Source organism: Aythya marila (genome assembly GCF_965140915.1).
Source record: "Aythya marila genome assembly, chromosome: 2".
In the NCBI taxonomy this organism is placed as follows: Eukaryota; Metazoa; Chordata; class Aves; order Anseriformes; family Anatidae; genus Aythya; species Aythya marila.
This window is the reverse complement of record NC_139043.1, coordinates 131,593,492-131,737,670: the sequence shown is the minus strand read 5'-3', so window position 1 is coordinate 131,737,670 and position 144,179 is coordinate 131,593,492. Positions and strand designations below refer to the sequence as shown.

At 37.1% G+C, this 144,179-nt stretch overlaps 1 protein-coding gene across 1 annotated transcript; it reads right to left on the bottom strand.

Annotated features, from left to right (window-relative positions):
* Positions 1 to 54,376: 54,376 nt before the first annotated feature.
* SLC26A7 (solute carrier family 26 member 7) lies at positions 54,377 to 118,294 on the bottom strand (the record flags this gene model as incomplete). The annotated part of the gene is made up of 18 exons (XM_082755395.1): positions 54,377 to 54,412; positions 56,303 to 56,406; positions 56,496 to 56,550; positions 58,131 to 58,231; positions 61,213 to 61,261; positions 62,969 to 63,085; positions 66,710 to 66,776; positions 70,338 to 70,444; positions 78,096 to 78,191; positions 79,407 to 79,484; positions 82,569 to 82,682; positions 84,834 to 84,981; positions 85,824 to 85,906; positions 87,301 to 87,453; positions 95,077 to 95,241; positions 102,817 to 102,989; positions 106,075 to 106,185; positions 118,105 to 118,294. The coding sequence occupies 18 exons, from the start codon at positions 118,292 to 118,294 to the stop codon at positions 54,377 to 54,379; spliced, it is 1,947 nt and encodes a 648-aa protein (XP_082611521.1).
* Positions 118,295 to 144,179: the final 25,885 nt, after the last annotated feature.

Here is a 144,179-nt window from a genome sequence, read left to right as displayed (position 1 = left end):
TAAACAGATAATCAATTACATTTTAACCTCCAAAAGCCGATTTTTGGACTGCTATCAATTGCTTTGAATTATGTCAAAATATGGGTATCTCTGAAGCCTTCTTTGCAAAAAGCATTATACTGACAAGATACAGTGACAGCCCAAATTGCTTCCCAACCCACCTAAATGATTCAGGTAAACAGAGAAGGAAGGATATTTTCTTTTCATTTTGCACACATAAAACTGAGGCTTGTAGTTAACCAGACTCTCACCACTGTTGTGGTTCCTTCTTTTCACACAAGTTGTCCCAAATTTGGGTTCATTGTGGCAGGGATGAAATGAACGGTTTCTCTTTCACTTGGATGAACTATAGCACAGGTGGAAGGGTTACAATTATTATTATTATTTTATTTTTTTTTTTACTTTTAAATGAAGCATTAAAAATCTGCCAGGCAGAATATTTTTTCAGCTTTCTTTCCTAACCCTAGAGTGGCTGTAAAACCTCAGCAGTTAAAAATGTTTTCTCTGGCTCCAAGTCTAATGCATCTATAAAAATTACATTTTAAATAAAGAAAACATGTTTTGTTCCAGATCCAGAGTGGCTCTAAGATGTTACATATTTTCTAAAAATGCATTTAATTCTCTATTTAAAAAAGCCTTCAATATACTGTGACTGACTAATTTGTTGAAAATTCTGTATATTCTAATCTCCAATTTATCAACCTTAAAATGGCGTTTTGGGATATGGTAAAAAAAAAAAAAAAAAAAAAAAAAAAAAAAGCCTTAGATTCAAAATCTGTCATTGTTTCCCCTCAGGACTGCATTTAGTTCATGGCCTCTCTAGGGATGGATTTTGTGTTCTGTGAGAAGCAAAGCTCATTTTGGTTGTAAGTCAGATCCAGACATTCTGAAGGGCTTTGAAACCATGACACCAACTGAAAAGTCACTGAACACTTCTACCTCTTTAACTGAATCTGTGATTTGCCCTTTCTGAGCAGAATAGCCTAAGACATGAGGATCCTTCAGAAAAAAAGCCATCCTGGGAAATGCACTGTGTGATTTCTACAATCTTCTACAAGCTCTGGTGTGGGCTCCTTCTTGGGTTTTGAGCAAGTCACTTAACAATTTTCATTTCCATCTTTGCTGAATGGGAAAACTCATTTTTACTGGCCTTAAGACATGTTGTGCAGACAGAACAATTTGTGTGCTTCCAGCAGATAACATTTTGCAAATGCCTGTTTTAAGGGAGAAGTCCTGGGAGTAGGGATATGGGAAGAGGACAGAGGATGTGTGCTCAGGCTGCCCATGAGGTCAGGCTGCATTTGGCAGGGCTCATGACCTTCAGAGCTGTGTGCAAGACTGTGCTCCCCCTCACTGCTGATCCCTGAGCTTTATCATGTCCCTTTGGAGACAAGAGACACTTAAGAAGTAGAGAAGAGAGTAAAAGTTGCCTGAAGTATAGACATAACTGCATAAAGCTATTGCTCTGTTTTCCTCTCCATTCTTAACTTCTAAGAGGTTCCAGCCACCTGTGTGCCTCCAAGAGCTCTTGACTGAGGGTTCACATGCAGTCTGGCTTAATTTTCCCTTGTTCTTGCCAAGATACTAGAAAACTGTAAAACTTTCCTGCAGTCCTCCACAAGCAGCATAGCTCTTGACTATCATGCAGAACTACGCACGATCAGCTAACTGTGTTATCCCACTCTCTATTCCTCAGATCAAGTACATATTGATTTGTTCTACTACAAATCAAATACATATGAGGCTGTGATACATGCATCTGGAGAGGGGGCAATGTGAAGAATATGGGTCATTGAAATCTCCTCAGGTTCACCCAACCCTTCCCATTGAAGACGACTGGGAGTATTATGCCTCTCTGCAGTGCAGGGGCACAGATTTCCAGCTCACCTTCCCAGATCCTATGGATGGAATAACTCAGCTGGAGATGTGGGTAAGAGCTGCTGCCTCATTGGAGGTGAGCTCTGCTTGCAGATCTCAGCCAGTGCCCTGCTTCTCACTGGAGCTCTTCCAAGGACTCCTTCTGGAGATGGTCTGCATTTGTCTGTAAAATCTCTGAAGAAGCCTTTTTAAATATTGAAAACTGGAGAGATGACAACATGAGCAAGCAGACTAGAGTCATCTGCACTGTGAATGGCATATGTCCTTCTCCTTTCTTTTTTTATAAAATAATTTAAATTTGATATCTAGAATATCTCACTGTCCATTTTTAAATAGTTTTAGTTTTGTGTCGTATGAAGTGATATAAACATGCTTAGGCAGAAACTGTTTATGTTGGAAGTCTAAGGGAATAAAAAATATTTTCACAGGCCCACTAAAGAAAATGCCATGATCAGCTCCATCTCAAGTTAAAGAGCACTGATGTCAGGGATGGCCATGAAAAACAGTCTCTCATTAACAAGGAAGAATCAGAATAATGTTTGTTTGTTTTCCCACAAAGGACTATTCTTAAAATAATGAGCATTTGTTTATTCATATCCAAACAATTTTGCTTAGGTGTTGATGAAGCCATCCCAAACATCGTCTTCCAGTGAAGGACCTAAGAGACAGCCCCCACTTACCCTTCTTCCTACCGTTAGACTCCTGCTTCCGAGACAGAAGTAGCAAATCATCACCCCTTGCCTGAGGTGATTGAAAGAGCTGGAATAAGAGACAAGGGTGGATTCACATGACCAGGCCATTATGTGAACTATGTGCTGGCGACCCTGCACTTACTGCTTCACCTGCCGGATTGCCCACAAGATCTCAGCAATCCCCAATGATAGTGCAGGGTGTCCATGATGTAAAAACTAGTACTGGGCTGTAAAATTCACCCAAGGCTTTTCTAGAGCTTTCAGAAGCTCTGATAAACTCTTTTCTCTTCTATGACCTCATCACAGTGCACAGGAAGGACAGATACCAGGGCAAAGTGACTATTGCCACTATTTCCTGCATTAGTGCACAGGATCAATGTCTCTGTAGGAGAACTGTGACTTTATTTTTACTAAATGGCCTGTGAAAGCATTTCCATTAGAGATGGTTTGGTATATTATAACTAAGTGGATGGAACAGAGTGAACAGAGTGAGTGTTTATTTACTCAGGAAAGTTCGGATCACATGGAACATCTGGTTTTCATTGAAATCCTCTATTTTACAAAAAAAAAAAAAAAAAAAAAAAGCAAACTAAAAGGCCCAGCTGTGTTAATAGAGACTGAAGGAAGGCAGGTGGCTGACATGTGATCACAAGTGAGTTGAAACGGGATGAAAACATGAGCATCCTCTGAAGTCTCAGTTCAGATCATGCCTGGAGATCATTTTAGAGTCCAATTTACAGTCCTGAATAAGTGAAAAAATTGCTTATAAGTGCTGAGTGCACAAAGAGTTATGTCATGTTTCTCTGAAATGTTTTTGTTTTTTTTCATTATAAATGTTATTATCATGAGGGTCAGCCTAACTGTTGCACAAGTTCAAAAAAAATGCATGAGCTGACATCTTTTGCAGTTGGTAACACCACACACAGCTTTCTAGGATCCTCAACACAGCATTACCCAACAGAATAACTTTTCTTGTTCGGGGGGGGTATCTGACTTAGCTGTCAGTGCTAGGAAAGAGTTTTGAGAGAGACAAATAATTCTAGGATATGTGCTTGGGAAGAAGATTTGTTCTGAAAGCATTCATGACTTGTGGAGTCTGCTGCTGCTGCCTTGAGAAACAATTGTGATGGAAAAAGAAATGTTTTCTCAGCTTGTTGGCACTCAGCACTGTCCCCAGTGATGCTGGTTACCTTTTAGTCCCTAGGATCCCAGGAGAACATGGTCCTTCTCATTTCTAACAAGAAAGAACTTAGGCTCCTTGATCCTCAGTCCCTGCTCTAATAAAGAAGTGATTAACATTACAGTTTATTATTACTTTCAATTTCAACTCCCATATGAAGCTAGAGGAGCTGCAGTACTAGTCAGAATCCTATTTTCTGCCTGTCAGTTAACCATATGAAGTCCCAAGACAGTCTGACTCACCTCCATATATAAAAGAAAATTATTTCTTTCAACACACACCTGTGTCTTTCTTAAAATGTGTCTTTATTCTGAAAAGTGACTGTCAAAAAATTGCATCCTTTCACTCAATAGATTTATAGCTTGTCTGTATTTATATCCAATGTATTTAGTACTAAAATACATTTTTACTGTATTTATACTTTCACCTCAGTGTTTACAAAAGTATGAGAGAAAAAGTGGATTTCTGTTCTGGCTCATGCATCACAAAATGATTTGTAAAATGCTTTCCAATTCCAGGACCAAATGCTTCTTCCTCAACTATTCCTTAGCAAACTCAGAGGACAATTTATTTGCACAGGTTTAATTGTGAACAGAATTTGATGTAATGAAGTTTTAATGGCAAAGCTGTATGAGCCAGAAAATGCACAGCTTGACTTTCAGATCCCAAGCTGAGTCTGCAAGTGGAGATGCTTCTAAACTGAGAAAATGTCATTCAAGTCACTCAGGCACAATAAATGTGAATCCCTCGCCACCTTTTTTATAGTCAAGAACATGCTTATGTGAACACTAATGCAGGACTAAGATGCTGATAGTTATTTCTGCATAACCAGAATCGTAGTTAATAGCAAGACTCGGAAAGGAATTGTGTAAGAACTGTCAGGCTCAATATACACAAATGACCAAATGTGTTTACTTCAGAGCAAAAGAACTTCAGTACACCAATGCTGTTTCTTCTTTCCAATTCTTCCATTTCATACGAAGAATAATCTCTGCTTAGAAATCTTATCTTCCATTGCCCTTAGGCTGCCATGGTTGCAGCAATACTCCACTCCTTTGCTCAAGTACTCAGCTGGAGAGCCAATTTCTAATAAACCATCAAGGAGTGACAGCCATAAAAATCCCTGATTTGGGGTGCGAGGAGAGTGAATTGTGCCAAGAAACCAGGAATTTAAGACTGGATAGGTCTTCTATGTGACAACAATACATACAGTGACGTTCTTAGGAGAAAATGGCAAAGCAAATAATTTCTGCCATATGAGTGCCCAACAATCTTCTCAAGTCTCCACTTAATTTACTGGTGTGTTCTGAAAATCATTTTCATATGAAATAAGTGTTTAGAGTCTGTTTACTCACCTTTTCTGCCTCAAGTTCCTCCTCCAGGCGAAAACAGCCTAAATGCAGCAGCTGACAGTATCTCTGTTTACAAAGACAAGTACTTAATATCTTGAGTCTCTTGGCCTCTGGGAATGCTTCCAGGCAAAGCCAAGATGGTTAAATAGCCATCTGAAGACTGTCAGAGATGGGAGGTGAGAAGATACCAGGAGGCGAGGATCAGCCCTGATAGCTGGTTATTTCTAATGTGTGAGCAGAACATTTTGTTCTATAATTATTTTTTGGTCAGGACCACTATGTCATTGCCAAGGACTGAGCATATCCTTGCTGTAGCTTTGTAATCATTTATGTGTTGTGATTTTAACCTCAAATGGCACTTCAGATGGGTGCTTTCTCCCATCATATTTACATCTAAACAAAAATATTAAGAAAAAATAATTATTGGCCTGATCTGATGTCCTATAAATTATGCCATTTTATTTATTGTCATCTTGTAAATTGATAGAGATATCTTTAAAGTGTTCCACAGTAGCTCAATTCAGCTGTCATGTAGTCAGTTATAATTTGCCCTATTTTTGCATAATTCATTTTCACTAATATGTTGATTTATTTGGCCAAACATATCACTGTTACCGTAGTGCTAACTTATTTACTTGTTTCAAAATCTATATATAGTTCCTGTCTGGTTTATCAGTCATTCCAACAGACTAGCAGGCTGTGACCCCAGTATCTTCAAAGTGTTGCATGAGGTTTTAGCCACTCATCTCTCATTAAATTCAATGATACTCAAGCTAAAAGCATGAACAGTTACTTCTCTTTACAGCCCTCTTACCTGTAGCTAAAAGACAGGAAAACCTGTGATCATCTTTTTCTTCAGGTGCCCCATGTTAACCTGAAACTCAGTAAATACAGTTTTTATTATATAACCCAGAGTCTTTTCAAGCATTAGTCAATGTAGCACAATGCTCTTTGTTTAGCTTCACAGTAGAGTGAGAGAAAATACTCTGGCTTGCTCATACTCCCTACATGGTTGCCTGTCTCTCAACAGTAATGTGCTGTATATGCTATGAATTTGCCTCCCAGCAACTTTACTGTATATGGATGTGTGTAACTAACACAATTTAAGCAAAACTTCAGGATTCTCACCTTTTTAAAATGACCGTACTTCCAGTTAAATTAATTCCAATGCCAACATTTTAGCAATGTTAGTTCATAAATAATATTGAATATTATAAAAAGCAGTTCTCTTTGGTACTTTTGTATTTCTTCAATAAAAATAGATCCCAGAGCAGAAATTATCATCAGGCAGAAAATCTACACAATCCTTTCACCATTCTTAGTGCCCATGTAATCCAACTGCACTTTTATGCACATCTAGGAGAAGAGGGATCTTGCAGAGAAAGTGAGGGTTTCCACTTTCCCCCACATTGTGCTTGTCAATGAGAGGAGACAGATGTTCAGAGCACCCTGCTAGCCCCACTAAGAAAAGATAAGCAATGACTTTGTCAGCTGTTGGAAGCAGCTCTGACCAGAGCTTCTCCCATTCTGTTTACCCCCAAAAACTTAGGGAATAAGAATTAGCCCTGTATGTGACATATTTGCCTTTTCAAAGAACATTCGAAAGTGAAGAACAGGCTCATCTGATCAAGCCGCTTCCCTCTTTCTCTCTCCTTTTCAAGGAGCAGTGAGTGAGCTTGTTCTGTTCACAGATACATTTAAAATTTGGTTCATTGATTCTATGGCCCAACTATAAAAGAGTGAATAATACTGCACATGTGAATTAGATCTGAATTATGCTAGTGTAAAGTTCAGACAAAGTCACTGGCTTCCTGTGAAGAACTGAGCAGGCTGAACTTTCACTGTAGATTCTTCTTCTTCCTATTTAAATTGGCTGCAAGAAAGCAAAAAGCCTTTCAAATAATTTAAACAGAGAAGGCAAGTTAACATCCATTTCTAAAATATAGTTAGGTGATGCTATTCCCAGTAATTAAATACTTCATCACTGGAAACCGTAATAAGAATGTGCTAATTTCCGTTCACAGTAGAAGCTCAAAGGCAATAAATTACAACTCTCTATCACACCCTCATCCCTTTTGTGATTACTATTCTGCTATGGAACTAATGTGTTTTCTCTCAAGGCTAAGAGAGTATCTTCTGTTGCCACAACCTTAACATTTTTTTTCATAAACCTAACAAAAATCAAGCATTGGTTGTGAAATGTGAATTTCTAGATTCTGTTAGACACTCTTGTAAAATACCAATAGCAAGCAAACAAAATTGTTCCATCAAGGAATTACAGTGATGCATACAGACAAATTATTTGGCATGTATTCTACTGACTGTCCTGAGAACATCCTAACAGATATTAGAAAGACTGTTAAAAATTACAGAGAAAAAGCACTCTCTATTCATATATATATATATTTTTAGCATTTTTGTTCTCCAAATGCATTTTCATAGGTCCCTACCCATCGATTTTATCACAAGAACACAATAAACAACTGGCTTTGTTTACTCTTTCTTTCCACTTACACTTTCCTTTCTTTACTCTTTCCCTCCAAAGTACCTTCTCACATCAGTGAATTAGAAATCAGGTCAAGGCTTGCTATTGTCTTAACTTTCTATAAAATACTTTTAAAATGGACCACAAGAAGAAGTACTCTAGTCCTCTCTCCTTACAGAAAATAAACTGCTCCTACCAATCTTAAAGTTGGCTGCGTTGTGGATTCATTTCCGATACTTGTCACAGTGATGGGTAACATGTATACAAAGCTATGACTCCTGAACATTATTTCTACCTTTTAAGTGGCTGCAATGTATCCTCCAGATTGCTGACTGAACTGGAAGCAGATGCTTTGGAAACCATTTGGATTTCAATAAAGGAGGGATTGTTTATTTGGTTAATAGATTGTGTGCAGATTTCAGTGGTTGGACTGGAGTCATAAGCCATAAAACTAGAACTTGAGATAAAGGAATTCAGCTTCTTGCTTGTTCAGAGACTTTCTGCAAGATCTCGAGCAAGTCATTTAGGCTGTTTTAAAAGTTAAGTATTTTCAATACCTTTGAGGAGGTGTGCCTAGCTTTTTCTCTTCTTTGGGACAGCCTATCCATCTCATGGCATCATTTATCCTTAGATTCTTTAAACATCCCGTGGTGTCCAGCTATTATAGTGAGATCCCAGAAATTCTCTTGTTAAACCCTCCTTTCTTTTTCATGAAATTACACTTGTATATGATAAAGGAAAATTTTAATGTAGAGACAGAATGTTTTCTTCCTGGTCTTACCTCTTTTGAGCAAGGAAAAATGTAAGCTTCTCTTTCAAGCAATAATTTTCTGGCTCATTAGACGTGTTTTCTCCTTTTTTTTTTTGCAATGAAAAGCCATGTACAGGGGCAGAGGCAGATCACACATGATTTGAAGAAATGCCATTTAATTTTAAGAAGCTGCCAAGAAAGTCTCCCATCATATCTGTATACTTCCTACTGGTCTAGCAGTCAGCACCACTAGCCATAGCACCCATTGGGTTACTTTCTTCAAAGCATCTCTTTATGAGAGTTGCCTTCAGGAATCTGTGTTCAAAAGACTGTGAAGACCTTAGGGTTTATTGCTGTCATGTCTGAAAAACATTGAACCAAGTCAGACTGCCACTCATGTTCTTTGCAGAAGGAACGGAGCAGGTGGGTCCTGCAGTAAATACAACTCAGGTCTCATGACTAAGAATCATTAAACAGCCTAAAAACAGCCACATTTCTAAGATGTTTACAGATTGCAAGAGAAACATTTTGCAGAATAAAGCTGCAGTCCCGGAGCTTAATACTCACTCTACTATTTCATTACTGCCCCTGTTTTATATTAGCACACCGAGCGATTTGTATGCGTCTATGGACCTTTTAGTAATGTGTACCCAAAGCAATTGCCAAATGTTATTCAGGGCTGCTAATACGTAATAGTTCTAATGAATAATGTTTTTGTTAGGAATGTGGCAAACTGCTATTTATTCAGATGAATTCCAACCAACCATAATGCCTGGGTCTTACTTCTGAGGTATGAATGCAATAATTACCAAACACAGTACTAAACTGCAATTTGTTAACTTGGAGGAGATTGTGAGATCGTGACATACATTTAAAGTGCCCCCAAAGCCATTTTGGGTTGTTTTCCCCCCCCCTAAGTCTTTGTTTGTATAAATAGAATCTCTTGTTACTGAATCTACCAGTTGATTGTCCCTACGTCCTCTTATGCTGTATGCATCAAGATTCAATAACTGACACAAGACATCAAAGCAAGCAGTAATATTATCTAGAAGAGGAAAAAGAGGAAAGAGGGAAAGAATTTTCAGAATTGTCCAACTCTTTTTCATTTTCCATTAAGTTTAGCCTCCAAAATAACTTGGCCTCAGAATTTGTCCCACATCCAAGAGGTCATGTAAACTAGCAAGAAATAGCCAAAATGTTGTGGATTAGAAATTAAAATTGTGCAGTTTGCTTATGGGTCTAGTGAGAGAGCTGCATAACTTTGTCAGAACTGGACCAGAACCAGAACCAGAACCAGCAGGCTGAGCACTATGGGGCTGGGAGAACATGAATGGTGTTGAGTGGCAAAGCTGACTAGACAGTGATATAAATATAAATACAAAAATCAATATCACATCAATATAAAAGTAATCTATTATATATTTATGAACTGTAAATAAACATATTCAAGATTAATGTCTGTATGTGTCACGGTGGACTGAAAATTCAATTACAATGTTATAAAAATATAAATAAATATTTTAGTGGAGATGAAATTAGGACTAGCATTGACAAATGAGGACTAAAATGGACAACATTCCACAACTAGGATTTTTAATAAGGGTGAGATAAAAAACAGAACAAAGTAGCTGCAAACAAAAAAGAGTAAGAACTGAAACTAATTCATTATTATGGAACTAATATGCCATGAGAAGTAAAGAATTTTGGAGACTGGCCTAAAAACTTTTAAATCATGTGATTCCAAAACTAAATCTAAACTTGTGAATCTAAATAACTAATATAATGCTGTATACATTTCCCATCACTCAAGATTAGTCAGGACGTACACTTTCTACTGTCTATGTGCCGATTTGCTGAAAAGTTTGCAAAGTTGCAGGTATGTTTTATGCTGGCAGAGAGTAATAAGTATTGGCAGAGAGTTATAAGTATTTAAACTTATACACAGATAAGAAATTTGCAGCCTCATAGCTGGGAGACAGATGATACTGCAGGTGCATTAACACAAATGCAAGTGCCATACTATTTTTATCGTGACTCACCTGGGAATTTAAAAAAGAGGCAGTCTTCCCTTCTGCAGCTGAGAGAGGCCAAGAAAAAACCTCTGGAGAATTCAAGCAGCTGGGCTGGAGAAACACTGGTTTTCTGTGACTCATAAGTTTTAGAGTCTGAAAAGTCCAGTAAACACCGAGGCATGGGGAGAAGAAAACTTGGGCATAGAACTAGTTAATGAGGGAAGGATGTTAGAACTGACTGCAACATTTCTGTGTTACTTGTTAGGTAGAGACACGTTTTTTTTTCCAATTATTACTGTAGAGCTCTCTACTGCTAGATCAAAATGATAATTCTTGGAGGAGCTTGTCACATACATAACAACAAGAAGGCAATCAATGGTTGAGGACAGCAGAGTCTTCTTTAAAGCCAAACAGGAGCCAAAATCTCCATAGCTGTGACATTGATTATGCCAAACCCTGTGCTCCCAGCCTGGGTCCCAGAGAAATAATTTGAGTTTCAAAAAGCAAACATTTTTTTGGTGGAGGAAGTTTGTGTGTATGTTTTATCCTGAATCCTTCTACTGATTTGCTTGACATCATGCTCTTGCATCAGCACAAGAGAGGGGAGAAGAGAAGGAAACTGTGGCAGACAGATGAGGAGGAGAAGCTGGTGGAAAGATGGTGGAAATCTTTAAAACAGGGTGTGCTTCCTTGGAAGTGTAGCATTAAACAGTACCAGGTGAGACCCGACCTGGACATAGGAGATTTCTGTGGTGCCCTGCAGCTTAACTTGGAGAGACTGCAGCTTGAATGATCTTCGTTGCACAATTGTGAGCTTCTATGGCAGTCCACAGAGTTGAGGAACGCTGCCCTGACCAGGGCAGATGGTCTCACTGTGTTCAGCCAGACACAGTCGTGGTCAGGAGAGTGTGATGAATTGAGAGCCTCTCCACACATCACCCAAGGAAGGGACTGCCCTTGGCTGCCACTTCTCTGAGCCCAACAGCTAGATCCCTGGTGGGGTTTGCTCCTGGGGCCCTCAAAGCCTGCTGATAAGACAGGTGAGGATTGCTGAGAAAACCTTTCTTTTCCCAAAAAGAGAGGAAGGAAAAGCATTTCTGATGCCATATTGCCTGGTGGTAACTCTCCCACCATGTGTGGCTTTTGCTCCTGTGATGCTTTCTGTCCCAAAGGAAGGATGAGAAGACAGGATTGTTGTATCAATAAGAAGGAAAACATGGAAGAACATGAGAGAGGAATTAATTTCCAGAATTATGCTGCCATGAGCCCTGGAGCTACTAGTGTGATCCCAGCTGATCTCATTCCCTCATTACAGTATCTCTTGCTGCTTTCCAGAAGATGATGAAGTGATGTGATTGGCCTGTGTCATGTGAGTCATACTTTTACCTCAGAAAGAGGTATATATCCCCTAGATTACTCAGGGCCAGATGAGTTTTGGGTGTATCTCTTGCCTAAGGAAACATGGAAGATGTTCACCATGAAGGTGTGACATTCCTCCCTGCACACTTGCTGCACAGGTGTAGCACTCTGCTTAAGTATTCACATGGTATTCACTCTGGAGGACCTCTGTCCCATTCTGCACCTCTAACATTCCCCATTCAAAACACAACTAGGCACTGCAGGGACCATTCTAACACACAATATTCAAATTAGACATTGAATACAATTTTAATTCTCACGGAGCTCTTCTTGCTGGCTTCTCCACAGACATTACTGTTTAGTTACGCAGCATTCCTGCGGCACCAACTATTTAACTCCTGAGAAACTGAACTATGAACAAGTCCAAGCATTCTCCTTTGGATGCACACTGGAAATTACAAGGTCCTGATATGTCAGAGCATTCAGCAATTTTTAGCCCATAGCATGTTCTTTCATGGCTCCAATCATCCAGTCCTACATTCAAAAGTACTTGGCGTCTCTGCTAGGCTAGTTTTCAGCAACTTGCCCTGGGAATCCAGAAAACAAGGAGTAGACAGATTAGTGAGCCTCAAAGAAAATAAGGTCTGACATGGCTTGCCTAGTATTGCAGAGGAAACCCATGTTGTAGATTAAATTAGTATCCAGCTCTCTCAACTTGCATTTGATTAAACTAATGATGAAATCATTTCTTTGCCTGCAGCCCCCTGAATCAAACCCCCAACTTCATTAACAAATTATGCATGGATCCCCTAGCTAACAGTCCCACTTCACTACACCATCATAACTGCACACCAGAGCATTTCATCCCATTCATCGAATGAGACAGATCCAGCAGAGAAGTTGTAAGTTCATGTAAGTAGTCTGTTCCAAAGTGCACACACAAAGCAGCAAAATAAAGTCTTAGATGCCGATTAATATAGTAATTTTTTAACTTTTGAAGGCTAAAATTTGAAACTTACTTTTTGGATTTTGAAAAGTGTAGAATAATTTTAAAATGTCTCGTCCAACTGTTTTAAGTTGTTAAAAAATACTCTTAAGAACTGCCTTCTTCAGCAATATGCATGCTATTATTATGTTCCACAAGCAAATTAACTATGAAAGACCAATTATACACTGCCTTTCATGTTAGGTGAGCAATTTTCAAGTGTGGGAAGTGTAATAAGTACATTTCTTTCTGCAAAGGGAGTTCTGACTGTTTTACATCCACTCTGTACTTCCATCTTCCTAGTGGTAATGACTCTGTAAGGGTCTCAGAAGAGAAGAGTCAGATCTATAATCTTAAAGACAGACTCTGCAGCCTCCATTCATTTAAAAGTTATTTCGTCAGTTGTCTCCTGTAACTTAAGAAACCTGAATTTGTGAGGTACTGAAGCAAAAGGCATCTGGTGAGCGAGCTGGGGAGGATGCAGATCTCTTGACACTGTCTATAGGAGGAGGGGTTTAAGACATGCTATACATGGCTGATTCAGATCAAGAAGTTGATCGTGAGTAGCCTCACTCCCACTATGAACAGGGTAGGCACACAGTTGGGTGCCTGCAATGACAGCCAGAGTGAGTAGGAGCAGGGCTGCAGGCAAGACCAAGGACCTGCTCTGCAGGGTTGTCATCAGCACCCTGCACACAGTAAGCATGACTGAGAAGCCTGAGGGAGGTCACCACACCTGCCAGCATCGTGGTGGGGCTGAAGGATGAAGCAGGGAAATCCTAACAGGCCAGGTGTGAGTCCACACCTGCATCTTCTTTGAAATAGTAGCTGCTTCTCCATGCTGTGGAAAAGTTGTGCACAACAAGGAATATGCAGAGTGACAGCAGTTGGCAGCCGTTTAAGCCCAGGCAACTATTTCATCATTAGACTAAGTACACAGTCATGCAAACTGATCACGTTTATTGCTGATTTTGTTTATACTTGCATGTACTAAGGGGTTTTCAGCCAAGAGTAACTCCCTTGTTCAAACCCAACTCATTTGCAGCAGAAGTGATCCTCAACCCTGCTGCATCTGCGTGCACCCTTACAAAAAGAGAGGGTGGGTGGCAGCGGCAGTGGGAGCAATGCCAATCTTGCCTTGCCAATGTGGATATATGCTCTAAAATATCCAGAGCTACTGTACATGGGGAACTGTGGTGAAAAGGACAAGCAGATGTGATTTACCTAATTGAAGGCCTAATTAAGATCTGAAGAAGAGGTGGGTGATTTAGAGCTGTTAGAAAACAAGTTATTGAAAGGATTGAAAATTAATATAAAAGGTCTCAGTGGTGTTTAATAAACAGAATTCACTCAAAAATGTTTCTAAATGTTCCAGACCTCATTTTCTACAACAGCTCTGCCAGCCTATGATCACCACGTTCAGAACTGAGCCAAAAGAACACAGCTGGGGTGAGTGGGGGTTGCCACTGTGTTTTCTTGTTCTCATCTGTTTGATGTGATGCCTATCCCTTAGACTGTGGCATTAGTCATTAGACAAAACATGGTGCAATACATCTCTCACTTCAGTGAAACCCACACTCATTACTGCATGTTTTGTTCAGCAATTTCCACTCAGATGAATTCTTAAGCACATCAAAACAAGTCAGGCTGGGCTGGATGCAGCTTTAAGAGCAAGGAATTGCCATGCCCAGCCTTGAGGCGATCCCCCAGGGAGTTCCGCTCCTCCTTGCATTTGCCTATTTGCATTTTTCCTGTTTCTTTTTTTTTTTTTTTTTGTCCTCCCCTGCCCCCCCCAAACAAAAAGAAACACCTGTATCTCACAATCTCTCTCAAGTTCTTACTATCATGAGACTAAGCTATACCACTGGGGAAGCAAAACAGTAATGCCCATCTCTGGGTCATTAGTTATCTAAAATAAACATTTTACATTCTTGTCATTAGATATCTAAAACAGACATTTTGGCCAGGAAAGCTAGAAAGTGGATCAAAGAAGACTTCTGCTTGTCTGTCTAGGAAGCCATTAGTTTTTCTCCAAAAGACAGTCTTGAGGTAAGTGTGGAGGGAAGGCAATATCTGAGGTAGCAAAGAAGGCCACCTTGTGCACTCTTTGAGCCAATAGGAATTTTTCCAGATAGGAAAGGAAAACATTTAGTTTGGGGAAGTGCTGGTGATGTCCTGCTACCTCTGAAGTCAGCTTTGGTATCACAACTGCGCAAAGGAAGTGAATGACATTGACAGCAATCTTGGCTTCCTGTGTAAAGCAATCCTACCTGCAAGCTACGTCTCATTTTGTATCTGGATAGCTCATTAAACTGTGACACAGTGATACTGTTTGCTGCACATGGGGATCCCATGTCTGTGGGATACTGCCAGAGATACAGTTAGCAGAGACTGGACAGCCCTTATTGCTTAGAAGGGAATAATCAGAGAATAAGGGTTCCTGTATTAGAACATACAGGTGTTTTGCATTTCTATCTTCCCACACTTATGCCAAGGTTTTTGAACTTTCTGGATTATTTCAATCAAGTTTGTCACAGAAGTAGAGGTCTCAAAGGTAATTAATGTATTTAAAGAATACGACCAGTTAAGGAGGGAGAGATCCCAGGATACACTGACACAAAAAGAGCCAGAGAATCCACTGTGAAGAGGGACTTCATGATTTTCCTACTATAGGGAGAAAAGGAAAACAAACAAAAAAACAAACCATCGAAAACAGTTTTACCTCAAATACCAATCAAAATAACAACTTCTCAGACACCAAAGTAAATCTCAAAACACAGTTTAGTAGAAACTCTGACTGCAGTAGTTCTGATGTTCACTGAATAATTTGTTCTCTGTGGGAAGCCTTCTCTTTTGAACCTGCTTCCTCCACTTTAAAAAAAAAAAAAAAAAAAAAAAAAAAAAAAGGAAGGAGAGGTTTAAATGATCTTCCCAGTGCAGCATTTACCTTTAAAGACTTGGGGAGTTGTTTTTCTAGAGAAGGCCTTGAAATAATAAAGGAAAGATATTTTTAGTGACAGTTGAAATTATTTGGGTTTTAGGTTGGTTTTATTTTAGATTTATGACAAAGAAACCTGGAGAACTAAGAATATTTTCTTTTACATTTGTACTAGAAAATGAAATAAGCATTATCCAGTTCTTGTTTTATGAGCCTATGGAGATCTAGCCCATAAAATGAATGAGCACAATATCACCGAGTGCTGGACTTTGTTCAGAGTTAGCTGAAGGTTATGCAAAATCATAATGAGATCTGCTAACTTAAGCAAGAAGGACATTAGTCTCCAGCCACCCATTTTCTCCCCTTCTCTTCTACACTGTGTTTATTTCAGGAAGCCTGTGAAGTTCTGATCTTCAGAAATGTACCCTGTGTACTTCTGAGAATTATGAGAAATTGTTGATGTGGCTTCACCACAGGTTTTTGAAGTGAACCAAGACGTTCACTGTGTTCTCCTTCCTAATTGTCCCAAGTTTAGAACTGATCTCAGTCAATGCAATAGAAACAACATTTTTTTTTAAAGTTCAGGCAGATTTAAACAGGAAACTGTTTTTCTTAGAACAGTGTTTACTCATCCAATATAATCTCGATGTTAGAGAAAAAGAAGCTTGGAAAGAATCTTTCTGAAATTTTCATTTATAGATAGACTAATGAGGTGACTTGGCATATCATCTCTAACTCCTTCAGACTTGCTTCGCCCATTTGCTGCTTTATCCTGGAAATGCCTGAGGTACACAGGCTACCAAGTCTGTGACAGTGGGAACTGCCAACATGCCACCAGTGCCAAATGAATTTTCTGTCACAGAATCCCTGGCAGAATTCCCCAGGGAGGCAGCAGTCAAGCACATGTGGCCTCCAAGGGTCAGTGCAACTGCTCCAGCTGCACAAAAGGGGGATTGGCCCAACAATTTCTGACACTTGAAACCCCATGAAATGTTTTTTTCCATTAAAGCACCATGATTTTCATGATTTTTCTTTTCCCAGTCATCATTATCAGCTGGATTATGAATTGAATTTCAGGTTTTGAACCAAAGTTGTCTATTTAGGAAGGCCTCACGTCTACTGTCGTCTGACCCCGGAGAAAGGTACACAGCACAGCTGGGCACAAATCTCTGCTGGGATCTGCTAGTGCAGCCATAACCTACCTATAATAATTCTCCCTTCAAATCAGAATTTTACAGCTTTCCACAAATCCCTTGAATTACTAAAACCAGAACTCATAGAACCTGGAAGCCTTCACAGTGTTCATCTGCCTAAATTTGGAGAGAATTTGAATATTGCAGCTGAGTATTAATTGAAGCTGTGACTGTCTGGACAGCAGAGAATTGAGAAGATATTAAAGGGAACAACCCTATATAAAAAAGCTACCATTTCAAAAACACCTTATTTCTGCTGGAAGCCAAGTACATTTCCTCTACACTCATCTCCGGTGAGAAATATCCTGGATTTTTTCCCCCTGAAATGCTAACTAGTCTGCTGTAAGAGAAAGCCCAGCTCACTTTGAAGTGGTAAGTATGCTTAAATTTGCTGCAGGCTTCAGTATCCCTGAGGGTCCTAAGGCCTACAAATTATTTTTATTCATTTAAAATGAAATAGAAATTAGAAAAAAAAAAAAAAACTCAATACAACTAAAATGAAGACACTGGAGAGCTTCATAACCCTGTCACTCTCCCTGTGGTGTTCTGTCTTCTATCTATGAGGATCTCCCCTACCATTTATTCTGAAGAAACCTCTCCTTTTATTCAGAGCAAAGTAAAATTTGACACATGGTCTGGAAAAGGCAAACATTATTACTGTCATAACTCCACTGTCTGGTGTGAATCGGGGGTGCTTGTATGTTTGTTTGCATATTCTGACAGCAGTGCATCTATATACGCTCTACAGAGAAGCTCCAATGAAGTTGTTTTCATATAACGATATACAACTGCACCCAAAGGTATGATTGTAGCAAAGGCACCATGTTTTGACCAGCCTCAGTAATATTGCCCAGCGAAGAGCAAGGGTTACATTTTGTTATAAAAGAACAGCATTTAGCTGGTAGCCTATGCAGGTATCCATGCTACTGCACCTTCCATTCTGTTGCTTTCTCATCCTTGCCTGACTGATGTGATTGAAGTTGTGCCTATCGACACTGCTGTCAGACCCCCAGTTACCCTGTGACAGCAGTACAAGCAGTCTGGAGGCAGTTCTCATGCCAGTTTCGGACTGACTGTACCTCAGGGAACAAACATGTCATTTGGACACCTCATATCAATAGATAAAGCACCACAACCCTCTCCTCCAGCCTATGGAGAGCCTTGTCTAATTCAGCTAAATATTCTTAAAAACAGAGTGGAAATTTTTCTGGGTAGTGCTTGTCACCATGCATTTTATTTAGGTACCTGCCCTACCAGCCCTCCTTAAATTCCATACATTTGTCCCACCTTTCAAGTACATTAGTTCCTATGGCAACAAGGATGCCATTGGCATGGGCAAGCTCAATGCCATTCATAATCCCTCTTTAAAGTCCATTTATAAAATGTAAAGTCACTTATACTATGGTTGTCAAATAAAGAAAGTGTTTATGGGCCAGCTTTGGATCAACTGATGTGGGTGGGAATTCTGCTACTGCCTTCAGTTGCATCCAGTATGGTCCTTATGCTGCACACCATATGTCTTGCTAACCACCACACAATCCCTCACCCCAGACTGCTAGCTCCTCTCTCTTTTGGAAGGAGAACTAGTGAGACTGATTCATGCAAAGTACCTTCATTGTTTATAATGAAGATTAAAAGCATAATTATTTTTAGGAGCTCTTCAGTGATATGAATTTTTAGACTTTAGAGAGAGATGTCAGATGATCTAGTCCTTGACTTTATAAAGACAATTTCCTCAGGTGCTGCACTCTCTTCTGTTTCATGTCACTGCACCCACCTCCCACGTACTCCTGGCTGCCATTTTAAAGAATAGCATAGGAATTATTTCAGACATGTAGAAGATGGGGTGTGATTCAGTTTGAGATCTCAGTGGGCTGCAGGGACAAAATTGGCAATTGTGAAGAACCTTCCTACACATTTTCCATATATTTCATATGTCATCCCACAAAAGGAATGAAAATAGAAGAGTCCCTTTCACTAAAGCTGTGAGAAGAGGATAGAAATCAGAGGTGAATAGTGTGTGCCAGAATGCCTCCATTTTACACAAGCCACTCCAAAAAAATACAGGGAGTAGTCATCTCCTACACACAATATTTCTTAAAACCTGTGCCACTAGACCTTAGAGTATGAGAAGAATCTAGATGCTGGCACTAACACCAACACAATGTTTTCATTATTTATCACCTGCAAGCAGTGTGTTTAGGACAGAAAAGAAATTCAGACAGACCAAGATTCCTGCCCTAGAAAGCCTAAGAAAACTGAAAGTGGAATCAACAGCCAACACTAAGTAAATAAATAGCATTGCTTGTGTGAATCGGTAGATCACCGTTACTGGAGTTCTGGACAGGGTACTTCAGAAAGAGGTTTGGAAGGAGGGAGGGAGTTCCCCTGTGCATCACAATGAAGAGGGGCTTATTTCTATCTGTAAAAGGAAGAATCAAAATGACTGTGTGAAAAGGACCTTTCCTGAAATGCCCTGGGGACCTTCTGAAAAATAGTGCCTGAAGCTCACTGATCTCTTGGAGCTTCTTTAAGTCGTTTTTAAGCATCCCACTGGGACATCTAGGATGGGACAATCCTTATGAAGGAAACCAACGATCCTATAGAGGGATCAAATGAAGTCTCAAGAAACAGCATGTGTTTGTCAAAATCCAGCTTTGTGGTAGTGAAAGGTGCTAAGTTTTCGAAATATTCAGTGCTAAATAGGGAAGGCTACAAGAAGTTTTAATGTCTTACATTAACTTTATCTTGAACTCTATTCAGCTCTGCCTGACTCTTTATGCAATATGGGACATATTGATATGTGTCAGTTCTGTCTGGAGGGATATACCAAAAATATATCAATCTTGGTACATTATGAGACTGAATTGAATATTAAATTGTTATTCTACATAGGCAACACATTGCCTAGGTTGACTCACACATACAAAAGGAAATGTCTGACTTAATTTCTTTGCTTTTTATGTCATTTCTGTGCATTTCTGTCATTTTAAGAAGAATCTGGTCTACTTTTACATGCAAAGGTTGTTTCTTGGGAAAGAGAAACAGTGACATCGTGTGGTTCAACTGTGGGAAAAGTGTATATTTTGTCACTCCTCGGATGTCATTTCTCTTTTTCTATATGACTTAACAAGAACAATGCAAGTTTTCACCATGAAAAAAGAATATTGATTGGATAGCCCCAAACAGCACTTTATAAATGCAATAAGCTTTCTGTATACGTTAGATTACAGGTGTCAGCATATTGAAGACATTTAACAAATGTGGCATTTTATGTTTTGTTAAACACTTACCAAAATACACTAGGACTACTTTTAAATATTTAGATAATAGTTTTAAAACACTTGTGAAAATTGGAGTGGAATCCTCTACATTTTTCATACTTGAAAAACAAAGTCACATCAGAACTAGAATCTAGGTCTTTCTGTCATTATCTCCTTTAGGATTTATCATCTTTGGAAATACTTTGGTTACTGTTGTTCCCAGAATGTATTTGAAAGAATTCACCTTAATCAGAATATGATGGCATATCTCCAGGGTAAGCCAAGAGCACTAGCAGATATAATAATTGAGCAGAGAATGCTCATATTCATGGGAAAAGAAAAGAGAAAAAAAAATTGATTTAAAAGGTAATTTCCTTACATGTGACTCTTTTGAGCTATTCTTCTTTAGACATTAGAAAACTTCTGACAATCCTGTACTGATAGAAATAATGTCTTTAGACAGAGCTGCAACAATTTAAGATAACATACCAAAAATAATGCCAACAGAACTCCTCAAAGACTTTGCAATGGTATCAAAATCATATTTCGATAGGAGGAAATAATGGCAGAATTCCTTCCCCTGGCATTAAATTAATGTCATATACTGGCAACATAAGAACTTGTCTTAAGACAAGTTTTCTCTTTAGATGTATGTTACAGAAAGATAATTTCTGAGGTTTTCCTCACATGTGATTCACATACTGGATTTTTTATCCAATATATTTTGTATCATTTGCATGTTTCTCAGTCATGAGCTTGTCCCTTCTTACATTTAGTTTGTTTCTATTAAGATTCCCAGAGACACAAAGTCATGGGAACTGTTAAATAATTGCTCCCCAGTTCCCACTACAGCTCTTGATGGTGGCAGCAATACAAAGAGCAAAGGTTCTCCTGTCCCCTGACTTCCCAAGTACAAATGGTCGAGCGGATGGGTGACAATGATGCAGAATGAAGTTGGAAAAGAAAACAAACCTGTTCAGACAGAAAGGTTGAAATGCATTTCTTGAGCATAAGTGATTTTCTCCAGGGCTTCAGTTTCATGACGTTTTTCCCCTTCAATGCAAATAACCTACAAAGGTAAAAGCATGTTTATAGAAAAAAGGGGTATCTCAACTCAATGTAAATGCTGTGCAGAATGCAGACATCCCTGATGGAAGGTGTGAATGCCAAACCATAAGCTATAAAGAAAGCATTGTTGCCAATGGATTACTTATAACCTTTCTTATCATTCAAAAGGTACACAGTTGGATAGGCACTTTTTTCTATACATAAAGCCAAATAAATAAGTAAATCCCCCCACGTGGCATAGAGAATATTCACTGAGATTGCTAATTTCAGAGACAAAAGAATATGCCATCTAACATTTGCATGTATTTCATTATGTTTGACTGGCATATGGTGATCCATAAGCTTGCTGCTAATATAGTGTCTGTGTTTTTTAATTAAATTGATGGTCTTAAAAAAGGTACCTAGTCTCCTGAGTAAGGTATAATCTCTTCAATTTTGAATATCGCCTGGTCTCACACCAACTCTGCAGTAGTCCTAAAATTGCTTCAGATGCTAGAAGTTGCTTCAGAATAATTTTTAAATATAGGCTTCTAAAATTATAGTAAAGGACAAAGCAAAACTATAACTAGGGATTTCCCCAAAGTAAAATGAAACAAAGAACAGTGCAGGCTATAATTCAAATTGTCAATTAGATTTGACTCAGAGGAGTCTGAAAATTAAGTTTTTAATTTCTATGTACTTCTTCCACTAATCTGTTTGTGAACTTTAGACTGTCAGCTGAGAAACAAAAAGAGAGGAAAACTAGGCTCTTTTGAACCACAGATTTAATAACTCCCCCAGGTCACAGTGCTCATTATAAAGGGAATGAAGTGCTGGTTCTTGGGCAACAGAGCAAACATCTGCATCCTGCAACAAGCCAGGTGCTCTAAATCAGGGCAAAACCAAGGCAGCCCAAGCAGCAAAATCTGAGCATGTCCTCTGTCTCTGCAGCTTGCCTGGGTCCCTGCTATGATTGTGTCTGCAGCTGGAGCGACCTCCCAACCGAATAAGCACACCTGGAAACACTGATGGGCAGCAGCTGTCTGGCACCCACAGCAAAATTCCCAGCAGGCGTCAGGTGTTTGCCTGACTTTTCCTAGGGGAGCTGGATGCATGTGCACTGTGCAAGCTTTAAAATGTCATTGTTAGTTTGCGTGTCAGTGAATAACATTTAGGACTTGAATCGAAATGACAAGGGAGGGAAACGTTCCGTGAGAGGTTCTGTTATTGGCAAAAATGCTCGCTGTATTTTTATTCTGAAATTCCTTTCTGTAAATCTTTCAACCATCTTTGCTTGTGCACCGTAAAATGTTAACTTGCACACTCCTAAAATCTGTGCACACCTATCACAGTGTGTATTGGCTCCATTATATTCTCATTACCAGACACAGCTTTATCAAAGCACAGGATTGATTTTCACACATTTCATCAAATAATTCTGAATATATGAACAACTTATCGTATTGTCGTGGTTTAACCCGGCCGGCAGCTAAACACCACGCAGCCGTTCGCTCACCCTCCCCCCTCCCTCTCTGGGACGGGGGAGAGAAATGGAAAGTGAAGCCCGTGAGTTGAGATAAAGACAGTTTAATAAGACAGGAAAATAATAATAATAATAATAATAATAATAATAATAATAATAATAATAATAATACAATGATGATAATAGTACTACTAATAATATGTACAAACAAGTGATGTACAATGCAATTGCTCACCACCCGCTGACCGATGCCCAGCTTAACCCCGAGCAGTCCGGCCCCCTCCCCCCAGCTAGCCACCCCTATATATTGTTTAGCATGATGTCAGATGGTATGGAATACCCCTTTGGCTAGTTTGGGTCACCTGTCCTGGGTCTGTCCCCTCCCAGCTCTTACTGCACCCCCAGCCTGCCTGTTGGCAGGACAGAGCAAAAGGCTGAGGTGTCCTTGGCTTGGTATAAGCACTGCTCTGCAACAATTAAAACATCGGGGTATTATCAGCACTCTTCTCATCCTAAGCCAAAACACAGCATTCCACCAGCTACCAGGAAGAAAATTAATTCTGTTCTAACTGAAACCAGGACATCTATGAACTGCTTATCTGCTCCTTTCTACCAACTCTTCATTCGGTCACCAAAAGCATAGACTCTCTCCTTCCTGACTCCTGAAATGAAGAGAAGCATTCAGGTCACTCACTGTAGTAGATACCTATTTGCAGAGAGGTTTGCATACATATGTGCTTTTTACCACTAGTCTATGTGAAAGAGTATTCGCAGTCCTGCAGATATCCTCATGAACAAAAGCTTTCACACTCGAGTGTTTGCAAGTCAAAGGCAGAGCAAATGCCACCAAAGGCTGCTTTTATGAATGGGGATCATGTGCTTTTATTTTACTCCAAAGGTTTATGCATCTGGGAGCTGTGCTGCATTGCTTGAACAATGCATTCTTGCTTTGATATTATTTCATTCTCAGCCTAGTCCAGGAGCTGTGTATTAAACACTTTTTTTAAACTACGTGAACAAAGCATTGGTTTTGCTCATGCTGCCCGTGTCAGTCTGTAAATTCACAACAGACATCTTCCAAGTTTTACAAAATCACCTTTTGGGTAAAACATATGCAAGAAAGAACATTCCCCGTTTGTCTGGCTTGTCCCAGGCATGCCCCCTGTTTACCCTCATGCTGCATCTCAGGATGTAGGAAGTCCAAAAGCAAACAGAAATACTACATTGTGTACATGTGCCATATGTGATTCCCCCAGTAGTTTATAGACTGTACAGATGACAGTGTAAATGCAATGTGCACTGGGTCCATCTGACAACTATGCATGCACAGCTGCACAGCACATGCAGAGTACATCAGACATGAGGATGGGATGCACTTCCAGTGCATGTGCAGGCCGTCTGGGTGGTGCATGCACACATATTTCTGGCCAGGAAACCCCTGTCACAAATGTGACAGTCCTAATCTAATCCAGAAGCGGTTCTGGTAACAAGTGTCAATCACGGCAGCTCTTCCACTTCCTCCCTTAGGCACATCCTAGGCACTGCAGACTGGGGATGTGCTACCCATCCACATCACACTGCAGAGAACTATTATGTTTACATTTATTCTAACATTGCTCTTTGATAGGTTTCCCTTCTTTTTCCTCCTTTAGTTTATAGTGACGTCAAGATTTATTCATTCTGTATCATGTTTCATGAAGTGAAATGCATAATGCATTTAATTGTTGAAGACTACTTGACATCCTGAGGGGCTTGTGCAGCTCCATGTACCTACCCATTTGAAAGACAGCATAATCCAGAAAATGTAGGGAGCAAACCTAATGCAGACAGACATGGTCACTACTCTTGTATGGGGAGACCAGGATCAGACACTGAGAATTGGTTATGCACATCTCCAGCAGAGCTTAGCTGTGTGTTGGCAAAGCTGCTCTGAAACCCTCTGCCACACTGAAAGCCTCCTGTAAACAATTTGGCTTGTCTTTGACCATTTCACTGGATTACTTGATTCATACATTGAGCATTTGTTGCTGACTGTCACACAGTGCTCTCCAATTAGCCATCCACATATTATTGGTAAAAGAAAACTACCGCTTTGCCGGTCTTTTCTGCTTCTCTGGTTTTGTGTTCACTGATGAGAAGAACCTGCTTGTTATGGATGGATGACTTTTTCTCTAAATTTCTGCTTTATCTCAGGATGTCTACAGAACAGGACTGTGTTTTAATGTGATCTCAGCTCCCCATTTCTGTACCGTAAAAGAGGTTTAGATTTGACCTTTGACTCCTTTAACGTGTGACTCTTGGACAAGACATTTTCTTTCTTGAAAGGTATTTTACACTTTAAGGATTTCAGCCTTAAAGTCACCTAAGCAAATATATTTTCCAGAGTTACAATTATCCATCAGTGTTTTCAGGAAATAAGTACCAGTGAAGAGTGTGGAAATGTACATAGATTTATGTCAGCTGGACACTGTATCAATTTTATTTTTAAAAAAGTGTATATGGACACACATACATATAAATATGCAACATATTTCCAGAAAAATCATGCATTTTGCTGCAACTTAATGAGCACTTAATCAGCTGACATTACAGTTTTTCCAATAACATTGCTATAACCTGTCCTACAAATTTAAAACCATCAAGACGCTACTGCTCAAGCAATCCTGACTCTGATCCATATCTCCTTAAGTCACCTTGTTGTATTTCAATAGACCATGTGATCACTGTTGAGAAGTTAAAGGTCTGTTCTACAGAGATGCAGATTTGCTTTCAGACATGGCACATTGTGCCAGAGATTTGAAAGCCTTGGTTAATGTTAAATCAGTATTAAGAGTAGTCTCAGTAGTTCCACATCTTTACATTTTCATCATTGTCAGAGCATAGTGATCAATGACGTGCATTTTCTGGAACAGGTGGATCTAGCATAGCGGGTACTAAGATATTTTGATGACTCTGATGGTGCAGTTGGTGGATACACAAGCAGTAAGTGTTGATCAGAGTGAAGAAGATCAGAATGATTTTCTTAGGCTATCTACTATATTTTAATTTAATCTGTGTCTGTCCAGCAACAATTATTGTCTGGTAACAAGTAGTTTTACCAGGAAGTCCTTAAAATATGCAGGTATAGGCTTTAAAGGAGATTTTCATATTAAAAAAAAAAAAAAAAAGAGAGAGAGAGAGAGAATTAATATTTGTTATATATATTAATATATAATATTAATATTAATATTATAATATTTGTTATATATTTGTTATATATCTTTTTTTCTGGACAGCATTATGTGTACAGATAGAGAAAAATATATCTGGAAAGGTGATACTTACTAAACCAAAAATATAAGAGGCACTAGTGGTGGCTAAGCAAGCAGAGTTCAAGGTCTCCTTGAAATCTTGTTTTACAATAAAGTCTACAAGTTTCTGAGCCATATACAAGTCCTGCAAACTGTCTCACAACAGTCAAATCTGTGTGCAGTTAAGAGGCAAAATCTCCCTTGCACTGAAGCTTACACAGCAGAATATCTGATTTATATCACTGCAAGTCTTTTAAGAAAAAGACTGCAATTTGCCCTGCATCTGGATCCAGAGATGGTTAAGTAGCAGAGCTTGCTTTGAATGATTGAACATGGACCATAATAATGCTTCCAGTTAAAATCTGCATTTTCCAGTTCTTTCAGTAGCAGCAAGACTTTGCCACCTCTAACATCCTACTTCACCCATTTTAATCACCATTTGGGGCTGTTTGTAACAGCTGTGGCTTCAGGAATAGATGTGTCACTACCGACGACAGTGGTCTCAGCATGCCCTGAGGGTTTCAATCCTGTAAGAGGGTAAAAGTGACTGCCACGTGGGAAGTCAATGGTAACTATCATCGTGCTCATGAAAGATAGCTCAGGTCTCAAGATCATCATGGCTCACAATGGCAGCTAGTCAGACGTGCACACAGACCACTTTAGTGTTTTTTTCATCTCTGCTCCTAGCCCTCATGCTTCTGGCATGTCTGCTCACACAGAAAAAAGAGCAGCCATGAGCATGATGAGAGCAACCCGAGGGAATGGAACCCCAGTATAAAGAACATGCTGTTTTACTTAGACACTTTTTCATAAAAATGAGAAAAAAACTTAAAACAACATGTATGTCGTCGATGTAGTTTCCCTTGGATTAAAAACAGAACACTAGACACGTATTTAATCAGTTTTGCTGTCCCTGGGGGTGTTAATATTTGGCACGCTCCCCCTTTCAATTAAGAACTGGTTCTCTTGTTCTTAAATAAAAAGTCAGGAAATTTCCATGAACGCTTTCTCATAGAAAATGCATTTTCTGCAAAACTGAACTTTACTTTGAGGAAATATTAATATTCTTTGAGGTTTCTGAGTCTTCACTGTGTAACATTGACTCCAAGGGAAATGTTTTGCTTAGTTAAAACATTTCAATCAAATCAGTTAGATTTTACTTAATGGTCACAGAAGTCATAGCAGTACCTTAAGGGAGTTTAGTTCAGATAGTGCTTGCCCCAGTTCTTTTTGCCAAAGCTTCCTTGACTGAGCATAGACATTCCTGAAGCTGAAACATCGGACAAGATCCAGCTCAGCTGGAGACCCCAAGCCACAGCGGACAAATGGGAATGCTGCATCTGAGCTACAGTTCCCAGGAGGAATCAGAGAAGCTCATACGGATAACATTTTAGCTCAAGTCAACAAACCAAAATTAGACAGTTTTATTTGGAACTGTTAAGGCACTTAACTTCAATCAAAAGCATCAAAAAGATCTGCTGAAATACATTTTAACCAGTTCTATAAAAAAATGATATTCATTGTTTTCCTCCTTTTAAAAGCAAATAGAAGTAATCCTCCAGGGTTGTTTTTCCACCTTTATGTGTGAAGCAAGGGTGACAGAAACCTGAGTGGACCCAGTAAGTCATCTCTCTGACTGCTAAAGTTTAAGGCCAGGGTGGCCAACATCTATCCAGGCTTCACATATTGAGTGAGTCCACTAATATGTGTGACTAAAACAAAACTTATGTTGAGTAAAAGCAAGTCTTCCAGAAAAGCATTCAGACTTGTTTAGGCAAAATCAGTGGTGGGTGGTTTTTTGGTTTTTTTTTTGTTTTTGTTTTTGTTTTTGTTTTTTTGGTTGGGTTTTTTTTTTTTTTTTGGTTTGATATTTTGTTGCAGCAGTTATTTGCCCTTGCTGCTCAGAGCACATCTGATGTTTTCTTCTGTCTTCATCTGGCCAGAGCTTCCAGCTGTAACTCTTGTTATGGCCATATCTGTTGGAATAAAGATTACTTCAACATCCATCTTTTCACTCGAATAAACACATTGAGCTTCAAGTTTGAGAAGGCAAAGTAACTTCTCTAGCTCTCAAATAAATTTGTTTATTTTTTGGGGGTCATATTCCTTTATTCTTTTTTTTTTTTCCCCAATTGGTCAACATATTGATAAAAAGCTGGTTGTAGACCTCTATGCTATGTTCTCATATTAGCTTTACCAGTACACACACAGGAGAAAAATAATTCCAAATTTCTACAGGCTGACCTGCTTGTATACTTGGGGACTGTATAAGTCATTTGGCTTCCCCACCACAACTGTAAATTGTCATGAACTTTAATGAATTTTCATGTCCTATGCCTTATATTCCCTTACAGCTCCTTTCCATATACTTCATAAACTCTACTGGAGTATACTAACTATTTATAAAGTACTCCAGTTTTCCCTTGACAAATTTACCATACAGGAATAAACCTAATATATTCTATGCTCCAAAAACTAATCTGAACTTAGACTTATTTTTCTGTAATATATGCAATTATCTTGAGAGAAGGATTTTTATGAAGATGTGGTGATTTCTCCATTCATTCTTCCCTTTCTTTCCCATTTTCTTTTCTTTTTTTTTTTTTTTACAGAACAATACATAAGAAAAACAGCTAGAATTCAGTCAATTAAAGGGCAGTGGAGATAAGTTTTTAGAATTTTCTGTTTTTTTCTCTTGTTTCATTTTTCCCCTGTTTTTCCTAGTCAAGTATTTTTTATTAAAAAATATAAAAAATAAAAAAATCTACAAGATGATATAAATATATATGTGTGTGTGTGACAATGATCAACTCCAGAAGACTAAATACAAAGGCTAGGAAGGATTTCTATAGGGAAGACTGACCAGAAAGTGGAACAGAAGAGAGTTTATGGAAAGACAGAATAAAAGGAATAAGTGCAAAAGATTTAAGAGCTCGTCATGAGAATCAGATTGAGGAGACTAAGAAGAAAAAGAGATCTGTAAAGGCAGAGCTACTCAGATCACAGAAACTCTTATGTATCATCTCAGAAATAACTGCATGACTGTCAGTGAAGGCAGAGGAGTGAAATGCACTGGGGTTCTTGCCCTGGTTTTGCAGGTTTCAGTGAGAACAGAAGGGAGCACTTTGAAGTCCCAGATTGGGACAAAAAACTCAGTGCTCAACAGGGGCTCATGGCTAGCAAGAGGACTGAAATCCTGAAATGGATTAACCCTTAAAGAATAAATGTCAGTGTTTTGGCTTGGAGAGTGGCTCATCTTTGGAAGGGGGCCCTAAGACACCCTGTGATTAAATCTTAGTGCCCCCTGGGACAATCCTGGCCTAGGTTACTGATAACAAGGGCACTTTCCATCCACTTGCCAACTTTAGCTAAACAAGCTGCTTCTAAACCTCACTCCTTAAAGTCTTGGCTGTCACAAAATTCCCATAGATTACAGCAAATAAAAAATTTCAGCCACTTGTGCAGTACAAACACCCAGTTCCAGGTGACCAGTTCCCTTCTGGGGTCTTTGCATCTGGCAGGGGTGGAAACCTGCACCAGGGTCTTGGTCATTGCTGGGGAGGAACCAAATGCTCTGTGACTAGATATACCTGGGAAAGGTAACATTTTTTAATACCTGCTTTTCAGCTTAGATGGCACAATGTTAATAGAAAGCAGTTATTCGTAATTAGCTATGAGTGATATTCCTGAGCTTTCAGTACTCAGAGTGTATGAAGGGCACACAAATAACAGGTGGTGTTTCCAATTTTTGCATGCCATGCACATACAAGGAGCTCTCCCTCTTTGCACAGAATAGCTGGGAATTGGTTCTCTGGGATTTCACTACTCTTGTACACCAGCTGAGAATCAAACTGTCTTTTTTCACACTTTTTAATTTTAAGGTAGCAGTGTACTGCCTATATGTTGACCTTGTGTGTGCCTATGTCTGTGTGTACATCTATGTAGAAGAGCTTAGTGTAAAGCTTGGAATAATCAATTGAATATTAGGCAACCAAAGCAGAAAGAAAATCCCACTCCTTTTACTTCACTGAAGCATGACAAGGAGCAAAATCCCAAGCCATATTCAACCCTGGTTCTGAATGCTGGCTCTGAACTAGCAGTGGACATTATGAAAAGCTATGTGGACATCAGAAAAGCTATGAGCCTAAGTTGAGTTACAAGGTCAGGAAGGTAAAGAGAATCAGAGCCACTGCAAGCTTTATAAGTCAGTAAAGGAATTTTAAAGCCATATGCTGCTTAACAGGCACTGGGGTAGAGGGAACGTGAGACTGGAGAAATATGATCTGTAGATCAAGTCCTAGTAACAATTCTGGCAGCAGCAACATTCAAAACCATCTGCAGCCAGTTTAGCAAACAATCTGGAACACCACCAGGAACAAATTAAAATAGTCAATCCTGGAAGTCATGAAAGCCTGTATGAACAAGAGCCTGAGCAAATGAAATGGTGTTTTCTTGAGAATATCTTGCAATATTCCCAAAAACATCAAAAGAATTTTTTTGCCCTCTCTTTCATGTGAAGACAAAAAGCCGAAAGGAGACTCATATGGGCAAGGAGAGAAAGGCGTTGCAGGACTGGAGCTCCAAAGCAATCAAAATGCCACAGATTTCACTGGCAGTAATGTTAATATAAGTCAGGAAGAGTCCTCATGTACACTGCAGGGCCTCAGACCCGGATATTCCACTACACTTTGCACCACATGTTGAGTGCAGGAGCTGGGAAGCAAGTGTGCTGAGAAATCCCACGGAGAGGGGTGTGGGTGAGAAAACTGGCTAGCATATGTGCGGCTCCAACATACAGCAAACCAAACTCTCACTACATGGATTTCATTGTGCGGCACCTCCCAGTAAGGGGGGAAAAAATGTGCATGTGTGTAAGAGGTTAGGAGTTTAGGATGTAGCGCCAACAGGAAACGGAAAAGGGAGAGAAATAGAAAACCAGACGTGTGTAGAAGCTGAAAGGAAACACACCTCTGTTAATGCTATCCAGCGAGGAGCACTGCCTTGGCAACTGGCTGGGATAGCAAATTGTCAGGGAGAAGAACATGAGATGAAGTGTCTTCACAGGCCCACACTCTGGGTGCAGCACAGTCACGGTCTCTGTCTGCTAGGTTTCACATCAGGTGTGATGCTGATGTTCGAAAGAGGCAGCTCCCACCCCTGCTGCTCCGGCACTGTTGCACCACTCTGCTCTGGCAGTGAGGGCACAGCCCTGCTCCAGAGTGCCCTCCATTTTAACTGAGAGAAGAGGGAAAGATTTTCAGTTGTGCATTTGCCTGGATTGTTTTCATCAAAAGGGAAGTTGAGCTCAGTCCAAGTTCCTAGCATATCAGATTCTCACTGGTTTAGGCTGAATACGAGGATCTCTCAGAGTTTTCTTTTCCCATAGCAGTTTGACCCACCAGCAGAAATGGAAGGGCAGAACAAATGATCTGGGCCAGGTTTTTGCTCACACATTGCAGAATGTGAACAAGCAAGGTTCACATAGGCTGTCACGAAAAAGGAACCTTATTTGGGAAACCAGCTTCCTTTCTGTGTAGTCAGGGACAACATGAGAACAAAAATTAATTTCAGATTAATCTTGCTCTGAGTTTTGTATAGTTTTAGTCATTCACCTCTCAGTTTTGTTAATCTGGAATTAATAGATACTAAAGAAAAGTTTTGCTCAGTTTAACTGCAGAAGGAAGTCTCACCGTCTTTGCCATAGACTGGTACTAGTGAGGCTGAAGCCCTGCTCCTCATCCCAAGGACAGTTTGTGTTCAGCTGTTGTAGCTGCAGTAGCAGAGCTGTGATGGAGCTGCCTCATTCCCCAGCCCTGACTTTGACCAGGAGAAGGGTGCTAAGCTCACCAGACATCCCAGACCAGCCTTGCACCCAGCTGTGAGGAGCCACTTGACTCACACTGGGTGGCTGTTTTATCGCCATCTCTCTCTGTTGGTTGTGTCATGGCTGCTCTTAATCTGGCCCTAAATCTGCGGTCAGAAAAAAAAAAAAATAATAAAATAAAATAAAATAAAATAAAATAAAATAAAATAAAATAAAATAAAATAAAATAAAATAAAATAAAATAAAATAAAATAAAATAAAATAAAATAAAATAAAATAAAGAGTGATTTATAACCAAGAAAGCACTTTCTGACAGACCGGGCTAGAGGAGGGGAAGCAAAGCAGGCACCTATAAAACACTATTTCAATTTGTGTATCAAGACTTTTATTAGCAAAGCTGATGGCAAGCAGCACTCTGAGCTGATGAAGTTCACAATAAAAAAACCATAGAGACCATTCCCTGGCTTTTTAATTGTCCTTTCTAAATCACCCATGGTATGGATTTTGGAATTAAGTGGTTTAATAGCTGACTCAACTGAATGGTTTTGATGACGGTTTTATTCAAATGAGGGACAAGCTGCGCTTGCAGCATAGAGAGGCTGGGGAGGGAGCAGTGGTGGCCCTGGGGGCAGGCACCAATGACGATGGGAACAACGGGAAGCCAGGAAACATTTGTGCCCCCATGCAGAGACCAGCAACCCCCCAGAGCCTGCCTGGCTTCAAGGCCCCCATCAGGAACCCCACACGCACCTCACTGCTCCCCACCAGTGGTGCAGGATGTGGTGGGAACAGCAAGGGTCCCTGCCCAGGCAGGGGCCATGGAGAAGGGAGAAGACATGGCTTCTCCCCATGGGGCATGGGGAACTGCTTTGCCTTTCCCCTGTGGATGAACGGAGCAGGCTGGTGTTGATGGCTAAGGGATTTCTGCAGACAGACTGCTGCCCGAGCTTTCAGCACAGGCTGGCAGCATCCTCACTGATGCTGCTGCAGGGAGCCAGGAAGGCAGGAGGTAAAATATGCTCTGACCTGAGGTTCTGAAACAGCAAGACCACTCCTTCTTACTGAGCAACAGTTTAAAAGCATGAAGTCCTGTATTCATTCTCTCTCATATCCTGCCTCATTTCATGGTCAAATTTCAGTATACTCCTGTACCTCACTAAAGCAAAGCTATAAGGTACGCAGCACAGCACTTTCTGGGGCTGACACCAAAGCAGTACCAGATAGAGAGCAAGCTGTATGCCAAGAAAATGTTCAGTGAAAGCCAAAACACCAGTCCCTGTCCCTGTCCCTGCACCCTGACCCTGTCCTTCCGTCCTTGAAGCAGAAGCAGGAGGAGTGCAATATTTGGTCAAAAGGGCCACCCAAGATAGGCACCAGAGCTTTCACTGTAGGTGTTCAGCTAAGTCTTCTGGCTAACGCAATATCCTGTATAATCAATACGAAAACCTAGATTCCTTTTCCTTCTAAGGCCCCCAGAGTAGGGGGTTGTCTGTCATTAGATGCCTCAGTTTGCCAGAAAATATCTACCTCAGGAGATCTTCTTACCTCTTGCAGTCACTTGCAAGTGAATAGAAGCACAGGGTTTAGCAAGGCTGTTTCATTAAGTAGCCATAGCACTGATCTACATCTGACTGAATATGCTGTAACCTATCATGCCCCATCTTTGGCAAAAGATTGTTTTCAATCTTCTAAGAATGTTTTATTCATTTCTGTATCTAATTTTATTTGAAAACACAGAGGATTTGGAGTCAAACAAATAAATATCTGAAAACTCTAAGTGGTGAGTATCTTTTCTCATTTTTCCTGTAAAGTTCCCAACCCTCCATAACATCTAATGGGCTGCAGGAAACAAACATTTTCCACAGCTGCTAAAACCCCTACAAATGAATTAAAGAAGTAGAAATAATGATAAAACTGTTAACACAATTTCAGCCAATATCATTGTATTGTTTTGTTCAGCTCAGACAGGCCTAAAATTCTCTAAAACTAATAAACCACAATATTTAGAGCAGATTCAGTAGTTGTGAATATATACCAAGACCCCAGGCATAACATAAATTGAAAAAAAAAAAAAAAAGAAGGGAAAATGTAACTTAAAGTTGTATTTTTCTTGAAAAGGAAGCCCCAATTGCAGCTTTTAGCACAAAATGGCCACCACAAGAAACAACTGCTTTTTTACTTCTTTTCTTTAAAGGAATATACTTTCATGTACTTCCTATATATGTTGAGAAAGGGTGAATTAACTGTGATTGTTTTCAAAGAACACACACACAGAGATTTCCTTACCATTCCTAAAGAATAACTGAGAAAAGGAGGCTCAGGGGCGACCTTATCGCTCTCTACAGGTACCTCAAAGGAGGCTGTAGCGAGGTGGGCGTTGGTCTGTTCTCCCATGTGCCTGGTGACAGGACGAGGGGCAATGAGCTAAAGTTGCACCAGGGGAGTTTTAGGTTGGATGTTAGGAAGAACTTCTTTACCGAAAGGGTTGTTAGACATTGGACGTAGAGCTTAGGGATATGGTTTAGTGGGGACTGTTAGTGTTAGGTCAGAGGTTGGACTCGATGATCTTGAGGTCTCTTCCAACCTAGAAATTCTGTGATTCTGTGATTCTGAGATTCCCATAGCCCTGAGAGAGGGATACTAGAAACCCCAAAAGGAAATTTAGACATATACAGTCCCACCTAGAAATGTACAATGTATGAGTGTAGCAGGTGCATTCTGTGTTCATGGAAATATTGCATGGATCTTGGATGAAACTCTGAGGATGAAATGTAAAAAAAGAAAAAAAAGTAAATCTTTATTCTTTATTAAACTTGATTAGCAAAATTGTTTCACTGCTAGGAAGCATTTATTGAAAGAATTTTAAATTAAGTAATTAAGTAGTTAAAAACCCACCAATTAAGAAGTACCAGTGGTGGTTTTACCCTGCTGGGCAGCTGAGCTCCACCACAACTGCTATCTCACTTCCCCTCCTCAATGGGGGAGAAAATTACAATGGAAAGGGCTCAAGGTTTGAGATAAGGACAGGGCGATTACTCAATAATTATCGTGATGGGCAAAACAGACTCACCATAGGGAGATCAATAAAATGTATTGCCTATCACTAGCAGGCTACATCAGTGAAAAATTAAAAGTAAACCAAAACCACCTTCCCCCATTCACCCTCTTCTACGTCCTCCTCCCCTCTGAGCAGCACAGGGTAACAGAGAATGGCACGGACTGTGGTCAGTCCCTGCCACTTCGTCTCCACCACTCTGCCCCTGCTCCATGTGGGTTCCCTCCCATGGGATGCCGTCCTTCCCGAACTGATCCTATGTGGACTGCTGCTCTTCAAGCACTGCTCCCACACAGCTCCGTACCACAGGGGTCCATCCCCCAGGAGCAAACTGCTCCAGCACGGGTCCCCCACGGGCAGCAGCTCCCCCCAGACCCCCTGCTGCTGTGTGGGCTCCTCTCCACGGGCTGCAGCTCTGGACTGGGGCCTGCTCCTGCGGGGGCTCTCCATGGGCCGCAGCCTCCTCCAGGCCACATCCACCTGCTCCACTGGGGGCTCCTCCATGGGCTGCAGCGTGGAGATCTGCTCCATGTGGGACCCATGGGCTGCAGGGGGACAGCCTGCTCCACCAGGGGCCTCTCCACAGGCTGCAGGGGAACTGCTTCTGTGTGCCTGGAGCACCTGCCCTCCTGTTTCACTGACCTGGGGAACTACAGGGCTGCTTCTCACTCCTCACCCTCCCAGCTGCTGTTTCACAACAGATATATATTTTTCTTCTTCTTTTGCTTTCTTAAATATGCTCTCACAGAGGTGCAAACAAGACTGCTTATTGGATTGGCTCTGGCCAGCAGCAGGTCCCTTTGGAGCCGCCTGGAGCTGGCTCTGATCTGACATGGGGCAGCTGCTGGGCTCTGCTCACAGCCCTGCAGGTCACCTGCTACCAGGCCATTGCCACATAAACCCAAGACAGTACCCTAATCTTATGGTATTCTTAATGAAAAATCTGTTCTGTGAAAGAAACATCAATTATTTTTTTAAATCTTCCTAGATTCCTGACCCCCGTAAACGACAAATATGATTTGAACTCTTCAGAAATCTGTTGGTAACATCACGTAAAACCATTGTCTTTCCTATGCACTGACATCCATCAAACAAAATCACTGCACCACCGTCAATCACCTGGTCAAAGAAATTCTTCAGTTACTGTGATAGCACATAATCAATATATTCTGTTTTGAAGATAAATCTTATTTAAGTAAATGCCTTGCTTCTTGGACAGCAGGAGACTCAATGAAAATATTCTGTTTCATTCAGATTATCTCTTCATTAAAAGTTTAAGGCTGGGAAAAGAAAAAAAGTGTGGTTGGGAAGGCAATTTCTTACATAAAGCTGAAGCTAACTAACTCTGTGGCAGAAACAAAAGGAAAATAGAAAATGTGTTTTCTCCTGTGCATGAATCAAGGTACTACCCCCTGCTTATATGACTCCTCACACTACTATTATCAACAAAGACGATTCACACTGGCCATCTAGAAGAGCTACCTGATCTAGTAGGAGGTGTCCCTGCCCATGGCAAGGGGGTTGGAAATAGATGATCTTTAACCTCCCTTCTGACCCAAACCATTCTGTGATTCTATGATTCTGACTTGTACTTATATCTCCCAGATAGATGTCTTAAATATGGATATTCCACCCCAACTTAGCTTTACTTCAGTCTAAACTGAAAAGGTTAAAACCAAGAAAACATTTATATTAAAATATGAAAGTAATATCTCAGAAATTGCTTCAGACAACATATTTTATAATTAATTTGGCATGTTTTGTGTAAGCTAGGAATGCGTATTATTTTTAATATAAAATAGATATAGTTTGTCAGGAAAAAGTAATTTCAGATTCAGTAACTTATTAGTGCTTGTTAGTGTTTCTATGTGCTCTTGAAAGAGTATTTTGGAAGAAATTTCCATTCCATTCTTTTCTTAGGTGCTCTAAATATTCCACTGATCATTGAGAATTGTGACCCCATGGATGGGTGAAATCTTGCACAGCAAAAAAAACAGTGATGAAAACTCTATGGACACGGATGGGGCAGGCACTATACTTCAACAGTTCGAACTTTCATTATAGTAGTCATTTCCCTGGAAAATACTTCCCAGTATTTGGGTAACTGATTTATGTATAAAATCTGTTTTGCTACAAAATGCTCTCTGTATTATTTTAGAGTGGAAATACTTTTATATAAGAATTGCCTCAGTTAAAACTTAAAGTACAATTTTCCCCATAGTTCTTTCCTTCTTAGCAGAAAATCCATATAAGCTCTCCCCCCTCACCCTGAAAACAAAACAAAACAAAACAAAACAAAACAAAACAAAGAGGAGGATTAGCACCATAAAATTGAAGTGATTTGTACAAGTGGAGGTGTACAAAGATGCTCCAGTTCTGAAAGTTCACAGCAAGTGAAAAGCTTTAAGTACCTGAACCATCCAGATAGTGAAATGGGGGTGATTCAGCATTCCATTAGTCAATTCACATGATATATCTCCAATTACATCTAGGATATAAATGAGTATAAAGCTTACAGTACTCTGGACGATTCCAAGACAACTCTAATTGATTTCACTGGGAATTCCATTTGTGTACCTAAGGGGAGATTTTGGCTGTTCATATTAAAATGCAGCATCTCAACATACTTAAATAGTGTTAGAAGAATCTGAAAGAATGGACAGCTTAGGTTTTTCTCAAGAGGCTTGAGGATGCTGCAGCTTACATGAAGTATATAACAATAATTTGAAAATATGAGTATTCACATCAACAAGGATTTCAGTGTATTGATGCACTTTGGATATCAGGGCTGCATCAGATAACATTCCTGAGTTTACACTGGTTGAATTTCCAAGAGATTTCTGAAAGAAATAACGAAGCCTTATCTGAGAGTTAATGGTTAAGGACTGCTGTATATTCATATTTATTTGGAACAGGTTAGTAGGCTGCCTTGTTGTGCCTTCATGCCCCTCTGCAAGCAACAGTGGTGCATGTGTGATAATGAGCATCCTTAAGCCCTGAGGGATTCCAGGCAACCCTGCAGAGTGTTCTGGGCTGTCCAGCAGTATAGGAGGGACATACTTAATATACAGGAACATACTTAATAACAACATGTTAATGGACTCAGTAATATTAATTGTAATTCTATAACAATGCATAAACCATATAATCAATATTATTGTTATAAACATCTGTTATAAACATCAGTTTGTGAATAAAAAACTTGCATCTCCTTCTGTTTAATATACTGTCCCAGCTTTTTCTTCAGGAACAGCAAGGGAGGGGAGAAGGAGCAGCACTGCAGGCCCCTCTCAAGAGATTAAAAACATGGTATTTTTTGGCTTTGAGAGGATGGCTGCAGGTCATGCACAGAAGTGTGAGTGTAGGGGAGTGCTCACTGGGTGAGTACACAATTGCCAGGGACAGTAGTGCTCTGTATTTTACTCTCAACAGATGACAAGTCAATGGGCAGTAGGACAGCAAAAAGTAGTTTTCATTTCCTGCCTAAATGTTTTTCTCAGGGTAGTGTACAGTCAGAGGAACTGCTCATTTATGTCAGTAAGTTCAGTGTCTGTTGGGCATTAACTGAGGCAAGTGTACCCTGCTTAATTTCATACTTGCCAAGTAACTTTATTTCATGCTAAGCTCTTCTTGCAAGAAAATCTGAACAATGTTTTAGAAGGAAGCTTGTCTGTCCCATTTTACCCTCTTGCATTTAGTCTCTCAACTGTCTTTAGCCCACTGCTGTCTCACAAAATCTCCTTTGGGCAGTAGTAGCATAGTTAAAAGCTCAGAGATTTATGACTTCAATTGTTTAGCTCAGTGGCAATAATGCATCATGACAGAAGCAATTGTTGGAACAGGCAGCTATGATACTATTCTTTTATGAAAAACTGTAGTTTGAGATAAGGAAGGCAAAAGAAGTCTCTTGTGAATATTATTATCCTTTGGAAATTATCCCAAAAAGATTTGCAGTTTCTCTATAGACTATGGCTAGAGTTCATTGATCCACAGACTATCATCCTGAATAGCAGATTAAAAACAGATGGCCATAGATCTGCTCTTGGCTACAAATCTCAAAAGAAATGAGAGGGAGTACAGTGGTGACTGACCACAAATGAAAGGATAGAAAGGATTCTTTTTTGTTATTATTATTATTTTAATTCCCTCTTTGGTTCTTGTGTAGTTTTATACGATGTCCACTGTAGTTAGAACTCAAATAATATTAACATAGAGAAGGTATGCAAAGTAAACCAAAGTAGATCAAAATTATACAAAGTACCCTAAAAATACATTACAAAATCTTTTATGTGGGGCCTTTGTTAGGTTATTGTGCTGGAGCAGCTCATTGCCAATGAAAAGAGTCTTTGTATAAACTGACTTGAATTAATGGTAGTACTTTTGCTTTAGTGGCTCGGGTCAAGTGAAGAGTAGGTATAAATTATGTGTCCATATAAAAGTGGTAAATATATACTGAAAAGTAAGGCAATACAGAGGGAAAATCCCTAAATATTTTAACTGGCAGGTCAAAATCCTTGTTTTCATTTAATATATATCCATATGCAGATTTGTTAATATAGCAAGTAATATCAGTCCTTTCACATATAAGTGCAACCTCACAGACCAAGGTCTTCCACCTACTTTTTTTTTTGTTTTTTCTCATACTGTTTGGAATAAAGATATTCCCTTTGTTGTGGAGTTCTATTCCACTTTGAGTAATATTTTCCTTTTTCTCTGCTCTAAATTAATTGAAATGGTGAGCTGAAACTCCAAAATTACTCATGAAATAAAAATTCCAGAAAATGTTAGTACATGCTCATTGAAGCAATATATTTCAACATTGTTTTATTTTGACCTCAGTATCATCGTTCTGAGAAGATAAAAATCCTTCAACTCAAGATTGTAAAAATTCCAAATTTCCAGTTATTGTGTAAGACATTGTGTTTGGATTTGATTTTATATTAAAACTATATAAAAATTCAATATTCAAATCATTTGAATAAGATAGTCAAACAATCTTGTTCTGACTATTTTTTTCACAGTAAGTTTTCTCAAAATCAATAAGTTAAGTATTTTGAAAATAATGAAACTGCACTTTCTTCAGGAAGCTCTTCTATAAAATTGTTTTCAGAAAATACTGCGCTTAGATAGTAAGTCACAAGCCTGGGTAGTCAGTGAAATTCCCATACAGTTCATTATTTAGTTTCAATTTATTTTTTTTTTTAATGTTTTTGAGCACAAATCAAGTGCAAGCATTTTTCATCAGGAACATACTTAATAACAACAAGTTAATGGACAAGTTAACATTAATTGTAATTCTATAACAATGCATAAAACATATAATCAATATTATTGTTACAAACATCTACAGTAAATGGTTGTAGGAATCAAATAATCAAATTATATTGTTTCTGTTCTTAGATTGAGAGTATTTTTATATTTCATTTATTCTTGGATACAGTTTACAAGCACAGCTGCACATACTTCAGATTCACTTTCAATGAAACAGAGCATCTGTAAATGTCTGTTGTTCAAATATTTGAAAGAATTTAATTCCAAAGAATGTAGCATGAAAAAAATATTTTATTTTTTCTTTTTAATATTGATAGTACATGAAATACATGTCTGCATTAGCTAGGTTTCTTTTTTACTATAACTGAAAAATGAAATATAAATAAATAAAACCATCTCAGCTCAGTTGATGTTCAGGAATTAGCATCAAATTATTGGCAGGTGTCAGCCCTTTGCAAGCTGCCCATGCTAGCATCTCCTGGAAGGGTTAACAACTTAGAAACAAACCAACACAGAAGTTCTGGTCAAGACAGCTCTGTTTTCTGAATTAAAATCTGGATCTTGTAAGCATCCAAAACATCAGATGAAACTCAGATGTTCAGCTGCAGAATCATTGGTGTTCTTGTCTCCCTAAATTAAACTCACTTTTCCTCAAGACATTATAATTTCATTGTTATTCTCCACCAATATGGAATGATTTCTTTCTCATTTACATCAGACTAAATTGACAATTTTCTATCAAAATGATTTTCCCTGTGAAAATTATTTTGCAATTAACATATAAGTTTTACTAAAAGAATTCAAGGATATTAAACCTTTCAATTAATGATACAAAAATCAAATGGAAAAATATTTTAAAGAAATCTCAATATATTTTCCATTAGTGGTGAACAAAAGGCATTTTATGTGCACATTTATTTTACTTGCCAAATCAATTAAACTACTGGAAAAATGTTTTTTGTTTGTTTATTTGTTTGTGTTTGTTTTTTAATGAAAACAGCATTTTTCCCCCCAAATCCACCCTAAATGCATGAAACTTTTTTTTTTTTTTTAGAATAAAATATAAGAATTAATTTGTTCTGACATACTTATCCTCTCTTTAAACATCTCTGTTTTACAATGCTGCTGGGAACTGTCAAAATTCACCTTCTAGACATGTCGGGGAATGTCTCAGGCACATCAAATCTTTTTCAGGGGTCATTCCATGAATCCAGCACTTCTTCAATGATATTTTTGGTGACCAATGAACTGATCCTTGTTGTCTTGATAAAAATCCGTTCTTGGGATTTCTCTTCCTTTTCTGTCACTACAAAAACTAGCTCCTCACAAATCCCAGACTGGAGAAGACAGCACCACTTCCATTATTCCAGATGTAGCCCCAAAAAATCATTTCAAAAAACTCCGTCAATTCCAAAAAATGTTATCTCTGATAATGAGTATTCCCTGTTTTCACTCCTCTGTATCTAAATTTTAATGTAAGTTACACCAACTGAATTTTTTAAGGACTTCTGGTGGAGCAGATCTTTAACAGATGTATCAGCTTCAAGGTTAAAATCGTTATGTAACTAAGTTTTTGGAACATAAAAGGAGACTGAGACTGTCTTTGCTGTGGGCTGTTACTTAGCACATGTGCATGTGAAAGCTACTACTTAGATGGCATTATGTCAAGATCTCAAAAACCAGAGGCTCCTCCAAAATATGGAGAAGAGTACTTGCATATTAAGGAAATAATGTGCTGCTCAAAGTGAAAAATAGAGAGGATCAATCTTACTATTCTGGTTCAGTAAGTCTGTGCAAAGAATGCTAATTCTGACATATTCATCCTATAACGAAATGAATTCCTCTTTCCTCCATATGAACCAAGCTAGGTCTATGGACTTGAGCAAAGAGGACAGAGACAGGTTGTACATCATTTGGAGAATGGGAAATCATAATCTGTTGATTCCTCTGATGAAAAATGGTCCAGTCCTTCAACAAAATATTAGAAAAGTTAGAGTTTAGCTACATGGTTTTGAACTCTGTGAAGGAGGTTGACAATGAAAGTTGTTCATTAAACCAAATGTCAGCCAAACTTGCAATGCCTCTTGATTAGCAAAATGGATTTACAGGTTATGCCTTAGACTGCTTCCTCAAGGTCCCATTTCCCTAATTTTCTAAACTTGTGCTAATTAACTCTTCATGTGGACTCCTTGTTACTGATGCAGTAATGAGCTGCACCAGTTACCAGATGCAAAAAAAGAAAAAAAAAAAACCTGACTCAGCTGCCAAGGCAAAGTCTTTGTCTTGTTGTTCCCCATTTATATAGCTTTCTCTCCTGTGTTTAGTACAGGAACATCCTCCAAAGGAAAGGTGGACTCCTGCATCATGCCTAGGCCTCTGTTTAGGAGGAGGCTTTTACTCATTTGTGTTTCCAAGCTCAGGATGGCCAGCACATGAAATGACCATGGAGACATGAGGTGGGATTCTGCATGCTCCCCCAAGTGTTCAAACCTTTCTGATATAGAGTCTGTCTCTGCACTGTTGGTGCAGTGGTAAAAAATAATTTTGAATAAAAAATCCTTATCCATAGCCAAGATTCATGTCTTGAAGTGTTCATTATCTGAACAACAAAGGTCTGTAATCAAAATATCCTGATGTTAAAATTCCTGTTGTATCTCCATATTTTTAAATATAGCCACAATTTCTCTCTAATTTAGAATCTTATGCTCTGCAAAGCCAGGCAACTGTTCAGCCAAGAGTGGCAATGAAGGTTAACTAGCAGTTCCTGTCTTCAGAGATCAGCCGATGTCATTGATTATGGCAGTTGTATAAAGAAGGAAATGAGGAAACCACGCTAATTTTAGTGTTGTTGAATCTTCATCATAGTGAAAGGTGAAGAACAAATGAATGCTTAATGAAAACAATTAGAAATATTGGAAAGGAATAGTTCACAAAGTAAAACTGAAAAAACTACACAGAGGTGTGTGTGTTTCTATGTGCTGTAAATGACATTACAGACTAGTAAGTCTTTGGAGGAGCAAGAAGTGTTTCGACTACCTATTTTTGTCTATAATACAGAGGTAAATGCTTAGAATTATACCCATATTCAAAAAGTTGATGGCAACTTACTAGCCAGAGCCAGTAAGTCATAGCTACATACACATTCCATGGGAATGACACACTTGGAAGTGTAAAATGTCTGAATGGGACTCCCGTGTCATTCGATAGACTGCCCAAGGAGCCAGACAGCCTTTGCTTCACTCACTGACTGGTCTCTTGAACTTAAACATCTGTTGGGCATGGAAGGGCATTTCAAACACTATAATAGCTGCCAGGAATATGTCTTGTTACCATTAACCCCTTGTGTCACCAACTTTGAGGAGCAAAATCTACACTGCAAGCTCTGGTACAAGTTAACACAGTGCAATCTCTGCATGCAGACATAACCCTTGCCAGGGATAATGAATTAATTCTCTCTGGAACTCAGACAAAGGCTGGCAAAACAGGAGAAGTTTGCAGTGATGTTTTTCCCCTTGTTGTGTTTGCAAGAGGCAGGCTGACTGTGGATTGCTCTGTAATGAATATGAAATTTACTCTAGAACAATTTTCTTGTTTTGAGAGAATGCAAAAGAACTCAACCTGGTGAGTTTATCATATTCTTGCTTTTAATGATTTCCAGGAGAAATCAGAGGACATCCTAAATGAAATCAGATACATAAGGGATGTATATAATTACATATAAATTTTAAGGGACAGAAATATTTTCAATAGTGGGACATTTTTTTAAGGTTGTATTTAAAAAACAAACAAACAAACAACAAAAAAAACCTCTCCCCCTTTCTTGTGGCTTTAGGCCTATTTTACCCTTCCAGCCTTTTAGTGTCACAGTTTTTTATCAGATAGCAGTATCTTGTGCAAGAGGAAAAAAAAATATATATATATTTCTCTTTCAAAAAAAAAAATAATCCAAAGGTTTCATTGTGCAATGAGAAAGGGTCTGATGACATTTTCTAGCAGCCAGCAAATCATGCTGTCATGCATAGGGAAAAAACCACTAAAATATCCCCAGCTAAAATATCGCAAAATTATGTAGAGCTCAATTCTGGGGAGCCATCTGCCATGTGAAAGCTCCACTGATTTCTAAAGGCGTTCATTGCAGGCAGGCTTGCAGGACTGGACGCATAATTTGTCCCTTTTAGAAACTGTAGCTGTCAAAAAGAAGCCTTCATCACAAACACTTGAGTGGCAGAGGCTGCCTGAAAAAAAAAAAAAAAAAAAAAAAAGGCCGTGAATTCAACTGGGCAAAAAATACACCAACATACCCTCGACAGGAGTTTTTTGTGCTGTCTGTGTGCCACAGCTACAGGTGTAGAAATGAGCTACCCATGAAAGGTCTGATCCTGCAATGCGTATGCATGGAAATCTGGCTGCTCTTGGGAAGTTTTCTGTTCAGAAAGTGTACAGATAAGGTTCCTCTTTAGTAATTGCCCCTTTCTGAATTATAAGGCCTTTTAAAATATAAGTTAAATAATGCCAGCCCACTTGGGAGAATCTTCATAATACATATACACAGATATATAGAGTATAGACTACAGTTACGTAGACTGAGGTATGTATATGTGTATATGTCTAAAATTTTAGTATTTCCAGTCATTTTATTAACAAGTAAATGTTGGGGATGGTTTCATGGGTTCTACCTTAGGACAGAACAGCCTCTCAGTGTCCTCCCTCCCAGCTGTATGTTTTTGGGAACACTGAACCTAGATGTGGAGGAAGAAATCTGCAGAGAGGCAGAAGGGGATGTGTTTTACAAATTGCAGCCTGATGAGGACTGCAACAACATTAAACACCCATGGAGAGTTTCTATAATACAAATACTAAATGAAAAATCTTTTATGGCAATAGTGAAAGCAAAGCTTTTGATATATATATAAAATAGACAAAATTCCATTAATTTTCAACTCAGGACAGACGGTATATTTGAATTTACAGACATGCCAAATGGTAATTTTGGCTTCCAGTCTTTGAGATGTGGCTGATCTATTATGGGTGATAACAGCATATGCTACTTTCTGAGTCAGTTTCTGTTATGTCATGAGAGGCACCACTGCTAGTAATGGGAGGCATTTTTACGTTAGCTAAATTGCAGAGTGAGGTTCATAACATAACAAATAGGTGGGCTTCAAAGGTAGATTCAGTGTTTGAAATGGATGTCAAATTCAATACTGCTTAAATAAATCAACAAAAGCAAACCTGGCATGACAAATCAACATGGCATGTAGTTTGTTCAGGTTTTTTTTTTTTCTCCATGTCAAAGGGTTGTGTGCCTTGACAACTTCCTTTAGCTGGTTATGCCTGGGAGACTCAAAGGAGACATTTGGCCTTTGTGGGTCTGTGTCTGAACTTGTATGTCCTGGGGAGGTACGTAGCTGCTTGAGACGCCACTGAGCAACGATGAACAGCCAAGGAATGGCAATGTCTGAGTGCAATTTGATGGAGCAGATGTTGCATCCCGGCACTCCACAGCTGCCCCAAGGCTTTGTCTGGTGTGAGCCCTTCCCTAAATGAGTTTTCATAATGAATTTATTTGTTAATTGACACATAAAAATCTATGTTAATATAACATTAAGGACCTATCTTAAATTAACATGGCCAAGAAATTGGAGGGAAAAAAAAAAAACACAAACAAACAAACAAACAAAAACACACAAGAAACCCTGAACTTGAATGTCACCAACACTTATCTTCTGTTTTCCATGGGGAAGAAACTGCTGGTACAGACACACTTTACACCCCACAAAATTAAGCAGGTTTTTTTTTTGTTTGTTTGTTTGTTTTTTCCTCCTACTTGCTAATGAAAATAGCATTTGCATGGGAAAGTCCTTTCTGATACCTGTACAGGCACACGCAGCACCTCCAGTGCTTGGTAGAGGTCTTGGCAGTTGCTCCTGACTGTGATGAGTGCAGCAGCATTTGCTTTTACCTGGTGCCCAAACTTGTAGTTCTGGTGGCAGAACTAGACCTGAGCACAGCAGATTTGGGGCAGATTTTGGTGATCTGTCAAAACACACTTTAAGTTCTCAGACCACACCTTGGAGCACACAGCCCGGGTGAGCAGGATGTTGCCCTTCTAAGCCGGGGACCAGGGAGAAGGTAGGTTCAGCAGCCATCCAAACCTACATGGATGTCTCCCAATAAATGGGGCAGTAGGACTATCATCCTATCTTTGAATTAATCTTATGGCTGAATATATTTCTCATTTACCTTCCTCTCCTCTAGCTAACACACTTCTATTCCTATCCTAAGTTTTCTTGGAGACGTGCCATGAACTGTGCCTGCCACTACCCCACTGGTTCCTGTTGAAGTATCTGAGTAGCGGCATTGATGGAGGAAAAATGATTGAAGTGCTTTGAGTGCTGTTTGCAAAGACTGCCCATAACACGGAGGTGTTAATGCTCAGGATACACCTGTTCCTCCTTATGGACCACCTGTCTCTCTGAAAAGGTGTAGTCTGTGAGGTTAAAAGAGACAGATGTCAGCTTGCTCATACAAGTACTTCTCGCTGTTATGGATGAAACACCTATAAATACTACATTTTGTCTGAAAGAAGAAATCTTACTCTCGAAAACAAAACAAAACCAAACAAACAAAAAACCTCAACACCCTCTTTTATTGCTAAAGTAATTTAAAATTTAATTTAATTTAAATTTTAAAATTGAAGTAATTTAAATGCTATTACAGCTACATTAACAGGCTCAGTGGCAGTGTGGGGCAACTATCTGTGTGAGGCAATTGGCACCTCTGCAGAAAAATTACTTGTCTGCTAATCAGGGGCCTGCCAATAGCAAATGGTTGAATTTTTTGTCATGTGCCTCCTTATGCAGCATCCCCGTGCAGCCTGACATCCCAGCTGCCCCACATGCCTTCAGACTTTTCATCCATGCACAGTATCACACACTCCCATTCCCATGATATTTCTTCTCTCATTTGGTCTCTTCCCACACTCTTCTGCCTCCTCTCAGTCCCGTGCACCATGGCCTCATATCTCACTAGCATCTCAGCCCTGGTCTGCAGCTCTGCATCTGAACCATTGCATGTGTGTCACAGTCACTGTTGTGCATGGGGTACTCAAGCTGTAGAGGAGCTTATTGGAGAGAGGACAGGGGAAGAAGTAAGGAGTGAAGCCTTCAAGACCCTGGTCTCCAGAGTATCATGGGTCCCCTAAAAGTCACCACCTCAGTTTCATAGTGCTGGGAATTGAAGACATTAGGTATGCCGGAGATATGTGAAGTGGAAGCAACAGTGGAGCCAGGCCAGCAATGAACCTGAAGATCGGCAGATTTAAACACAAATTTACTGCTGAAAATAAAATGAAAATGCAGATTGCAAATGCAATATTCCAAAACCTGTTTCATATCTGGATACACTCCAAGACCAAAAAAGAGAGGTTGATTTTTTTTTCCTTATCAGTTAGGATTGCTCTCATTCTTTCAAAACATGTCTTCCTTTATGGAAGTACTCTGAATTAAGAATTTGGCTAAAGGAATCAAGCAGAAAGCTTGAAACAGAAAGCAATGAAGTTCCAAAGATTTAAAAGGAGTTAGAGAGAAAGCAAAGAGAAAAAGGAACCTGAAAGAAAATTCATAGAGCATTTAAAATTATTAGTTTATACTGAAGTACAAACTAACTACACTGAAGTATAAACTATCTACACTGAAGTATAAACTGACAATTCCAGTACTGTGACCACTAAACTTTCTTGGATGTGAAATGTCATAATATTATTTTAAAACATATTAGAAGAGGACTTTAGTAATAGAGATGTAAACACACAGCAGGTCCACAGAGGCAGAAACTCTCCCATCTGTAGACTGCCACAGACAAATTGTTGCTATAATTACTATAGCCTGTTCAGGCTTCAAATGTTTGTGATAGTCCATTGCAATCATGAGTTTGATTTAAAGACCATTCCCTTGAGATTATAAAACATGGCTACCAGATCACACAAAAGAATGAAGCTCTGTAATGGAATAGGTCCTCTCCTGTCCTCATGTTTCTATAATCACTTTTTCTATCACTGTGCTGGTTCAGTTCCTTCAGAAGCTGCAAGTGGTCCAAACCCAAAACCACCCCAGACAGATTATGTGTCATTCTGCAATGCTCCTGGCACTTTGTCAGTAGACTAATAGAAACCTTGTTTCCTGAACTGATGAGCAAGAAGCTTTTTTATCCATACTACCTGGGTCTACAAATGTCAGCTTATTTGCTGGTGGCTTTCTTTACATAAACAAAGCAATTCACAGACAAGCTAAAATGTGCAAAAATCAACATTCAACAAAATCTGACAACTATTAGTAACAATTACGGGATCAAATTCGTTTCTCTCTCAGATGTAATAAAGACAGTGTGTCTAGTTTGTGGGAGGTACTTTGTGGGATTTAGGTGAAAGGATCAGGTGCAGCTTAATCCAGCACTGTGGAGTTTTAAAAAATTCTTAAACCCTGGCTGCAGTTTTAAAGCACAATGGACATAAAAAGCATTTACAATCACCAAGTCAGACAGGGACAGCACAGACCTTTATGACCACTTACACATCTGTTCCCTCAGTTCTTCTCAATCCTTAATCACCTGAACATATCCAGCACAAAAAGCCTTTTTAGTACTGGAAGGCACATTAGGAAAAAATTAAACAGCTATCCATTTCTCTGCTTCTGCAAGTCATGCTTTCCAGAAATGCTGTGGAGCCAGAGGACTCCTGTTAGGGAAGAAGTTGCGCTCAAAGCTACCTCTCATGCCCCTGGTGAGAGCCCACCTTGGGCTCCAGTTCTGGGAATAAAAAGAATGAGGTTACTCAGCCATCTCACTCCAGAGTGCTTTCCTTGCCATTTTGTGAGTGTAGTCAAGCATAGATGTAGAAAACAAACAACAAGAACAACAAAAACACCTTTATCGTTAAGAATATTTCACTGTATATCTACTATAATTTGGTGACACTACAAGCCATTTGTATTTTGCAAACCATTGTAAAATTAAATTTAAAAAAAAATAAATAAAAAAATGTAGAAGTTGTATTAATTTTGGTAGAGGTAAATGCTTTCCTAAATTACCAGGCTTGAAAAATTTAGCTACTACTTTCAAGACCAAATTTTTAAAGGGATGTCGATCTTTTTTTCTGTTGATGTCATCGCAGTTATTAAGGGAGTGGGAGGATTTACCCATAATTTCCCTTATACTGGGGTAAGCCACAGACTTTATATATGCTATACCATCAGTGTGCACCATCTGTAGATGTAAACTACCAAGTTAAATAAGATATATTCAAATGACTGTATATGCATAGAGGCAATATTGGGAAAATTAGCCCAAGATTTCTGTATTCTTTATATAGGTAAAAGCATCTGTTAGACACCATACTCCCCTAAGAATTGTGAGGAAGCCAAACTTCTGAATATAATACAATTTCTCTTTTCTCATTATTAGGATCTAATATATTTTGAGGTTGGAGAAAGAAAAATATCTCATCCCAGATTGGTTAGACCAAAACGTTTAAAAAAAAAAAAAAAAAAAAAAAAAAAAAAAAAAACAACAACAACAACAAAAAACACCTGCTAAGTATTGAAATAATGAGGGCATCTTCCTGCTGCCACATGTAAATTGGCTCATATTCCAATTTATTTCTGTATAAATTTATTGTTGTGTATGCTATTACACAAAATTGAAATAGGAAAAAATAATGCATCAAAAAACATATGGAAACATGCAGATTATGTGATCTTTACTAAAAATCCATCTTAATGATGAAAGCACCATTTAGCATCCACACTGGAAGTGCACTTGTTCATTTATTTATGAGACGCTACTTTCTGTAGACAAAGAAAGTATCTTCCAAAAATAGGAGTGCCATATTTTCAAGGCATACTGTGTATTTTATTTTTGTAACTAGTAAATGTCAAACAGTATTCATACACAGTATTGACGCATTAATGTTTTCATTCAACAGTGAAGATACCTTTCCTTGTTACATTATATATTTATGGCACACAGAGCTGTCAAATAAATTATGTCAAAGCAGCTGAAGTCAGACCTTGTGACACTTGAATCATAGAATCAGGGCAAATAACCTTTAAAAAGAAAGACATATGATGAGAATTAGAACCATTTAATTTGCATAAATATAATGTTAACAGTCTTTTCCTTATTACACGTTTTATGCCTAATTTATAATTGTCACTATGTTCACTTCTTAACATCAGTTTGCACTCTATTTTTTTTCCTCATTGCTTGCTTTGTTTTGGAACGTGTGAAACACAAATTCTGTAAGAAGCATATGATCAGATCCCCATTTTAGCATATTCTGATTAGCGCATCTTAAATTTTATGGGAAAACTCTTCATTCACGTCATATAATATCTAACATTTAGAATTAATTCCTAAAAATAGCTAAGAAATCCTAAACACATCAAACAAATACCAAATCTCTAAAAATATTGAGCAACTCTTGAAAATAATATTACATTAATGTTTTCCTATGTAGTGCAGAATGCACCAAAATGTGCAATATTGAAACATGGATCTTTACAACTCACATGTTCCATATGCTTTGAGTTTAGGGGTGTAAAACCTGTACATCTGAGTACACAGATAGGAATCAAAATGAGTGGCCAGATTTTCTGAATTGTTTACTGCCTGGAGCCCCTGTTGGTTTCATTAGGTGAAACCTTGCAGAATGGCACATTAGGTGAGGAGATGCTTCCTCAAACCTCTGCTGTGAGGAGTAGAATCTCTCTTGCCTTCAGAAACCAACAGGAACCAGGGGAGCTCAGCACTTTGCAAGACTGGACTCCTTGCTACCAACACACAGCCTTACACATGCAAGCACAAGTAATAAAACTTTGCATTACTCTGAAAAGTCCCTATGTCTATTCAGGTAAATCAGGCTGGAAGGTACAAAGATGCATGGCTGCCTCAAGGGGACAGAATAACAAAGCCCCCTTATTCTTTTGGCTGCAATCCATCTCAGTTGTGAGAGTGATACCAGGGCATTTAATAGCACATGGACTTTGTGCAGCCCCTTTGCTACAGGGTGGGTTTGGTTCACTTTGCCTTCCTGCTCAAGAAGAATATGGTGCAGCTAACAGGACATCTGGGGATAAGTTGCTGCAGACCTCAGCATAAGTTACAGCCTAATGCTTCCTGTGAGCCAGAGCCAGTGGACAGTATATACAGAATAGCATCAAGGACAGGTTAAAACTGATATTGAACTCCAAAACTAAAAGGTTTAGGGTGTTTCCTTGAATCTTCACCAAATAATCAGGCAGTTGTTTGCCAGATAACCGTGCACACACACAATCAGCAGAGATTTGCAGAGAGTCATGCAGATGAGACACTCAGCATCTCACAGGCCACAAGCAGAGAGATCAATGATAATTCCCTGGCAGTCAGTCACTACTTTATGAAATCTGACAGCATCTGGTCACCTAAAGACAGGCAAAAATCACCAGTTTTCATAAATGTCAATAATTTGGTGGTCCAAAAAAAATATAAATAAATAAATAAAATAAAATTACTTCAGCACTGAAGTAATTTGCCTTCCTAGGTAACTCATAGAATAAAAAAATAAAATTTAAAAAAAAAAAAAAAAGACTCTCACCCTGTAACCACTGCTCTGTAAAGCAGTGGTCTGGCAAAGCAGATATTCAGTGCATATATTCAGTGCAGATATTTTAGAAGCAATTGAAAGGGAAGCTTCCATTGCTGCCAGCTTCAAAGCACCTTCATGGACTCCTCGAATGCTCTGTTCTTCTGAGAAAAAACTGTCATTAGTGGTGCTACTTGCCAGAAAGGGAAGTTAATTAACAATTTATATGCCCAGAAATAAGAGGAAATTTAGGTTAATTATACAAAGTAAAATATATTACAGGAACATTACAAGTATCCCAAGCCCCAGTGCTGGAAGATTAGAAAAGTCAGAGTCATAAGGTAAGAAATGTATTTCTTCCTTGATTCTACCCTGAGAGACAATTAAGCAGTAATCACAGCATTAAGACAATTTGAATTTGTAGTCTTACACAGATGAAACACATTTGTAAGTGATATTGTGTCACAGGAAGGTCTTTGACCTAATGGGAGATAAATGTCCATCTCAAAACAGCCATTTAGCTGTAGCAATGTTATTTCTATTGAACACAGTGAAAAGTGGAAGATATTTTGATTAACACTACAAATTTCTTAATTTGATGCAGACAGCTTCATCAGGCACTAACATTACAAATAATTTTAACAGCATCTGTGTTGTTTCATTAACAAGATCATTCAGAACAAAACTGAAGGTCTCATGGTCGATGCTATCTTTGCTAAAGACCACAGTTTAACAATTTCATTAACCAACATATCCACAAATCTTCGGAAAATACATTTAGCCATCAAAGAATAAATAATGAACTTAATAGAAAAGATAACTTTTATTCATTTATTCAGCTTGCAGTTAAGTAGAGATCTCCATTCAGCTGTGACATACAGTTGATTCTTCTACAATTAAAGCACAATGTAAACAGTTTCTAAAGTGTTCATAAATTACTAAAACTGTCTGAGAAAATTAATAACCAAATGTTATAGCCTGTTACTATGTCCAAGGATGTAATGAGTCATTTGCAATCAACTACAGCATCTGACACAAATGCACTTGGCACAATGAACAGAACTTACTTCTGTGTATAACAAGCTTCTTACAGTTACTAATCAGCATTTTGCATAGTATTTTTGAAACGTTATCTTAGTAGAACACATAAAGAATGCTTCTGCTCATCTGTGGCACAATGCGTGAAATAGCCCTAATGGTCACCTATGACTGAAAAGGTAAAAGAACACAGGGCTCTCTCCCGTTGTCTCCTAGTAATGTGGAATGATCAAGGACAGAAGAAAGGCTTATATTTGCCTTAACAAAAATATGCAAGATGTGAAAATCACTCCGTGAGCTGCCTCATCTATGTCTGGTAGCTGCTTTGGGCGGAGAGAGCTGTGTCCAGACAAACATACAAACGTAACTGCTGCTGAAAAGAGGATGCTTAGCATTAGATTTTGGCTATGCACTCCAGCTTCTCCCTTATGCACTTCACCCTTATACTTCTCTCCTCTCTGTAGTGCTAAGATAACCATTACAGCCATGCCATATTCATTTACATTTTAGCTTCCATTGTTTAAGGTCAGTGAGGTAATTACATACTCCTCATCCATTCTCATTTTTTTTTCTCCTCAACTTTTACATTTTACAGCTTGTGTACATATATGGCAAAAAAGACGAGGAAAAAATCTTCACATATGTTGCCAAATAATATGATACTGATGTGATAGCACAATTTAATATGATTGATGGCAATCCATAATTGCAATCCAAACGTGTGAATTCAACCTGTGAATTCTTCCCACAGCCCTCGTTTGTGTGCTCACATAAGCTGGAATTTGGGCTGAAAATTGACACATGCCTTCTGTGTCTCTCTAGGGTCATCTCCCAGCTGCCCCAGCTGAAGATTCCAGCCCTGATCAAATTCCAGCAGCAATTCAGAAATGCAGACTATGCTGGAAACAAGAAAAAGTTTTGGAAAAATGTTACCAATTTTTCCTCTTCAATCTGAGCTAAAGAATACCTGTGACACTGAAAATATAGCAAACCATTATAATAACTCATGACATCTACTAGAAGAAGAGACAATCCAGTGCACTTAGACAACATCCATCTGCCTTCTTTCAATATACTGTGTTCTCACTGACCTTGGCAGGCATTAAAAAGCATATAATAACCAAATATGAAAAATGCAAGAATATGTTAGCTGTGATATGATGCTGTTATTGCAAATAGCTATCTTGAACAGCAAAAAGGATAAGTAAAGCTATTAGAGTATGCAGTGGTATATGGCTTCCTGCATATACTGTATCAATTATAACACACTGCTTTCAAGAATTCATGTCTCCTTACTCCATGCACAAAACTACAGATGCATATTACAACTAATGTTATAATAAAAGATATCTAAAAGAGAGTAAACAGCCAATACCCCACATCTGCTTTCTAATAATTTGTGTCTAAATGTGTATAAAAATATTATATAAAACCATTATAGAACAATTGTATGAACATTCTCTGAGTGATAGCAGCTAAAGATATTTTTTTTTTTCTGAATGGCAGATCTGTCATTACTGAATGTTGTAAATATGTATGGCATACAAAGTAGCATCTATGAGATCTCCTGGAAAAAAAAAAAATAAAATTGCTAAGGAGAAACTGTGGTATAGTTCATTCTGAATATGAGCTGATTGGACTAGCCACATTTGATGGGTCGGCATCACACTTCACTCTGTTCACTGAACTTGCTGTAATTCTAAATTGTGAGAAACAGAAGGAAAAAAAAAAAAAAAAAAGTATTAGAATGTTTTCCTAGAATAGCATGTAAAAGTAGTGGATGAAAGACTGATGTGAGGGGATCAGAAATGTAAATCCAAACAAATCACTTTCCATAAATCTCCACCCCTTTCCACTCTGTTCTTTTCTATTCTATCCTGCCATTTTTTCTTCACTCAAAATTCCTGCTGACCTTAGCATCTTAAAAAGTCATGTGAAGTGTAGACACAGTTACAATGTGGTGCTGCTATTGCGGTCACCCTTCCTTTTTACTCCTGTCCATATTATCTTATCTTCAGTTGTTAAAGGCAAGGAACACATCAAGAAATCAACTCACATACATGTATTTTGAAAGCTCTGAAGAGGCATTGGCAGCATACATACACTGTCCATAATAATTACGTTCAAAATGTGAGACTGTGTGCAAGCTTTTCAGACTGCTCCACTAAACTATTATTCAGAGTTTTGACTTGCTTAGCGACTCCAGTAGAAGCACGTTACCAGTTCCTGGAAAAATGGACTTCTGAGCTCCTTTTTACTTGGACATTTATCCTGGTCTTTCTACATCCCATTACTATAAAATGGGTATGCTAGCTATCTTGCAAGAATGTTAGGAACATTAATTGGTGTCTATAAAGAACATAGATCTTTTATAACATAACAATCATGCTAATTCTTGTAATCAGACCCAGGCAAAATATACAATAGCCATCCCCATTATTTTTGCCCTGCAGTTACAATTGCAGTAAATTATTTTTGCAGAGCAACAAAGAAAAATGTTGAAAAGCACCAAAAGAGAACATACTTTTCCTAGTCAATCCACCAGAACAACAGAGTCAACTAGCCTTATCTGGGTAAATCAATGGAAAGTGTATTTTGTCCATAGGCAGCTCTAATTAAATTAGTAAAATGTGCCAGATCACAGTAAAGGGGAGAAAGAGAAAACAGAAACCACAGACCATGATTAGTTTAATGTCTCTTGGAGAGGGCTCTGAACTGAGCTCTAGCCATGTTTGGAATCATAAATACAACCATGGGAAAGCACGCTGCTTATAATGCATGCTCAGTTACACTGGGATTACAATGGAAAAGGCTTATACAGTTTACAAGGAAAGCCCAGGTTTATAGCCTTTTAACAAGGAATGGAAGAATTATTATTGTGCAAATAAATACGTGTTTAAGCAAATGCTTGTTCAAGCCTCTAGGCTCAATTTGTGATCAAATCCTTCTATCTCCTCCCTCTAGCTCTGCCCTTCACCTCATATATGTCCTCTCCCCTCTTTCCACCAGTGAGCAAACACATTACACTGCAGGGCCAGGCAGAGATGGGCTTTTTAGCTCTGAACAAATTTGCCGGGGATCCGGAAGTGTTTTGGTCAGAACAGCTTGGAACCCCAACTCAAATTTATCCGCCTTCTCTGTTACCTAACACATGTGCATCTCAGGGTCATGCTAATTAGAGGCACGCTGTTTAAGCAATGCAGACTGAGGAACAGAGTACAGCTTTAGTAAATCACAGCTGAGTACTAGGTGATTTCCCTCACCGAGAGGTTCTGTTAGGTATTTTGAGATGACATTATGCTTTCCAGTGGACCACGCACCCAGGTTAATGCACCTGAACATCATGCCTCTGGATCCAACACAGAAGACATAGAAGTTATTGCAAAAGGAGAGGAAGAGAATGCAAGCAGGGAAAATGTGATAGCTGCAGCCCCAGAGGCTGAGGACTGGTTGCAGAGAATACAGATACAGATAAAAGATTTCTGCACAAAACATTCACTGTATAAATGAGATTTCCCCAGACTGCCAAAGTGCAGTGAGCATCCAGGAAGCCCCTCCAGACTTTATCTACCCCTGCTATAAGTCTTACCCTGTGAATCTGAATGGCATCAATTGCTGAAGAAACAGATTCAAAGAAGACAGGGTTTTCAGATTCAAGATTTCCACCGTACTGCATTGCTTTTATCAAGGAAGCTGTAATAAAACAAACATATGAGCACTGATAAGGTAGTGAGGATATATAAACTGTCATGTTAAAAAATTTGCTGTAAGCTGATACTTGCCTTTGCAGCATGCTAGCAACACATCAATGTGTCTGTTTTTACAATCCATGTAAATCTATATGTGTGAAAACATGAAATTAAAAAAAAAAAAAAGAAGAAGAAGAAGAAAAAAAGAAAAAGAAAAAAGAAAAAAAAATAACTGTTTAAAATACCAACAGAGAATAAAATACACACACACACAAAAAAGAATGTATTCAAAGCGGGTAGAGCATGAAGTGCTGCTGTTCAAGCTATGCTGACAGCAGCCACCAGAGAGAGCCCCTCTATAACACAAACGAGGCAAACCCACACTGAACAAGAAAGCATCATTTCCTCCCCGCTCCACAAAGTACCCTACAGTTCTACCGGTAATAAAACTAAAATGATTAATTATACAGCATTTATAATTATATTTGTTAGATTTGTTTTTCCAGTATGCCTTTTTCAACAAGTTTCTGCATCTTCTTTCTGTACGCTTACCAACCAGTCCAGAAAGACAGAAATTTGACCTATGAAACTTTGAAACTTCCAGCAGTCTATCAGAAAATTGCCGTAGCCATCATGCTACATTCTGCAGTAAGTTGTTCTTTATCCTTTCTTTGAAAATATGCAACTTAACAGAGACTAGGTATCCAATAAGCTAAAAAGTAACAAAAAGTGAAAATTACTCTAGAACAAGAGTAGGGCCTTTTCTGACAGATGAGGAAGCATCCAAAGCAGTCCCCATTAAAAATAAATAAATAAATAAATAAATAAATAAAAGCAATTTTTTTTTTTTATCACGTCAGAATAACTAATTTTAAACAGAAACCAAAAGCCTGCTTCAGACTAAAAATCCCTTTAACTCTAGCAGCATTGACGATATTTAGGAAAGGAGTGTAACATGGAAGGAGTGCATTTCTTCTTTGGGTAACTCTGTTCTGGACCTGTCTTTCAGTTAGAGGTTGCAACCCTACACTGTATCTCAAAGCCCAGGATGGAGTGGTGTCCCACAAATTTGAGATCTCAAAGCCCTTTTGGAAATCAGTTTCACAAATTGTTATATATATATATAACCTATATATATATAACCTATATATATATATTAACCTACTAAGCTTAATGAATGCCTTTATTTTGAGGGGGAATGTAATAAAGAATAACTTCCATTCACCTTACTTAATTATCCCAGTTTTCCTTTTGACTATGTACACACCTAGATATGTTGGTTTTTTTTGTTTGTTTGTTTGATTTGTTTTGTTTTTTAATTTAGCACTTAATTATTCACTTCAGTAAACTGAGAAAATAGTTAGGATAAGAAAAGGCCTTGGCTGAGACCCAAGTTATATAACCGACATAACTGACATGAGAGGGATGAATAAGACCTAAATCAGCTTAAAAATAAAGAAATGCATAAAAATGAGTGCTTTCAGAAACTAATTTCCATTAAATATGAATACTTGCATTTGCACTGAATGTCACTTAAAATATTTAGAAGTACTAATATACAATTTTTTATAAACATAATGCAGTTCGGTACCAAAACTCTGCTCATCTTTTCCATAAGTGACCATGTTTATTCACTAATCTCAGTGATGTGACTAGTAACTGGTCCCAATAACTTGTGTGTGTAATCATATATTTCTATGTACAGAATGTATCTGGTGTTAAAAATACCTGAAGCAACATGGAGGCTCCAGTGTAGTCAAACAAACTCAGTCCACTGCAATCTAATATCAAAACACGTCGCTCACTCTGAGATGGCTGCAGTGACTCACCTGCACATTTGATATAGGAGAAAGCTTTAATTACCAAGTAGTCAAGAAATCTGTATAACAACAGAACAAAATAAGCCCAAAATATCACAGTAAAATTTGTCTATTGTTTACTGAGACACGTGTTAAGCAAATAGCACATTTTAGAAGTACAGATAAATGAAGGGGCATCAGAACAACGGGGTGAAGTCAACAGGCAGAACATATTAGTGAGATGTATTAGACAGAAATAGTCTCTCCTGGACAAAAAAAAAAAGTTCTTCAGATTTGAAATTCTACATGATTCTGGCTTGTTTGGGAAAGTTCACTTAGGATTCACACAGAAAATATACCTCAGATTCTTAAACTACGCACATACTAAATGTGTCCTGAACTAGCATGCAGATGATTCCTGGCTTTCATAAAGGGAAAACAAGAAAACTATGTACATCTTATTTACATTGGTCTGTGGACAAATAACAGGTTTAATATTAGTTATCACAAAATATAAAATTCCGAAAAAAAAAAAAAAAAAAAAAAAAAAGATGAATATGAAAGGAATTATGAATGTAAAGATAATTATGAATTATGAATGTAATGATAAGTTAATTGAAATGGTTTTGACACAGCAGAGGAAAAGATTTTAAAATCTTGAGAGGACTTCAAATTTTCTTATTGTGTAGATTTATAATGGTGCTAATTCCTTTCTGACAGAAGTCTGAGTCTGTTGGACTTGCACCTTCAGAGGTTTACTTTCTTTATTAATGTACCTTGGACAGGACAAACACATTGCAAACAAAATTAAAGAATTTGAAAGAAAGCCTGCCTGGCATTACTGCAGTGGAAAACCAGGAAGGATTTATGAGATCTGCTGCTCTGCTTACTGTAATCAATTCTACAAAACTCTGTCTCCAAACCAGAAGAACTTACTCTTTCCCTGTTACTTACTCACCCCCAAAAACATGCACACTATATCTGCAGGTTCCAACAAGTTTTACCTTAAAAAATAGCCTGAGGTTACTTTTCCCTTTTTATTGTTATTCTGCTTAAATAAAAGTTAAAAGTTTGACAGTTCAAAACCAGATTTGGAATAAATATAATTACAGGTAACTTGCTTCTGTGTAACAGATGCAATAATGAAGAAATTGGAAGGAAGGAAATAAATAGAGAAGGAAGGAGGGAATTGATTTAACTTTATTTAACTTTAAATGTTACATTCAAGCACAGAAGTTGAGCTCACTTTACACCTGAAGTGCGCTTAGCTGATATGTTGCACAAGCGCACTTTGAAACCCTACTATTACCATACTCAATTCCCTTCCTTGACAAACATCGTTAAGGAACCACACACACACATGTGCATATGCATATATGGAGAGAGGCAATGGTGGACTGGAGCTCGCATTACCTTCCCAAAAAGCTGGCATCCTGCCGTTCAGTGGAGGCTGCCTGACTTCAGGAGGGCGGGATGGGGTGGTACAGACCTGCTGCCTCTGAACCACTGGGCAAGGGCAACAGAAACTAATTGTTGCTGATATAGACAATGTCAAATCAGTATTCCCCAGAAGCTGAAAATAAAGATTTTGACGAAGATGCAGCTGTGCCTTCTAGGATGACTGATGTAAGGACAAGAATTATGTCTTCCTGCTCACCTCCTTTCTAAAAATTTAGGCCCCAAGCTGCTTTAGTGATTTTTTTTTTCTCCTCCTCACCAGTTTTTATTTTAAAGCTTCCACAAAGAGTCACTGTACTCTGATTAGTACAAAGAACAACAACATTTAAGTCCTCAAGGCTTAAAAAAAGCAATCAGAAGAGAGGTCCTGTGCTGTCTGTTATTTCTGTAATGTGAGATACCAGTTCATCCAATGAAACCACATTTCAATGAAACCTGAAATGTGTACTGACAAGACCTTCCAAAGATCTCCCCACAAACACAATGCTGTGTGCTCATTTACCGTTTTACAGTATAGCACTGTATAGTCTCAATAGCCATTATCGTTATGTTGCTGTGCTACAGCAAAACATTCTATCAACCCCAAGTAAAGTAAACACTGTAAAAACATAAAAATGTCATGAGCCTAGTTAATAAGCATAAACTATCAGACAACAGCCCCCAAATCAGATTCTCTACTGTGGTCTTAATGCTTATAAGTGTTTTAAATAAACACAATATTTGAATTCCATCCATGATGAAGTCATCTGTATAAAGTATCTTCTGCAAAAGGTTCTACCAGCTATCCCATGGGAATGTACATGCTCTGGTTTGATTTAAATGCTATAAAATGTGGGAAGAGTAGAATTATCCAGCTTAATCCTTAATTAAAAGCAAACCCTTAGTTGTTTTCTTTTTTTCTTTATTCTGTGTTGTACAGTTTTACTGTGCTATATTGGTGGCCACTGTGTCACTGATAACTCAGATGACATTTATGAGTTTTTCTGTTCAATGCCTTTAAAGACCACAAAGACTTCACATAGACCTAATCCCATCCTATTTTTAGTTTTGCATATTAATGTTCAAGTCCCACAATGAGCTCAAAACCAAAACCAACCAACCAACTAACAAACAAACAAACAAAAAAAAAACGCACAAGAAAACAAGATCACAGCTTAGCAAAACAGCTTATTATGCCTTTGGCTGAAGACCAATAAAGGCGGCCAAGCTGGAAGTGATCCCCCCCACACACACTAGGTACCCATATCAGTATGCATAGATTGATTTGTGTGAAATAACCAGAGAGTCCTGCAGAAAAAAAAATATTTTCATTGGTTTCCCACTTTTGAAATCTTATAAACTCAGTCAAGAACAGAATAAAAACAGGATCTGCTAGGCCAAGGTTAACAGTTTAATAATTTTTAGTACTCATGCTTCAGTGAAGGTGTGATCTATCTGAAATATTAGTTTCCAGACAATTTGAGTTCACCTATAAATAAATAGAAAAACCTGGAGCCATTTTGCACACTTACATCCATCTTGGTTTTAATATAATTTATAGAAAATAAACTCACCATGACAACTTCCATTGGAAAATGAACAGAGTAATGTGTTCTGCTCACACTGAAATAAAAGCAAAGAACGATTAGCATACCAAGGAAAACTAATCCAATGCAGAGTAACCAGAGAAAATCAATGCAATGCACAAGAATTCTTTTTTTCAATAGCAAAATTAACTCATTCTCTCCAAAAACCATATTGTCTATTGGATATGTTATATCTGCTGAGCAAGCCTTTAATTATTTTTTAATGTCATATAAAAATGTAACCTCACACCCCGCTTTTTTTTTTTTTTCCTTCAGATGACTCAATCTCTTTGATATTTGTAGCTATTATAAAGCATATTATAAAAATGATGCTCTTGGGAAAGCAGAGGTTAAGAAGTAATAGAAAGAAGAGAAAGATGTTCTTGAAAAGATAAATTCAAGTTAGAAAACTTGTAAGATTAACTTCTACTTGATGCAATCTCATCTAAGATTTTAGTGAGAATAGTTCTGATGTAAATTTATTAAAGAGTTATGTTTATCTGGAGAAATGTTTTTGTAATGATTTCAATATGAATGTTAAGTTGCCAGTAGACATGTTTAAAACAGAATACAGCATGGAAACAAAATCCAAAGTGCAACTCTTTTTCATTTCCATTATGTTCCATAGAAAGACCATTATTTCACACACACACACAAACAAACAAAAACTATGCACAATATTTCAGTCAGCTGTACTGCCAAGTAATTTCCAGAATAGACAAAGGATAACATCTCACTCCTAAGTAACTTATAAATTAACTTAGTAATTAACTTATTAATTCATTACACTTATTAAATTAACTCATAAATTAATTCCATGAAAATCCTAAGTAATTTCTCTCAGTTTGGGAGTTTGTTATCTTGGTAATCCAAATCGGTTAAACTAGAAGAGCTAAGGAAAAAAAGCAGCACAATATCTGAGCTGGATTTCTGAATAACAAGAAGGCACCCATCAGAGTAGGAAAGGTAGTGCAGATCTTTAGCAAGAGACAGCAGAGGTGGTAGACAAATATTACTGTTTTAACAAACCATCGAGGAAGTATCTATGATTTTCCCAGTGCAGTTCACCAAACCGGATGAGATTGCCTACAGTTTATATTTTATTGTATTTTATTGGAATGTCTTTATTGTAATGATAGAAAAATAATAAATTTTCCCCTCTTTCTGGGAACATTGTAGGAATTTTTGGTAGCTATGTGCAAATAAACTTTAAAAATACAGTCCTTACTGGGAGATTTTCCAAAAACAAGTTCTACAAAATTTTTGTGCTATTTATTTTTCCAATACAATCAGTGCAGAAAATGAAAAAGAAACACCACCCTAGGGGAAAACTTCAAGCAGTTTGTACCTTCTTCCTATATCTATTAAAATTATTCATAGAATCAGAAATGAAGCATCTGTCTGTCATGGAGTCATCTCCAGAGCAAAGAAAAACAAACAAACAAAAAAATAATAACAAAAAATAACACACAACTTTATTCAAGTAGAATTTTAGCTACTCATTGCCTTTTCAAAGTCACAACCTCACATTAACTGAGGATATGTAATGGTTCCCAGAAATTTTGAAGAGCTTTGGCTAAGTGTTTTAATGTCTTTTACAGGACCACATATAGAGAGGTAGGAAAGATATTCTTTTCAAGTAATTATAATTAAAAATGCAAAGAAAACAATCATGCTCTTCAACACTGTCACCATGATTACTGAAGCATGTAGCACATCTTACCTTGTTTACATCTTCACATGCCTGGCTACTCATGCTATCCTTCTGGATTATTTTTGTAAGGTCTGCATGAAATTTCCTGGCATTCAGAAAGACTAATGGGTTGTTGACTGAAACTATCTTTACCTGTTTTAATGATTGCTGTGAAATGAAATAAACAAAATGCTGAGACGTTAATCTTGGTTTTACAAATTAAAATAATAATAACAACATCGGTAATTTCTTAAAAAGTCTTGAAAATTCCTGTAAATCAATCTAGAAGGAACTTTGGGTTGTAAGGATGATCTAATGGATAACCATCTTGATCAGCTTCATACATGACTGAAGTAAAAGAGTAATCTGTAATGAAAATTATCTTTAATTTAATTTGATTTTATTTTTAATTTAACTTTTTTTTTTTTTAATTGTTCTTAAAAAAAAGCAAAATCATTAATTCCAATGCACAATACTAAGAACTATCACCTGGCAAATAGTAGGAGCACTGTTTCAGTTGGTGTGATTTCCATACACAAGCAAGACAAGGTCTGCAGACTGGGAAAATCTTCTACTAGATAAGTATGATATGTATTGTAAAAAGTAAATGAGTTTTTGGAGCATACAATGTGGCTGGTTTAAGGAAACAGTCATAATGCTAATCTTGGTCATCTGAAGATGACTGTAGTACAATAGGGATATTTTTTCATGGAAATGAAAAAAAACACCACTGACTTCATTACAAGAGGAAATTCCCACCAGTCCAACTTCCCAAGTTCTCCTACCACCCCGAGCTGAAGATGAAGCAGAAAATCATTCAACTACAGCCTGCAGCAGAAGCTCCTGCCCTGGAAGAAATCTTTCTGTAGCCACTCTTACTTCACTAAGCCCTTCAGCAAAAGCAAATTCCTGATGGTTCCACTTGCACTGACTAGATCAAGACTGAGCCTGAGGCACAGATTTAAAATTTTGCTATCATTTATCTACAACCAACATAATCAATAATCTGCACAAGAACCATCGTCTGCCCTGGATCCTGTCTGCATTTTATCAAAAAAGTTTCATCCAAACTTCACACTGTAAAAAGCTAGTCTCAATGTGCATATATGCATATATAAATATATTAGATATCAGTATTAGCAGCTCAGTTGACACAAATGTTTTCTAGGTAGAATTAACCTAATTCTACTGATGTCTTCATTTTCCACAGGTTATAAACCAACTGTGTGTCTCTCTTCCTTGGGAAAGAACCCCATTCTTGCTGTTTCCCCAGCAAATGTCCCATCTATGTGATGGATACCAACAACTTGTTCTCTATCTCCATCTGAGACAGACCTGACTCAGTGTAGAGCAATTGCTCTCAGCTGCTTTGATGTCTGCTGCTTGTATTTAAGACTTGAAGAAAACTCTGCTGGCCATTCCAGTCTTTTACTTTTCCAGTTGTACTATTTGATCTAGTAAAAGATACTACACTTGCATGTTCTTTATCTATATTCAAATAAATAACTGTATTCTTTTATGCCTCTAGTGCTGTAAAGCAGGAATAAGCAGGATCATATTTTCAGTAGCATTTTCTACTCAACAAGCACGAAACTAGAGATCTTTAAATATCCATAACAACACTGCTAATAAGCTCGAGTTGGCAAAAACACAATAGGATTAATTTGCCTTTCAGGTATGTCTTTCATGGAGGCTGGATCTCTGGATTACATATGGAAGTTCAGAGCATTTTGATGAGAACAGATGAGAAAGAAAGAGGATCACTGAATCCACAACTGAACATTGCACAGCAAGATCCTATTTATTTTCATTACTGATTTTTTATGCCAAAATAAAATATATGATTTATGCAAGTATCAGCTCTCAGAAATGAACTACTCATGACAATGGGCAACAGGAAGTAAAACAAACAAACAACTAAACTTTGAGAATTTGTAAGAGAATATAAACTCCAAAAGCCTCTATTCTTCCTCATGAAAGTCAAAGACATGCAAAGTTACTTAACTAGGTTGTATTCAAACACAAGTAAGTGGAGCTGACAGAGAGACAACTTCTGTAGAAGTTCAAAGAATCATGGGATTGCATTGAAGATACAGTTTTCCCAACAGACCTTAAGCAAAACAGGACTGGAAATCTTTACCACAAACCACACAAACGACCTCCTTACTGTAGAATTCTGAGAACCAGACAAACTCTCAGACAGTACTGTAGCAGACATCATACAGGCTAATGAAACATTTCAGACATCCAGAACTGAGGCAATGAACCCCAGAAAATGTATAGTGACTTAGTACAATTACCTGTGAATGTGATCATCATATCACCAACATAGTTCAGTACATCAAGTGGTAAAGCCTAACCAGTAATTAAAATGGGTAAGAGAATATATGAGAAATAAATTAATTAAACAAAACCTCTTAAATAGGGGTAAAACAGAGGTTAATACATGGCTGAATGTAGAACTACTGCAAATATTCCCTTAAAAACTATTCCATACATGGCTTAGCATGGAGACAAGTGGGCACTTCGGTGCCATACTGGCAAAGTAGAAGATGAAAACAAAGACAAAATAAGGCAGATGTTCAGAGATCAAAGCATGCGATCATCAGTGAGCTACTATGAGGTGAAAGGCTTGAAAGTCTCAAATCATAAGGCCAAATAAAGCTGATGGAAGACTTAGGTATAACCTTATGTCTGGGATGGAGAAGCCAAATTTGGCTATTAGTCCTGGTTGTAGTTTAGTTCTAACTCCTTTCTCAATAAAAACTCTTCTGAGAGAAAATAACTTATTTTTGTCTTTCCCTGCCCAGAAAGAAAAAAAAAAATCATCTCAGGAGGCATTTTTACTTTGTCACTTAGAAGGATGTTGCCAATTGCCCTGCGCATATGGCACAGCTCTCTCTACACTTGGGTAAGAATTCGGTTTAGTGAATGCCTTTGGTACAACGTGTTTCAAACAAGCTTCTAAACGCCCTTTTAATTTTTGCCACATCAAAGTGTCTTTTCTCCTGTTGATGAAATAATCCCTATAAATCCACAGACCTTAATGGTGGGGTAGATCATTAAGCTTGCATATTTTCATGTTTAAAAGTCTTGTTGCTTATGTCTAAGCTGTTATTTACCAGTGGAACTTGGATTACCCTAACATTCGTACATTAAAAATTACCCCAAATTACGCAGTGACTCCATAAATTAAATTAAAAACATTTTTTATAAATCTTAAAAATATTTTTCTTTTTTTTTTTTTTCTGTTTAATAACCTCTTGAGCAATTTGCTTTCTTAACAAAATGTTATTTTCCCCAGTGTCTGTAGACAGTGCTTTGTTATTACATGGTCACTGGCACTAATCTTAATCATTTAGGATAAAAAGATAGGGAGCAGTTAGCTTAAAAATGATGCATAGGGCTTTGTACAAATATTGTATTAACTGACACACACACACATGAAAAAAAAGAAAAAAAAAAAAAGGCAGGCAAGTCAAATGTTGGTTACCCATCTCTGACAAATTTACTCCACCAATTCTCTTAAGAATGAAAAGTGATAATAATAATTGACAAGTGGGCCAGCCTCAACAATAATGTTTTTACATTTTAGAGTCCTCCCCATTCTCATGTGCCTCTCACATTCCAGCATTGTTCAGCATTCCAAAACAGTAAACCCACCCAAACCAAATTCAGATTTTGAGCCTAAGATAGCTCTGATGGAAAACATTTGCCAAACACAAATACAAATTAGTAAAACACAAACAAACAAACAAACAAACAAAAAAGGAAAATAAAAAGATAACTTACACAATTATCTTCAGTTTTGTATTTATATTCCACTTCTTTCATATTTTTCAAACTCAGTGTCCTTGCTCTGTAACCAATACAAACAGAAAATTTGTGAGGCAAACAATAAGAGTCTTGAACAGAAACAGAAAGTAAAACACATCAAAATTACAGCATGCAAGTTTAAAGTTATGACAATGCAATCCATATATATATTTGTGCATATAAAACTTATTAATCATAATCATAATGAAGTTAAGAGTAAAAGGCAAATTTTAGAATTATAGAATATCAATATGAAAATTTAATAAAGTTATATATTTATTCAAATATTATTAATAAAATGTTTATATTAAATTTCATTACTGACTTATATCTGGCCAGAGAGCTAGTCTTATATCAATATATGTAATATATAAACTAACTTCAAATGTACAAAGATTTAATTAACATTTTTTACCTACAAAATCATATTGTAAGGAAAGGAAACAAAGATACTCAATCGAAATGAGTTAGGAAAATCAAGGATATTTTTTTTTGTCATTAAAATTGATGCACCTCTGTATGATAAAACAAAACATTATGCTATAGCTGTCAAAGTGGAGGACTTAACTGGAAAAGTCAGTGTCCCTATGGGTACAGTGTCCCTATATGGTCAGTGGAAAGAGAAAGTTGCCTTGAAAAGGCAGTTCAGTGTAAGATGTTCTACTTCCATACATCCTTTACAGCAACACATTTAAGTGGAGAATAAGATATCTATAAAATTAGCTATCATCTGAGCTATGTGCCTAAAGCTAGGCAATGGAAATCATCCCAGAACACAAGCATTTAGTAGATGCAGCAACGCACAGGGAGTATTTGCAGGTACTGGGGTCAGCTAAATGAGGCTTGCAAAACTCAGCTGTTCTCTCCTGTCTTCATAAATCTAGCTGTAGCTGCTGCTGTTTTTAATATATTCTGATACATAACATACCGTGTCCAATACTCTGGTGTCTGAACAGAGATTTCACAATAAATCATCTACAACATTTTTTGTGCTTTAGTGTCTAACTCTTCTGCAACAGTCATTACTGAGAACATTTTTGTCCATTACTGGGTGACTTACTGCATGTTCCCATGCTAAACTTACCTGTGCAGTACAACTTTTAAGATTGTTAGATCTTTCAGTGCCTTTATATTTAATGGACAATCATGTGCAACATGAACAAAGACCACAAAAATCACTGGAAAGAGTCTTATTTATTAGAGCAGGTTCAGGCTGAGGTCTCTGTCCAATAACAGAGGTTCAAGCTTTTTTTTTTAATCAAATATCCCTACCCTTCTGTTATAGAATCATAGAATCATTAAGGTTGGAAAAGACCTTCAAGATTATCTGGTCCAACCATCACCCTACCACCAATGTCACCCACTAAACCATGACCCTAAGCACCATGTCCAACCTTTCCTTGAACACCCCCAGGGACGTTGACTCGACCACTTCCCCGGGCAACCCGTCCCAATGCCTGACTGCTCTTTCTGGGAAGAAATGTCTCCTAATTTCTAACCTAAACTTTCCCTTGTGCAACTTGAGGCCATTTCCTCTAGTCCTATCACTAGAACCTCAGTCATCCAACCACAGTATGTAAATAACATGGAAACTTTTCTTTTACTAGCAGAATTTACCCATAGTTTAGTTTGCTGAGTAGCAGAAGGTTACAAGAAAGGTTCTGATTGTTTCAAGCAGAAACCTTCTGCCATAATTTGCAATTGCCTTGTAATTTTGAGCTACTTTCATGCTGATTCTGCAAATTAATTCTGTGAACAGAGCTCTGCACAATTTTAACGAGCATTAGACTGAACTGTCTATATGGTATTTAATTCCAGTGCAATTAAATGTTCATGCAAACAACTGCCTGCTTGCCTACAAGTCATTTGTAGGACTGGTGAGCTATGGATTAATTTTGTGGTAAGAAATAATCATGAAGTATTTTCCTTTACTCATGATCAAAAGTAGCAACTGTTGCAGAGGGATCTGGACAGGTTGGAGGGCTGGGCGATCACCAACCGCATGAAGTTCAATAAGAGCAAGTGCCGGGTCCTGCACCTGGGACGGGGAAACCCTGGCTGCATGTACAGACTGGGCGATGAGACGCTGGAGAGCAGCCTAGAAGAGAGGGATCTGGGAGTCGTGATAGACAGCAAGTTGAATATGAGCCAGCAGTGTGCCCTGGCAGCCAGGAGGGCCAATCGTATCCTGGGGTGCATCAAGCACGGCATCGCTAGTAGGTCAAGGGAGGTGATTGTCCCGCTCTACTCTGCGCTGGTGCGGCCTCACCTCGAGTACTGTGTGCAGTTCTGGGCACCACAGTATAAAAAGGACATGAAACTGTTGGAGAGTGTCCAGAGGAGGGCTACGAAGATGGTGAAAGGCCTGGAGGGGAAGACATACGAGGAACGGCTGAGGTCACTGGGCCTGTTCAGCCTGGAGAAGAGGAGGCTGAGGGGAGACCTCATCACAGTCTACAACTTCCTCGCAAGGGGTTGTCAAGAGGCAGGAGACCTTTTCTCCATTAACACCAGTGACAGGACCTGCGGGAACGGGGTTAAGCTGAGGCAGGGGAAATTTAGGCTGGACGTCAGGAGGGGGTTCTTCACAGAGAGGGTGGTTGCACACTGGAACAGGCTCCCCAGGGAAGTGGTCACTGCACCGAGCCTGTCTGAATTTAAGAAGAGATTGGACTGTGAACTTAGGCACATGGTCTGAACTTTTGGGTAGACCTGTGCGGTGTCAAGAGTTGGACTTGATGATCCTTAAGGGTCCCTTCCAACTCAGGATATTCTATGATTCTATGATTCTATAACTGTAATATATGGAAAATAATAAATGAATTTATGTTAGATTTAGTTACTTTGTCCTGACTTTTCTAATTCTTACATATAGTTTACAGTGAATATTTCAGACATCAGAAAATGTTGTGTAATTGTCTTTCATTAATGTGTTTTAGCAAAACAAATATCAGCTTGCCAATCCTGTGCTAGTCTTGTCAGAAATATTCTTTCTCAAAAACAAAAAAGTATTGATTGGAAGCAAATTTATATTATTGATTGCTCTGTTGATTTTATGCTACCTTCATTTAATGGGTCCTAGAGATGTGTAATAGTAAGAGAAATCACAAAATAATGCCATAGTACAAAAAGTTTTAGCCTACAGGTGTGACTTTTCCTTCTGAATGATCTTATCCTATAATTTTCTGCAATTAGAAAGGAGGGTGCAGGGAGGACGGAGCCAGGCTGTGTTTAGTGGTGCCCAGTGCCAGGATAGGAGGCTCTGGGCACAAACTGGCCCCCAGGAGGCTTTCCCTGAGCACCAGGAGCACTTCTGTGCTGTGCGGGCAACGGAGCCCTGGCACAGGCTGCCCAGAGGCTGTGGGGTCTCCTCCTTGGAGCCCTTCAGAAGCCACCTGGATGTGGTGCTGGGCTCTGGGTGGTGCTCTGGGTGTCCATGCTTGGAAGTCCTTTCCAACCTCAACCATTCTGTGATTCTATGCAACTAAAAACTGAGGTCTCGTTAAATTTAGTGTACTGTATATATACCCCATCAGTGAAGCAATATGCCAGAAAGAAGACAAAACGATGTGATACTAGAACATTCCAATAAATTATAACTTACCTGGAAAAGCGGAAAATCACAGTTACTATAGTGCAGACAACACCATACAACAGTCCCACATTAGCAGCAAAACAGATTGTGAACACGTAAGTACTAACCCATATGCTCTTTAAGGAGGGAAGAAAAAAACTTGATTAGGTAAATGGCGATTAGCTTTAATTTTGTGACAATGCACATTATACGAGTCAGAAAAAAAAAAAAAAAAAAAAAGTGAACATTTGGATCTTTGAACTGACAAATACAGAAGACTGAATTATCAATCAAAATAATGTCACTCCACTAAAGAACACATCATCCTAGTGCTCGCAGAAGTTCACATTGGAGTTCCTTAAAACAGTATATGAAGTTGCACTAAGTCTAATTCAGAATAAACTCAGTTTGTTAAACCTATATTTGATTTTTTCACATTGTAAGTTATTGTCAGCTTCTTCACTGCACACAGTTTAAATCCTCCTTTCCTTTTACACAATGAAGTACCCTAAAGATCACATATAAAGAGCTCTTCTCACACTAGTTATTTAATTGGGAATTATAATTTGATAGGAAGTTAACTAAAAGTGGCATTTATCAGACTATAGCTGAATAAACCAACTCTATAACAAGTTTAAAATATTGGGGAAGGAATTTGTTCACATGAAATTGGTAAAATTTCAGATTGTTTCCCCATCTTTCAATGCTTGATAAATAATACTTTGAATTCACTTTAAATATAATTAACAAAAATATAAAGAAGAATATCTGAAACAAAAGTCACTTTAAAAGGGTTTTAAAATATTTAAAAGGAAAAAAAAAAAAGACTTTTTTTTCTTAATTTATTTATAAACAAAAATAATCATTTATATTTCCATACTATAACACTCCATGTGGCATAGAGATGTAGAGATTTTTAAATTAAAAGAAGTATAAATGACTGGATTTCTTATATAACTTTAACATTCAGCACATAGTTCTTTCCTTGAGGGACCCTTAAGCAAAGACTGCCACCTTAGCTTTATATAAAAAGTGTTAAAAAAGAATGGCAAGTATTTTCACTCCTGTGAATATACAGTTCTCCACAGGTACCCCTTTGAACAATTACAGTGCTTCTCGTTAATGTTTGCAGAGGAACAGATCACATTACAATGGCAAAATTGGTGTTAAAATTACCCTTTCTGATGCTTTCACTTAGCTCAGGAAAGCCAGAGACAATAGCGTACTTTCAGCCTAACCACAGGAATTTTGCTCAAGTAGATTTCAGAACTGTTATTTTACGTATTATAAACAGTAACTCATACAGTTCATGCTTCATGGAGGACAGATTGTTACATGACTCTACTGAGAAACCTTTTCCTCCCTCATCTTCAAAAATTCTTAACTACTGCAAAAGGTTTTGCAGTCTTCTCTGTGACCCAGCTGCCAGGAAATGAGGTGGTTCATTCTTTGAAACAGTTCTCAGCCTCCAGTAATATTTTAAAATGGGATCTTATACAAATTTACAAATTGCTGTGGATATATTTGCACAAAAAAGAAAAAAAAAAAAAAAAAAAAAAGTTTAGTACTGACTGATCAAAAAAAAGAACTAATTCTAAATGTATTTATTATATATTTATAAAGAAGCTTTCTAAATGTGAAAGGGCTAACAGAAGGACTACAAACCTCAAATTAATTTGGATCAAGAGTTGGCCCATTCTGGTAAGGCTGAACCCTTGACAAAGCCTGAGATCAAGCAATCCACTTCAACTGCAGACCTGTGCCTTGTTGTCACCTTATTCTTGATATCACATCTAACTAAATATCTGCTGTAAGACCTGCAAAATTCTTCTTAGTCTCAGAAGAAAAAAGGAAAGATGAAATCCCAAAACAAAGTCTACACTGGAAGAATCAAAGCCAAAAATGTTGAAGTACTGCTGAGTACTGAGAAAGCTAGTTGAGTGCCCCTTTAGCAGCATAGTATCTTACATCTTAACTGTAACCAGAGACTCCTATTGTTGTAGAGGATGGGCCAAAACAATCATATTCTCATCTGCCAATCACCCTTTCAGTGATTTATATTGGCCTTGAGTCAGTACTTTTTATACAGAGTAGCATCAAACTTGTAGGAATTTGTAGGAATGTAGGAATTATGTTAATCTGCTAGACTTTTTTTTTTTTTTTAATTCATGGGCTGTTGTAAGGTTCAACAAAGAAGTCATAAAAACATCAAAGGTTTCTTTGGCAACTTACTTCAAGATTGTTAGTACATACTCCAGGATAGATAGAATCTAACCACTTCATTCTTCAAACCTCAGAGATAATGTATTATATAGGTACACGTTACTCTCAAAAATCAAAACAAAATCCAACTTCAAAATATGTTTGTACTATATTTTAAAGAGGGAGAAAAGAAACAAGTAGAAGATACAGATTTATGTTGAATCCTGTATGTATCAGAAAGTATCAGAAGCATTGGGAGGTATTGTGACTGCACGTGTGTAGCAACTATCTCTGAAACTCTATGGGCAGTGTGTTTCCATGTAGACCTTTGAATTTCATAGGATCTACACATCCACCACTGGGGGAAGGCTGCGATAGGAACTTGGTGTGATAAAAGCATATAATCATGCCCTAACATGATTTGACTGACAAGCTTTGCACTGTATATACTGTGAAGTATGCCAGTCACTTGCATGTAAGAGAATCCTATTAAAGTCCTCTTCATTCAGTGGTTGTCTTGGTAGAGAAGGTACTGAGTCCAGGAGGAGGCTCAGACTGCAGGAAGGATACATAGTACATCCATCTCTAACATCACCCAGGGCTCAGTATTAGGGCCACATCTCTTTAATACCTTTATTGATGAACTGGATGAGGGGATCGAGTGCACCCTCAGTAAGTTTGCAGACAACACCAAGTTAGGTGCATGTGTTGATCTGCTCGAGGGTAGGAAGGCTCTGCAGGAGGATCTGGATAGGCTGGACCAATGGGCTGAGGCCAACTGTATGAGGTTCAAGGCCAAGTGCCGGGTCCTTCACCTGGGGCACAACAACCCCCAAGCAGTGCTACAGGCTGGGAGATGAGTGGTTGGAGAGCTGCCAGGCGGAGAAGGACCTGGGAGTATTGGTGGATAGTCGGCTGAATATGAGCCAGCATTGTGCTCAGGTGGCCAAGAAGGCCAACAGCATCCTGGCTTGTATAAGAAGCAGTGTGGTCAGCAGGGCTAGGGAAGTGATTGTCCCCCTGCACTCGGCTCTGGTGAGGCCGCACCTCGAGTACTGTGTTCAGTTTTGGGCCCCTCACTACACGAAGGACATTGAGGTGCTGAAGAATGTCCAGAGAAGGACAAAGAAGCTGGTGAGGGGTCTGGAGAACAAGTCTTACGAGGAGCAGCTGAGGGAGCTGGGATTGTTCAGCCTGGAGAAGAGGAGGCTCAGGGGCAACCTTATCACACTCTACAGGTACCTTAAAGGAGGCTGTAGCGAGGTGGGGGTTGGTCTGTTCTCCCACGTGCCTGTTGACAGGATGAGGGGGAATGGACTAAAGTTGTGCCAGGAGAGGTTTAGGTTGGATATTAGGAAGAACTTCTTTACTGAGAGGGTTGTGAGGCATTGGAATGGGCTGCCCAGGGAAGTGGTTGAGTCACCATCCCTGGAAGTCTTTAAAAGACATTTAGATGTAGAGCTTAGTGATATGGTTTAAGGGAGGACTGGTTAGTGTTAGGTCAGAGATTGGACTAGGTGATCTTGGAGGTCTCTTCCAACCTAGATGATTCTGTGATTCTATTATTTTGCAGACAAATGACTGATGCCTGCATACATTCCTCAGAGTACCCTGCACCAAAACTCAACATGAGTGCTCAAGTCCACTACAGTCATACAAGAGGAACTGATGAATAGTAGATGATACAGTACGTTTTTAATACCAGTTTTCACAAACATTCCATACTCAAGAGTTGAGAGGGTATTTGTTTCTGCAGACTGCCTGGAGACAGATGGACTGATATAAATATTATTTTTTAAAAAGAACTTATATGGCAATCACACTGTCAATGGATTAAGCACTTGTAAATCCCTTCCCACTCCACTTAGACAAACAGCAGCAAAATTAATGTAACACAGAGTAGCATGTTCACTAATGCAGGAGGGATAGAAAATCTAGGACTTCATAACCTAGAAGTATTTGTGTTAAATTATTGTCATAGAAGAGCTGGATTGTTTGTTACTCTGTGGAAATTTGATTATTAGCAAGGCCTTCTGAGATCTCTCACGAAACAGGGCTTCACCATGAAGAATACCTGAACAAATCTAAAATGTTATCATGAGGCTATCCACATGAGGATAAGAAGATAAAATGTTCTAAAAATGCATGAAATTACACCAATGGGCTCCAAAATCCCATGGAAGACCTTCCCTGCACCCCCTACTCCAATCTATTTTGACAAAATAGTTAGACAATGTGGCGGCTTTGTGTCTTAAAAACCGACACTGCCAAGATGCTGGAGGGCACTTGTTGAAAGTAAGCCCTCCCTTGTTGGCTCTACTTTAATTGTTGACTTGGTATCATTGATTACATCTTTTACATATTAATAAATGTGCACTTACAATTCATTCATCCATAACTACCTCTCACATCACAGCACCATGCAAGGAATGTGTAATTTTTACCATAAATTGTTGCTGTTCTTTCTGTTTTACAAGTCAGGCACACAACTTAACTCTGTCTCAGCTGAGGTCATTTCCTAGCCAAGTCATTTGTACAATTTCTAACACTTTTTATCTTTAAATATTATTTCTCTGTTCAATACCCTAAATCCCTTTTATATAGCTGTTTAACTCATGAGAATAATCCTTATTCTATTGTCATTTTTCACCTTCTGAAACACATTTCCCGTGTATTTGATAATTTCTGTTTCCAAATGTTAACAACAAAATGAATATTTTTCCTTTAGCAGTCCATTATCTGTCTTTAACTAGTTAGAATAGCTGCAGCTCGTCTGGGATTTTCAGCCCTAAAAAGAATTAACAAGGACTTTACTGGCCTTTTTGTTGATACTAGGAAAGTGCACTCTCAAGTTGGTGAATAGAAAAGAGAAGATATGTTAACAAGTAGGCCTACAGAAGGAATTACCCTTGCTGGGAAAGGTACAGAAACCAATGCTTGAACTTGATGACCTGAAAAGTGAGGTACCCCTACAGAAAAAGTCCACTTTCCCTCCCCCACCTCACCTTGCCTCCCCCCCCCCGCCAATAAAAAAAGAAAAAAAAGAGGCAAAAATTCATGACAAATCATTCTCAGGTCAGCGTACAAAACACAGATAACACAGGGATCAACACCTTAGAAACAACCAAAAGATGGAGGGAGGAGAAAATCTGTAAATTATATAGTTATGTAAACATACTGTTATTTTAAAACACGTATCAGTGGAATAGAATAGTTATTTATCTGAAATCATTGAAGTAATCTGAAAAGGTGTTGGGGCTAACAGAAGATCTTAATTGAAGCAAGAGACCTTTAAAGTTAATGTGAAAGTTGTGAATGACAGGAAAGGACTCTGGAACAAGAGCAGTGATGTTCTATCTGGAAATAAGTTCATTGTGATTTGAGGGGTGGGATTTAAAAGCAGGACATTCCTGAAAGCTGATTAAAAAAAAAAAAAAAAAAAAAAAAAGAGAGAGAGAAAGCAATCCGTGGCTGAATGGAGAGATTTCAAGCTGTACCTTTTACATTTGAAAGGATTATGATGTATAAATCACTACTCAACAAACTGTGTTCAGTGAGAAGCTTAAGTGTGAGGGAACAAGGTAACAAAAACTATAACATTATGTTTCCATGCACTATCATTTGCCAGACACATGAGCATAACAAACCTGACTTCTATGTTACATGACACACACCCTTCAAAGAATCAGTTCCAGAAAGGACAGCTGCTAATTACTTCCAAATGTTTTGTAAGAGTTTCTCTCTTCAAAATGCTCTGGATAACCTGGTAATGGAACTGATTTGTTTCCAACAAGCTGTCAGGTCTTGGGTGAATATTTTCAGGCCAAAATCAACACCATTGTAATTTCTCAAATCACTGGGCTTGGTGGGGCTCCTTAGCCTAGGCAGCAACATAAGATCCATGTTTAGAGCTTTAGATTATGCTATTTAAAGCAGGATGATTTACCCTGTCAGGCTAAGGATTGATGGTACAACTACTTGAAGATAAATCGGTGCTCAAGTACGTTCAGTCAAAAAGATAAACCCAGCAAACTCTCCCTCTCTATAACCTCTCTTAAAAATAATGACAGATGTCAGAGATGTAATAACTACTCACCCATCCTTTTCTGCCAAAACTACAAAAGCAAAAATCAATCAGGCTAGTCTGCCTATAAAGATGCATCAAGGCTAGTGAGCTTCTAGAATATTGTGCTGGAAAACTTAACCACTTATTTTCTCAATGCATTGTTAGGGAAGCTATAGATCCCTCCCACAACTACCAATTTTCTTAAGTCCACTGTCCCAGAAATAATTCTTGATCCACACCATTTATCATTTGGGTCACTAGCAGCCTGGGTCAAGCTGAAGACCAAATACAGTACATGCGATAGAAAATAATTTCAGAATTTTGCTGCTAGGAATATAAGATTTCATGAAAGACAGACCTTTTCTTCTGGATTATACCAATAATATTAATATTATTATTAATAATAATAATAATAATCAACTCTAGTCTTCTGTCATGGAATAGGAGAAACCTCACATAGTCAAACTTGATGATGTTTACTCAATTCCATTTTCCATATTGAAATTCAGTACTTTATAAAAATATTTATATTTTAATCAGGATAGAATGACCATTGCCCCTGTAGAATACTAAGTCACTGGAGAGTTCAATAAAATTGAATATTACCTCCAGAAACCTGTACCTCCCACCACAGAACAGGGGGATGTGCCCAAAATACCTTTATAAATATTTGCTAACTGAAACTGCATAAACAGAAGTTTTGGAATCATTATGGGATATCAATATGTGTTTATGTGATCTAGAAAGCTGTTAGAAGTTTTGGTTCCACTAATTAGGCAATATGTTCAAAAGGTTCCCTTGGAAAAGAAATCTAGAAGTCTTCTTTACATGGAGTCATCTTTAATATTTGCTGGGAATTCTGTGCAAAGGTATGTCAGATTGTTCAGACTTTTCATTATACTGTATTTTCTTACTATGCCTCTTCCTGCCTGTCTGCTCTTTCTGCTCTATTTTATCTCTAATATTGCAGAATCTTTTATTATGATCAAATACATATTTTCTTTGCAAAATCTCTGAGTTAAGGCAATTTACCTACAGCACCCTAGGACATACATCTTTCTGCATCTCTGGTGTTTCCAGTTCTGTTTGTCTTGTGTGGTCATTCCATATCCAAAGAGAACAAAGGTACTGGAATTTTTGACAATAACAAAAAATAGCAAAATAATAAAAAATGTTGCCAATAGCAAAAACATGCTAACTGGCTAGAGTAGGCTTACAAAATTAGATACATATCTAATTGATCTGATCTGACAGTATATACATTTTCAACATTAAATCGGGTTTGATTCTTTATCACTTGCCAAAATTTCTAAAATTTATTATTATTATTTTTAAATACAAACCACTGATATTTCAGATGCTGCTATTCTGAGACAGAAAATTAGCTGATTAATACACAAAAACCCTAATAATAATGTCTTGCACTTATCTATTCTAAGGCCATAGAACTATTAAAGTTTATTTAGCAAGTATTTATTAAAGGCCCTCAAGAAAAACTCCTAGGATTGAGTTTCACTTACCCAGTCTATTTTATCCACATTCCAATATTTTTTTAAGTCACGGAACTGCATTAACATTCCTTTCAAGCCCACAATGATAATGCTTGCTAGCACACACTGAAAAAAAAAAAAAAAAAAAAGAGAGAGAGAGAAAGAAAAACAAAAGCTTGTTATGAAATTAGTAGGGAAAATGAATGTTCTTTCTCCAGCTCTGTGATCAATATTGCAATCAAATTATTGAAAATCTGAAGTTAGTGTTTCAAAAGTGGGATAAGTTCAAGCATTTCAAGTATTCTTCTGATGTAAATATAATAGTATCACAGACATTCTTTTTCTTTCTTGAAGGCATTCTAGAGGGCACTTGACTATGAGAAAATGACAAAAACTTCAGGACATTCCAAGACTCTCCATGCATCATCAGACCAACTACATTCTGACTCATTTGGGGGACTCCAAAGCAAATCAGCGCTAAACTTCTCCACAGTGAAGAAATTAAATTTCCCTTCATAATTATCTGCAGAAAGTGTTTAATGCAAAAATAAAAAATAAATAAAATTCATTAATTTTGTGGCAGACAAGATAATTTATAGTCCTCCAAATAAAAATAAATAATTAATTAATTAAAAAAAAAAAAAGAGGATGAAGAAATCTTCAGGAGCTCAAGAATGATGGAGAATATTCAACTTGCAATGTTGAACAGAGGACTGAAAAAGCATAGGAGAGAAGTAATAAAATATCAAGAAAGCAACATATGAAACATTTTTCTTTTTCTAATATGGAAAACTCTATAAGAAAACAGTCAAAACTTACATATATTCCATATAAAAATGAAGGGAGGAAAAGAGTATAGTAAGAAAAAAGACATATTGTGCATCTTCAGACGTCTCTGGTTTGCATGAGTAGAATAAGCTATAAAAGGATGTTTTTGAAAAGTGTTCTGCCTTCATCTGACATTGCAAACAATAGCATGAAGTAAGTTTTAAAATTGTATGCAAACATAGCAAAATTCTAGATAATTTTGGGGTTGTATTCAGCATCTTTGACATCTTTAAGTAAAATTAATGGAATCATAGAATGCTTTGGGTTGGAAGAGACTTTAAGTAGTACTTTAAGTAAGTAGAAGAGAAATGTTTTATTATATGCTTAAGTGATAGCTTATATATATAACAATGTATGTGTAAAATCTACATATACTACACAGTCACCTTTAGCTATTTTCTCTCATTGAAATTAAAGGGAGCTATTTCAGATGTAATACGACATTTCTTTCCCTCAAAGAAATTAAGTCTTTAGAAAATATTTGATGCAAAAAAAATAAGATAGGGAACATACCATAGGCAGCCAGTATAGCATTGGTCCAACTGTGTAGATCACCACAAGAATTAATGCAGAGGAGATAAGGCAAGCCACCTAAAATAAATAAAGAAAATCCAATCTAATCACCCAATCAAAAAAAAAAAAAAAAAAAAAAAAAAGTTTTATTATTAAAAGTTGTAGACATAATCAAGAATGAGATGTTGAATATGTCAGCTATTAATGTATCTATGGATTGCAGAAACATGTAGTTTCAGTTTCTATCTAGGGTGATTATCTTCAGCCAACTACAGTGAGAACATAGTAAGGGATACCAATATCTGGGTTAGAACATTATGTCAGAGTGAGACCATGATGCCACCGATGTAGTTCTTAAATGAAACGTGTGTAATTAATATCTCATTTCAGATGTTTTACAGCATCCAGTGTCATTCCATAACATATTTATAACAATTGCATTCTATGTTGCAGTGAATCACAGATCTGTCATAACACTGAGTACAAATTATATATGAAGAACTGTATTATTATTTTTGCACAGGACAAGTTTTCTAACTTTTTTTACTGGGATTGGCACCGAAAGGAAGCTGTTGGAAAGCTATTGGGTTAAGTCAGAAACTACCAATGACCCTTGTGCTATAGCAGCTATGCACTTTATTTTAGAAAACATAGCAACAAATTACATTTATATGTATATATAATGATAATTAATGCAAGTAACATGAATCCAGACAAACATATGGCCTAGGAATTATGTTACTTCACAGTATTCATGGTACTAATCTGATGGAAAACTACAGTAAAACTACAATCTCCTTCTCCACTCTGACTGTGCACAAAGTAGAGAACTTCTGGTCTCATTAAAATACAGTCCAGATTCACAGAACATTTTGATGGTAAGTAGACAGATGCTCACTTTATTTTTATATTGATAAAATGTTTCTTTACTAAAATAATTAAGTTTAATTTTAAGAGACAAGTTGTTAAAAACAAAACCAGACAAGTTGTTAAAACACTAGGAGAGAGAGCCATGGTGTACTTAAAAATACCATCAAGAAGGGTAGAGAGAGTGTTTACAGCAAAAGGGACACAAAATCTGCTGGTAGAGTCACACGGAGCTTTTCCCTTTCTCTGCCTTCTCAAAAAAGCAACGCACCTCCCAACTAAAAAAAAAAAAAAAAAAAAAAAAAAAAAGAAGTGTTGATTCTACTTGAAGGACACTTCTCAGTCTATGATACAGTCCTTCACTTCTGTCATCTCCTTGGAAAATATGTCAGTGAAGAATATGCAACATCACTGAATGCAAAATGTAGTCTGGAGAAAAGAGGGCTATGCATATAGCCTCTGCAAAGCTCTTCACATTTCTCTCATGTCTCCCTGTGTACTTAACTCAAGCTGTTGCTCCTTTCTTTTTTTATTTCCTTATGATATGGCAATCAATTAGTGATATTCTAATTTATTCATTCTGCCTAGACAGACACAGAAGAAAGGTCTTGAGCAGATATGTTGTCTTCAAAAACAAAGGCAAAGAAGGCAGGAGAGAGAATGTTGTTATTTATGCACTTATAAATACTTTATACTTATTTATAAAGTATTCTCCTAATCCTAGTGTATGACCACAGTCCAATTTGTGGATGCAGACTCTGCAATACTATGAAACCTGTGGATAAAGCAAGTCAACACTTGTTATTTTAGGACTTCCTACCTTGACTTCAAACCATGTTCGTTTCTTTTTCCATTTCATATTGTGAACGATGTTCTAGTGGGGCCTTTGCCTATATCTTCCAGAACTCAGATGTCCTATATGCCTTCAACCCATACAGATTACCCAGATAGGCCTTCAGGTTACCCTAAAGCTTCCCACAATTCAGTAAAACTGCACTTTGCCAACAAAAGATACATGTATGAGCAGGTAAGAGAAGAGGATGTCTGTGAGGGCGAGGGCACATGACATGAGATTGAATCCAATGCAAAAACTTGAAATAGATAATACCAAAGTGGTAGCTAAACTATTTGCATATAAATGCTTTCAAAGATGATTATTGGATAAATTATTCATTATGATTAACTGCGTTCAGAGAAGTGTGCTGGCTAATTAGCACATAATTAACATGCAGAGTTTTGAAATAAAGCCTTGTATCATTTCTCAGTATTGTGGTGTCTGCTTGAGAAACAATTGCACAATATAGTCAAGAAACATCAGTGCCTACAGACTGTGCTTAAGCTTGTCAGTCATTTAGCATTAACATTTACCTTGTAATTAATGACCTTTATACAGGCAAGGCCAGCATTATAAAAGGACAATTGCAACAAACTCCATGTTACACATTTATGTGGCAGGATGACACTGATGGACGTTTGAGTTTCAGAGGAAGGAAGGAGAGGCAGTGCTCAAGGTTTCCCAGCTGGGGTAGCCCACATGGTGCCATCATATGCCAAGGTCTCAGAAGAGCAGTTTGTTGCCTTTCTTGTTCACAAGCACAGGTAACAATATTACAGGGTCACAGTGAGCATTTTCTTTGATTACAATTCCCTCTTTTCCAAGCTATTGCCACAGAATCTTTTGGATTTCATTTCCATAAGAAAGAGAAAGCCAAAAAAAAGTCCTGAAAAAATGAAATGTCATCTCTGTGGTCTCAATGAATGCTGAGGGACAGGACAAGTACACCATGTCACAAGGCAGAAGTTGAAGCATTGCTTCCTCTAGGAGCAGCTCTTAAGATTACTTTCTCATTTTGAAAATCATATAAGAGCACCAAATGAATTTAAAACAACAACAAAAAACAACAGTTTAGCCTGAACCATTAAATTCCTTAGACACCATTAGAGGGCACTTTTGTTACAGTGCTGACAGATAAATAATAATAATAATAATAATAAAATAAAAAGTCTTCTGTATAGTTTTCTGCAGTATGAAAGCAAAGCACTGAAGGCACCTTACTGCCCCAGACTTAAGAGTTTTTATTGAATTAAACTGGTAAAAATGCATAAGGGGAACCATTAGCTTTTCTAGTAAGACGGTTGCTGATCCATGCAGATTGTTAAAATTGACTGGGCAGAGTAATTTTCCAGGATAGAGGAAAAGGGAGAAGAGAGGAGTACAATGGATCAACAACTGCAAGCTCCAGTAAGCAGCATCGTAGACTTATTTCTCCTACTGACTGCACTGTAACCTCTTACCTGTGTTCTGGCACCCGTACTATATAAAAGTGCCGTCCGTCCCATTGCTGCTGCACTTGGTATGCAAAAGAAAAATGAAGGAATCACGTTGCTGAGACCATGAGCCAAAAATTCCTGCAAAGTTGTTAAAAAGAATATGTTTTTTTTCCCCTGTTATTCTGTCATTTCAATGTTTCTAGCCAACAAAGGAGTCTCCTATGCAAATATTAGCAATGATAAAGGATGGGCATATTTTTTGAGGGAAAATAGCACATACATACATGATAAAATATCTCCCAGTATAATATATCTTCTTGCAACACAGAGCTATTTTGAAAGCCACTGAACCCAGATTCATCAAAAGCAGAAGAGACGTTTTGTTCACAAAACAAATGATAGTGCTAAGTTTTGAAGATGAAATTCAGCAAAAGTATTTACATCGTGATATACATCTGCTTTTTAACAGGCAGCAGTCTCAAGTAGTGGGATCTGGAGAATGTCCAAGTTTTTTCTGGCTTATGACTCTACTGGAAGAAGACAGCCACTGTCTTTTTTTTCTTCTTCTTCTTTTTTATTTTTTATTTTTTTTCATAGCATGCTTTAGTGAAAGTGAAGTATGGCAGCAACACTACCTGTATACTGTAATTCATTACAAATGCATTTGATGTATATTCACAATCAAAATGCAGACATGTCTGGAAAATGACTTACAGAAGAAAAAGTGCAGTGGGGAAACTACCTTGTGTCTGCAGCCTGAGATGAACAGCTTTTAAAGCTGTTCAAAAGCACCCCAACTTGGCTACCCAGCATCAGCCTCCTACCCCGAGGCTTCATCTCCGGAGGGGAATGTGTAAGAGAAGACATCTGTACTGCTAGAAGTACACAGGCTCAGTACACAAATGGTATTATATCCAGCCAGGACAACACATGATCATATGTTGGTCTCCGCAGCACAGGACAGCACCACTTTAAACAGCACCACTTTAAAGGACACAAGATAGCCTTGCACATCAATGTATCACCATGTAGAGCCCCCTCTGCCTGACCCCTGAATGCAATGCATCTTTGCCACTATGCTGCCACACTGTTCTCATGAAGGGTTTGCTCTTTGCTCCATTATTCTGTGCAGACATATAAATTGTTCCCACCACTTCAGTAATTAAGTAGCATAAGTTACAAGTTTTCCAAACATGCAGAAAGACACACAGGTTGCTGTGCTCCATTTAGTGTCCTTGAGACACTACAGCATATCAGCTCAAAGTGCTTTCCCCCTGCTACCTGGGAAACACTGTTCTGCAGCATCAATAGAAATTCATGAAACAAAGTATTCGTTCTGAACATTTTTTTAGAGAACTGAGTAAACAAGAACATTGTCACTGTACATTTCCAGTAATAGCAGAAGCTGCAAAGCACATTCACTGATGTAGCAAGTCTGACCTGTTGAGATAGAATGACCAAATGTCTCCAGCTGCAAAACCACCTGTATGCAAAACCATCATCCAGCTTTATGTCATTTATCTCAAACCATTTAACAGCAAAATGTGGGCAGCATTTTCATCACATAGCACTATTTGGTAGTTAGGACCTTATTTAAAATGGAGTGTTTCCTACCATGGATTTCCACTTGGCTTGAAGTTACCTGTCCACCATAACCAGCAGTGGGGTAGTGCAGGAAGCAAACACCCCACTTTCATCTGCAGCTTGCCTGCTGCAGAATGGAACTCTGCACAGAAAGCTCTTACAGCTGCAAATTTGGCAGTGCTCTCTGAACCCACCCTGCTTCTTTTATATAAATAAACCTTTATTTCAGATGGGACTTCTACTCTGCATAACCCTTATTTTATAACTGATAAATATTATAAATGTCCTGGGGCTGTAAGTACCTGGTTTATTTTTAAAATTGCTTTGTTTCTTTAATCAGTAGCTGATTTAAAATCTTAGCTGGTCTTTAAGACCTCAGCTGCCAGAAGAGAAGCTGTCTTGCCTTAAAACACTGGAAAAACATGTTAACACCTCAATTGGCTGCTGGCTGGACCAAATGAAGCATTATGAGGTTATCCTGAAGGAAGCACTTTCCCAAAAGGTATATCTCAACCAACTATGCTATAACAGAGCTGATTTGTACTAGATTGTGGTTTTACAGTAATCACTGGAAGGCCTCAGGATGCCACATGAAACTTATCCTTTCCTACTGGGCATTCATATATAACACTTTTCCAAAATGGTGAAGCAATTTCAAGGCTTACTGACCTTAAGGTCTCCTTAAGTGAGGAGAAAGAGCTTTACCTGGTTGTCATCCACAGTGTATTTAAACTTTTTAGCAGAGCCTTGGGCTAGAGCTAGCGATGCTACATAACCAACCAGTGCTACTCCAAAAGCTTCAGTGACTACTTCAGACAGGACATTCATGGGCGGCAGCTTTGGTGGTGGTAGCCTGTAATTTAAAAAAAAAAAAAAAAAAAAAAAAAAGCAATCCTTTTTGCAATTTTGCAATTCATGAAAATACAAGAGAAACAGAGAAACAGTCTCTGTATGCCTGGTTAACATTTAAATACTTGTAAGGTGATATTTATCAATATTTTAGATTAGTAAGATAACTGTCTATTGGGAACCGCAGGGAAAAACTGTAGTGGCAGATGAAAGTTTTATATAGAGAATTCCATCTGTAAACTGTGGTTTGAGAATTTATGGAGAGCTCCCTTTAAATTATCTCTCTCTCCACTGACATAAAATCCCCAATTCACTAATTTTGTAATAAGAAATAGAAGAGATTCGACTGTATATCTTTTTTCTTTTTTCATACTTGGCTTTCCTGAAAAGTTCAATTTAAATCTTTTAAAGCACTTAGTATCTTCATAGGTTATGGATGGTATGGAAATGTACTCCATCTAAGGGAGACTTTGTAATGGGGGTTGCTATGAAATGCTGCAGTTAAGAACTGAATCACCCCAGACCACCTCTGTACTCCACAAAAGGACTTTAGGATCTCCTTTCTATTATATATCCATTAGACATCACCAGGTATCCTGTACCTACTCCATAAAGTATTGAAATAACTACAAAAATGTACAAGAAAGTTTGCATTTGATTATAATATCTATACCAATACACCTTTTTAATGTGGGACTGAACTGTGAGAGAGTATTTGAGGAGTTCAGAAATGGACATGATAGATTTTTGCCATTTCTTATTTCAGAAAACTACTTTGACCTCTTCACAAGATGTTTGCAGAACTAAACATATTTAAAAGCCAGAAGCTAATAAAAAGCACATTACCCTTCGGGAATATGTCCCACAACTTCTAGCCCATAGACATATTCCATATCAGCATAGTAGCAGGCAGCGGATGTAGCAATTATCTGTTTGATTCAATACAGAGAAAGACGTTATGTTTCTGTTGCTTTCAGGTTCTCACATGGTCCCTGTTATTGCCATAGCTAAACACATGACAGGGTTCATGAATTTATCCTTACTACAATTAACTATGACAGGGAAGTATTATTACTAAAATTTCAGCAAATGTGGAAGTGAGGCAAAAGAATCTAAGATCTGGATGCAATAATGGGTTTAGAAAATATGTCTGAAGAAGGTCTATAGTGAAGTTTGGCTGCTCTGTGTTAATAAAAGCAATCTGCAAAAGTCTCTGGAAAGCCTCTTGACAATCAGCATCAAACTGTCCCTGTGCAGCATGTGCCTCAGGCCACTTCCATTCATGCCAACAGCTTAAAGTAATTCATAATTTAGCTATTCCTGAGTGGTCTGAGGCAGATGATGTTGTCTGAGTGCATCTAATCCAGACTGGCAGAGACAACTTCGGCACAAAAGAGGTGGTGTGTTTGCCTCCTATATGTCTGTTCCAGCATGTATAAACCTTGCTGAGGGAGAGGAGATTTTGGTCCCAAGGATGTTCAACTTGTTTCTTGTACTTTCTGTGAGCTGATCACATAAATCCTACAAGAACAGGATCAAGCTCCAGTCCATCATCCTTGGTCTGCTGCATTTTCTGGTATTGTTTAAAAGACAATACAGAAACAGATCTTAGAGCAGGGACCAGAACCTCATTTTCCAGCATTTTGCCCATGAGAAAGGATTCTTTTGTATTTTTTTTTTTTTTTAAAGAGAGTAATTGTGATGATCCACTCTGAAAATAATCTTTCACTTTAAAAAAAAAAAATAAAAAAAATCTTTTAGATGTCTAGAGAAAAACAGAAACTTCTGTCCTGGTGCTAGTTATCTGACCATAGCTTAATCCTTAAAGTAGAGATTTACAATGCAATAGCTAATTTCAATTTAGCCTATGCCATATGAAAGGAAATCTGTAAGTAAACTTACAGAAAGCAATAGTTTAGGTATTTAAATTTGTTGCAGATAAATAACAGGCAATATCTGAGCCAGAACTACCCAGTACAAGACTTGCCTGGAGTTACAATGTGTCAGTTACTTTTCATTTTCTACATCAAACTTCTTACACTTTAACATGCTAGGCTCCATATTCTTGTAATTATGTAAAAAGTAGTAAGCACATGAAAAATATTACACAAATTGGGAACGTATGTCACTTCTTTCTTAATTATTTAGCCAAACTGTGTCCTGTTCTTACATTTAACATACAGCCATGAAAATTAGCTATCCATTTAATAAGTGGCAGGTGTGGTTGTGGGTAACTATAGACAACATAATAAACTTTAGCAGATTAGTTAAACCACTGAAAACTCTGTAAAGGAAAACATCTGATATTTGGCTTCATACTTACCAAAACTAGATCGATAGGAAGAACAATTTTAATGTTTCTCTGAAATTTCTCATTCAATTCCTTAACAAGAACAAGCACCACAATGCTCAGCAAGGAGAGAAGTAAAGCCTCTAGTTGAACTGATCTGATATTTTCAAATATGTAGGCATAAATCTACAGTGATTGAGAAGAACAACAAATTAGAATCAGTTTACAAAATACACTGTTCTGGGTCAAGTGCTATGACATGTTCTACACAACTTGAAATGCTTTGAATTACCCAGGAGATCAGAATCAGTACTCCAGGATTTGAGTCATCTGACACACTAACATCCACTTAACATTTTGCAAGGAAAAAAATCACTAACTTATCATTGCTAAATTCTATGAATTTTCAAAGACTCAAAAAGTGTAGTGAATGTTTGTATATAAAAATGTATACATTTCTATTGGTTGGCAGAAGCAAGCTAGAAAATTCCAGTACATCTGATACTTATCCTTTTCTTATTCCTCTTCATTAAATTCAATGACAAAAATGAGTGTTGCACAAAAATGTTGAGAGAAGCTTGCACAAAGATTTATTTTAGGTGTCCATAGCTTGTGACATCCATTAATTCCAATGGTAAAAGTAACTTCTAAGAAAAAAAAAAAAAAAAAAAAAAAAAAAAAGACAGAAAGGAGAGAGGGCAAGAAGAAAAAGAGAATGAATAAATGCAGTAGTGGCTGGGAAGAGAAGCAAGAGGAATCTTCCCAGATGATTGCCCTCCTCAGGGCCCCCTCTCAGCACTCATGGGGGTACAGTTTCTAGAGTAACTGTATAGTTTCATCAGGATGCACTCAGTCTCCGTGTTGGTTGCTCTTGCCCATTCTACTAAAAGCACTCCATAGAACACACTTTGATCAGGTCCAGATGCTGCATATACTAATTAGTTGTCATGCTTTGTGTGTGTATTGTTGGCTATTTAAATAACTATTTAAATGACTAATGCTATCTATGGGGCTCTATTTCTTTCCCTAGCATGAAGTTATAGGTTAAAAGCCACAAAGCAAGAGATAGAAAGAGGCTGGGGGGAGAAAGGATGATTCACACATCAGTGGAAACTTTTTTTCTGTGGGAAAAACAGCCCTGTGTGGGAATCTGCAGGTGCAAGGGTGCAAAGCACACTGGACCACAAGATTAAAAGTCCTGACACAGCAGGTTCCAGGGTGTTGGGGAATGGCTACAGTACTGCAAGGGAGAGACAGAATGAAGTGCTAAAAGAGGAGACTGGAGCAGAGCTACAGAGCTGCAAATGAGAGGCCTCAGCTGCTTGAAGTATAAGGTGTGGCGCAATGTGATGTAAAATGTGGTCAGAATAATATTGCATCTGTGATGAAGAAAGGAAATATAATGCTAAACATAAGTAACCTGTGGAATAGAAAGAAGGAATAGGAATAGAATGACTGTGAATGAATAAAAGGGATATATTATGATGAATACAAAATTGTAAATAACAGGCCTGGAAGAATGCAGTTGCCTTCACTCCAGTATTGAGGACACAGTTATCAGTGAACTGTAATTTCAGTTCTACTCTGAATTTGAGGCTCCTGAAAATGAGGCATAAATCAGTATGATAACAGATTAACAAAAAATAATGAAAAAAATCACAAGTCCATGGAATGGTTACAAAGGACTGAAGAAAGTTGGAGGAAACTTCCATCATGATATACAAAGGAATAATTATATCCCCATCACAAATTATTTTCAGGCCTTATGAATGAAAGCAATAGTCCATTGCATAGATGTCCTGGTTTCAGTTAGAACAGAATTAATTTTCTTCCTAGTAGCTGGTGGAATGCTGTGTTTTGGCTTAGGATGAGAAGAGTGCTGATAACATGCTGATGTTTTAATTGTTGCAGAGCAGTGCTTATACCAAGCCAAGGACATCTCAGCTTTTTGCTCTGTCCTGCCAACAGGCAGGCTGGGGGTGCAGTAAGAGCTGGGAGGGGACAGACCCAGGACAGGTGACCCAAACTAGCCAAAGGGGTATTCCATACCATCTGATGTCATGCTAAACAATATATAGGGGTGGCTAGCCGGGGGGAGAGGGCCGGACTGCTCGGTTAGGCTGGGCATCGGTCAGCGGGTGGTGAGCAATTGCACTGTGCATCACTTGTTTGTACATATTATTATTATTTTCCTATTATCACCATTGTATTATTATTATTATTATTGTTATTATTATTTTTGTTATTATTATTTTCCTGTCATATTAAACTGTCTTTATCTCAACTCACGGGCTTCACTTTCCATTTCTCTCCCCCGTCCCAGAGAGGGAGGGGGAGGGTGAGCGAACGGCTGCGTGGTGTTTAGCTGCCGGCCGGGTCAAACCACGACAGTCTTTTTGGCGCCCAACGTGGGGCACGAACCCACGACCCTGAGATTAAGAGTCTCATGCTCTACCGACTGAGCTAGCCGGGCTAGCTCACTAGAGGAAAAAAAAGAGGCATGAAAATGGAAATAATGCATATGCTTAATGAAGCTGCAGGGGAAAAAAAAACAAGGTAGGCTCAGTCCCTGGAATTCTGCATTAAAGTTTTGGTTCCTGCTGTGTAGCCTGAAATGCAAACTGTATAGAGAACAGAAGTTAAAATCTAGGCTATAGATTTAGAATGCCTCACAAGTATCTTACTTTAAAAAGACAGCATAAAGGATAATAAAATCTAACAATTGAGACAGATATTTAATTAAACAAATGAAAGGTATTTCTTTTTCTAACAACAAAGATCACTAAAATAAACTGGAAGTGGAATTTGTAATTTTATCAAAATATACTTAATAATTTTCAGCCCCACAGAATCTGTTTTCAAACAAATGTATAATGCTAACAAGGTTTGGTGGTTTGGAGTTTAAATACAGATATTTATGTTAGATGGGAAAAAGGACTAGAAAAATTATCTTAGGAAAGAGTACTGTTCTAGCAGAAAAGTAGTCAATATGATGACATTTTTTCCCCATTCTGATTCTGTCTCTCCTTGAAGACATAACGTTTATTTTGAAGAATGAGTAAATTACAAATAGCTTCCTGATTTTTCCTCTTGCCATTCCTATGAAGTCTTTCATAATTTATAAGGGAAAAAGATACAATAAAAAGTTCTAAAAATTGTTATGGAAAATAAGAAGAAACTGGAGAAGAAATGTATTTTTTCTCATAAAGGGGAAGATGTAGACCATCCCATTGGCCTTGAACTTTTGACTGAGGATAAACAATATAAACCAGCACAAACATTTCTCAGAATCTGGAATAAAAACATTTTAAAATCAACTTGTTAAATAAAATGATCTACATGTCATAGGTCTGAAGGATGGTAATCAAATGACAGATTTTAACCACATATTATCCTACTGTCATCAGACAATGTGGATTGTGTCTTGACTGACTTGGGATAAGTCTTTGTATCCATAATTTTCTAAAAATGCACTTTTAAGAGAGTGAAGACCTTGGCTCAGTGCCCAAGCAGGAGCTGTGATTAATTAGGACAAAGAAAGCAATCTGGAAAACTACATTGCAAGCTGTGCCCACGAAGCCATTAAAGTCTGAGCTAGATCTAAGGTAAGGAGGTAAGAAAAGGGAAGAAATAGATTGATTCTTAATTGTTAAAGTCAAAGAGATGTGGGTCTTTTTAAAATGAGCTCTGCCAGCATTAGTTATCTCTGGCTTCGGTGTTGAATTTAATTTGCCTAGAAAAACTGAGATATAAAGAAGGCTGAATAAATATAATTCTAATGAAGAATTACTAAGAAATGTGCATAAACATTTTGAATGTTTTTCTTTCTTTACAAATTGAATAAAAAATAAGATTTGTTATTTTTCTAAAAATATATAGCCAAGACTCCTAGAACTTAAACAGAATGGATGAGGCTGTCTGCAGACTACTCGATCCTGCCCCTGCTCAAACAGGGATACCCAGAGCAGGGTGCCCAGCACCACATCCAGACGGCTTCTGAAGGTCTCCAAGAAGGAGACCCCACAGCCTCTGGGCAGTCTGTGCCTGTGCTCTATCACTCATATTGTAAAGCTTAATTGTAAAATTGTAAATTTACAATTGTTAATTGTAAAGCCGTTTAGGCACAAACCTAAGTCTGTGCTCATTCCTTCTTGTCCTCACACTGGGCACCAGATTGAACAGTTTCATCTCTCTCAGCCTCTCCTCATAGGACAGATGTTCCAGTCTCTTGGTGGCCCTATGTTGGACTCTTTCCAGAATGTCCAGATCTCTCTTGTACTAGGCAGCCCAGAACTGGACAAAGTACTCCAAGTGCTGCCACGCCAGCACTGAGTATAACAGAAAGATCACCATTATTGCCATACTGGTGATACTTTGCCTAATGCAGCAAAGAATACTGTTAGCCTTCTTAGCAGCAATGGCACATCACTCATTCATGTTCAACTCAGTGTCCACTGTGACCCCCAGATCCAATTCTGCAGAGCTGCTTTCCAGATGGGTGGCTCTACCATGTGCTGATGCCTGGGGTTGTTCCTCCCCAAGTGGAGGGACGCTCTCCTTGTTGAACTTCATGAGGTTCCTGTCAGTCCCGCCCTTCAGCCTGTTGAGGTGCCCATGGATGGCATCACAGTCTTCTGGTAAATCAGCCACTCCTACCAATTTGGTGTAATTTGTGAATTAACTGAGAGTGCCCATCATCAAGACTGTTCACAAAGACGTTAAACAGAATTGGACCCACTACTGACTCCTGGGGTACACTGCTAGATACTGGTCTCCAACTAGACTTTGGCCATTAGACACTATAGTGTAGAAAGATTCTCTATGAGGATCTTATGGAGAGTAGTGTCAAAGGCCAAAAAAAAAGATTATTTCAAAAACAAGAATGGAAGCTGAGGCAAACAAATGAAGAATTAAATTCAATAAACAAAAATTCAAAAATTAAAAATTCAAATTATAACACCTTATACAACTTAAGGGCATGTCGCCCTACTACATTTTTTAAAAAATGTTTGTTTCTTTTTGACAAATACAGCACATTACGTAAGAAAAAAAAAATCAGAGGGAAAAAAAAAAAAAAAAACACAAAAAAAAAAAAAAAACATGAAAAAGAGGAGGTAAAGGACTGACTTGAACAGGACATGAAAGGACATGAAGGCTTTCTCGGCTAACTTGCAGCACCACAAGATTTTGTAAACAAGTTGCAACACAACCACAAAAGACTGTTTTTTCCAAAGAAGGTTTGTCACATCACAGGAGATCACTTTGTAGTGCTGCATTTTCTCACAAACTTGTGGTAGGATAAACATATCTACACAAGGATGAAAGGCAAATATAGATATGTCCTTCTGTTTTCAGATACTAAGTAAAACTTGTTGATAGTTTTCTTCTTGTCCCTTGTGAAATTTAGACTTCACATGTAGCGCTGTCTCACCATTTGTCTTTCTCACATTCACCTTGCCATTCCATTTTGTAAAATCTCTATTGACACTGCAATGTGCAGCTCAATTGCAGTGTTACAAATCATATACAGAGAAAATTAAATGTAATAAATTACATAAGCTATGTGTAAACACAACAATCCCATAGGCTCAATGCCAGTGTAGTAGATTTGTTCTCCATATACAATGCTCATTTTTACATATTTATTCGTGATCTCACTCACTGTAAAATATATTTCACTGGCTTGTTTTACTTTCAACTCTCCTATCACACTTTATTAAACATTCTTATTCTTGCTTTGCCAACCCAAACGCTGCCTGAAGCAAAACAATGGGCTTTGTGAGTGGGAGGTGATCTGGAGTGGAGAAAGGAAAAAAATACAAATAAAATGCAAAAATACCAGTCTTTGGGGTTTCATGAATTTGGAGTAAAGAACATGTCCAGAAACACACTGCCAAATTCAGTGCTGTTGACTGAGATACCAGAGTTTTTTGAAGCAATCCATAAGTCTAAACAGATACCAGAAGCATTTAAAAATACTTTTATGGTAAAATTGTCCCTTCTATATATGAAGGCTTTGTCATTTGTTATTAAGTTGCAGAGTTTTGTTGTTGTTGTTGTTGATTTGTTTTTACATGATTCTATAGAGCAATTGAAAACCTTAAAAAAATTACTTGGAAAATGCTCAAAGGGGTTTGAAAGTGAAATGAAGGGCAAAGACCTTGTTTCAAACACATATAAAGACCTTGTTTCAAACATATAAAAAATATAAGGGATAAGGGAATAGATTTCTTTCAAAGCATTTGAATTACCTCACTTATGATATCATCAGCACACCAATGTGGAAATATTTCCTTGTGTTACTTCTGTTCTTTATTATTGCTCATAATGTATGTTTTGATTATGTCTTGGCTGTGGTACTTAACACTAGTCATCTCTACACGATGATAATATGCCTATATGTAAGTAGAGTCACCACAGAAATACCATGAGGAAAAAAAAAAAAAGAAAGAAAGAAAGAAAAAAAATAGCTGCTCTCATTTTATATTAAGAAGTATTTATGAAAAGGCTTTTAAAGAATAAACATTTTTTTTTTAATATATGGTGAATCATTTGTAATAGTCTTACAGGCCAACCAACTACTCATAAAAATGACTATGACATTTTGACTTATGTTCTTACAAGATATATTTACTTGCCTTTATTATATGTCCCTAATTCTCATTAATAAATAGTTCCTCTAGAAAAACTTACTGATGTATTATCTAAATAAAATGTTACCAAATGTATACAATACTATAAAACAACATTCTGAAATGAATATTTTTTTTCTTTTAACTACATAATCTGAATTAACCAAGTTCCCAAACTAACAGGAGAAAATGAAGAGATGAGCAATGCAAGAAACTGTGGTCAATCTTTTTAAATAAGGTGTCCTAATTTAGTAGCTAACTAAAACAAACCTCACCTCCTCCCTCATCTGATGGTAACTGATGGTAACCAAATCATCAGTTACAATCAATTCAAAGTAAATATCTACTCAGCTAGTAAATATAATTTTGCTATGAGTAAATTATCATTTTGATAGATATTATTATAATACTACTAATTCTTCAGACAAGATATTATACTCACAACACCTAAACTCAGTTTGCTAGAGTAAGTTAACTTAAAGAATCAACCTCAGATCTTTTGTGCAGTAAAATCATACAGCATTGAAATCTTTAAAATTTTCAGCCATCAATGTCTACTTTCCAAAGGGAGACACCATGATAATATATAAAAGGTTATATGCACTTTATAAAAGCTACCTTGAAGCTGTATACTTGAAGTACTTCCGGAAAAAAAAAAAAAGAAAAAAAAAAAAAGAAAAAAAAAAAGTCATAAAGTAACACGTAACATATCTAGGGTAACTTTTTGCATAACAGATCCACAAATCACAAGTCACTTTCTTTTTACCACAATGATGGTTGTGTTACATTGAGCAAAATATGAAGAATATGACATTTGAAATATTTAGTGTTCCCTCTCAGAAGCTGATCATGCAGAAGTTAACCCTCCCTGTAAGTGTATAAAATCTGTAATTGCTCATGTTAATGAAAGGAATTATTGATACTATAATATGTTTATATTTTAAATTTCAAAATATGACCAGTCCTGCTAACTCTTCATCAAGCTTTCCTAATCTGTTTCTACAAACAGAAGTAGTGAAAAAAAAAGTTTTTAGTGTTACTTTTTCTTCATTCACACATGCATCACTAATTCTGCACATATATATAAAGAAAAAAAAAAGAAAAAAGAAAAAACACCACATAGTGTGTTAAGAAAATGTTAGCTAATGAAATAACCCATCTCATTTACAGAACTCACATGAAAAAATCCTAGTGGTCCTGATATATATGGCATTTTCATTCCCAGCAAGTACTTCACTTGTGAAGTCACCACATGTGTCGCTGCTCCTGTTGTCATTGCGCTGATCACTGGTTCTGTTAACAAGAAGGTGGCACTGCCCAACTGCAGCATAAACATTGCTACCTGGAAAGCAACGGTATGTGCATCAGTAAGTGTAATAAAGTGCAGCTTCCTGGTGATAGGGCAGTGAGAGTCATTTTAATAAACTGTAAGACAATTGAGAATAGAACACACAAGTCATTTGAAGGATGAACTGAACTTAAAACTGAACCCACTGGTTCATCTGCATTATCTCATTCACATCACTGGTTTACCAGATTCTACCTTTAGTTTAGTAATGTAAACCAACTCAGAGAAGCTGTCTTCATGTGACACTTATTATTCTCTCTTACTCAAATATAGGAGAAAAACAAATACTATAAAAACGTCAGCTGAATAAGTGTTGTACCGACTCATTCCTGCTCCTCTGATAGTCATACTGAGTAGGCAAAGGGTTGTGGTCCACCTAACCAATGCCAACTTAGAGGGCTTAGAGGGCTCTGCCCTGTCCCAGGACACTATGCCACCAGCGTCCCTATCCCACACATTCACACATCATAGCTCCTCTGGCAGAATTTTAGCCACCTGATATCCTACTGACCCTGAGCATATTGTCTGATATATCATGATACTTGGTGCTCTCATGCTACAACATCAAATATTTCATGTATGACCAATCCATAGTTACATCAACTTCAAATGCAGAGGTTTCTGGTTTTGCAGCTATTCAGGTAAGAGAGATACAGAATTTGCTTTAGATGATGGAGGGTACAAAAATATTTTCTTCTTTACAGAAAACCAGAGAAGTTTATATGGTTTCATGTGCTGTTTCAACAAAATCTATACTATTATAGTAAAAGCAAGATATTTTAAAGATTTTAAAAATCTACTTCCTATGTACTTGGGCAATACTTGAACTTAAAATAGAATATCTGTATAAAATCAGAAATTTTAAAACAGGAAGGAAAATCAACACCTAATTTCATAAACACAATCCTATATTCAAACTAGATTTCTCCTCTAGGAAAAAAAAAAAAAAAAAAAAGAAAAGTAGACTTTGGCTCAGTTATACATGTATTTGATCTTGAAGATAATTTCAGCTGCCCTGAAATTTTTACAGAAGTTATTTCAGAGTGCAGGGATAGGATCATAGAATTCCTCTCTAATCTGGGAATCTGTTTACAACTATTGTAGATTCTTCATACAAATATAGTACAAAACCCCAAAGTATTAAGTGTCCTACTATATTATCTCATTTTATCCCAGACTGCAATCACTTATTTTCTTTAAAGAATGAGATTTGACAGAGTTTGTTTCTTTGACCAAGGTTGTTACTGACTTACAGATGCTACTGTGGTTTGCATAACATGCAATACTTTGCTGGATTACATTAAATTATATTTAAATTATCCCCCTTACAGTGAGTTCTGCAGACTCATTAGATCAAAAAGTATTATTATTATTTTTTTTTTACTTTTATATCCTTTTGCATTAGTTGTTCTGCATGAAAAGTTAAACAACTCTGCTCAGAGTTGTTTATGACAATACTGTCCATGAGGATTATTTTGTGTTTACCATATTAAATACAGTCACTTCAGAACAAATCAGTCTCCTTTATATTTGTTTTTGTTGTAGTTTTGAGGTTAAAACAATCCTTTTCAAATGTTACTATTCCTTACACATGACCAACATTTGCTTTTTCACCTGTATGCAGTGAGCTACAAGTCTAAAAGCTCACCAATAAATAAATAAATAAAATAATAAAACACACACACACAATAAAAACAGAGTGGTTTTTATTTAACATAAAAACCTCTAGTGAGCAATTTCCTAATCCCTTCAAGAGATGAAATATGAGGATAATTTTCTCTGTTTCCAACTAATAGTATATGAACTGCTCAGTACTACAAAAAATCAGAACATTGATTGCCATTCCAGATTGGACCCCAATAAAGATAATTACTGTTATACTCTCAGTGAGTAGTAATTTAGTTAGTCATGCCTGAAACCAATAATTACTAACTTCAAATATTTTGTTTATCTGTTTGTTCTAATAGTGTGCCTATTCAGATATTTAAAATATTGTTCGCAGTAGCAAAGTTCAATAAGGAATAAATTTTCCCTCCCCTAGTGAGTTTTTCTTTGTTTCCTAAGATCAGTTTGTATTGTACTGTTGTGAAATTTCTAAACGTATTATATTTTATTTTCCAGAGGATGAGATGGATATTTATTTAATCAAAATCAAAACCACAGAGGCAGTTCAGTGAGGTAACTAATATCACCGAGAAATATTAGATAATATTAATATTTCAGATAAAGTTATTATTACTACAGTGAATTACAGAGATTTATGATTACAGAAAATAACTTCTGCATCTCATACACATTTACATATTTTTTTTTTTTAATTTTTCAGCATTTTGAGGCCATGTGACCCTACTTCACAGGTAGAAACTAAAAGGTTAGTCACATTTAAAGCATACTTCTTATTGTTTGTGTATAACTATGGGTTATATAAAATAAATACAAATCTGGCCTATGGTTTCAGATGGGCAATTTCTGAAGCCGCTCAATGAAACAACGAGCACCTGCCTATGCTGATCATCAGTCTCTTACTATAGAAGGTAACTCAGGACTTCCAGAAAAAATGGCAACTCTTCATCAGCATGTACATCCTGCTCTTTATTCACTTTATAGCTAAATTAATTAAGTGTGCATCCATGAAGCAACCAGAAGAGAAAACATCTGAATAGAAGGGTGCAATTTTCAGCATAAACTGGCATGTCAAATTTCTGTTGTCCTTGTAATATTAGTAATGTACAGAACAGCTTAGATAGAGAGGAGGCAAAACATTGTTTGGAAATCAACTTCCCCAAACCATCAACTTCCCAAAACCATTTTCATGTAAGTTTTCTTGTGATGTATATATTATGTATTTTTAGCATTTATACAGGCATAGATCAAGTCTCAAGTTAACCTTCTCTGCTGGAGGACAGACACAGTCCATAGCTTGGCTAACAGTGCTTTTTGGATAAACACCATTTGAGAGTAAGCTAATGTGACACTGCACAATTACAGCACATTATGTTATGTCATAAAATCTTTCACCCACTGAGCAATAATCAAAATGCAGAGTTTAATATTTACAGTAATCTACTAATTTAAAATTTATAGTAATCTACTTTATCTTCATTACTGTCATGATGCTAACTTTTGTGGGTTCCTAGTCTTTTCTGGTGTACTGTATGATTTTTGTTCCCTGTTGATGCAAAAAAATTACAGAGAAAACTGACTGTGAAGCTTCAGAATAGCAAATAATAAAATACAAAATACTGCCAAAAGCAAATAAGTTTCTCTTTTTGTTATTTGTACTAATAATGGGTTTTTCTTAAACTGTAAAAAGAATAAAATTTTCACATAGTTTAGGATTGTCTCCATAATTTTTCCTTTTTCAAAATTTAGTTCCTAGGAGATGAGGGAGTAATTCAAAGAGAGAGTAATGTGAGTTAAAAAAAAAAAAAAAAAAAAAGTTTCTTTCTAGTTTCTTTCTGTGTCTTTTTCTAGTTTCTGTGTCTTTTTCATTAATCTTGAGATTAATTTTGCTTTCATTAGATATAAATTCTTGATAAAATTCATGCATATGAAATCAGAAGGAGCTGTCAGGGAAAGGGAAAATACCCAGGAGAGAGTGAGGGAAAGCAGTCTTGAGTTAATGCACACTACAGAAAAAAAAAGAAAAAAATAAAATCACAGAAAAAAATTATAAAACCAAGTGATTAAGCAGAAGTGGTAGAGTAGAAGAAAAATATGGGAATTTAGCAAGGAGAAGAGATATGAGTAATTGCAGAAAGCAAACTCCTCTATGTTCATTAATTCAAGCACTTTTGGTTCTTGTCCACTTTCAATACTTACTTCCCATGACAACAAGCTCAGTTTATTATTGTTAAAATTCCACTCTCATTGTGTAGTCAATTTAACTTTATGGCCAGTAAGAATTTTTCACGCATAACAGGCTCCTTGGAAATCACTAATCTCAAACTTTCTGTCCAAAGTAATGGAGTCTGATAATGTGCTACCTGTTAAATGAATTCGGTTTTGGAGAACATTTTAAAACCCTCCAAACTCCATGTTCTGGAAGGAGATGATTCTTTTTTGAACATTACACAGAACTAGAAGTGGTGGTACTCTTTTCAATCATTTGCTGCCTGGGCTAAGAAGATGAGTTCAAGCACAGGGAATATCTCTTGTAAGGAAACAGTACAGACTGTGAAACTTTCATTTGGTATTTTCCGTAGATTATCTCAAAATCAAAGATTGCTAAAGTGAAGATATCCTGGGAACTTCTGGAGACCAACATGACACAGACAGTTCAGCTTCACTGAGTCACCAGTTTAAAGTTCTTTTTAGCCTGTTAAAATAGACATAATTGGTAACTTTTGTTCTTTTGATTTATAATCATAGAATGGTTCAGGTTGGAAGGAACCTTAAAGCCCACCCAGTTCCAACCCCCTGTCATGGGCAGGGACACCTCCCACCAGACCAGATCCAGCCTGGCCTTGAACACCTCCAGGGATGGGGCACTGGTAGAGGCTGCCAGCTTCTCTAGGCACTGGCAGAGGCTGCCTCACCAACCTTTGAGTAAAGAATTTCTTCCTAGAACTACTGCTCTTAAGTTCATTATAGTTGAGTTTAAAGTATTTTGTAGCTTCTGGTGGTGTGTTGAATGAGCTTTCTTCACTCCAAGACCTGAAGACTTCCTTCTGTGGTCTAGACTAACACATAGCATGCTGTGCTGTGTTGTCATTGTGGGAACCAGAACTCCCATCCATCCTAGCTGTCCTTTCTAAGATGCAGAATATCAGCCTGCAGAAAGTCATTAACTAAATCTTTCCATTGTAAAAGGAAAATGAGCTCTTTTCCTGATTACCACTGTATAATAAAGATTTATGTTTGGTTTCAGAATGAACTACGTATTACATAGAATAGTGCAACATAATTTTCTCCACAGGGAAGCAAAGTATTGGATAAGAATATTAGCTTTTCAAAAACATGCTTCATGTTCAAAGGTGCTCCTTCCTTATTAAACAAACTTATAGCAGGTCACATTAATATGTTTTCTGGATAAGCAGGAACATTTTTTTCTTTCCAATACTGCTCATCAGCAACCAATTATAAAAGTTGTTTTTAATGCTTTTTAGATATAGTAGCTGAAAAATAGTGTCAAATCATTTTTCTGGCCAAGTTCAAGTCTTTACATACTCTTTCTAAGAAGGAACATGATGTTTTGGAGAGGGACAGTTCATCCTTTGTGTGGAAAATGTCCATGGTATGGAATAGTCACAGCATCAGCCATTTATTGTAGTTTCCCTAATGTAATGTAATTATGTAATTATGTCCCCCCATGTAATTAGGGACTGGTTAGAACACTGTGTTTCAATGTAAAAAAACAGCTTTATGAGAAGACAACAAAATGAAGGTTTGCTCCTTCCCCAGATAAGTACCATCCCAACAACAGTGACAATTCCACTTCTTTTGAAATTCAGGATGTCCTCAATGGAAATCTATTGCTCCAAAACATGTCATATAAATCTTCTCATACCAGAATACAATGCCTATTCCATATGATTCATTATTTTTTTATTTACTCTGATCAGAAGATGACACAGGTCATTGATGGAGCTCTCCACTACCAGCAAGATTCACCTTGTCTCCTTATCTGATAACTGCAGCAACTGCTAGCCAGGAGACTGGAATCAAAATGAGAAATGAATATTCTCACAATTCACAGCACCTAAGATGACGGCAAAATTTAATCACAGTTTTTATCTGGACTTCCACCTGAATGTCTGTGATGAGCAGCCTCTAGGCAGTCCTCTGGGATATGGGAAATGCATATTTTTATCTGTTCTCTGTGTCCCAGGTAAATGCTCTCACCATTATACCTGCATGAAGCACTAGTGACAGCACAGCAAGCACTAACTCTATTAGTAGGGCTGTAATAAAAACAACCTTACTGACCTGGGAGAATTGCCCACACACTTGGCACAGCTCCCTCCCAGACTCACTCTGAAGACTCGAGCAAAGGATTTTCCAGTTCTTCTCATTCCAATCAGGCTTAAATAGGATAGAGGCTAAGATAAGTCAGCTGGGGCAGTTTAAAGCATATGAAAAAGCAGAACTTTTCAAAATGAAAGAGGAAGAGGTCTAGAGGATTCACACACCTAATGGGATTCTGCAGCAGCTAAGTAAAATTTTTCTGCATTGGATTTTAAACTTAGATCAAATGCAGGCAACTTCCCACTTTAGGCATTTTGGCATTTTAACACACAAGTGGGGATGACATAAGAGACTGATATTCTCTGAGCACAGCAGTACCAATGTGTATGCTCAAAGGACTTTTAGCTGTTACAAGCACTCTACACAATGCAGTGGTGTGTTACACTCATTGGTGCACATACATAAGCCAGACAAAATCACAGAGTGGTTCACAGTGAATCACAGAATGGTTGAGGTTGGAAGGGACCTGGAAGGGACCTCTGGATGTCACCTGGTCCAAACCTTCTGCTCAAACAGAGCCACCTAGAGCTGTTTGCCCAGGACCATGTCCAGACAGCTGTTAAAGATTTCCAAGGAGGGAGACTACTACAGCCTCTCTAGGAAAGGTGTGATGTTATCTGCACCAGGTCTACTCTACATGTTGTCTCTGGGGGTTCCCTCATATTGTAAACTCAAGTTATAAGTCTGTATCCAATAAAAGAAAACAAAACCACCAACAACAAACATAAAAAAATAAATATATATATATATTTAAAAAAAAAAAAAAAAAAGCAGGAATGGCCACACTTCTTGATACTCCCTACCAGCTAGCATATGCCTATGCCCCAGTTCCTTCCAAGTTCCAAGCCACAGGAGATGCCAATGTGGGCTCCTTAGCTCATCTTTTGCATGGTAGAGGGAACCAAAGCACCAAGTGTAGGGATCTGGATTTCTTCCAGGAAGTGAGGTACCCAGGAGGTGTTGCATGTCAAGTGCTGGAACATTTCTTCCATTTTAATATTTACTAGGAAAGATGGAAGCCTTCTTTGAAGACCTAAGCAACTGGCAATGGATAAAGGAATTCAGTGCTTGTGGTGAAAATAGGAGAAGAGAAAAAATTTAAAAGACCTCTGATCATTTTAATAAGCTTTGGAGAATCATTTGAAGACATCTGTTTTACTAATTTATTTTGCTTTAATGATGGGTGTATGAACTCTAAAGAGAATTTAAAGATGTTTCCCCTACTGTTTTTAATTATTGAATATTGTATAGTATTTCTCTTCAGGCCAAAAGCAATAGAAAACCTCAGGAATATGTCAGTGCTTACCAGAGAGCTGATTCATGTTTTGTTTCTGAAGGAGAAGGAAAGGGAACACCAACAGCAACTGAATGTTATATTAGAGCTGATGGAATGTGGTTTTACTTCACATTACAACACCCTAGGAGCATGTATACAAATAATTACTGCATCTCAAACAGCAAATTCTTAAAGCACATTCATGAACATTAGACCAGACCAATGATCAGTTTTTCTTAGAGAAGTGAAAAAAGTATATTACAAAAGTCAGAGTTGTCACAAATGCCAAACATCAGCAGCATACAGAATGTATGTTCACCATTTACCTGAATGATTCCTCCCAGAAATGAAACTGCAGCTGCAACTCCAATCCTCTGCATTTCAAATTCTGATAGGCCCAAGACTCCTGAATTATTGTTTGCAGTGAAATTAGTGCCAGCTGAGGGAACAAGACGTTCAACTGCATTGGCAGATATTAAGGAAGTCAAAGCAAACGTTCCTAAAAAAAAAATAATACAATAAAAATTAGAAAAAAAAAGTTACCAGTGATTGTATATGTGTGCTCATCACTAATGATCACTGTTTCAAAACTTGGCCATTTTAAGTGAGTGTCATTTTGTCCAATCCTAACAATAATTTCTAAGATAATATTTTCACATATTACAAATTTCTTTATGTAAAATACCATGTAGATATCTAAATTAAATGCAAACTTTTCATGAGAATATTTATGTAGACATATTAATAAAAGAGGTTGAAACATAATTATTCACAATTATTTGAAGGTACCACAGATGTTTTTGACTTACCATGTGTGTGATGAAATATTTTTTGTCTAAAGGTCCCAAATGTTCACTATTCAAATTTCTAGGGTAATTAAATCATACTATATACCTAATTATTAGCCCAATATAGTTAGCAGATGTGTATGTTTAAAAATAAAAATAAAAATCAAGAAATAATCTGCACTGGAGGCAGGTTAGGAAATGAATTGTTGAATCTTCTGTTTGAACCTGCTTGTATTTTCTTCCTCCACAATGTCCTCTGGGAGCAGGTTCCAGAGGTTCAGAATCTGCCATAGTGTTCTCTTTATTCTATACTTTCTTTTAAAGTGATCTCACCAGTTTCATTGAGCTCTCATTATTCTTATTCTTCCCTATTTGTACAGAACCTGGTGAGTACAGTTCTACCATCACCTTGGCCTCGATATAGTAAAGCTCCCATCACAAGTTCTTTGGGACCCTACTAGGACTCCTCCACCCTGAAAAATTACAATTGAGTCTTATCTTTGTCTTCTTATCTTCTAACCAGCTAATAATTAATAAAATAACTTTTCTTCTATCACAAGGGCAATTTAGTTTCTTTAATAACCTTTGGTGTGCAACCTTATCAGCAGCTGTTTGACCATTCTGATATCTTACATTCAAAGTATTTCTTTTTGTTATGTGCTTACTAACTCTCCTATAGAACTCTAGGAGGTTAGTGAGATGGGATTTTCCTACGTAAAAGTCACATTAGCACCTTTCCAGCAAACTCTGATCATACATAACTTTCAGTGATCTTATTTTTTACTGTAGTCTGTAATAATAGGGGAGAAATACAGTTTCCAGGATTCCCTCCAGAGCCCTTCTGGCAGTTCAATGGTCTTGTGACCTTGTTATAGAATGTCCCATTTATATCTTTGTCAGAAAGGTGTCACAACAGTTTCCTTCCTGTCTTCCTCACTTTGATGTATTTAAAGATCTTTTAACTACCAGTTTGATCATTTTCTCCACAGCAGTCTTCAAATTCATTTTTTTAGCCTTCCTGATTCCTGTGTACATCTGACCTACCACATTGCATGGCCTTCCTATCACTGATAAAGATACTAACAGAAGATCCTTCAAAACCACTTACATCAAGAGTAGACAAGAAAAACATGTAGGGATTTGTTATTCAGATAAATAATCTTTCAAATTAGATCAACAATGTCATAGAAAAGATATTTCAAGTAAAAGTTGACAGAACATGGCCATTGATGAAATTTCCTATTTCCTGCTAACATAAGTGATTTAACTAACAAAGGACATTCTTGTAGCCTATGCACATATAGAGAGCCCCATTGATATTGTAGAAGCTGCTGTTAGGAGAGGAGATTTTCAGCTATGTACAAGAGCAATTACAGAGCATTTGGAGTTCTGAGAGAGGCAGTATTGCTCCAATTCAGCCTGCTTGCCACAATTACTTAACTGTGGCTGATGGGATAAGTACATGAGACATTTCTACTGAAAGGTTCAACAACATATATCACACAAGTTTATTTATAATAATAATAATAATACATTTGTTTGTCTGGAAGACATCTGAACAGGTTTCCAGGTTTCCACAAAAGAGATTGTGCAGGAATTCTCAGCCATAGAACTGAGAAACTCTCAGTAAATCACTCTTTGAATGCTATTCCCTCCCAAGGATAAAAGATCAGCCTTATCTGCTTGCACTTACTTGTTGCCTCATCTGTTTTCATTAGTAGAATTTAGGTCAACCAGATACTGTTTTATCCACTTTCTTACATATGATCATGTGAGACATTCTTATCTTCCTAATAACCTCACAATAACAAGCAGCTGACAATCCACTGCCAAATTATTGTTTTTTAACAACTTTTCATTATAGATTCGTGTTAATATATTCAATGGGAAAAAAAAAAAAAAAAAAAAAAAAGTATACTAGTTATACTAGTCTATCTCTACTCAAGTAGCAAAATTATTTTCCAAATTCTAAATTTTCACTTTAAAAAATATTTCTTAAATCAGCAGAGTACATTCCAATGTTCTTTATAGCTTCAAGTTGATATTGGCATCCACAGCTCTTTCTCAGACATCAGAAGGCTCAAAAACTTTCTGCACATTTAGGGAAAAAAAACTTCTGGCTTTCCTCCTGCTCTAAAATATTGTTTAGCTGTTCAGAAATTTTAAATAATTTAACTGAATATTAGAATGACTGGCATAAGAATTACTAGTCAGCCAAATTTAGCATTGATGGCTTTTCCCCTAAAAGGTAAACAGAATTTACCGAATTATTTCTTTGTCCATGTTGCAAAACCTAAAGACACTGATGTAATTCAGATGCACTTTGTCTTGTACTGTATATAGAGATATACAGATAGAGATATTTCTAATGGGTAAAAAGAGCTTTATTAATGCTTTCAGATCCAGTCACTGGTCCCACAAGCATACATTAGTTGGAGCAATACAGGATGCCACACAACAAGTGCATGCTGCTTGTCCAGGACTAGGACTTTCAGGACTAGACTTATACACAGCTCTGCTGATGTCAGGAGTCTGGTACTTCTGGGCTACCACTTCCTCATGCTTGTCCCTGTTGAACTAGGTGAAACCTCATTTAAGGAAGAGGTGGATCTCCTGGTGTCTGGGTAATTCAACATTGTGTAAACTGGAAAAAAAGAAATAGTCATAAAAAGAAGAAATATATATATATTTCTGTTTAGTCTTTAAATTATTTTCCTTCCATTGATCTTATAACACACTTTTATTTCAATTGCCAGTTCCTTATTTCACAAAATGTTTTAGCAAATAGACACTTACCTGTCGCAACATGACGACCCATTCCAAATATGGCATAAATAATGACAGGAAAGAAAGAGCCGTATAAACCAAAAACTGGATGGACTGAAGACAGAACAGCAAAGGCCAGCCCTATGGAGAGTTAAATGAAATTACTTCTTTGCATGAAAGTAAAATAAAAACTGTTCTGCTTTTTTTTTTTTTTTTTTTTTTTTTTTTTTTTAATGAGGAATTGTCTATGATTTTATTAAGAGCAGGAAAAGAAACACCTTCATTTACAAAAATCTATACCATAAGCCATTGCAAAGAGAGTTTTACAACAAGGATCAGGAAGAACTGAGAAAGGTTTTTCATCTATTGTCTATCATCAAAATCTTCACACTTTCTTCTGCATCATCATCACTAACAGAAACAAATAGGTCACAGATATGATTTATGGCCTCAACTACTGTTTTTCCAGGTTTTCTTGATAAGGTTTCCAAACTCTTTTAATAGAAAACCCTCACAGGAGGAGGCAGTACCATTCCACCCCCCATTCCAACAAACAAGGGTTTGAAACTGCCAGGGCTCCAGGCAGTCAGATGGTTATTTCTTACAAGCAGTTCAAAACTCATAATTTTGGTTTGGATGGAGCCCTTTCAGTCTGCTTTCTTCTAATTTTTTTAACAACAAAAAAATATTCCTGAGTTCATTGTTTTTAGGTGCCTGTTTTTTTTTTAATCCTTCAGATATTAACATTTTTTTTTTTCATCATGTAAAGCTGTGGGTCCAGAAACACAGAAAATATTTGATTTTTATATTGAAATAGAAAATGAACTGAATTGGTTAGGATTTAACTTTATAGATTACTAGTTACCTTCATTGTTTGGCTATAGAGGACAATGTCCATCTTTCTCTTAGAAAGTCTCCCAATATGCCTCTTTTAACAGAGACATATCTGCAGAGCAGCAGCTGTGGTTGCTGTTCAGTTTCAGATACCCAAGACAGAAAACAAGTCTACATTGACTTCTTATAAGGCAACAGAGAGACTCCTCAGACTATGCTTCAGAGCAACAGCCTATACTGTCATTTCACTGTTTTTCCTTCTAGAAACTAAGATTAGGAGAAATTGCTTGGCAGAGGTCCTCTGTAAATCTTGTTGGATACCACATCTTGCAGTAGGGACACAGGACTGGCTTGTGCAGTACACAAGGTGCCTTTCTGAAGTCCACTTTCAACATGAGAGTCCAGTCTAAGCTTTCATATAGATATGTGTGTGTGTGTTCTGGGGAAGAGACCGTGCATAGTCTGGGACAGAGAGATGGTTCACATCTATGAATCGAAGGAGTTGTTAGTTTTTTTATATGCTCTCTGTCTTCCATTAAGTGTTCGGGAAGCACATAAACTCCTTCTTCATTAGGAAAAAGTAACGATTTTGAAAAACAAGTTTTAAAATAATGTCCATTTTTGCAGAAAGCAGATTAAAGTCTTATAATATCTAACAATAGAATTTAATTGTTAGAATTTTGGACCTTGAAGCTTTCCTTCTAAAAGGAACTGAAGAGTTTTCCTTATAAAAGGAAATGGTTCATATTTAATAAGTTTTCACCCTAAGAAACTTTATGATTCAGTTCAAGATGAGGTTACCTTAGAAGTTGTACAAAACAAAACTAGAGGTTACAGTAATATACCACAAGCTAAGCTAAAATTCTTCCAGAAGAGGGACCACTAGCTTTTTCCTATTTGATATTTCCAATTAATAGAGGATTAAGAACAGCATACATTGTTCTTCCTCTCAGTATTTAAAAGGAAAACAAAGATTCAGCTACCACAAAGTATTCTGTTGTCATCTGACTGTAAAAGCCAATTATTGTCTCTCTACATGTACTTACATTTTTATATGTTTCCTAGGACGTTATGACAATTGAAACTTTTGACAATTATGGCCAGAATGCGTTTGATCCAGCGTAAGCTGTACAAGCTGTGTGTAGAGCACAAGAAGCAACACAAAAACTGCATCAACCTCTCATTTCAGCTCTCTGAACAGGGCACAGAAGAATTGAGAGGCATAACCTGAACTCTTACAGACAAGTTTTATAAAACTGTGAAAGGGGCTACCCAGACCAGCAAACCCGCAGGATCCATGAAGGAATTTTACTTTGCTCACAGACTTACTGCTGAGAAATACATCTCATCTATAGGCAGATAATCTGAACATAAATCTGGCCCTTGTTTTTGCCTTTGCATTTGTGGACCTTTCACAGTCTTCTTGTATTAAGTTTCTAGATGTGGTGGCTCATTCTTTTCATGGTGAGGTCATGGCAGTTAAGGCAGAGCTAAAATTACCAGTCTTTGTTTCCAGTCCTGACTCCATTGGGTTTTTGTTCCTGTTACTGAAATGTGTCAATTGTGTGTAAGAGCAGAGGGGCATTATAAAACAGAATTAGTAAAGACTTCAGGATTTCTGGTAAGACATATAATGTTCTAAAAGTTCAAATACATTTTAAAGATATAAGCAGTAGTATATTTCAGCTCACTTCATTAATTTTCATATTAAACTTCACTACAATGCATTCCATATGCTCAAGAACTAGTCAAAAGACAAGAAACATTATTTTAATTTTTTTCATTCCAAACAGTAATAATACTCAGAAGAAATATATCATAAAACAAGGATCCCATGTAATCTTCAGTGGTAACGTGGAGAAGCCTCAATGGCAGTGACATTAAGGTTCTCATATAAGAATATAAATTCCATGGAAAGAAATGCAAACAACAATAAGTTCAAATACAGTACATTAATATTGTGGTTCTTTGCTTTAACTAACTCCTTATCATAAGATAACATTGCGCAACGCAGTTTCATTGAAAACCACGCTCTTTGGCTAGCACCAGATGCATAACAATCACAGCTTGCCACACTGAAAAGCAACAGATGTGGCACCACTCTTGGTAGCTATCAAATGAAGATAACTATCGAATAACAAGCTTGATACAAATAGAAATAAGGCCTACCACAGGATAAAGGTCTGTCAGTTTGCTAATTTGATAGTTTCTCCTAATTATGCTAGAGCCAAAACCACAGTCACAGCAATAAAAAATATTTTCCATAAAAAGAACTATGAATCATCATAGTATGATGAAGTGATTAACAATTCTTTGTATTTGGAAAAAAGCTGGTGACACATATGTATGTTCAGAGGATATCTATACCATGTCTTTTAGAAATGCGGTATGCAAACTAGAAGCAGAAAAAGTAGCAAGTCTACAACTAATCTGAAGAGTTTCAAAATTTTCTTCATTTTCTATTTACTGTGAAAAACTATACATTTGCTACATACTGTAGCATACATTACTATATAAGTAAAAATTATTATTGTAACTTTTCTTTTCTTGAATGAGACTATATTAAGATAGCCAGACATCAAGTTTATGGAACCCCAAACAACACTAACACATCTTATCCCTCTCAAAACACTATCTGTAGTCATGAAAAATCTCTGATGCTTCAGAAAAAGTCAATTTCTCTCCTTCACAATGCTGAATTATGTAATAAGAAAAGCATTTCCTCTAGATGTCCTGAAATGTAGAATTAACACATTTAATGAGTCTCCTATCGATCCCTCTTGGAAAACCAACAAATTAAACAGCCAATGATTCATATCTAAGGCTTTAATTTCTAAGTCCAGGCTAACAATTTTTACTGAGTTAACAAAAAATATGTATATTTCATAACAATTTCTTAACGCAAATCTACATCCCTGCAAGATTATTTGGCACTGGCTTGTTAAGAGCTATTAGCACAAAAAAATGATCCTTTGTAAATAATAATTTTCCTTCAAAAATTGGAAAGCTCAGTATCAGTTCTTTGATGGTGCACACATGCTTGCAAGATCTCTATTGCCTAATGGCATAATTTTCTGGGGCTACACACATGGATTTTACCTTCTGCTTAACTTATTTAAAGAGAAGGTACAAAGAGCTAAAAATCATTTCCCAATCTGCCATTCAGAGCCTAAGGAAAGTGGAGAAAGTATCCTCCCATTCACAGCAAAATGGGAGGATAGATTCTGCAAAATTTAGCATAAATCTTTCAGAGTCCACACAAGTGTTAGCAACCATTCTCTCCTTTTTCAGGGATGCTTTAGTGCAGCACCTTCCCAAGCAACTGTCACCTTCAGTCCACAGAGACTGGAGTATCTCAACTGTATTAGTCATACAGTATCTGAATTGAATCTTTCCCCATGTGCCATCTGAGAATTACGTCAAAAGTATTTTTGGGAAAACACTGTTCTACTTCTCCACTTTGCAGATTTCCAGATACTCACAGCTGTATCTTTATGTTCAGAAGAAAGGATAATCAAGTATTACAGTAGTAGAAACAAGTGGACTGTGTGACTCATTTACGAATTCTCTAATCAAGATACCTTGACCTTTCTGTACATAAAATTTTACATAATTACACCCAAAAACAGATAGAAAAAAATCTAGCATTTTCTTTTCTTTTCATGAAAATCCAGGAAAGAAAGAAAAAAAAAATGTTGTTGACAAACAAACAGAGATTAAAGATTTAGACCAATTACTATAATACACCAGTCAGCCATAACACATGAAGAACCTGGCCATCTCCAAAATAAAACAAAATAAGTATTTTGAAAAGGGATTACAGGAGAACTCCTCTACACCTCAGTAAAAATAACCAGAGAACTAAACTATGAGGTAGCCTCTTAAGTAGCATCAACACTGTAGAGAAATAAAGACCAGTTGTTGGCTGATAAAAGGCCTTAACCCAAGATGAACCCAACTTCATGAGACCTATGAAGAAAACCATCCATTTTGACAAAATGATGGTCAAGGATCTCAGCACTAACAGTCTTCTTGATCTATCTGACCTAGAAGTTTATAGTTGAAGTCATTTTTTTCTTCAGGGAGTCAACACTCCCTGGGTTTGTCAGTCTCTGTCCATGGTGCTCAGGTACGTCCCAGGCGCAGGGATGGGACATTGAACAGCTTGTCTGGTCATACTAACACGTATACCTGTACTCTGGCTCCAGAGGATTCAGAGGTCTGAGAAGCTGAATTCACATTTCTTGTAGTCTGTCAGACAGGTCTGCATTAGCACATGTGCAACTTGGAAGAATCTTAACAGACATTAGGAATGAAAATAGTGCATTCACAGCAGCACCAATGCCTTAGTCATCTGCTGGAAAGTTGTATAAATATGAAATATTGCCCTGCATTTACTTACTAATATGCTACATTTCATTATCAGTTTACATCATTATTCTTTGTAAGGGAGAACTATACCAGAGTTCAGCTGGAGACTTTCTTCCACAAATCATTTATGAACTGCACGGATTCTCCAATGCATTCTCTAGGAAATTTTTTGGCTCTCTTTCCAAATGTGCTTATTCAATTTCATCTACATATGCTATTTGCATGTCAGATGTATATTTACAAGACAGATCTACTCCTTAATAAAATTATTAGCTCTAGTTAGTCTGCTCAGAGTATATTTATGTCTGCATTTATGGTCAGAGCTTGAAAAGAAAAAGAGGAAGAAAAAAAAGAAGCAAACAAACAAAAAGAAACAGCAACTATCACAGTTGAGAAGACAGCTGAGGTTTCTCCATGAAAAGCTATATATATATATATATATATATATACATATATATATTTGGCATCGTGCCTTCCAAAACACTGGGCACCAGTTCTGGAATGCATGAAGGCAGTATAGTCCATTTTTTTTTAACAGCAAGGTCTCCAGCTAGTGTTAAGGAATTAGTTGTTCAGCAATAAATCCAGCTCAAGATTAAATTAACTTTAATTAAAACATACAAAACACACCAAGCCTTGGTGAGTTATTATTGGGCTAGCAGAATGAAAAAAAAAAGTTGGCAGGAATAACAATCCTAATTTCATCAGATGCCATCTACATATTTCACTTTTGGAGGAAATACGCCTCAAGGGCCCTCCACCCCTCCAAAAAAACAATACACCAAAAGCTATTTGAGCCAAAGCGTTTCTTTCTCATGATAGCTCATAGGAAAGCCAGCTAATGTATAACACTATGTATAAATTCTATATGAAGCATATACATGTGCTCACTGACTACAAAAAGTATACTTAAAAAATAAATAAATAAAAGCAGAACACTGCTGTAACCTCAAATCCAATAAACATGAAAGTCCAAGTCTTGTATCCACATGCTTCCATATGGGTACCCTTTGAGTATATGCAGTATAGCACATGGTCACACCTTTGTTTCAGAACAAATAGCAAAATGCTTATGAATCCAGCCAAATATCAGGAACTTAACAATATAAAGATGGAATCAGAAATACAGTGAGGGTTTGTGGAAGATTTTTGTGTGCTTTTTGTTTGTTTATTTTTATGATAAACACTTATCTTCATTTATTAATGGATATACCTCAGTTTAAAACTTCAGTTTTTGGAGCAGCAACAGATATTGTAGGGAAACAAACTTGTGAAGGATCCCTTTGTGCACTGTGTTCTGATCCCTTTTACAACAGGCAAATTTAATTTAATGCATATATGAGTTATGTGATAAGGAGATATATCTCCTTATCCTTATATTTTAATTGTTCATTTTTAGATTTTAAGTCTCAATGTATTCATGTTATTTTATTCTTATTAGTTCATGTGCTGCAACTGTTTTTTTTTTTTTTTACTCTAAATGCTATTACTAGACAGTGTAAAGATCTCCAAGATCCTACAATGAAAAGTGAAAGGTGCAAGTATTATCATCACCCAGTGAATCACAAAACATAAATTAAGTCATATATTTGCCAAAGCAGAATTCTCTCTGGTCATTAATGGCTTGCAGAAGAAGACTATAGTTATCTTAACCTAGATCAAGATCTTGGAAAAAGTTTTGGGGGAAGGGTTCATATTGTCTAAAATTAGGTACCTATATTAGGAATTTACCTCCAGAAAGAGTAAGACAACTTCAGTTGTTAATCAGAGAACTTACCTTGCACATTATGTAATGTCCTAACCAAAGTACTCTGATTTACACTTCAGATACATCTGCGTCCCCTAACTATACAGAGAACTGACATATCTAAATAAGTTATGCACACTAATATATGTATTCAAACAGATTATGGGAGATAATTAAGAATAATTTCTGCGGCTATGAACTCAGCTGCATAACAGAGGGTAAATTTGCATAGCCTTTTTCAGACAAACTCAGATTTACATTTTTGCAGACCATAACAGTCAGAGAAACTTACTGATGCATTACCTACATGGCTTCTAGAGGCCGTGTACTATGTAGACAGTACACATAGTTCTGACAGGAAAGCAGAAAATAAAAGGGGGGGGGGGAGAGAGAGAGAGAGAGAGAGATTCTATACAGAATCAAAAAGAGAAGCAAAAACTGAGATGGGCATGCAATATATCAGGCAGTATGTATTGTATACTTTATATCCCAAGAGAGGGCACAAAAGGTATTTGTTTGAAAAGATTACATTGGATGAAGAAGGCTAGCAAAATGGATTAATCAGAGATGTATCAACAGCTTGGTAATGAATAAATAATGCCAGGGAAGATCACCTATGAAAGGCCTTGAAAGTAAAGATGAATAACTTGTTTAGTGCAATAAAAAGTTACCACAGACTGAAAATGAGCTAAGCAGCTGCATTCAGAACAGATATGAATGGGTTATAGCACATGTTCAGGAGGCTACAGAAAATCAGTTTGACAGGTTTATGAGATTTAGCTGCATGGAAAGAATACATCATAATGCATCTTAATGTTATCATGCAAGAAAACTCAGAAAAATTCAGACACAATTTGATCAAAGTATGCTTCTTGCCTACATAGATGAAGTCAAGGTCACATGGAAAAGCCACAAACAGAAATTTGATATTACTGTGACAGGTTAATGGATGAGATACAGTAAAGAAAAGCCTTATTAACTATTTGAAACATGAACGGTTTATTACCCACAATGCCACAGTTATAATGGCTGGGAAATACCTCGCCTAAATTTTCATGTCTACATCCTCCGTGGCTACCCCTGAGCCAGTCTTCTATTACTTTTGGTGGAAATCTTACCGGTACAATCAACCAGCCTTGACAAGGTCAAGCTAAGCACCCCCAAGCCACTTGCTTGGTCCCTCCAAAGGATGGGGGAGAGAATCAGAAAAGCAAAAGTGAGAAAACGTGTGGGTTAAGATACAGACAGTTTAGTAAGTGAAGGAAAGAGAAAAACAAGCAAACAAAAATGATGGAATCACTCACTACCTCCTACAACATCAAACACCATAAATTTCACTAACTCTTACCAACTAGATTTCCATTGACTGTGAGGAATGCAAGAGCAGCTCCTTGACAAGTAGATACCTACACTGTGGAATGTTTATTTTATTTACGCAAGTTTAATTTGGAGAGAAAAATCTTATTAGGGACTCGCAAATCATCTACACGGAGACAGTAATTGAATTTGTGTGTATGGGTAAGGAACAAAGAACAAAACAGAAAGAAAAGTCTTCATATTTTAAAATCATCTCCCTGTTGATGGGGTATTAATGAGTTTTAAGAGGGAATGAAGTACTAGTCTGAGAAGCAAATAAAGGATTCAATTGCTAATTTAGAGACTTGTTTCTCTAGTCTATAAAAAACAGATTTTTGAGAAACAGACAAATTAGGTTGTAATTACTAAAACGTGAAAACTGAGATTTCTTAGCTATCTCTGAAAGTGTGCTACAAACTTCAACACTGGATAACCAAGTTCATTTAAGATTCTAAGATTATTTTTCAGCCTTAGGTATCAGAGTAAGAATAATGATTCTGTGTTTGAAAAATGAGATGTTGAGAATGACATTATTAAAAAATTATAGTTTTGTGTGCTTGAACTAATGAAGCTTGGTTTATTTTGTCTATTTAGATTAAAGGTTGACTGCCTTTGCAGTCCTGCAGTGCAAGTTCCAACTGAATCTTTCCATCTTTCCAGCAATCAGGGCATTAAAAGGCTTTTTTTTTTTTTTTTTTTTTTTTTTTTTCCTACACATTAACTAATGTCTGACAAGTTTCTATTACCACTTTTTAGAACTTGCAGGATCTGTTTTCAATGGCCATTTTCATACAATTTGTAGAAACATAATTACATTGGACACCTCTTTCCACCACCTTCTGTTGAATTAGCTAAAACACTAAAACTAGAGGACATAGACAGGGACTGTGCAGGTATTGTTTCGATGAGTAAACAGGACAGAAGAATTCAGTAGTGAATTCTGAGACTTGTGAATTAAGATTAACTTGCATTTGCAGTAGACAATAAAACAACTATAGGAGCATGTGGAGAAGTACTGCTTGGTTTCAGCAAAGATTTGGTGTTGAGCCCTCCTTCTTCGCAGATGCCAAATAGCACATCACAATAATCCCATGACTCTCCTTCCAATCTCCCTACCTCAGTACTGTCCAGTCCCCCTGTCCAGTCTCCCCTACCTCAGTACTGGACCCACTAGTTACACTTGAATCAATGAATTCCCTACACATGGTCAAACACAAATTAAGCATGTTTTAAACAATCTTCAGTTTGAATTTGAAGAACATCTTCAGAAGGTTCACTTTCTACAGAGATTATTACATTATGGATTCTTTGATAATGATTATGTCATAGTTGGATAATATGAGAGAGTAAACATAACACCTTGGAAGCCTTCTAAAGGTCTATTTCTTCCACACTGCACATGGAAGTAAAGGCAATTGAATATTTGGGTATCAGGCCTTTCTTGTGCACTATTCCTAGACACTATCCCACAGCACTTACCTTCTACTTTATTTATTTCATGGTGGAATTCATTTTAATCCTAAATTAAGTGATATATGAACTTGTGATTTAATTTTTAACTCATAATTTAATTTTCGAGTGCCTGACTTGAAGGTACCTTACAGAGTTTAAAGGCATAAGTCACATTTAGATAGCAATCACTTCTACACTGAAAATCACAAGATAAGTGGAAGTAGTTCTTTAAAATTCTGTCCAAAACAAAAGATAGCATAAGAACAGATATTCTAAAGTATTCAATAGCCCTGTAAAAAAAAACTTTTGGGGAGCAAACATTATCTGCATGCATTGATCACTAATACTATCACTAATTTAGTCTTCTATATTTCTCCCTTACACAAGGTAGACTCCGAAAACTGCTCTTGCATAAGAATTATCCAGAAGCAATTTCTAAAAAAGTCTACAGGGAACAATTTTAAAAGTAACCTTTGCTGCATTCAGTATGATGCCATGACCCACTAAGGGCAGTGACTTCCTTCTTACCCTTCCTTTACAAAGAAAAGACAGTTCTCTCTTCTAATTTTTTGGTTAGAAGTTGAAATGCAGACACTTTACATCAGATCAGAGCACCTGCCATCTTGAATATTCTGAATATGGCCAATACCAGATGAGTAAGATATCCCACAGTAGGAAATTGTGAAAAACAGCTCTGAGGGAAGGTTTTTCTTTATTCTCAAACTACTGGGCTGCTCTCTGCCCTGAAGCATGCAGCTCTTATCACTCAGAAAGCTGTTGTGTATGCTTTCAGATTCAGATTTTTCCATAACTGAAGTATATTTCTGTATACGTGAATTTACTTAAATATGTTGCTGTGACACCCAATGACACTGTGCTCTGCATGACAATTATCAGTCATTTCTAACTTTTTCATACCAGTGTTCGTTTTTTCCATTTTCTATCTTTACTGGATCATCTTAAATTAATCTCTCATATTAATTAACTTCTTGGTACAAGAAGTTAACAAGAAATTTCTGTCTGAAGCCATGAGCAAAGTAGAACTGCTGTTAATATTTTTATGAATTTCACCATGCTGTTACTAACAGCATTTTAATTACAATTTTTGTATATGTACATACCAGTGAAATTAGAAACTTTACAGTATTACGGTATTAAGGTTCTTAAAGTTCAATCATGCCAATGCAGATGTTCCTAATTACCTTAAAAGCACAAATACTTATACAAACCGGTTGTTTCCAGCTCCAGTGTAATTCAATTAAAGTAGTGCTTATAATTTAACAATGTGGATGATAGTTAAGCATAGTTAATATGGGAAATTGTTAAGAAATAGCATATATAGTTTATATAAGGCAAGGAGCTGAAATCCATCTGAAGCAGACAAGCAGCTGGGATTTGCCTCAGACACATATAAAATATTGCCTAAAGAAGGTGACACTATCAAAGACATATCAAAAATGGATGAAAGCTCTTATTTCCCAGTAGCAAACACTTTGCAAACTTGCATTATTGGGACTTTTGGTTTCTGCAGGTCATTCTGCAGGGTTTTCTTTCTGAGTATTTTTCTTTTTTTTTTTTTAATTGATTTTTCTTTATTTTTAAGCTGCTAAATGGAGTCTAGCTCTACCCCTACTTTGTATCGCTGCTTGACAAGAGGTGTGTTAGGTACGGTAATACAGTTTTAAATCAACATAGGAACTGAAATATGCAAGCTGCATATGCACACAAACCCTCTCCATGGGTAATGTTTCTGGAAGAAGCACCTCTTAACTACAAAATGTTGTTAACTTTTATGCTGCACACTGGGTTTACACAGGTAATAGTGGAATGCCAATGCTTACTCCAGAATGTCATTTCTTTAAATTCAATTATAAAATAGACACATTACAGTGCAATTATCATGTAGATATATTTTGTTTTTCATGTAAAATAGGGAAATGTGGTCATTTAACTGATTAAAACATCAGATATAACCCTATGCTGTGTGAACAGAGTTACTGGTCTCCTACCTCCAATATTAAGTCTTAAAATCTGTCAGAGGGATGGGATAGTAAACGTTCAGTTCAGAGCAATCAGTTAAAATAACACAAGGTATGTCCATCCACATTTTTACTTCGATTACATACACATAAGAGTTAACACTGTAAACTCATATTTTTATTTAGATTAAATCAACATTGAAAAGGTAAGCATGTGTTTGTCTTAAAGAAAGTTTTAGGATAATAGGGGGATAAAAGAAGACCAACGAAGTTTAGCAGGACCCCAGTTCCAAATATGACTCTCAGCTGTGCTAACTGTACCTTGTGTCACCTGTTGAATGGCTAGCATCATCCCAGAAACCGCGTCGGGAACCAAATTCTCCTTCCAGTCATAGGTGGGCACCCACTCCAAAACGGGCAGCCGCCTCATCCACCAGTGCCTGATGTCCTCCAGGCGAAGAGCCCGGACTTTCCTCCAGCCCGTACTCCGGGTCCTTTTTCCCCTCGGCATTGCCAGCCCCGACCGAGGCTCCCCTCCAGCGGGACGCACGGCTCGGCGCCACCCCGCGCCGGGGCGCTCTCCAGGTGGCTTCTGAGGTTTTGCAGTTCCAAGGCTACAGGAAAAAAAAAAAAAAAAAAAAAAAAAAAAAAGGGCACGTAAAGTTTCTGCAGCCGTTCTCTAACCACGCGGGATAAAAGTACTTATTAAGCACTTTTAATCATCTAAACGTGAAACGCAGAGATCCCGACTACTAAGGCTCGCCTCTCCTTAGTTTGGGATCCCTGCCCGTCGCCTCCCGCTTTATATCCTGGGCAGCCTTATATCCCCTGTGCCTTTGGCCTCGCTCCAGCTTTAGCACGGCGGGACCCCCACCGGCACCGGTTCCCCTCCGGCTTCACCCCGGGGGTCCCCTGGGGCTCCCCCGCGTCCACGGTGGCCGCTCTGCCCTCGGGGTGCTGGTCCTGCGGTAGCACCCCTCGCACCCCTCATTCGTGGTAGGCAGTGTGCAGATCCAAAGTGATAAGCGTACAGGGGAGGTGTAAATGTCAAGTTTATATGCCTTGTCCCATATGGGGCAAGGACACGGTGGCAGTAAGGGTTTTATGCCTCTGTATGGCAGAAAAATATAATTAGATTAAAATGCAAGATCCATCATCTTCGCAAAAGTGCCCTCCCTATCATTGTTCTGCAACAGGCAACAAAAAAATATATATATATATTTAAATATTTCAGGTTTACTCCTATACATTAACTTATGTTTTATTGTTTAGCTTAAGATGAACAAAACTAAAGCACCGTCCATTCAGCACGGTACCATGGTTTTGATATTCTGCTCAAATCACCAGCAACGCTGAGCTATCCATTTTAAAGGAGATCTCAATTCTCATCTCAAATAAAAGCTATTTCATAGCCCCTGAAAAGGTTAGAATTAATTTTAAATGGCAAATAAAAATAATTAAATTTCATTTTTAATCCACTAACTCAACTTCCTGATAGTCTGAAATTTGACTCAATTTTTTAACTCCTGGCTTTGGTAGTTCTGAAACAATGCTCCAGTTTTGCAAATATCTGATTAGGTTTCTAACATTTCAGAGTTAATCAGTGCTAAATATGACCTTGGTCATCTACTAAATAATATGGCTTTGATGGTTTTCATAGTTATAAATGTTTTTTACAATGTATATTACATTTTTGTTCCTGTGTTCAACTTTGATTTTTCTTGTTCTGAATTTTATCACATCTCCCATGTCATATCAGTTCATACCACGTTTAATGTCTGTTTTTTTTTCTCTAACACATAAAAGTTTCATTTAATTAGCTAATTTTTTGTGATATGAAATTTTCTTCTAAATCACATTGCCACATCTACTCACATCTAATGATCACAATGTTACTGACAAAACATTGTGGCTTCTGGGTGTACAACCTTAAAAATTAAGTTGATGAATCTGGAAAAGAAATTAAACTAGACTAATCAAAAAAAAAACAAACAAACAAACAACACACACAAAAACAAAACCCCTTTGTATTCAAAAAAAAGGGGGGAGGGGGAAGAAGCAAAAGGGCAAATGCACCACTGACCATTCTACTATGTCATTCAGGTGAGGTCCACTCAAAAGTGGAAAGAGAAAAATGAAAAAAAAAAAAAAAAAAAGGCACAAAAAATGTCTTCTACTACAGTTCCCAAGTAGGACACCAGTGCACTTACTCTTTGCCCTGCCTATCCATTAAACTTGTACATCTTTTAAAGAGCAGAACAAACACCCAAGACAGTTTTATTTTACTTCTGTTCATTGTAACAAACCTCAAGATATGGACTTTTTTTTTTTTTGGCCTTGTTATAGCTTAAAAGTGCAGTTCATGGAGTTCAAAAATGAGGCTTTTATAACTGCCAAGTGTTTCACAACACAGACTTTTGCCTATTTTCAAATGATCAGCAGTGGACAGGAATCCTTCTAGTGAAAGTGAGTTACCTATCATGAGCTGCTTACTTTTAAATAAACATTCAGTACCTCTAACTGTAACAGCATTTACTGAACAAAAAATACATCTAAATACATTTCTACACTTAGATATGTATGTACAGAAATATGGGTACTGATGTAAAACAGACTAATCCTAATTTAATAAGATACATGGTTCACTAGAAGCTATGAATGAATATTCTGAAACTGTCAGAAAAAGTATTATGTAACCAAAGACTCATCACTAAACACACAAGAATATATTTGCCATTCTTCAGGCTTCTCACATCAAAATGCTGAAGCTGTTTGAGAAAGTCTGTAATTGAGATTTTCCCACCTAGTATTTGCAGTGTCAGTAAATTTGGAAAGTTTCGTCAAGCCGAGATTAGTATCTGAACTCCTAGGATTAGCTGTATCAACAGACTTCTGTCCATCACAAGTAACAATGGATGTTTTTTCTGTATGGGTGTGTGCATGCATGAGTGCAAGCATCTTACAGCTAAGACTTGAAAATACACACTGCTAGTTTTACACAGACAGAACTGCACATGCAGAGTCTTTAGGATGTCCATGTTGATGTGGTATTTGTGTGGAAATTTTATTTTACTCCAACAATAGCTTTGATGAGAAAAAGACATAGAATTATTATTAGATCTGGACTTGATCAACATCGTCAGCAGTCATGAAAAAGATTGTTCCTCGTTGTAACTTGGAAATTAATAAAGTGCTCACAGCAATGACACAAAGCAATATAATATTTACAACATCCCAGACAAAGAAATTATTTCTTTTTTTTTAAAGGGAAAGCAGACATAAACCTTTCACTACACAGTAGTGCAACCTCAAAGAAACATTAGCAAATTCTTTTGTTCTTTTGTAAAACAAATAAATATCCTAATTGAAAGACATACCATACCAGACACATGATGTTAGAACAAACTACAGAGACTTGTCATACTACAAACTGTATTACAATGTCTATGAGCTACCAAGGTTCTGAAAGCCTCTCCTTTCCTGAAACAGGTGCATAAAACTGAGTTTTCTGAAATACTAAATGATAACTATGAGAAACCTTTGGTTTTATGCATTTAAGTCAGTGTGTACACACACATATTTGTAAAGTTTGTTTAAAATTAGCTTTTTTGATGATCTTACATAAGTAATACCTATTTTCAAGTGACTAAGTACTTGTTTTTCTGGAAAATACACAGTATATAAAAACTATGCAAAAGAAAGAATTTTTGTACTATACATCAAATCTGGAGGGCTTTTCACACTTGTTTTAAAATAGGTTCATTGATAAATGCATTAGTTTATGTGGGGACAGGCTGTATTTTCATCAGTTCCTCTAATATTTGCATACATTGGATATTTACATACATGGTGGATACATGGAGTTAGGAGGTTTGATTTTCTGGCCTCAAAGGGTGAAAAAAAATAAAATGTTTACACCTTATTTCCACCTAAGCCTGAAAAAGAAAAAAATCTGGTAAATTTTAAGACAGAAGTCCTAATCCCCACTTCATATGGAAGCAGTTTTGCAGGAAATCATTGGACTTTTGCACAAAAATTGTATCACATAAACCAACTTTCTTCAAGATCTATAAATATGTTTACATATCCTCACAGAAGTTAAATGAAGTTATTTCTACCTTAGACTATCGTTTATGTCAGGATGGCTATAATGTGAGTTGCTTTTTGCAAGGTTTCTCAAGAAGACAGATCAATTACTAAATATATGCAAGCAGCCAACATTAAAGCAGTTGAACTTTGGGCTAACTGAACCTGTGTTCCTGCTGATTTACACCATTTGTTCCCTAAGAGCATTCTGTTCATCCAAATCACTGCCCCATGGTCTCTCACCTACCCTCACTGTGCAAGGGAAGGTACGTGGTGTGATCAAAAAACATACAACTATTGAGGTCTCCTCACTTTTTTTTTTTTTCAGTGCTGAAACAAGTTTCCATTCATTCTTGTCCTCTATCCGGATTTCTATGACCTTAGTTTTGGTACTACTATCTCTCTGCCAAATTCCAATAAAAATGGCTGAAGGATTCAGAGGATATCATATGAAGGACAAGTATAAAAGAGGGACAAAAACCTTAGCCACACAATCTTTATTTCTTTAGGAAAGCTGGTTAAAATTCCAAGAGAAATCATATGAAAAATTCCAAGTATGCCTGACAAAACATAGCTAGATTTAGAATGGAAGTCATATTTAAAATAAAGGGTGGTATGTAGGATTTTAAACACCTTGAACTACTACTATTATATTATACAAGCTACTGGCATGATAAGAGGGTGCTGAAAAATTGAACAAAACAAAAACAGTGACAAAAGTCCATGCCTTTCCAAAACGTATTCCTGAATTTTGGGAATTTGTTAATAAATAAATAATCAAGCGCGTATATCATATAAAATATTAAACTGGGCCACAGAAGCTGTATCCCTTTAAGTATGCTAATTATTTACTACTGAAATTTAAGGAACTTCATGCCCTAAAATTTTAGCATTGAAACAAAATATACTTCACAAAGTCCAAAACTTCCCAGTATATCTTCCAAATCCAGATGGACTTTATCTATTTTCAGTTATACCTAAGTTTAAGAATGTTCATTTCAAACATCAAATACTTAAATGTGTATATGGAGCAAAAAAGGTAAGATCCTAGCCCTTCACAAAACAGATTAAGCCAAAAAAAAAAAAAAAAAAAAAAAAAATGCCTCTCTTCATCATATAGCATATTTAGGGGCTGCTGTGGCTTGACACTAACACTTGGCACTCCTGTGCCGAGGAGAGACCAGAAATATGCCAAGGTAAAGGTGAACCTCCAGGCAGCACCGTAGTCAGATCCTAACCCAAAAAGCTGGGGTTCAGCTTTAGCATCTTGTCTGCAAATGGGGTTTTCAGAACTCTCCAGTTAGGCTGTGCTATACACAGCTGTGTGAAGCAACACTGTCACCCAGTGGCTTGACTCGGGATTTTTCTTCGATGTTCGCAGGGTCTGAGAGTACTATCCAGACCTGATTGCCACACTACATGACAGTTTTCAAACTGGATAATATTAAGTATACAGGTTAATAACACTGTCCGGTAAAAATCAAATCTCTGTAGCAGCAATAAAAGTACATTCAGTACAGTATTCAGTACACTTTAAATGTATTTGCTGGTCTGAAACTGAAGGTGGACTGCTAGATTAGCAAGTACTGAACCGTAAGTGCTCCCAGTGCTCAGGTACAGTCTGCCCTCAGCTAATTAATAAACGAAAAATGCAAACACGAGCAGAAAGAAAATATAATACTGCACCCATTTTCTTAAGTTGCACTCCTGTTGTGTTACTACCGTCTGCTCCTTTCACTGAAGACCTTATAGGCTGACTTGTGCTCTGCAAGCTGTGAGAAGGGAAACATTTACACCAGTTCCAATTCTAGCCCTGTCCTCCAGAGAACAACCTCCTCTTGTCACTCCAGATCTTATTCCAGATGATTAGTGGGTGCTGGGTGCTGAGCATTTAAATCTCTTGAAGAAATATCCATCTTTGTGTCTGAGACCTAACGTGAACTACGGCTCCAGGACCTGGCCCTCCCACAGCTGTGGGACACTGAGACACTGATAGTGCCGGGAAGACAAAATCCCCATCTAAAATGTAGCTATGTTCAAAAAATACAGCATGCTGTTCCCAAGCCCACAAAGGACTCGCATACATCAAGTTACTTTTTACCTGATTAAATGTTCTCTATTAGGTGCTCAATAACTACAGTTTGTCTTACCAGAAAAGCATTTGGGAACAACTGTTGTGAAACAAGCATTCCTGAGGAATTTTATCTCCAAATATCCTTAGAATCATAGAACAATTTAGGTCGGGAAGGACCTCAGAAGGCCATCTAATCCAAACAGTTCCTCAAAGAAGGAATAACCACAAAGTCAGCTCATGTTGCTCAGGACCTTGTTCAGGAGCATTTTGAAAACCTCCAAGGCTGGGGGACAAACAATTCCTGTGCTTAACTACTCACTGCATTCTGTTTTTCCCTGTGTGTCTGTTTTCAAACAGAATTTCCCTTGCTGTCACTTGTGACCATTGCCACTTATCCTTCTGTTATACAACTCTGACAACAGCCTGGTTCTATTTGCTCTGTCACCTTCTGGTATTTCTTCTTCAGAAAGGAGAGCCACTTGCCTCATTTACTCCACTTTCAAGTGAAATAAAAAAATAATAGTCTTTTTAGAAAAACGATCATATAAGAAGCTATTCAAAATGGTAATTGTTTTTTTTTTATATCAATAGACAACATAAATTGATTTCAAGTTTCAGACACACAATGTTTATTGAAGGAAAATAGAACTTCAGTTCCTGGAATAGTAGCAATGTGTGACTGAAAAGCACTACCCACAGTGCCACAGCTACTGTGAGTCTGTGAGCATTCTAAAAACAGGAAAACCTTAAACACCATCAGGATGATGAAAAAGGATAATTTTCAGAGCCATATAACAGATTAATCAAATGAATTTCAAGGAAAAGATAAAGAATGTTGAAATGTGATATTGCTGCCTTTTGCTTCAAAAATGGTGCAGAAGGAATCACTTTCCTGTCGCATCCCATGAGTTGCCATTTCTTCCCCCAAACATACACTACATTCAACAGTGTGAGCAATGTAGAAAGTTCTTCACACTCTATCTAGTGTTACATCATCTATGGCAGGGGGATAGACTACTAAATCAAATATTATCCCACTTTCTGTAGCCTTCTTTCTCACATAAGTTTCTGTTCTGACACTGTTACAGAGATAAGATACTGCTATATGAATAATCAGCAATAGCTTGCCTCCAGATAATTCAACAGATGAAATCCCTTGTTTTGCATCCCGTGGTAATATCTCACTCATTTTTCTCTGTGTGAAAGCCTCTAAATACCTAATTTCTTCCCACTCTTACTGCATACTGTGCTGCTACATGTTTTACAGAGATGTATGATTCAGTGCAAGTGTTAGTTACAAAAACCTGCAGCTTTAGAGTGTTCATAGATTTTATTCTTTGGTTTGATTTCAACAAAGTGAAAAGGATACTTAATCACTTAACTGAAGAAACAATTTAATTATCAAGCACCATGTTAAACCAGATCTGTAAGCTGCCATAATATGAATTACAATGGTAATATATTTTACTGCTTGTGACAGAAAATATAGCCACTCAAAAAGAAAAGCCTATAAAGGGTAATAATTATAATTTAGTAATTAAATAGCTAACATTTTACTGCCCTCAGAGACAGTAAGCCAGAGAAATTCCAAAGTGGCAACCAAATGAATTCCCTGAAGCTGAGAAACAGCTAAAACAATTCTTGAATAAATGGTCTAAAAATATTAAAAAATACATATAATCCTTGGTTTCCTCATTGTAATTTCAAATGTCTTAAAATGTACTTTATGAGACTAATGTCTTGTAGTCTGCATACTTTGCAAAAATGTTTCACAAAAAGAATGTACAGTCCATGATAAATTAAACAAACAAACAAAAAAAAAAAAAAAATAGGTTAATTTTCAAGCATGAGCCCCAGAAGACTTGAATGCTTTCCCTTTCAAAACTTGTTTGTTAAATTCACTTTAAAAATATCAGCAAATATATATGAAAACCCAATGTGTTGTACACAATGCTATCCTAATGGCTAAGAAGGCAGGGAGAAGACAAAACCTGTGTTAATAATACTCTGAATTGTAACATCAGCTTTTACAGATACCAAATATAAATCAGGCATATATATATATTCATAAGAAAAATATTTTTATAAATAATTTGCTACTAAAAAGGATATTAACTTCAGCAAACTCAACAAACTGTTGTGCTGAAGTGTCTTTTTGTGCTTCAATAAAAAGTATCTGGGACTGAGTGATCTAGACACACAAAATAATTAGGCTTGATATGAAGTATTTTAAACTACTCCATAATGTCTCCATAGCTTATAAAAAAAATTTGCAAATGCTAATTGTTTAGAAATAAGTCAAACTAAGTCCCCCAGTGTACTTGCCAACTGCTCAGAAACCAGGAGTGGTGCTGCTACCTCTCCAGCACTTTCTTCCCAAGTGTGAGGAACAAAACCAGCCCAGTCTGGGTGCAGTCACCCAGCACAGGGTGACTCAGCATGCCAGCTCCTTAATAAGCCATGACTTACCCAAAGACTACCACCAGACAACTCCATATAACTCACTCAAAGTTTCCACTACACAGATGTATATTCCCCAATTCCAAATGCACTCAAATGCATTGTCCAGTTTTAATTTGCATTAAAATACGGAATAATTGAGATAAGAACCCAACAAAATGCAGCTACTTGACCATTTTATGCAGCTGCACATCTTTTCTATAACTGAATATAAGAGAAAGAAAGTCTACATATGACAAGACTTCCATGGCCTAGACTCTATCATTTGGACATTTTTGCTCCAGTTGTTACTGGCCTATATTTGCAGCAGAAAAAATCTGTTCTAGATCATCTTGAGCAATGTATTCTATCTTTGCACTGCTGCTCCACATGTTTATTAGTATATACTTCTGTTCTATTATGACTGCATTTATGTAGAACATGCTGCTTTTCTAAATATCCACTGTTGCTCACATTAGACAATTTAAAACTAGATATCTTTCTTTCCTGGAAATGACTGAATCATTCTATTATGAAAACAGTGGACTACTGTTTAAATCACTACAACTACATCTTGGCATTGCTGTGGTGTATAGCATTGAAACCTGGTTGTGGGAGCAGGGAGATAAGACCTTCTGTCCACAAAAACTAAAGGTAAATTCATAATCACCTGACTGAATTGCGCATATTTTAATTAAATCATGAATTTAAGATGTTTGAAATGTGCTTCTAGGGGCAAGAGAAAGCCACCACAGATATTTATAAAGGGTTGCAGAACTTCAGTTGGTTTTTCAACCAATCAATGCCCCTGACACCCCCAACTCTTATGATGTTGTCATCTGTCCTTTGTCATACTGAGGGAACACAGACAGCTGAGACCATTTCCAGATCCTACTCTTTTCTAAGTATGTTTAAAGAGTGGGATGGAATGGGATGGGATGATTCAGTTGGAAAGGACCTTCAAAGATCATAGATAGTCTAACTGTCTGACCTCTTTGGGACTAATAAAAAATTAAAAGAAATTAATAAGGGCATTATCCAAATGCCTCTTGAACACTGGCAGGTGGGGCAACCATCTCACTAGGAAGCCTGTTCCTGTTCCAATGTTTGATCACTCTCACAGCAAAGAAATTTTTCCTAATGTTCAGTCTGAAGCTGCTGTCGTGGTTTAACCTGGCTGGTAGCTAAACACCACACAGTTGTTCACTCACCCTCCCCCCTCCCTCTCTGGGATGGGGGAGAGAAATGGGAAAGTGAAGCCCGTGAGTTGAGATAAAGACCGTTTATTAAGACAGGAAAATAATAATATCTATAATAATAACAATCTAATATCTATAATAATAACAATCATGATGATAATAGTACTACTACTAATAATGTGTACAAATGATGCACAATGCAATTGCTCACCACCCGCTGACCGATGCCCAGCCTAACCCCGAGCAGTCTGGCTCCCCTCCCCCAGCTAGCCACCCCTATATATTGTTTAGCATGATGTCAGATGGTATGGAATACCCCTTTGGCTAGTTTGGGTCAGCTCTCCTGGGTCTGTCCCCTCCCAGCTCCTGCTGCACCCCCAGCCTGCCCGTTGGCAGGACAGAGCAAGAAGCTGAGACATCCTTGGCTTGGTGTAAGCACTGCTATGCAACAATTAAAACATCGGCATGTTATCAGCACTCTTCTCATCCTAAGCCAAAACATAGCATTCTACCAGCTACTAGGAAGAAAATTAACTCTGTCCTAATGAAACCAGGACACCTGCCCTGGCACAGCTCTGTGTTGTCCCCTCTTGTTCTACTACCAGTTACCAGCAAGCAGAAACCAGCATCCCCCTCTCCAATTCGCCTCCTCAGGAAGTTGCAGAGAGCAAAGAGGCCACCTCTCAGTCTTCTCTTCTCCAGACTAAACAGCCCGAGTGTCCTCAATATCTCCTCATAACATGTACTTCAAGATGTATTGCCAAAACAGAAAAATATCAATTGATTATGTGCAGATTTTCCAAATACAGTTTTAAAAGTAATCAGGAAGAGTGTGTTTTTCAGTTTATATGAATTAAAATTTTCAGATTAAACTCTTAAAAATAATAATCATCTTTTCATCTTCATTTTCAGTAATCCTACAAACCTATGTCTCACTGAATTTAATAAATAAATAAATAAATAAGATTGTCCAAGGGATTAAACTAATTCTCAGAGCAGCTATGGAAAGGTTTCTGCAGACCCCAGTGATTACTCAATTGACTGTAGAGTGTTTTGTTAAATAAAAAAATGTACTTGAGCATATGGCTGGATAGTTTGCTGATTCAGGTGCTTAGCAGTTGCTTTTGTTTAGTTCCTTATTCTCTTAAACAGCACAAACCACCTTCTTTGGTCTTTTCCCCTCAAAGTTATGTTGTTACTTCTGAAGTTTTTATATTTTTTAGCTCATGTTTTTCTTTCTATTCCACTGGCTTGTAATTAATTTTCCTTTCATGCAAGATTTCCACTTTTTGATTCTCACATTCTGTACAGACATTTCCCTTCCACCTGGTTAAAACCTGTCCCATGTGCTCAAATTTGCTGATGGGACAGGATTTTTCCTGATTATTTAATGTTTTTTTCTCTCATAGGTCAGTTGTGTACTTTCCCAGTTTCGAAATACTGCCCTCAAATGAGTCTTTCCTTGTCCTTCAGAAATTCACAATTTTGTATGTTAGAAGCTAGGCAGAACAGTACCTCAAACAAGGCACATATAGCACACATTTGTTGCTTCAACCTGAAAAAACACTCTTGTTTTAAAACATGTTTTGGGACAATTTCTGTAGAAAACTTGAGATCTGTTATGAGAGAGAAACTCAGATTCAGAGAGTGAGTTTCCATACTTCAAAGAAATTTGGTGTGCTTACTCAAACATTTTGAGTGAGAAAGGAGGCTCATTTCACCTATGTGCAGTTTGTCATCTTCAACTAAAATTTCAGTCTTCATGGGCCAAAATATATGCTCTTCCATTACTTTGAAGATGCTTTCTGGACATCAGTAAAGAGAAAGAGGGAATTTTACAGAGAAGTTGATGAAAAGGGAAAGCAGTGGCAAGTCCTGATGACCTTCACTTACACTGACTGTACAGAACTTAATTGAAGTAAAGGGAACTGACATTGAAAGACCAAAGATTTGGGCAGCTATTAGAACCACACCATGACTTTGTTTTTCAGCTCTTCTTTTAGCTCCTTTCCAACCATCTTAGATCTCACTGTCTGATAAATGAGGGTCCTGTCTGCCAGTAATGACTTACTTTATTTGCATATATAATTAATATCTGCCACTATATTGCCTTATTTTTATGTGTGTTGATTTTTAAAGTATGCTATTTAAAGAAAGAGACAGCTGCTTAAACCAATGTCAATATAAGGTCAAACAGGAAGCACTGAGAAACCTGATGCTGGAGTGAAGGTGTTTTTGAAAAGGAAAAATCAGATAAACAGCATCAATTAGATCTACATCTAACAACAAAACCTGTATCAGACATTAATTACTTTTTGTATCCAAATTATACTAATTTTTCCATATATTTTTTTCCTGAGGTTTTTAAATGGTAAGCCTGCATGTGTGCATGTATTCCTACATAAAGAAAAAGTCTGTGCAAATGCCCACACAGACACCACTGATGTTTTTCTTCTTGTCACAAATGGATTTTGATTTATGCCCTACCCAAAGGAGAAACTGCATATTTTCTCTTTAAACTATTGAAATAATTGATCTTTAAATCATGTATAATGTTACATCTTAGATTATTCATATATGAAAGTATTCTGACTCTGATTTTCTTGTATTTGGAAGCACAATATGACTGCATATAAGACTAAAATCTCTAAAGACCTTAAAGGGAAAACACCACTAAGCTCACACCGCTTACTCTGGTTTTGTCATTCTCATACATTAGGGCACCCCTCACAGCCTTCTTAGCAATATCTCCGTCACGATAAGAACAAATTTAATATGTTATGTTTACAGTTTTGCCTCAGAGTAAATGGCAAATGGAATGTTTTTAAATCACTCCCTTGCTCAAATGTTCAAATCTAGAAAGGTGTCAGAATATTTGGAGCTTTGCTGAGATAACCCAACCTGTACCTCTCAGCTTGCACAACAGTACAAAAGTTCATCTCCTCTCAGCAATTTGCATCCTTCAAAGTGAAAAGATCATGCTATGAGCTAAAAGTCTCCAGAAATGTTTGCATTCCAATGATCCTTTATTCTAAACAGAAAGCTTATAGAAGTACTTCAATTACAGAAGAATCTGCATGTTTATAGAACTTTTATTTACTCGTTCTTAAGCCTTACAGTATCTATAATAGGAGTAGTAATTAGCAAAGTAATTTCAAAGCAACTTTGGACCAGCTGAAGAAGCTTAAAAAGCACATCCCTAAATTCAGGCGCGTTGAGAATCCCTCTAAAATTACTGACTAATTATGTACTTAAGTTTAGGATTATGTTTCCTGAATCAGCTCTGTCTGTGTAACATCACCATGATTTCCAAAGAGTGGGAAATAAAAAACAACTGTAATTTCAGAGGAGGGAGAAATAACATGAATAATCAGATTCTTAACATAAAAGAAAGAGTAATCTTGCTTCCACATGAAAAAGTCCATAGGAGTAAGAACAAAGAGTATAAATCTTTTTTGTAAATATAAATTCATTCATGCTTTTTCAGTGTTTTCCATGAGGCATAAGAGACTCTTTAAGTGTAAAGTTGTTCCAGGAAAACAAACAAAACAAACAATCAAACACCAACAACAAAACACACACACAGAAAAAAAAAAAAAAAAAAAAAAAAAAAGTTAAACAAAAAACTCCAAACATTTCAAACCTGATTCTTATTCCATATTTTTCATCATTTCTTCATTTTCTTCCATATCAAGGCACCTGTATAACAAATTTTAAAAGACAATTTATAAACTTATGGAAGGTAGGATTTATAACGGAAATGACAAAATACATTAGCAGGCAACACTTTATGCAAATTTAAAATTTGAACCCAAAGTCTGTAAACAAAAAACATAAATCCCAATATCACATTAAAAGGCATGGATTGCAAGAAGAAGCCAATCAAAAAGCAATCATATATCAATTGTTTACAGCTTACCCAATAAAACCCTGAATAATGTTTAAGCAATGTCATCTGTTTGATCTATCCATTGCTAGAGCTTAAACAGCCAAAACCACCACCATTACACAGTTACAAGGAATAATTATGTATATGGATAGATTACTACTTTGGAATTAATTTTCTCTCCATCTGGTGTGCATCTTATTTTGACCACAAATGAGGTACTATGCTAGGAAACTAATTAACAATTATTGTAAACAATACCAAAGAGAGCAATCTGATTGATCTACTGAGCACATTCTTTCCTTACTCTGCGGTGCAGCAGCAGCAAAGACCATGATGGGCAGGAGCATAGCAAAGTCCCTATAGACAGCAGGTGTATATTTTGGACTATTTTCATTTTCTTCTGATAGAGCTTTTTAAGAAAAATAAAAATGTAAATTTGAATGTAAAACACATCGATATTTTACATACTTTTAAAAGAAAAGTCATAACATCAGTATTTTGAAATCACTTTTCACTTTCTTATTCTGTCAAGCAACCTGTAAATAGCTTTTTAAAAAGGTTTGCAAGGCACAAAGGCTTCCAAGGGCACAATTTAAACTAAAATTGTGTCTTTAAGACAGATGTTTTCTTTTTGAAATCCTTAGGACAGGAACCTTCTATCTTCTATGTCATGTACACAACATTAAGCTAGGAGCAGACAGCAATACTGCTTATATAAAAGACTGGAGGATTAGGATACAATGAAGTTAAATAAGGTCATACTATGAAAAAATTTGACAAAGTCTGAAATATTCCTTTTCAATTTTCAATTACTTCAGAAAATCAAGACATTATAACAGGAGATAGTACTACTAGATATTAAGAAATTTGTGCCTTTAAAATATTTAAATTAACAAGATACTAAGTAATGGCACCAGTGATTGTATTTCATGTCCAGAGGGTCTGGATGGTCAGTGTTAGGTCATGGTGATCTGCATTTACAGTTTCCTAAAGGGTGTTTATTATGCAGCTGCTGATGGCAACTCTATAATTCAGATAGATTTTTACAATTAAAGCAGGAAATATATTTAAAAACCAACAAACAAACAAAACCTCTTCGTATTTGAAAACATTATTTCTGGAATATACAGCTGTCTGAGACTATAGAAGGAACTTAGCTTATTTTCAAATTAAGAAGCAGGAATGAATTTGCACAGCAGCACTACAGGCCTAGTTAGCTTGGACTTCATGGGAAACATCTACACAGATAAACAGCTGAGGGCCTGAAAATGAAATTATGCCTTGGACCCTTGGTGCCCATATTGATTCATATTTATCTCACTCCCTTGATCTTTTGGATTGTTTCAAGTAACTGAGCAAAGTTAGGAGGAAGGTTCACACACAAAAAGAGCCAAAAGGCAGCATGGATAAAGCTGCATCAGTCCTGTCTTCTTTTGCATGCCCAGTGCTTCAGAACTACAGTCCAGAAGTTTCCACATCCCCTAAAAATCCTCAGAGTAAAACACGCTTACATGTTCTCTGGTGGGCTGGACAAACAGCCTTCACTTTATTACAGAAACACTAAAATAAGAAAAGCACACACACAAAAAAACCTAAAGGCTGCTCATTAGAGCCACAGGCACACTATTTTGGATCAAGATGACCAAAGCCAACAGCTACACTATGTGGAAACGGACAGGATGCTGCAAAGAGCTGGTGTCCAGCAGTGAAAGCAGTGGTTAGAGTAACACAAGGAGAGAGCGCACCAAGTCCTGACAGTGGAAGCAGAAGCAACATCCATCTGGGAGGCTGTTGAAGCTGCTGTGAAATCCAGCACTCATGCTGAATATGAGCAGGTCCACCTTCAAGTGGCTCTTAAGAGATTTGGTTTTCCAAGGTGCTGAACTTCTTCAAATCTCTTTTTATCACCCATATTGGGACCCAATGCATTCATACGTGATGTCTTAAAAATGCTTTATAGGTAAATAAATCATTAAACAAAATGTACTATAAAGCCTGTGATTAGGAAGCTATATAAAAACAACCAAATATTAAGTCCTTCTGTGAAAACTACTGTAAACCCACATACCTAGGATCCTCCAACAGAGCTTTAAGTCCAAATACTTCTGCCACTTCCTTAAAATCTATTTACTTCCAAAGAAACATATGCTCATGCTGAATAGTACACATTCAGGATTTCCTGTTTTTCAGTACTGCATTTCCAAATGCTTTCTACAGATTTACAATTCCATCTCAGTTTCTCAACCCACATCCACATGTAACCCAATTCTCTTTTCTATTGTACTATTCATCATATTACAGACAAATCATTTAACCTCTGTGACCTTATCTACCATAGCAAATCGGTGGCCTGTGTAACTAGCACAAAGATGCACCTGTATTCAACTGATAGCATAGAAAGAGCAACCACAATTCACAACATCTCATAAAAATTAGGTTTGTGTAAGAGAACATATTTTACAACTTGGTCATGAGCGAAAAGTAAGTGGAACTGAAATAGGCTATCAGATCAGGCCTTTGTTTTGAAGTGATTTATCTTCTCCTATGTTTTCTGGCTTACAGAACAGAAGTGCTAGTGCACTTCTGACCAAAGCCAACAGCTACACTATGTGGAAAGGGACAGGATGCTGCAAAGAGCTGGTGTCCAGCAGTGAAAGCAGTGGTTAGTGACAGAGTGTCCGTGACTGAAAAGCCAGCCAGGTCCTGTTGGAAATCTTGAACTAAGACATTGCTCCAAGTTGTTTCAGAATGTCAAGCAGCAACAACAACAAAAAAATACAGATGGATTTTCTTTTCTTCCAAATTTTAAGTTTGGTTTACCAGTCTTATTTCTTTTAAATGGAATTGCTCCATGATTTCCACCATGGATTTCTTAAAAAATAGTGAACTGAGAAGTCCATCTTGCACAAAGATGCTGCAGATATGGTCCCAAAGACGAAATTGAAAATAAAGATATTGTTGACTGATGAAATATAACTATCTCATTTTGCTCTAAAGTACTTGAAAATATCCCGATAAGTATAAAAATCTTGTGCATTTGATCTAAAAAATAATTATTACCATCAAATGGAAAAAGGTAGAGGACTACACAATTTGATTTTTCTTTTATTACAAAGATCCCCAGTTCCTATCAGATCTATGCTTGCCTCAGATCAGAAAAGAAGGCAAGAAAACCACCTAAATAAAAGTGCCCTATCCCAAACAGGATAAGAAACGTATTAAAGAAATACCAACAACAACAACAAAAAGAAAATTAAAAAAAAAAAAAAAGAAAGAAGGAAAAGAAAAAAAAAATGAAGTTCTCATTTGTTGTTTTGCTTCCACAAGTTACCAGAAGAATTTTAAGGCTGGAGGTATTTCTTAACCTAAAATCATAGCACATTCCAATACTGTTCTGCTAATTAAATAAAACACTGTGTATTTACTGTTATGAAATACCCGAAATATCTGTTTTATTTGAATATATTCTCAGCAGGACCAATCATAGCTAAAAATAAGGAATTTCACATTGTCTTTTAGTAGTTAAATATATTATGGTAATATATACTAAGCAGGTAAAAAGTAATAATAATAATAATACAAAAAACTACTTGCCACTTTGTCTAGCTTAATTATCAAGCTTAGCTGTTTTTCACTGACTTTATTCTGTCTAACCCAGTGAGGTAATTTTAGCTTGCATGTTATAAATCATTGGTAAGATTAACAACAATACATATTAAGATGATCTATGTTTTATTGCTGCTCAACTGAACGTCAGCTAAAGTAATTATGGCTATGAAGCTATATTTATTTTTCCATAATGTGATCCTTTAAGTCACACACATTTGTAATGAGGAATATCCACTTCAATCTCTTTCAAGAGTAGTTTTTAACTGCATTACATCATTTAATATGGGGTTGAAAGTTCATTACCCAACACACAAATTTTTTACTCCAAAAATTCAGTAACTTTAAGAGGATCTAGGGAAAAGTTAGAATTATCAGCACTGCAGAAAGTAAATATATATAAAAGTGTGTCTTGGGGACTGAAAGGCTGCAGGAGATGGCAATGGAATTTAGGACCTTCTACCTCTAAGTCACTCTTTTCATTATGTACTCCATGAGTAATAATTGAGAGTTGTTACTACAAACTAGTTGGTATTAGCTCCATGGCCGGAATCCAGATACTCATGGATGAAGCCCAGATGTTTTAAAAAATCATTGTATAGTGGGAATTTTTACTGGCAGTTGCAGCAGAAGTGTTAAGACCTGGCAATGCAGAGAAATTGTTCTGTACTCTGAGGTGGAGAAGTCCTTTCAAAAGAGGTGTAAGTCATATAAAATGTGTGATAGTTGATGCAGTTTAGGTCTGAATAGGCAAAAAGATATTCAATACCACATAACAAAATTTGCCAGAAATGCTCTATGTTTGTTGGGACTGGAGCTCCAGGAAATAAATACTCAGGGCAAATTGCATTAGCTAAGTGAGATAGCTAATGCTGTGTGACAAAGTACATTACTGCTGTTCAGCCCAGTCTTACATAACATTCATTTAATGAGGTGCAAGAAATAGAAAATACTTTAATGAGATATGCAGCTGGTGCTAAATTGGAGGGAGATGCAATAATAAAAAGATCTTTGGGAATACAAATGAAAAATAACAAACTGAAATTCAAGTAGAAAACAAAGTATGAGTTGCTCACCATTTGCACAAATGTGGACAAAACACCTCTTGGCATGGGATGTGCTCACGATACCCATACAGGGGAGAGCTTTGGGAGGAATGACTGAGGTCAAACAGGCAAAGTTCTTAAGTAACAATTTCAACTGTAACCAGCCCCAGCAGAAAGAGATGACAATCCATCACTTTAATCCTGAATGATTCTCCAATAAAATGACCTGTCTGGAAAGACCTAAGTATGATAGCTCATGTAAGAAATGGATGGCTAAGGATGAGAATGGAATGGATGTAAGACCTGTCTAAAGGAATAAGCATCAGGTGATCTTGTCCTACTGAACACAACACAGCATCGCAAATAGGCTGAAGAGACAGAAATATCTCTCAAGCTGTTCTAGTCTGTCAGTTGGATCTATCAATCTAGGACAGAATGTAAGTAGAAAAATCCAGTGAAACCTCGTAGTCCTATGACCCAGGAGGCAGAGTCCAAAGAAACTGTAAAACTCAGCAGAAACTGAGGAACTTCTCAGTTAAAGATCTTCTCTGGTCCCTCTGACCAGCTAGGCATCAGAAATGTGGGAACCACAGTCAGAAACATATAGGACCAGTGTTTCTCTTCTGTCTGGATTTACAGGATGCTCATACGCTTACCTCCCTTCCTTTTTTTTTTTTTTTTTTTTTTTTTTTTTTTTTCACATACAGGAAGATGCTCATAAAGAGGAAGAAAGAATAATCTGGTCTATCTGAAATTAGTGGTGTCTTGAGCTAGATGTTCATCTGGAGGACCTTCAGAGATATATGCAAAATTGAAATATTCTCTGATTCTGCCATACCACATACACTGTAACTGAATATAACTATGAAATTTGTGCTTCATATTTATTAATCTGTTTTGAACTGAATTTTAGAGAATTGTGATTGAATGTTGACATTTTGCAAATGAGCTGTTGCGGGGTACTCGTGTAGTAAGCTCGGATTTATGGAAACGTGGTTGTTACTGAGGTTACCGATAACGTTATTAAGAACTTTTTTTTACCCAATTTTAATAATCATATTCTAACCCCACCTCACCTTAACTTTTTGTTTCCTGCTATTTTTAAAACAGGTTATTATCCTTTAGAGATAAAAAGTAAATGAGAGTTAATACATACCACTAATCTTGGTGTGCAGTCATTCAAATATTTAGTTAAAGTATCGTTGCAGACAGTAACTGAATGAAAAGAATATTATGTGCTCTAATCTTGTGTTTTTGTAAAATATTCAGCATTGATTCCAGAAAAAAGCTTGTGTAGCTACTGTTTTACTTTAGAACATAAACTGAAGAAAACAGAAGTACCCAATTGGTAGGTTTTTTGTTTGTTTGTTTGTTTATTTTATATGTCCATGGGAAGATGAGTGGCATGCAGAATTGTTTCATAATTAAAATATAAGTGGATTTACTCAACATAGTTATGGGTTATCTACTCCTAGACTTCTATATTTCAAAAGTAAATGTTTGTTAGATGCACTGTATGGAAAATGAGAAGTGAAGTTGTTCCCATAATCTTAAAGTCTCTTTCGTTAAGATTGACTAACAGTTTTATTCCTGACAATGAATAATTAATTTGTACAGTGTTTTAATAAATAATTTGTCAACTTTCGTGTTAAAAATTGGAAGCAAGAAGTGTTTCACTACTGAGACAGTATGCTGCTCTGTCGTTAGCACTGAAACAGTTATAGATAAAATTTAGGCATATCTAAAAGAAGCCAAGTAGAAGATATTTTAATGTATTAATGTCAATGATTCTGATCTTGATGGGTTGTTTCTGACCATTTCTAACTCTCCAGTAAACTGTCATTCAATTGACAAGATAAATCTAGTACAGCAAATAAGGATTAACTGTCTGATTAAAATATGGGAACTATTTATCAGAAGTACTAGGGGACTATGTGCTCCTAAATTATTGCAAAGGAAGAGCTTCAACTTCACATACTTCTTGGAGCATGTCTTTATTCCTTTATGCTTTTACTTCATGAAGAATCTGTCTATTTCTTTAAGCTTACATTTCTTCAACTCTCTTTTTCATTTGTAAAACAGTTCATGTAAACTGAAGCAGCAAAATTGATTAGTCAATGATATTAGATGCTTCAAATATTTTTAATTGAAGTAAAGGGAAGTTCTTAGGTTAAGGAAATCATACTGTGAGATTATCCACTGCTTTAGAAAAAGCCCATCAGTATCATTCTGAAAGAACAGGTTTGTCTTCTTAAGATTAGTAATGAGATAATTCAAATATTCCTTTATATGACTAAAGTCATATAACTAAATCTAACTATTTGAATTATTTTGAAATGCAAAACATTTTAAGAAACTCCAGATTATCAACTCTATTGATGTAGTTCTCTGCTATTTCTTCTGGTGCTGTTCACTGTCATGATTAACAGGAATGCACCCACAAACAAAGCAGAACAGAGTAGGCAACAGTATGGAGGTTGTTTTATTCACCATTCTAAAGGTGCATTTTGCTTCACTTAACGTACTGATGTGAATAACATTATTTTTCTGAAAATTATTGTTTTACATGAAATCAAAGATCTTGCATTAGTCAATGCTTTGTGAGAAACAGAATAAATTCTGAGAGATGGGCAAGTGGCTTTATAGATCTTTGCTGTTTCTTTTAAAATTGAATCATAGGAAGTACTCTGGGAAATACTTTGTATTTTATATTCCATCCTAGTTATGCCCTTCCTATTTAAGATGATAGCTTTCATTCACTAAACCAACTTTTAGCCCACAAAATGCATTTTTTATATGCACAAGAAATTCTATATATATAAAAAAAACAAGCTAACAGATCTAACAGATCTTTTTACAGTGTACAGTATAGTGTTGTTTCTTTTCCCATCACTAAAATGCATGTTTGAAGACAGTCGTTGAAGAGATATCTTAATAGTGATCTGATCTGAAAAATGTTACACACTGTTGCAGATGAAATTTGTAAAAACTAGCTCAAGACTTCTTATATCATGTAATGTCTGTAATAAGTCTGGGGAAGCCCAGTCTTTGAAGGCAACAGCTTAGTTTGCCCATCTGACAACATTTAATGTTACATGCATCACTGCAATATGTTTTATACATTGTAAGGAATCAGCTAGGATAAAAGACCTCTACTGAGGTAATTTCACCTGTTGTACAAATACACTACCTTGAGTATTCTTTTCAAAATATGTAAATAAATTTTGCAGGAAAAGACACGTATAATGGATTAAAGGGAGATTTTATTATGAAATGTATTTACTAAGCAATAGTTTTCAAATTTAGTCTACTCTGTCTTATTATTACATTAAAGATCTAGAGCTAGCCAGGGAACTAGAACTCTCAGAAAATAAATAAATAAATAAATAAATAAATAAATAAAACAAAAGTAAAACAACAACAACAAAACAAAAAACACCTTGCTCCAGCAAGTCTTTTCCCCCTTATTCTTTTCTGGTACAGTATACAGATGAGCAGCAGTTTCACCTTTGATTCTCAAGCAGGTGGGAAGTCAGTTTTGGTTCTGCATTCCAGCCACTGGAAATGACCATGGAAAGATCCCAGAAAAAAACATGGCAATAAGCGTCATAAAACATGGCATAAAACATAAAGCATGGCAATAAGCATCAGAGAAACACTGTTCTCTGGCAGTATGGATATTGTTACCACATACCATCTGGGGTAGAATGCAGCTCACCATGAATGCAGCTAGCCAGGCTGACCAAAAATGAACGCAGCAAAATCAGGGTGGTTTCTAACTCCATTGCTGATGGAAGAGCAGATTTTGCGTTTGTTTTTCTTTCTTTTTTTGTTTCTTTTTTGAGGAAAGAATTCTTACGGAAATGAGAAGTTAAGCCACAAACTGGGTAAATAATTTAAAAGTGATGCCTATCTTCATGAGTTAATGCAGTGAGTGTCCAGAGGACAGAGATGGAAACAATTAGAAGGAATGACTAGAAATCATGACATGCAGGGAAGAGAAGAGTGCCTTCATTTTATTTTTTTTTTTTCATCAGAAAGAACAGAACAGGTTTTCTGATCAGTTTCTGAGTAGTTGTAAAGGGGGCAACTGCTACCAGCCTTTTCCTTAAGTACTGAAAAAAAAAAGAAAACTTTGTATATTATCTGTGAGAAATGGTCTTTGGGAGCATGATCCTGCTTAGAAGGGGTAGATATGGGACTGTTGAAGTCTATTCCAGCTTTGTAGCAATCTGATTTTGATTATTTTTTTTGAGTGTCAGTAATTTTACAGCATCCAGCATTTAAAATATATAGTGGGATCCTCTTTGGGAAACAAATAAATTAAAGAAAAACAACAACAACAAAACTACCCTTATCTGAAAATTAAATCTTAGCATCTTTCCAGTAAGCAAAAAAATATATATCACAAACCACAGTAAGTCAAAGACAGGTACATGCAGAGAAATAATATCTGTAGATACTATTCTCTCAGATAAATTGTAGAGCAGAAAAAAAATATATTTAGAAAATTGGAAACTTAATAAAAAAAGGAGTAAAATCTTCATATTTAATTTATATTAACCACTAAAAGCTTTTAGCTTGATTAAAAATACATTAAAGTGTAGTTGACTGTGCAATACTCTGACAAAATCACATCCATATTTTAAATTTTCCTACTTTATTATATGGTCATCATGTTTTCCTGAATAACAGTAGCAAATATTGATTATTAAAACATAGAATGAAAGCAGCATAATTTTGTCCTATGTTTTGTATAGAAGACACAGAGTGAACAGGGAAACCGCTGTAAGGGAATGATAGTTTAGAATGTGCTTAGATTAGGGGATTGGTACTAGATGATCCTTCAGGTTCCTTCCAACCCAAACCATTCTGTGATTCTATTTCTTCTTGGAATCATGGCAAATGAAGCAAATGGAAGACCTTAACTGCTATATAGAAAATCCAGTAAAACAATTGTGAATTGCTCAAAGGAGAAAAACGACATTGGAAAAAATTATGTTTGACCTTATTTAAATAATACATTTTCAATTACTAAAATGCTCTCTGGGAAAATCTTTTTATGTCTGAAAGATACATCCAGGTTTTGCTGACCTTTATATTTCTTGGCATGCCCTTTTAATCACACTTTAATTTCCTATTTTATCTGCATTTTTCCAGTGTTTTTGTCTAGGAAGCTTTTGTCTTGAACAATCAACACAACGTATTTTTGAGTCAAGCCTCTGGTAAGTGTAATTATACATGTTCTCAAATATTGCATCAGGAACACAGAGAATCTGTGTCCTGGAAAGCAATTAGCAAGCAGGTGCTCAGATCTCTTGTCAAACATCAAAATCCTGATACTTTGAATTTCCATCATTGGCATGATGATAAACAGAAATAGGTTTCTGTTTATGAGTGTGATGCAGTGCCTGAGAAGTCATGCATGAAATCAACTTACCAGTGATGGACCTTAACTTCAGGGCCTGCAACCAAGAAACCTCTTCTTAAAGGTTCTTCCAATGGCTTTTACAGGCTCTTTCAGCTGTTTTTAAAGGCTTCGCGTACCTTCTCTTCTACATTGGTTGGTGTGTTGAAGGCACCCCGGTGTTTCTGACCCACAAGCTACGGACAGAGCAGTCACCGGTCCCACAGCAGAGCACATCAGAGCTGCTCTCTCATAGAGCAGAAGCCTCATCTCCTCACCTTCCCAGCCTGCCCTCCCTGGACAGCCCACATCGAGCCAACACACCACTCCAGTTGCACAACCTAGTCCCAGTTTCTTTATAAAGATGCCCTAGATCTGCAATGGTCCACAGACCTCCAGCATCAGGGGAAAAACTCAGTAGCTAAGACATTTTTCCAAAGGACCTATCACGTGAAGAATTCACTTTCTCTTAATTAAAAATAAAAAAATAAAAAATGCACCCCTACTCTTACACGCAGCATCAAGGCTATTTCAGTGAAGATGTTAGGATCTAAAAGCTGTCTAAATAGAAAGAGACCCTTATCACAATTTTTGTTACATGTCCTTGCACTAGAGGGGGGAAGATCATTTGTTATGTCGGGGAAAGCTATCATTCCTTTAGAAATAACAGCATCTGCAAAAACTGGGTACGCTGTCAGAGGCGTGGCAATCAATTTCTTCTTTATTAAAATAAACAAAGATTTTCTTTGACACAACTAAAACAGAAAAACTAAAATTTAAAGTTTTGGAATAATAGGTAGATCGTTTTCCTTGAGAACCCTTTTTGTTATTGGCTTTTCCTTATGAACCCTTTCATTATTGTTTTTACCAAATAGCTCGGTTTCTCAAGTTGGATTTAAAACATCCTTTTATTAAATTCTCCAACTTCTTATCAGTATATTGTTATTTTTCATTTTATTAAGAAAATTATGAGCTAGAAAAAGCAGTAAGTCCTGTAAACCTCTGCCTTTGTTTCTTTCCCCTTCTGAAGAAACTTTTTTAACATAAGAACAGATCCTGTGGAGGAATACACAATCTCCCTTGTGCAGATCATGTTTTGTTTCTGTAATGCATGCTACTGGTTTAATTTGACATCTCTGTACTCAGCTAACTTTATAGCTAACCTAGCCTTCATGTTGGCATTCTTTGCCTGGATATTTTTGTGCATTTCACACAGGCATCCCCAGTTACCAACAGCCTTCTCTATTCTGCTTTTGGTGTTTTGTGCTCCAACTTTCTGCATACAGGTAAGAGAAAAATGCTTCTTTGGTAGATGTGCCACCCTTTGTTCCTCACTACTTCCAAATTCAGTGGAGCCTTAATAAGATTTAACAACAAACTGTTGACTTTCTGTACCACTGAGGTCTCATTTGGATTTTGATTTTTATAGGATATGTACATGTGTGAGGAAAAACTATTAGTTTAAAATCATCACAGCCTTAGTTTCATCAGAATGGTTTTCAAGTACCTTCCAGAATGCAATTCCTAGAGTGAATTTTCAGGACTTAATAATCATTAAATATGTACATACGAGCGTGTGTGTGTGTATACATATATACATACAAAATGTTTTTGAAAAAAACATTCTCTAAAAGAAAAAAAAATCCTTTAAAACATAAAACAACATTACTCACATCTGAGAAGCTCTTAAATTTGTTTCTGAACAAACACAACATCTTCAGACTCTTCATAAATCTAATCTCTTCAGATGTCAAGACAAAACATTTACAGGACAGATAAAGTTCAGGGAGCCTTTGCAGAAAATCTGTCTCCCTGGAAATATATATATTTTTAATTTTTGTTGCTATTTAAGGCTATGCGCTCCAATTTTTTCTAATTTTTAAAAAGGATAAAGAGGATAAAGCTTTTCAGTCAACACCTTTATGTGTTTAATTAGGAACATAGAGATTATGTCACTTTATTTGCAATTTTACTGATTTGTGTGTCTGTATATGTGTGAACAGTTCATTTTATGATATACCTGGTTTTAACATATGGAGGCAACTGATAAGGACTTTAATTCTATTTGAAAGTACACATACCATATGCCTCTGGTGATTAATCATAACCCATCTGCTGCTTTGATTAGTTTCTCAAAACAAAGGAATTGGTGGGTTAGTGTTCTTCCTAGAGCCAAAGAAAGCAGAAAAAAATGCTTTTTATGTTGCAGGTCTTATTTTTATGTCTGCTCAGCTGCTTACATAGATTAAGTAATCAACACAGGCTGCTTGTCATTAATAAATACATCACAGAGAGCAGCTGGGAGATAAAGGGCAGCCTGTGTCTGAGAGCTAAAAACAAAAAAGTTGTACTTGCAACAGTTTCATGGCTTATGAAAGATGATGGCCCGAAGTGCTCCTTTTAGACTAACCAGATGATGCAGATGGGACTTCCTGACACACTCTCACCGCAGCCTTCAGGGCATCCCTTGGGCATTCAGCATCATTCCTCTTGCACAAAGGCTGTTGCACCCCTGAAGATGCCACTTGTCCTACAAACCTGATTGGGATGTCCTGGAACACACACCACAATGTAGCCCCCACACTGTCTATGAAAGAGCCTATCTCTGCTTACTCAACCTTCACATCAATGAATTCACAAGCCACAAGGT